Here is a 141,811-nt window from a genome sequence, read left to right as displayed (position 1 = left end):
CTTTAGCTTTTTTTTTTTTTTCCCTTTTTCTTTTTGCAAGCTAAAAGTCTCTAATGTCTGTAGATAGATCAGAGCTTTCCAAAAGATGCAGGCGTTCTCCATCAATATATTATTGCAGGCCCGGAGTCTGAGTAGGCCAAAAGTGAAACAGCAAGAGGAACGGACAGAAGGAATATTTAAGTATTTAAAGCAATCTAAGTCACCCGGTGTACAAACAGTAAATTCCTGTATCTTTGGCTGCATACTTGTTAAAACGAAGTATAAGGGAAATGGGCACCAGCTGCACAGAACAAGGTGGGAGCAAAACAGACATCCGTGTGGGGCCGGGGGATGGTGGGTGAACTGTGGTGTCTTGCTTTCCCTGCAGGCTGGAGGTACACAGGCTGAGATGAGCAGGAGGAATGTGCCTCAGAGGTAAAGATGAGGAATATGCACTTGAAAAGAGGGCGACAGCACCTGAAGGCATTGCTCAGAAGAGGAAGGTGTATGCTAATGAGTAAGTCAGTCTTTTGAAGATTCAGTTTGTAGTACTCCAGGCAATATTGAACCGCAAAGTGAAGTGAATTTTGCAGTGAAATGCAGAGTTTAGAAACTTGCCTACAGGCAATCAGACGAGATGCTAAATTAAAAAAAAAAAAAAAAAAAAAAAAAAAGTGGAGTGGTCAGTATTAGATGAGAAAGCAGGAAGGTAAAGCACTTTAGGAGGAAAAGCTGAGGTTCTGCTTTTCTCATGGCCCGTTTCAAGAAGCAGCAGTCAGCTACAGGAAGAAATGCAGCCTTGGATCAGGAGGGAGAGGTAAGCGTGAAAGTCATCAGCACCGACGAGACTGAGCGAAGTCACCCAGAGGCCAGGGCAGAGGGAGGAGGGAGAAGAAGCGAAGCGTACAAAGCCAGAAACCAGCAGAGTGAGTTTTCCTTGTGTTTGCATAGGTTAGCACCTGTATTGCTTGCAGCTGGAGGAGAGTATGTGGGGGGTGGGAGATCTTCTTTCCCCGGGAAATACCGGGTGTTACTGTTTTACATATGAACGAGGCCTGATGTCTCCAGTTTTATGCTAATGATGAAGCACTTACGCTGCTAATACTATTGAAAGTAGCATTTCCAGCAGGGAAGGACCTACAGTTTTTGATTTCCCTGCAGGATCTCTGCTAATCTCCATTATAACGTTACACTTAAGAGTGCACTGTTTCCCTCAAGTGGGCCTGAGGGAAGGGCGATACACGGACCTAAGAGATACAAAATGCCTTTTCCACCTAGCTGTACTGTTTGGTTATCTAGAGCGAGCGTGTTGGTGTGGAGCTGCCTTAATAGTTTCTTGCCACAGATTGGAACGACATATTAATAAATTGAAAAACTGCTAGTGTCTTGTTTGATTTTTCTCAAAGTAATGGCAGCGTGGACTTTAAAGAGTACCATAACGTTGTGTATTTTTGCTACAGGATATTTCTCTAAAGAGAAGGGTTGTGCGTGTTAATACTGGTGATATGTGGCTGTAAAATCGTGTTGCGTGAGAAATCACAAACAACAAGCACCAGTCCAGGTTTACAGGCAGGGAAACATACACAATTAGTTTAGACCACTAAATGAACTAGTTGTCAATATAGTGCAGACACAGCGTTTCCTGGAACGTTGTTGTAGATCCTCTTTCTTGTAATCAAACAGCAAGGTTAAGTGAAACAGAAATTGTGATGGCTGTTGTTAAGTTTAATTTCTTTTACATGGTTTTAATAGAGGTGGAGTAGACTGAAAACTTAATCGCTAATGTCCATAACCACCAGATAAAGTCCATTTATCCAGTGGTTTGCTTTTCCTGTGTGTGAGATAAACTTGCTTGTCCTGAGGCCAGCCGGTGAGACTTCCGCAGTTTTCTCATTAAACCAATCCCTGCTACTTGTTGCCGTCCCCTGTCGAGGAAAGCTACCTCAAAGTTTGTGCCTTTTATCTTTTTGTAACCAGAAGATATTTTGTAATGCTGTTCTCTAAGAGAACCAAAGAGTCTGTGTAGAGTAAGTGCTTTTACAGTAACCTGGTATCCACCACAGTTGTGAGCAGCTTTTCTGAAAGATGTCAGCTGTAGAAAAAAATTCTTTGATAGACCCTGTTACTTACAGTTGTTGTTTTAAGGTGTAGATTAAAGTGTAAGATTTGTATTTAGAACTCATAGTAGACACGTTCATGGCTCTGAGTATTGAAAATATTTTGATTCTTGCGTTAGTAAGGAATGCTTTCGTTTCAAATGCAGCAAGTACTTGCTATTTAGGAACTGAGCTTTGATGGGCTTTAACACCTTTCGAACTGTAGTTCATAACTGAGTGCCTATAGCCAGTAATGATATTGTATGTGCTTATATCTCAAGTCAAGAATTTAATAAATATATTTTGCTGAAATGTAAGCTAATACAGTTTTTCACTCTAAGAAAAAAAAAATCTTAAATTACAGCACTATAACACAATCTGTGCAGCATACTAGCCTGGGGCAGTACTGAATTTTTGTTGCTCACGTCTTTCCCTAAATGAACAGTCTCCACTTGGAAGAATAACGTAAGAACAGAGTCAAAAATGTCATGTGATGGTTAGGAGACAGATTTAAGTACTTAAGGTGACGCTGTAGTGGGAGTCGTCTGCCTAAGGTCTGAGGAGTGATCTTCAAAGCTGCAGCATGCGCTGCTGCCTGCAGGTGCGGTGTGGTGTGGCAGCAGGGCTAGGCTGCCGCAGCTGCTGCTGGCACCCGAAGGAGAAAGCCTTCCTCTCTCTTCCTCCTCCCCTGCTCTACCTTCCCGCTCCTAGCGATGCGCTCTGGCCACAAGGGGAGTGGTAAATTCACTCCACGGGCAAAAGAACACTTAACTTTTTTTTTGCCAGAGGTCATTTTTCTGTAATTTCACTGAGCTGAGTCAGCTTGCTTTGCATCAAATGAGTGCTGGCTCAGGGCAAGCAGTGGTAGTGTGCAGCTAGCAGCAGCTGGGAAGATGACAGGAAAGAGCAGGCAACTTTTACTTTTGATGGTGAGATACTGTCTTGGCCCATGGTGTGTTCAATATAGAAATCTCTAGAGTCTAGCAGTGCTTGAGGATACACCTCTGTGGACAGTTAACAGGCTTCTCTACCTGTATGCTAGTTCAGCCGGAATCAAGCAAGCTTTGTCACAGAACTGTGTTAGCTAATAGGCGCTGCCCCTTAGGGAAACTGTCCTGTTTTCCTCTTTCTCTTTAAATAATTTGATGTTATACGACGCTGAATGGCAATATTGCTTTTTGAGGTCTGGTTTTTGTGTTTAAAGTAACCCATGTGCCAAATGAAACACAGGATCAGGCTCATGGGTCGTTGGCAGTTTTCTGTGATTTGATCATAATTAAAACCAATATAGCTGTCACAAATCCAGGGCCAGAAGAATGCTCCAATTCACACTTGATGTTGATTTATTTATTTCGTAACTTCTTTGTTTTTTAGTGTGCTATTGTTATTACCCATGTTAACAGAAAAATGTCAGCCGGTGCGCGGGTTGAGTGCGATTGAGTATTTTGTATGTTGTATATGTACAGGACTGGCCAGACAGGAGGCTGCATGGTGTGTTACAGCTTTAACAGTACCACAGATGTTAAATGCCAGGGTAGCACCAGGACTGAGCAGCAGGCGTTACTGAATGGGGTGGTTCTTCATAGTGCCAGCAGTTGCCACCTGTGCTTTTGGCATCCCTTTTACTGCAGGTACAACAAACCTGGCTCTACAGGGCTTTTCCAATCTTTCTCTCTCCTTGTATGCCCTCTTCTTCTACAGAGGGCATTGCTCCTGTCCTTTGCCTTTCCGTAACGCCTGAGGCCTGGTTTTGGTCTTGTTCTGGCTCTTCCCTCATATTTAAGTGCCAAAATAGATTTATTTCTTGCATTAAGAGGCTTTCAGCTAAATCTGTAAACTGTTGGTTTTGCAGCAAAATTCTTGTTATGCTTCAGGGCAATTTTTGATGGGCTGAAAAGAATCACGGAAGAACAGTCAGATGCATATGCTGGACCAGCAGCTTCAGCTGTTGTTGATCGAAGAAAGTAAAGGCACGGCATGTGGTTAACACTGCAAGTCTGAGATTACAGCTTGGTTGTTGGAAGTGGACAAAAAGAATTGTATTTCAGTTCATAATAGTACTTTATTTTGGAACTATCACAGTATCATAAATAGTTTGCTAACATACACAAACATCTTAGTGGTTAGCTTTCAGTGGCTAGCCATGTGTCAACAAAAGCTCCAGAAATGCTTAACAGTTAGCCTTGTGCTGAGAGAATGGATCTTCACCATTGTTTGAAAAGGGCGTTTCAGAGGCTTGAGGACATTCTTTTTTGAAAACTAATGTTTCACATATAAAGCGTGCAAATAACTTGAACGCGTCTGATCAAATGAAGAAGTTGAGGTCAAAGCTGAACTAACAAATTCTCAAAAGAGCGCAACGTAAAATTTCTGCAGCATCCTTCTCTGTTGAACACGGATGGATGGTAGGCATCCACTTACAGGTCGCGGATGCGGCACCTTTGTGCGGGCTTTGTATGTGTGCTGCTGGGCTGTGGCATCTTCCTTGAGCAGCAATGGGTAAGTAGATCAGATATTATGCAGGCTTGGTTAGGCCTGTTATTAATCGCTGACTGTTTTTTTTGTTGTTGTAATTCTGACCAAACAGAAAATGGCAGTTTCTTAACAGATCAGATTTTGCGTTTAATTTGGCACATGGCCTCTTTAAACATAAAGCTAGACATTAAGAAATGTGTAAATAGGAAAGAAAGTGCTGCCTTTCAAAGAACACACTTGATCTTGGAGCCTCCAGCAAATACTCTCTTTCTTTGCATTTCTTTACATATACTCTCTGAGTTTATTTGATAAAAAGCTTAAGTATACATACAAACAAATGAAGCAAAATCTTCAGAAATCGTTCTATTGAACTAAAGTTGATGTACAAAACCATGGCACTTCTGACATGACAAGAGATGACTGAGCTGGTAGAGAGCTCACTGCAGCAAGGAGATGGAAGGCCTCGTTTCCTTCACTTTCCCAGTCCTCGTTCTGGTCATGTGGTTGCAGACCTTCCAAGGCACCACCACTGGCCCTTGTGTTGATTCAACTCACCCACTCGTGAGAAAGCTGTTTACGTCTTTGCTGCATGATTTATGAAGGGATCTGGTAAGCATCGGAACTGGTATAAGGTAAGTGGGAGAAATGTGCAATGACATGTAGGAAAAAGAAAACTTAAATAAAACCTTTGCCGTTGAACAAACTTGTATTTTATTTTAACTCCTAGATATTTTACTTTGTATCGTCTCCATGCTGGGTATTTAACATCAAATACTGGATGTTTACACATTCAGTACCTCGTAGTTGCTGATCTTTAGAGAAATTAAACTGAAGCTTGTGTGATCACAGGTGTTTCTTATTTCCTAAATGAAGTAGGCACTGCGTCAGAAATTTAAAACCTGTTATAAGGCCTTCCTAAAACCTGTGTTTAAGTGTACCAGTTTCCAGACTGAAATATTTTTTCCTGATCCTTTGAAGTCAGGCTGCTGCCTTTAAAGTGTGGCCTTCTAGAGGCTCCCAGAATGTAGGCAGCAAGATGCCTGCATCGGAGGGCCCCTTTTGTTGCAGTGTTTCTGTAGTCTAGGTGCTATGCAAAGAGAGCAGGAGGGAAAGGAGGAGCTAAAGGCCTTGCTCTGTGAAGAGACTAGGGAAGCTGTCCAACAAGAGTGGTTGTTAGAGAGAGGGAGGGGACCAGGAGCTTGACAACTGTGTCCAGGAAAGATTAAAAATCGTAATAAGCCAGCAACAAGCAGGTATGTGCAATAGCAGATTGTGAACAGACACAGAAAAAGGAATTGGAGACGGAAAAGTTAAGTAGCAAATAGTGGGTAGAAAAATAAGAAAAGAAAAAAAGGAAATTAAAAGCTAAATGTAAAGTAAAAGTAGTTAATGTAGGTATATGTATTTTCAACACAGACAAAATTTACTGTATCAACAATAGCCAAAATACATTTGATACTGTTCTGTTATGTTCCATATAAGCAATTGGTGTAGTTGTCCCTGTGAAGTTACGTAAAAGATAATGTATTTTGTGGTAAAACAGAGGAATGTTGTCCACCTGGTGAAAATTTGGGGAGGTTGCTCCCAGAGGGGTCAACAGCAAGCTAAGCTGTACTTTAAACACTACTGGAAGTACTATTGCTTCCCTTGTTGGTACATCATAGGACCTGCTGTTCCCAGCTGGAGCTAGTCTTTTGCTGACATTTCAGTATTTTGCCAAATCAGTCAGGGCAGTTTTACAGTAATTGTTTTTGACATTTCAAAGTGAATGGGCTGGCTCTCTATTAAATGGACACAGAGATTAAAAGTAGATGGGAAATTTTATTAATCTGAGTTTTGACTAACTTCTTTTTTAAAAAAAAAAAGTAAGTAGTGTCAGAATGCTGTAAATTTGCTCAACTTCCACATAATTTTCAGAATTGTTGAAACCCAGATGAAAACGTTGGTTTTTGCTTTTGAATTTTTTTTTTTTTTAGCTGGGCACTGTATAGCTAAAGTCATAACATAGTGAACAGATGACATAAAAGACATTTTCCAAAGAACTGGGATCCTGTTTTCCCAAGAGTTTTGATGAGAATGAAGCATCTATACCCCATCAGCTGTATTGCAAGTCTCAGTTCAGTTGACTGATTAAAAAGCTTCATTGGATGTTCAAATATAGGAGGAGACTCTGATATTCTTTGGGCAGTTTTAGCCAGTGAGCTCAGATATCTATCTAGCTGCCCTCATCTATCCCTCCTGCCTCTCTGCAGAAGTTTGTTCTCACCGCACAATGCGTACCTTCATTTCAGATTGAAATCACTAGTACCAAACGAGGAAGTCGGGCTTTGCACCTTGCTTTTGCCTGCCTGTTCTGGTCCTTACTGGAGTGATCTTGCTCACTTCACTAACCCTAAGAAATTGGTCTTTTTCGGTCACATTGTTGTGTTGTGTTCTCACCAAAGGGTCTGGTGAAAGTCAAGGAAGGTGGAAGGTTACATACAACACTGGTTAAGTTGGTTTGTTTCTTGAAGTCTTCAGTGACTGCAGGTCATGGTTCAGAACTGTAGATGCTTAAGGGAACTAGAGCAATGAAATGGGAAGCTTCTGTCCAGAGCAGAAATTGCCGATGTTGAAGAAAACAAACCACAACCCTTCTTCTCTGTCAACAGGTGCTACGTGGCATGAAGAATCACAGATGGTTTGCATTGGAAGGCACCTTTAAAGGTCACCTAGTCCAACCCCCCGCAGTGAGCAGGGACATCTTTAGCTAGATCAGGTTGCTCAGAGCCTTGTGCCACCTGACCTGAATGTTTCCAGGGATGGGGCTGCTACCATCTTTCTGAGCAACCTGTGCCAGTGTTTCACCACCCTCATTGTACAAAATTTCTTCCTTGTATCTAGTCTAAATCTGCCCCTCTTTTAGTTTAAAACCATTACTCCTTGTCCTATCACAGCAGGCCCTGCTAAAAAGTTCATGCCCATCTTATAAGCTCCCTTTCAGTACTTTAAGAAGACTGCATGCTGTTACCAACTTCATTTAAAGAAGAATCCAAAGGGTTGTCAGAGGCTTTTTTTAATCATAGGCTAAATTAGCATTTTCTTGTTTGCTATGATTAACCTGCATAAATGTTTCTTTGGAAATTGTTTTACAAAATAATACAGGAACTAGCAGAGTTTAAAATCTTGCTACTGCTCACCCAACAAAATGACAGCACTTAACATCACAGTTAGAATTAAAATATAACCAGTGACAACTGCGTTCAAAAGGCTCTGTCCGATGAGTAGATGGAAGGATGTTCCCAAGTTCAGAAATGACTGGAAACAGAAGTTACCACCTGACTAAAGAGCAGGGTATTTGGGAAGATGTGCTTAAGATTTTTGAGAGGAAAACGCATCCAAGTTCGTGGCTGTGAAAATGACAGTGTGATAAATTTGTACGTGATAGGAACTAATTGGAAGACAGAGTATAGAAAAAGCAAGCCTGAAGTGTTTAAAAGATGGCTTTTAAACCTGGGGTTTCCTTCCTGTTCTCTACACCACATGGAACAAGTGAAGAGAGCAGCAATAAAACTTCTGTTGGCAGATGAGACTGTGGATAAAATGGTTTGTTGTTGTTTTTCTTTTAAAAAAGCTTTAAACAAACCTGTAGTGTTGATCAAAGTAATCAGTGTTGCTAATAACCTACAGGTAATTAATGCAGCTTATTATGGCTGGTAATCTGAGGAAAGACAAGGAATTTTCCCATGCTTTCCAAATTTCCAATATACTTTTTAAGGGCAGATTAGCCTCCAACATTCTAGTTAATACAAGTAGGTATCATTAAAACAATAGAATACTCTATATCAGGTTTGGCAACAGCATTGTGGTAAATAATTTGGCAGAGCATTATACTTTTTATTACCTGAAGTGATCAGTTGCTTCATTTCTGGCTCCATTCCCAGCTCAGCTGAAGCCATAGACTTTGATAGGACCAGAATCAAATGCTTTATGACTCACATTTTCATGAACTGTGGTGAGGAAGTGCACTTCCATTGGGTACTTTGGTTTTTCCCTTTTAATGAATTCACAAAAACCCCAACAAAACCCCCCAAAAACCTAGAAATACACAATGCTTATAGCAGTATTAATCAGAGGATTTGATAAATCACAGGTTAAGTGATTTATTTTTCAGTTGACAGAGCCAGAGAGCACTTTTCTGACCCTGAGTTATTTGCTCTAACTAATAATCCATCCTGATTTATAAAAAGTTGCATACTGTAATCTTCTATGATGCTGAAAGGGCTAAGTTTTGGAAAATGGTTCAAGGCAAGGGCTAACAGCATTTAGTGTGGCATGTTTAAACCTGTTCTGAGAGAAACAGAATTTAGATAGTACGTAATTTTTCCCAGTGTTTTGTTTATAGACACTTCTGCTTCCAAGTGTCGTAGTAGATCTCTGGTATTTCTCTTAAAATCCACGGCCTTTCCTACTGGCCCCCAAAAGTCCGGAAGTCAAAACACTGATAATTTACATCTGTATACAAATTAGATTAAACTTGCTGCTGCTTTGCTCCTCAAAATCTACCTCCTCCTCCCGCTTTAAGGACACTTGTGTTTGCTGTTTTCTATATTCTAATAGCAACTGCATTTTCGAAGGAAACTGCATGTAAGATTTGGAAATGTGAATCTGAATTCACAAGTCACCACAGTGTACCTCTTGTTGATTTTTCCTCTGCTGACCCTGATGAATCAGAAGTTCTAAAAAGAGACGATACAAGGTAAGAGTGTCTTGGGCCGGGAGTCAAAGCATGAAAGAAGAAAAACGAACTCAACCCCAACAACTGCCATTCAAAGGAATTTTCTCCCTTTACAAGGAGAAGTACGTTTTATGTTCTGTTCAGCTAAATTTCAAACTTTGCTTCTTATAATAAGCAGAATGCGTCTTGCAAATTGTCACGTTACATGCAACCAGTATTTCTAAGTCAGTCACTGCCTATTTTGACTATTGGTGGGGTCTAAAGTGCAGATTGAGTAAATCTGAAGTGTCGTACCTTACAGAAGGTGCAGTTTACTGCCCAAAGCGCTACAGCATTGATGTTTAACAGTCACACTGTCTTAAGGTTTTTTATTATGAAGGACAAGATTTTTTTGCTTGCACTGCGAGGAATCATTTGCAAATTATTTGTAGGAATAGTAGAAGAATCAAATTTCACGTGATTAAATAGGTTTCTGTACAATTTCTTTAGTTTATTCAAAACATGACTTTGCCAGATGCATACCTCACTGTAGTAACATTAAAGAATCTCTGAACTCTCACAAGGCCTGTGAAATCCCTTTCCTTGAATGTGCTCCTATCAGTCCCATTAATCATTTTTGAGTCCGAGGAAAAATTTAGAGAAAAGTGTGTTCTGTAGCTCCAGATGCACATTAACAAACTTAAAAATTGTTAGCTAAATTAAAAGGAGACACAGAAGAAATGTTTTTGCAAGCTTGTAATGCCATAGCTTCAGCATAACCTGTATTTTGGTTATATCAACAGTGATCTCGCACAATTCACTTATTTCAGTTGTACGGAACAGTAACATCCAAGAACTTCAAAATGCTTTTACAAGTAGGGCAAGAGTGAATTGAAACTATCCCAACAAGGGGATTCCCCTGTCTCTCAACAAGAAAGAACCTGCAAAGAAGCTTGTTACTTGTCAAAAGCCAAATCTGATGCTGAAGCTTTAGCAATAAGAACACAGTCCAATGCCCACTGATACCAGCTCGGTTGTATGTATTTTTCAAAGGGCAAGAGCTCCTTGTGTAGCATTTTCAATGTACCCTCTTTATAGTCCAAGATTTGGACTGTTTCCCTTCTTTGTAAAAGCATTTGCAGATTAAAAATCTCATAGCAATCCTCTACATCTCACTCAATAGCACTGTAGGTTCTAGCATGTTAAAAAACATAGATTTCAGTCAAATGTTACACATAAATATTTAACCTTTATAATATAAAGTGCATTAAAATACAATTTGCCGCTGTCAGCATTGGTCAAATGGGAATGGGCGGGGGGAATTTGCTGCTTCTTAAAAAACCTCATTGCACGTGTCCAACTCTACAGCCACTGGAGCACAAGAAAACACCAGCCCGATGCGTTGCCCGTGAGTCCCTCCAGCAGGGCTTCCTGCGGCTACGGGAAGCCTTTTCCATCGCGGTGCCGTTTGACTAGGAGGTAAAGGGACAGCGATGTGGGTCTGTGACTTGCTCAGCAAGATCTGTGGGCCACAGTGCTGGGGGTCAATATTTTAATAAGATGTAAAATTATGGGTGGCTACAGCTGGAAAGACAGAAATTGTGTTGATACAATTAACCAGTAACTCCCTGAAATTCTTGACTATGGCTCCGTGGTTACTCATCTAATATGATGTTTCATTCTACTTAAAGGTTCATTTTGTCATCCCAGTAGGGCAATAGATACTTAGGCAAAGTGCTTCTGTGGAGTAGTCTGGCCTTTGATTTGAAAAGCTAAATGTCTTTTTCAACATTTAAATTTTTAAACTGCAAGAGAAACATCTGTGGAACCTGGGTATTTTTTAACAAGGGACAACTCTCCAGCTACTTGCTTAACATCCCCTGGCCCATAGGACTCTACTTCGAGCTGGTACGTAGTGCAGAACATCAAAACCATTTGATGCAAGTATATGTTGTATGAATGGGTAGTGTGCCATGCAATTAATGGTTCCTTTTCATCCAAAATTATAATCACAAAAGTACAACAAATCGAGTACTGTGTTAACCAGCAATGTCTAAAACAAACCAGTGTAATCCAGAAGCAGTAATATATACACACACACTTAACAGATCAAGTAAGGAAATAATTTTTATTCTCAAGTCTGTTACTAGAATGAATAGAAAATTCACACAGCAATGAAGTGAATATATCAAACAATGAAGCAGACTTATGATGGTTTAAAGTAAAAGTCCCAAAAAATGGTTAGTGTCAATAAAACCAATTAAAATACTGTTCCTTCTGAAGAAAAAAGGTGAAACTATAATAATGAAACATCAGTAGCGTGATGGGATGGCTCAAAGTGCATATGGAAGAGGGTGGCGTACAAGACCTGCTCTTTATGCAATCCCTCCTCTAGCGCAATAACCTTGTGCAAAGAACAGTCCTGCAGCCTGTGCAACAGACACCTCTTTTCCCAAACAGGACCTTCACTTGCTTCTAGTTGTGCTAACGATCTTTCACATTTTTGTAAACTGTCTTGCAATATGCAAGGGAGCACACACTTTTTAAAAAAGTATGTTATGTTTGAGTAATCCCCCCTCACCCCAGAAAGAGGTTTGTCACTAAGGGCCAGGAAGTGACATAGACTTTTTAAACACCTGTGCCCTTTTTGGGGGCCCTGGATAAGGGGGTGGTGGCACGTTGTGTTGTCCATCTGAAGTAACAGCTTGCTCATAAGTTGGTAGTCCTGAATCATCAGTTCTGAGAGGAAGTGGGTTTAAAGAAAACTCTTCATGCCTTCTGAAGATGCTAGATGAATTACGTCTTCTACTTCTTACGTAATCCAAGTACCTAAACAAAGTTAACAGCATTATAAGTGGCAGCTTCTGTTTCAAATGGAAGAAAGAATATAAAGTCTTAGTTGGAAAAAAAACCCAAAGAGCAAAACAACCAAAACACCACACCAAAACCCCCTTGCCTTCAATGATCATAAAGTCCAGAAGCCAAATACTCTTTCCAAACCACAGGGTAAGAATAGCTCAGTAATTTAAAATGTATAGGGAAGAGGAAGCAGAGAATCCTCTTGTGTTCCTTTTAAGTTTAGGAGAAAGGAAGAAGCAGGGCTAGAGAATTGGTAAAGAAGCGATTCCTCCAACCTACTTCATTTCACGTTAAGGTAGAGACTACATGCCATGAAGAGCATATAACCTACTTTAAGGAGCGAACAGAACACATTAGACTTTCCATTGCAGAACCAAACATATTCAAATGATTTCATCTTTTTAGTAAGAGTATTTTGCAAGACAAACCCCAAAGGTGTATCAGCCATGCAAGGGTTGGTTTATGTCTTTGTTATTAATTTCAGCATAACTACTGCTATTGCTCACCCAACTTTGCTTCCAGGAGTAAGAGCTAGAACTCCCATTGAATTTTCTGAGAACACGGTTAGACCAACCCACAGTGATTTTTAAATTCCACTCTTAAGCAGGAGTTTGTTTTGGTGGTGTTGTTTTGTTGGGGTTTTTTTAAGCAGTGAAGTTCCTTACCCTGGTTGTTGCCTTGATTTGCATCTACTTTTGCAGCAGTAGAAGACAAGCAGTGCAATTATAACTAACAGCACTCCAGCAGCGACTAGACTGATGAGAAGTCCTGTAACATTAATCTTTTGCAGTGTCTCATCACCTGAAGATAAAACATTGGTTATTTTCATTATGAGTTTTTCCATCTATGCAGTATACACTGTAAAACACCGATTTTGCTGTGCTGTAAGGCTGTCCTTTCCAGAAATGTCTAGCTTGCTGTAAAAAGCCGTATGTCTGTGGCACAAGCCACAAGTATCACTCATCAGGTTAAAAAAGAAGTGAGTAGATATTCCCTTTTCTATACAGAAAACTCTCGAGATGTCTGTCTTCTAATGCCTTCCAAATATTACTTCATGTACTTGTGACCTTGATCAGGCTGTACATTGTTCCTCAAGTCATACTGACCATTTTTTTATAAAACGTCTGGCATAAGACTACTCTGAACCTAAATCCAACTGTTAATTACTATTAAAGAAATGGGCTGGGGGGAGGAAGAAACAAAACCACAGAAAGCAGCCACAGAATTACTGCAAAGATTACTGACTGTGTAATACAACAAAGAAATGGACAAGAAAATCGTATTGGTTTTACCTACAGACTTCTAATGGACGCCACTGTGAGTAAGAAGCTTTGGTGAGTATGATTTATTGTATCGGATAATGCAGTACACTTGCACAGTTTACAGTGAGTTTCAGTAAAAAGATCAATTCTGATTTTCCTAACTGAATGCACGGTGTATTTTTAAGAATGTACTATTATAACAAACTCAAAATACTGTGGTATAAGAGAGGACATAAAAGATTACTTACCTACTTTTATTTTAGGGCCTTTAGTTGAATAGTCTTTCCAAAAATCCATCTATAAAAACACAAAGGATCAGATTTATATGAGATACATAATTGGAAGGCTTATTGACAAATTTTTTTATATGGTACTGTGGGCAGAAGCTAGCAATGGCATAAACAGAAGCAACTCCCGCGGAAGGATTTGTACTTGCTTATCCCACCGCATTTTTCTCATACATTCAAGTTTGCGTAAACATGACAATTTCACAAAGAAGAAAATGCCAGCTGGTGAAAGAGAAAAGTGCATTTAACTGTCCAATGTTACCTCCTATTTCTGCCTGACTACAGTAGAAGTTAGCATATGTTCTGACACTAAAACCAAAGCTTACAATTAATCTTTGTAAATCCCTACAGAGGAGTATTAATGAGGCAAAGTCAAGTTTTTAAGAATCAGACATTTGCATGATCAGTATTTGAATTCATATTCAGTTAGGAAAAATAATAGGATTCATTTAGAGAAAAACCTTTATGTTGCATGACAGTTACACATTAAATATGTTTAGCTATAATTTCCACTTTTCCTATGCAGCAGAAGACTCCATCAAGATTCTGATTTAACACTTTCACCTTTTTCTTAGGAAAATGCTAGCAATGGCAAACTACTATTTCCACCTTCAGAACAGGAGTGTATTCCTTGCTCTTTCTGCGGGTTAGTGCAGAGCACACCTAGAATCACAAAGAGATTCTTGCTGCATGCAGCAAAAGCCCGTCTTCAGACAATCGTCATGTTCCATTATTGGGCTGAAAACTTTCTTACGTATTTTTCTCTTTTCTATATACCAGGTTTCTTCCAAGCTGTATATAGGTAGCAATGTAGAAGATAATGCTATAGGAATACTCGCAAGAGCTGAACTGCAGATTTGCTCTGTACTCCTCTTTTCTAAAATGCTTCTTTGGCATGACACAAGGACACGATCAGCCAATTAATACATACAGCATGTGGAACACATTCAAATTGGATGCTGAAAAGTTACTAAAAAAATTTAATGAGATTCTGAAAACACATAGAGGTGTATCCACAAGCAATCCATTTCTGAAGTTTCATTTAATTTGTTGCAGAATTGGAGCCCTTACATAAAGTCTTTAAGGCAATAGTACATATTTAAGTGTATTCACTGTGTATCTAGAGCAATAACCCTATCTAACTGGGGCCTCTACTTTTACAGTAAAACAAGTAATCATCTAATTTTAAGTGCTGTTTTCAGACAAGGATACAGTATTTAGATACAGTAATGATTTACTCAATAACCTCTTTCAGTATATTTAAATTCAGTTTGAACAGCTACCGTTTTATCAGGGTCTTCAAAAATTTCTCTTGCTTCTTCATAATTGCACAGCTCTTCAAAGCATTCTCTTTCCAGGTTATCTGCTGTGAATGCTTCAAAATCAAATCTGTTATTCAGAAGATGTCGTCCAATGAACAAATTGGCTTCCTTTTCTGATGTGAACACTAATTAAAAGAAAAAAATCAAGTGGATTTAAAACAAGTTAGGAAAGTTAAATTAGGTATTTTAAAGAATGGTTAATATCCTAAAGGAGCATGTTGAGACCACTTCTTCCCCTAGCATCTCTCAGCTACATTTAGGAAGAAGAAACATCAAGGTCTCCTCTTAAAATAACTTCTTTGCTGCTGACTTTTCTAACTATGCAAAATAAAATAAATGTATTTTCCTTTCTCATGAACATTTCAGCTATTCCTTATGCTGGCCAAGAGAACTTGATTTTCATGACAGCTGCTATTCAAGTTTTGGCATTACCCCTTCTGGGATTCGAGCACCAGCTTTTTTACTGGAGCTCTCAGGAACAAAGTAATAGTCACATAAAGCAAAAATTCAGTCAGATCCAAACCCAGCAAGACACTGAACTACTGGAGGAAGGGGGCAAGGGGGGGTGGGGAAGAAGAAGGAAAAAAAAAAACCCTCTTCCTTCTACAGAATCCTCACTATACATTTATCAATATTCTGATATCTGTGATTTCCAAATTTTGTTTACAGAATTTGGCTTTTAAATCGGCAGCAGAGTCCTATTCATTTTATGTTTGCTCTTTATTCACAACCATGGCAGCAAGTGTTGTGTAAAGGCTGGCATATTGCCAAGTTTATTTGTTTTAAATTAGTCCATGATAGGAATTTTACTGACAACAGGCACTTCTGAAGACATTTAATTCTTTTCATCTTTTGTGCTTCTTATAGGCTCCATGAGGCCTCATGGAGTAAGTTGTGAGGTGAGATTCCAGAAGAGTTAGAGAAATTATAGAAGGCTTTGGAATACAGGAATGCATTTTCTCACCAGGCATTTTCCATAGTCAAGTTTTAGCCTGTTCTTTCTACGGCTTCTTAAAAAAAAATAAAAAATAAAAAATAAATCTTTGACAGAACTAGTTTTCTGGCTTTGTTTTCAGTGAAAGCCTAATCTGTATTCCAAGAAATTCAGACTGTTTGGTTAAGCAAAATGACTACAGGATTACTTTTGCAAGCGTAATGCAGAAACAGCATTACTACATACCAAGCCAGACAGCTAAAAAAGGAGATGAGATTCAGTATAAAGTTATTCTGCTAGAAATTAGCTCTGTGTTCTTGTTAGCTTGTTTGGCCAGATTATCACATCGTTCAGGAATTTTTACCCTAATAGTTACTGTTAGATCTTGCAATGGTATCTCAAAATGGTTTGCTCTCTGGAAACTAAGAAAACTGCAGTGTAACCTGCATATTGCTTGTTGTGTCTTTAATATTATAGTATATTGATGGAATATTACAGAATATATTATTACAGTACGTATTTATATAATTTATATGGTATTACACTGTACATTGAAGGAGCCACATGTGTATGCACACGTTTGTATAGGAAGGGAAATCTATTATTCTGAAGTAATTGCAAGAAAAAGAAAGATTACAATATTTACACTATATCTAAGAGTAACCAGAGAGAAGAACTTAATTTAAAAAAAAAAAAAAAACTAAACCAAAACAAACACTCAAACCCACAAGTGGAAAAGGGGAAGAATTAAATGGAAAAAAATATTATCAATATCTTGGTTCAGTGCAAGTCATGAGAATAACTTCAGTCTTCTGAAGCAGAGATCTTCAGTTTTGCTCAGTAATGTTTCATTCCTTATCGTGCAAGTAGTATTGGCTATACTTCTGAATTAATTTTTATAATTGCTGCATTTTAATTAATGTGGAATGCACAGGCAAGTTGCCTGGAGCCTAGGACCTCTCTTTCGAAGAGTTTTTATCCATTTATCGGCACTTTTTTCCACATTGTAGGACATAGTCAAAGCACACCTATCTCCGAATTACCTGCAACCTGCTATTTAAGATATTATTTGGAGAATGAAACAGATTAATTTAAATTCTGTGCTATATGTGAGAACACAATGCAGCTGTGCAGTCCATGGTTCAACAAAATGGTAAATGCAGTTTTAGGATGCCTAGCATTTAATTAAAACTGCATCCATACAATGTGCTCAATAAAGTCATTCTGCTGGTAAACGATGTTCAGAAAATGCTGAAGGGATAAGCGCTCAATGCAGGTACCCCATACTCTTAGCAACTGTTCTACTTGCTAAATTATTGGATAAGAGTTAGGCCCTTGTCTTTCCAACTCCATCTTTAATGAAGGAGTGATCTGGACCTGTTGTCAGGAGAGGGTTCCATGCTGTGAACTCACGGGAAAGAGGCAGTCTGACACTTTATGGCCCAGAGCAATAGGGACTTTAATGAAAAACCTGTCTTGAGCATTTTTTCTACTCACCATGTTTTCTGCTCAACCTACTGCCCTGGAGTAGCCTCCTGCTCAATGTGATGCCTTTTTAAAGTCTGTCTTAAGGTTTCAGCACTCCTCATCCACTGAGGAGAATGGACAGCAAGTTACAAATTCCTTTTTGAAGCCCTGATGCTTAAATGTGAAGTACCACATGGCTTAGCATCACAGTGCTTGAGTCCTTCTAGGGAACTTAATTTGGTTTTACCTCAGTTCCTCGCCATCCTCTCCACTTCCCTCCCTCCAAAGTGAAGAACTGCAATAGCAGCACTATGTTTCTCTTTCAAGATGTTGTAAGGGGATTTGGTATTGAGAAAAAAAACCAATCTCAAAGAACCAAGCAAATAAATCCTTTCAAATACAATGCAATTTTAGAGATACAAAAAAACCCTGTGGTGTGCTTGGATAGTACCAATGCAGTGCTGTCTTAATACAGATTTCAAACTTGGAATTTTGATGTTACTTAGAGGATTCTGGTTATATCAACGACAATAATCCTGGCGTCCTAGAGAAAGCTCAGTTGTCCCCATCTCCACTTTCTACTGGATCTGATAAAAATATCAACACCAAGTCAATTATCAATCATAACTTCAAAGTTAGATACAGTTATGTTTTGGAAAGCATAAGATCACGTTAAAAGTAAGTTACCGTCTTTCCGTTCAGGTTGCTTCAAGTTATTTAATCTCCCTGCGCAGTGAGGCAATGCAAACATCATCCCGTGTAGCTGACACAGCAGTACCAGAACCCCAAACATGGCACGGTACCTGTCAGACAGAAACCGACGTGAGTTCACACAATGACAACGCAATCTTCCGAAGTGGCCGTGATGAACCTTGGACGAGTCCTATAAGCGACGCCACCCAACGCAAGCAGCTACACGCAGTGGAGGCCAATGGATCCCCAGAAGAAAGCCACCGCTCCGAACTGGTCCTGCGTGTCTCGCTGAGTTTCGTTGTGTAACGCCCGCACATGCCGCCAGGGCGGCCCCTCCGCTCCCCCCCGCCCGCCAGCGCCCGGCTGGCGAGTAACGGGGACAGAGCCCCCCGGAGGGGCTGCGGGGTGCTCTGAACCTTCAGGTGCTGCGGCTGTGCTGCCAGAGCAGCCACGGCAGGCGACCAAAGCTCCCCGACGTGCCCAGACGTACAGACACCATTTTGTCAGGAGGCAGCCGCGGCCGACCTCCTCACGCCCCGCGCTCCCCAGGACAGCCTGCGCTCTCCCACCTACCATGAGCGCAGAAAATAAGAATGAAATAAGGCCGTCATTCTTCCAGGAGACGCCCTACACAGAGAAAAACACGATCGCCGCCCGAAGGGGAGAGATGCGCCGACCACCCGAGGGCACCTACGGCAGCCGCCCCGCGGCCCCGCCGGCAGCTTCCCCCGGCGGCTGCCCCAGACCCCCCCGGGCCCGCGGCCCAGCCGCGAAGGAAGGCCGCCCTGCCGCCCCCGGTCCGATCCAGCCCCCGCCGTCGGAGCCGACTCGAGCCGGGCAGGCTCCGGGGGAGCGAGAGGCGTCGGCCAGGTAGCGCCCCCCGTCCCGCGGGGCGAAGGGGTCCCGGGTCCCGCGTCCCGCCGCGCAGCCCTACCTGCTCCGGCGGCAACCTGAGGGGAGCGGCTGTCGGGGCAGCGTCTCTGGGGGCGGCTACTGCCGCGCTTCCTGGAAAGGGCGCGGCGGACTCACACGGCTGCACCTGGGCCGCCACCTCCGCGCCCCCGCGGGCGGCACCGGCACCGGCACCGCCAGTGGTGGGCTGGGGCCTCCCCGGGGCCTCGCCGGGGCGCGGGGCGGAAACGCCCCTCGAGCCCGAGGGAAAAGGGGGGTCTGTCGGCCGGCCTGCCGGCAGGGAGGTGGGGCGGCAGGGCGGGGGGGGGCGCCCGCGGGCGCCGGGCCGGGCTGGGCTTCGTTTCCAGAAACCTGGCTGTCTCCTTAGCTGGGCCCCGGGTCCCCCTGAAGGCAAGGCAGCAGTCCTTCCGTCTTCTGTGAACACCTTTTAGCGTTAAAACTGCCTTTTTTTTTCTCCGGGTTCGTCCTGATGTTGTAAGCCTGGTTTGGCTTTTGACTCGGCATAAGTCAAGGCCTTGGTCTAACGGCGGGGTGCCTGCTGAGCAGAAGCTGTGGGGAAGGGGGTGCGGGGTGAGGCAGTGTGCCTTTTCACTAGCTGTTTACTCACAAGTAGTTACTCGTCCGACAGCAAACTATAGCGTTTTGTCTCCACCAGGCTTTTCTAGCAGGGCAGCCAACCACGGGGAGGGAAAGGACCAGCGTAAGTTTTGGACATGTGAAAATAACCTTGGTGGGTTTGTTGTTTTGGGTTTTTTTTTTATCAGTGAGGACAAACCTTGCTGTAAACCTTAACCTCAAAGGCTAGAGAGTGGCAGACGTGGTTCCCTGACACCGTGAGGCTGGCCTCCACCAGCACGCCCCTGCTCTGGGGGCCTCCCTCGGCTCTCCTTCCCGGTGCAGAGGAGCAGCCTGCCATGGAGGCTGGGTTCAAGCACATCGATCTGTGGCTGGTTTGGCTTCTGCAAGGGACAAGAGAGAAGCAGCTCAGTGCTTCACATTTGCTTTAAGAGTGTTTTCCCAAACCATGTGTGGTGCTTAGCAAGGACAAGAAGTGGTACTTGGAAAGCATTTTAAAAGGAGAGGTTGAGGATGCATTTAGCACAGTGTGCTGGTGACATTAAATAAGTGGAGAATTTTTGGATGGGTTGGTTTAAAAGCTGCACACCAAAGAAACTCTTGAGACACGTGAATAGAATGATTTTTGCTAGCAGAAAAATCTGTGGGCTGAGAGTGCTTTACATCTGTGCTAGCATATCCCCTCTAGTGACTCTGGATTGTATTCTTTATTTAAGTGCTGGAGCAGCTTGTATATATGGAAGCAGGAAAGTAGAATGAGGGTATTGGATAATTCTGGTGGAAGTTATCAGATATTCCCTGGAGGAAAACAGAAACTTCTGATGTGTGAAATAACAAGAGCTGTTTGGAGGAATGATGACTGTAGTTAAGTATTTACTTTATGACATCAACGCACTGCAGTGAAGAGGTGCTTGCTGAATGATGAACTTACAAGCTGGGGTGGCTCTAATGCTTCTGAGCTGGTGGAGATCTCAACAGCAAATTTTGTATGTGATTGTGTATGTGGTTATAACACGGTGGAGGACTAAGATACCAATAGTGTATAAAAAAAAAGGAGCATAGACTGTTTATTACCTAGACAATACTAATGAGACAAAAATACTTAATTGCTACATGTTGGAAAACAAGAGAAACTGACATTACATTGTAAAGGACCTTACAATTTCCTCCTGTGCACTCAGCCCTCACCCTGAATTCCTGCATGACTGTCTCTGAGGGTGGCATCAACCAGCAAAACAGCCGCTGAGAGCTACAGTGCAAGGGCACGGGTGCACAAGAACTCTGTGGTGTGTTTAAGCGTAAGTAAAATACCTGTGTGTGTATGTGGAAACTTTTTGTCTGTCACAACAACAGCTTTGTACAAGGAACCTCTGTTGTACAAGGAACAGGTAAATCTCCATTGTGTTATGCACCATTGCATATCATGATTGAGAGAGGGAGAAAGATTTTGGAACTGCTGGTGTGTGCCATCTGGGGAGTGGCTGTGGATGCCACTGTCCTCAGGGCAAGAGTGACCCCTGGGCCCAGCCAAGAGGAGAAGGCTCCAAGTGTGGACTGAGAAACAGATCAGCCCCGTCTGAACTCTCCACTGGACCTCACCCCCTCTCTGAAGGTGGAGGAGCAATGCAGTAGAACTCCAGTGGAAAGGCTCTCAGATCTTTTAACACTCACCAACAGTTACTCAAATGTTTTTGCCTGTGTGGCTCTTAGCAGAAAATCTGTGTCTTCTGTCTGTGCGTGTGAGTGCTTGTGCATGTGTGGTGGCAGTTTTTTCAAAGCCATACCACACAACAGCATAGATTATTTGTTGTTGAGATGTAACAAGAAAATTGTTATATGTTGGAAAACAGGAAAGGGTAGCCTTTACTTTGGGAAAGACTCTGGCTTTCCCCTCTGTGCCCTTCTCTGAGCTCAGCCTGCATTCCCACGTGCTCTTCTCTGTGATCTTGAGGATTGTCGGTAAAATCCTCACTGAGGGCTACTATACAGGTACTCAGATGTGTGAAAACTCTGTTCTACGTTAGTCTCTACAGAAAAAAGAGTGAGAAGCTGTTAATAGTAAATGCAGTAACAACAAGTGTGCATGAGTCCTATAGTTCCTTCTTGTATTAATGAGGTAAACCTCTTTTGTGTTATGCCGTCATCTTTATTAAGACAGAACAACAGAGAAAGACACAGCAAGGTTTATCCCTGTCCCCCCATCAGGTGTGGATCGGCTCCATTATTCCCAAGGTAGAAGCCACCCCTGTTTCTGAACTCTACCTGAACTTTTGCTGTCCCAGCCCTAAGACCCAAGTTTGCTGTTTAAAGCATCGTTACAGCAGCAGGTCTGAAGACAACACTATACACAGCTTAAGCTAATCATTATGTTAGGACATACTAAAATTTTAGGGTTATGCTATAGGTAATGACTAAAAGTGTGCTTAAATGCTGTTTTGTCATACAGATCATAGAAAAGATAACTACAAGAAGAAAAGGGTGCAGCAAGTGCTTTGGATAAATAGGATATCCCCTGTGCCTGTGTATATGCAGTTTTCAGCATGGCAGAACGATGACCAGCTTTTGCACGTTGCTTTTCTACTTGGGAAGCAATGTTTCGGTAAAATAGCATTGATTAGCAAGCGTTGTGATGAAGAAGCTCAGAAAGATGGAACCATTAGTAAAGATGTTAAGTTTCAGAAGGAGGCAGGATTTTTCTAAAGATTTATTAAAAAAGCCTACACCCCATTTGAATATTTAGTTATTAACCACTAAGGTGTTGAGATAATTTTTACTGCCCAGAAGTAATGTAGTAGCACATAAATAACAAAAGTAATTATACATCCAATTAACAAAGTTTATTATTGTCAGCATACTAACCCTTATGGGAAAGTTATTCAACTAAAAATACTTACAGAGGGTCAGTAAAAGCCTTGCAGGGCTCAGTTTCACATATAGTTGCCTCTGTATTCAATATTTGAAAGGGAATGGAAGCGTTATCCATGCTGATGGGAAACAGACACCCACTCTGATTTCGGTAATGGGTGCAGTGGTCCCAGCTGGTGAGTGCTGTCAGTTCTCACTGAAGGCACTGAGAATGCTGCTCATCTAATAGGATTAAAATTCTGCTTTGTCAGTTGCTCAAAATATTTTTAGATGCAGCAAGTTTAATAAGGCTGAACTTTTTTTTGTCATTGGAAAGATGAGTATGTTGTGAGACTTGTGTGTACGTGTCTTGATGTGAGAATTCCAGGAAATGGTCCGTGGAAAACTGTCAGCGTAAATTGGCTCATTTAAAACAATGTGCTCTCAAATATATAAGAGGTGAAAAAATGCACGTCAAAACCTTCTAGCAGCGTGATGAAAATCTGCTGCTGGCTTTTCTTGATACAGTTTTGGCTTGTTTTGGTGAGCTACTTTTTGACTAGCGAAATCATCCCGTTTGGTTTTGGCATTGACAGTCACTAGGCAGGAACAAAAATTCTTGGCCTCAAGGGGCAGGGGAATCTCAAGGAGGATGTAAAGAAGGTGGAGCCAGGCTCTATTCAGTGGTGCCCAGTGAAAGGGCGAGAGGCAACAGGTACAAACTGAAACACAGGAGGTTCCCCCTGAACTTAAGGAAACCGTTTTTTACTGAGGAGGTGACTGAGCACTGGCACACGTTGCCCAGAGAGGTTGTGGAGTCTCCATCCTTGGAGACACTCAGAAGCCATCTGGACGTGGTCCTGGGCAACTGGCTGTAGCTGGTCCTGCTTGGGGGTGGGTGGGGGTGGTGGACCAGACGACTGACCTCCAGAGGTCTCTTTCGACCTCAGCCATCCTGTGATTCTGTGACACTAGCTGCCTCTAGTAGAGCAAAAGCCCTGATATTTCAGCTTTCTCAGCTGTCTAAGATCTGGGGTTAATATTTAGCTCCTTAACTATTTCTGTTGCTTTTTTTTTTTTTTTTTTTTTTTGTCTCAGTAACACATCTCTCTGTACAATTGTTACCTTGGACTTAAATTCTTTCCTTTTCTTGCTCACACTAGAGGGAGCTCTCTTTCAGCTTACCCTTACAGCTCTGCTTTGGTTTATAATTCTGAATGTTCCTGCTGAGAATCCGTTGTCAAAGTGTACAGGACAAAGCTGTATAAAATGTCTTGAAAAGGTTTCATTCTCTAACAAAACTGAGCTTTTGAGTTATTTGTAGGTGAAGTGCACAGCTTTGGCTGTGCTGTAAATCACCTCATTTTGGTGAGCTGCAGCAGCAATGCAGGCTCGTGGTGTGCATAAATGCAGCAGATATTGGTGTTTCTGTTATGTTTGGCATTTACTTTGGTAGCTGTGGAGATACATTTGTAAACTTTGTATTTGTTGCTGTGACACAGTCAGTTTCTGTTTGGTACCATTCGGCTGATCCGCAAGGAACTTGTTTGTGATTGCGGATGGGTTGCTTGAAGACAGAGTGAGAACGGGATTTTTAAGTTTACTTTAGGTATGTCATCTTAAAAAATCAACTTCTTTCCACTGGTGAGTAGAAGCCAGCTTTAACTGGGTGAGGTGCTTGCTTTAGGTGCTTTCATCCAAGCAAATGTGAGGGTTGTTAGGTTTCATAATAGATCACATTTTTACTGCTTTTCATGATTACCAATTTTATAGACAGTGATGCTAACCTGTATTTTTTCCCTGCATATTATAATTTTCCATTCTTTTTATGCTCCTTACAGTTTCTAGAAAATGGTCTAGCACATTACAGCCAGATAAAGAACAAAGTGAATTTTATTGAATTTGAGGAAGCAATTGGTAAGAGTTTTCAGGTTTTTAATCCAGATGAGAGAAGGTGTGAGGTAAAGCCAGTGCAGATCTGCTGAGGATGCAGTTATTCTTTGCTGTGGTCTAAAAGCTGATTCTAAAAATATTTGTAGGCTAGACAGAAGCAAATTTTTTTCTGAAAATGGTAAAATCAGTGATGACAAGCTGCCTAAATAGTCTCTCTGCCTAAGAAAATACCCAGAAAATTTAGGTAAGCAGTCTCTACACAGAGAGGTCCAGTGAGGAGTACTGGTATGAATTCCTTTGTCTCTCTTTGCTCTGTGGACCCCAAAACATCACTTTGTTTCCAACAGAATTGTTGCAGTGATGGCATCTCAGGTGTGCATACAATTCTTGACATCTACAACAAAGGCAAAATATTTCATAATGGATACCAAACGGTTTAATGCTTGGTGAGTGTTCCTTCTGAGGGACAAAATCTAGATTATCCTAGGCAGGTAAGCAAGCAATTCCTTTACTTCTGCTTTAGCTCAGGAAAAAGAACACGGATGAACTATTTGGCTATGGAGAAACTGTTGGATAAATGATATTGTAGATCCCTTAAATCATTGAAGTGGAGACCAGGTGGTGTGCTGCATGGCTGTTGTGGCACCTGTAACTGTGCTGCTGCTCCTGAAGGGGAAGTTCGTATGAGTAAGAAGGATATAAATTAGTTTGCATCAGAAGTTTGGGCATTGGTCTTGTATTCTAAATATTCACAGCCTTCTTGTGGGGCCGTTCTCACCTGACTCATGGATGCAGGCTCACCATGTGTGCAGCAGCAAGGATGATAAACATCGTCTTATGTTGCCCCCTTCACGCAAAGCTTCTGTTGTATGTTGGAAAAGTTACTGAGTCTACTGATGGCTTGCAGACATTTTCTATAAAATTATCTTTTTTTCTTTCTTTTCTTTTTTATATGGAGATTGTATAGGTGGATATGAAAAGTGTTCTGGAGTTTCCTTGCTTCTTGATCTTAGAGAGCATTTCTTTTTAATTAAAAAAGTCCTGGGAGAGGAGAATAGTGTGGTGTTTTTGTTGGAGCTGTGACAGAAGGAGTTTGTGCGATGTGGAGGATTGCAGGGCCCTCAACAACCTCCTTTGTGAATGCATGAGGCAATTAAAACAGCAATACCGGTTAAAGCCTGCCAGACTTTACGTTTTGATAGAAGTTATACCGGTGGAAGGGGCTTCACTCTGTGCCGTTCTAATTATGGGGTGGATCATAGATTTTCCTCCCTGAGGAGGAGGATTTTTGGTGATGGTTTCACCTCAGGTAGCTGAGATCTTGTCTGCTACTTAATTTTTATCCAGATTTCCTTTTGTTCTGCTTCTTTGAGTTCCCCTCTAATAAGCGGAGATAGAGTTGAAGTTTGGGTTTATGTCTTTATGCATTAATGTTAAATTGTTTCTCTGGGCAAACAATGCATTTTATGTTGTCTTTGCAAATTATGGTTAGCATATTAACAAAGGTGCTGTGTGGACTCAATCAGATTTTCTTTTTTGACAGACTACTAATCAAGCAATAAATTTTCTAAACAAGTCAAGAACTTGTTCTGCTGCTTTCTCTCTGTTGCATTTTGCAACTTTATTTTTGGCAGTTTCGAAAGAGAAGAACTATTCCAGTGGAAGGGATTAAACAAGTAGGTTGAATCATGATGTGTGAATGCTTTTGAGACAGTCTTGCTTTTGTTCAATAAAAACTTTGCATATTTAATTCCTATACTCTGTGTATCAATAATTAAGATGTTACTTGTTTGACCAAACAAACAAGAACTTCCTGTTAACTTCCTAGTAAGGAGATCAGCTGTAATTGCCCCCCATTGTTTAATTGTTTGTTTGTATTTCACTTTTTCTTCTTCTCTTACAATGAGATTAAGCTCATTATAAGAATTCACCAGAATTCTGTTAACGTGAATTAAGGTGGAGCCTAGAAAAAGGAGGTGACTGGAGGAACTGCTGCAAAGATGAATCACCATTGACCATGTAGGGCTTTTTCTATCTTCGGAGTGTATTTAGCAAATAAATTTGTGTTTGGGTATTTGGGACCTAGAAAATTAATGCAAAAAATTAAAAGCTTTTAAATAAATAGTATTTGCAACCTGAAAATAATTTTTAAGTTCTAAGTGATGATTTAGCAGAATCCTCTTAAAGGTAATTGTTTTTCAAGGATTACAAAGGTAGTTTGGCCCTCTGCATTCATGGATTATTCTTTTTTTTTTTTTTTTTTTAAATTTTACACAACAAGGCATCATCAAGACTGTCAAACAGTTACAGATCTTACTAAATAGAGAAATTGGTGGCTTTCACTTAAGAATTAGCATTAGAGGTTAGAGTTTGGGTTTGTAGGAACTGCAGCGCAATTTCAGAAATAATTGTCTTCTGATTTATTTCTTAGATTCTTCTTTAAGAAAAGAATAATACAGTAACTCATGTGAAAGATTGTAGAAGTTGCAAAGTTGGCCATTTAAGTTTAAAAACTAAAAAAGATGGAATTAAAATAACCTGCATCTATATTGATATAGTTTTGGGCATGATTACTTTTTTGTTCAGGGAGACAGAGGCCCCATAAAATAGCAGGGACTTTTGATTGCCGTTGAACAAGAGATAAGAAATTATATTCTCTGTTTAATGCGTTTGAAGTACATGAGGAAAATTAAGTTGTAGGAGGCTGTGTTATGAAATGTCTTACTCTTTTGAGCCTCTAGGCCAAAAGCGCATGAAGGACCTGATGGCTGTAAAGGGCTTACAAATCTAACTTTCTTTATGTTATGAGCTCTTGGATTCCACCGTGGTGTTCTTGATTTCAGTCCAGAGCTTACATTTGGCCAAAGATGCTAAGGCATCTAGTCTCCATCTGAAGATAACAGGAGTTGAAAAGTCACTATTGCCATTGGTAGGTTTTTTCCAATGCCTAGATGTCCAAGTTCTCTAGAAGTTTGCTTATGACTTATTTTTTGAGTAAGGAAGACATTAGATAAAATGATTCTATTATTTATGCAATAGAAGGCTAAATAAAAATACTATTGGCATAAGCTCACTTTGAGGTTGTAGACTTTGCATAAAAGAGTGCTGAAGAATGTAAGTAAAACCATATATATATAACGATGCAGTGGTGGAAGTACACCTATGAAATACATTTGCAATGCAAACAGATATAAAAACATCGAATGCATAGGAAGTAAAGTGAGTAACTTTGAGGTGCTTTGTAAATTCCTCTAAGTACCAATACATGCATGAAGGTACCTGGACACCTCAAGGTGCTTTGCCTCATTCTTCAAACTAAGTGAATGATGCTTTTAAAAACTATGGTTTCTTGTTAGAGCAATCAAAAACCATTTTTGATGCAGGTACTATAGATGTGAAAGCATAGACACAGGTGCATGTTACAAGCTGCAAGAACATGGGTACAAAATTACCACAGTCAGAGCAGGAAAAAATGAAGACTAAACAATATGCTCCTTAACTAATACCACAAAAATTACTGTAGAAAATCTGTTTTCAGAGACTTTTTTTCTATAGACAGTTTTATTGCATTGGGTTTATATGATCCGTTTTTTCAATATTTTATTACAACAGAAATGAAACAAAAAACTCCCATGTACTACCAAACTGCTTTGAAAATGCCTGTTTAGGATTAATTTAGAGAATTCTTTCAACCAAAAAGTATGTGTATATATTTATCACTTTAATAAAGATATATTCAATTAATTTTGAAAACCAGAGTAGAAAATTAATTTCCCTCCCACAGTCTTAATGAAGAAATAAAGAAACTAATTTCCCATTGCTGTTAGAGGTGTAATCCACTCCTTCACATATTAAGAAATTAATGTAACACATCCAGTCAGCCAGAGTCTGATTCTTCCCTCCCCCAATCTTACACCTGCTTATTTTGTGCAATACAATCATGAAAAGCAAAATCGAAAGAGACTTAAGTCTTTTCGTGTCTTTCAGATGTCAGTAAGTGCTAATTTTAGGTCTGATGCTGATCCCAATAAACTCATCCCTTGAATTTGATAGTACTTGCTAGTTTGGGTTTTCTTTTAACAAAAAATATAAATGTATGTTTAAAAAAAAACCAAAACAAAACACCCCACGCTGTTTTTAAAAAATGCCAGAAAAATATTAAAGAAGAATTGTGATGCACCTTTGTATCATTTGTGGGGTTTTATGTGGTCAGAAGGTCATCCTTTTTATTTGCACTAAATACTGAAGAAAGGTGTTTTCTTACTTTTATTTAAAAAATGATCTGAATCTGATACCATTTTTGTTATGCTAGCAATATATTTCAGCAGTTTTATAATTAAAAAAAACAGGTCAAGTTATTTTAAAGTATTGGAAGTGGGTATTTGAGAGATGCCCAGAATTACAGTACTAGAAATGATTTTCTTAAGACAGACTTGTAAAATACAGACATAAGCAGCTTGATTTTTCCTTTTTTTTTTTTTTTTTTTTCAAACAGCACTCCCTGCACAAGCAAGGCACTAGCTGACAGTACAGTCAGTGTGAGTGCAGTTTATATCCTTAATATAAGGAAGAGAACTATGAGATTGTGTTAATGCCCCTTTAAGGAGGCAGTTCAGATTTAAAAAAAAAAAAAAAAAAAAAAAAAAGACGGGGGGAATCTCAGATTAAGGTTTGGAAACTTTTCACTTGTAGCAGACATTTTTGGGGTTTAATCTTTTTTTGATGGTGACCATTCAGCAAAGCAGTTGCTTGTTTACGTAACTTTGACCTGTGAATAGCGTCATTGATAGTGAAAAGCTGAAGGGTACGTATAGATTTAATTGGTTTCTTGATCAGGATTGCTTCCGCAACAGGCGGAACGACTGAGCTTTGTCAGCTGTCACTGGTTGGTTGGTTTGCGTGAGTGTGGCATAATTCAGAAAATGGGGAGACATCCAGAGCAAGAAGCAATGAAAATACAGCTGCTGTAAGGACAAAGGACGAGCTAACACATAAAGCTTTTTGGAAAGGCTTGAGACCACAGAATCTGAAAGGATTTAAAAATCAAAGATAGGAGGCCAAAACCATTTATTTGGTATGCAGGGATGATAGAAAGAAAAGAATTTCCCTCCTACGTGTCCCTCTTCCCACCCCCTGGTTTGAGCAGAAGTAACAAAAATAGTGTAGGAAGACCTGTAGACCTGTTTATGTGGGAGGAAGAGAAGTGGGACTCTGGTGCTGAGCTTCACAGAAAGCAGGAGTCCCAAATTCTGCGAGTCAGGAGCCCCAGCCCCATGCAGAGGTCCAGCTCAGAGCACGCTGGGCTGCCCCCTTCCCCAGGGCGAGCACTGCTGCCTGAGGGGCAGCATCTCTGTGCTCCCCGGCCCCGTGCCCACCCTCTACAGCCGTGATGTCCAGCAACCTCTGCCAGCCCCGGGGCGAGGCCTTGTGCAGCAGCAAGAGGTGGCAATTTCTGGGGAAACCTCTTGATCTGGGGGGCCTGGCCATAGGGACCACTGAGCTCCTCCAGGGTTCCCACACAGGGTGTTTTGCCACCCCGGAGCCATGCCAATAAGAGTCCACCTGGCTGCAAAAATGAATTCATCTTGGTGAAAGCGCTGGCAGAGGGAAGGCAGCTACACGAAGGTCTGTTTCACCAGACGAGGATGTGCCTAGGCTGTAATATACTCATTTTATTCATCTGGGCTGCCTTGAATGTGAGGGGGTACTGTACTGTAGCCAGAGTAACTGCCATACCTGCAGGCAAATGTCTCAGTTTTGCAGAGGCAAAATGAGAACAGAGGCTAAATTCAAACCCTTTGGTAAATTCTACACAAATGATTCCTTCCCTGTATGCCAAACCAAAGGAAGGAATGACTTTTTGACTCTTAATTCTCCTTCAAAGGTAAGTATTCTCTCCATTCAGTGAGTATTTTATTTTTGCTTCCCTACCATGTGCGGCGTAATGTCTCGGTAGTTATGTTTTATCATCTGTAAGAACCATTGATTCCAACAGCAGTGCTCTATGAGAAGAGCAGTGTGTCTTTCAGTACTGTATTCCAGGTTTTTCTCTGTTATGGCTTCGATATTTGAATGCTGTATTATTTTCAAAAATGAATCCCAGTGGTTAATTCTTTTAATGTCTCTGGAGTATCTTGTTTGCAGTGTTTCAGTCTTTCTTTAGGTGTTTCAATATTTTCTTCAATAGATACATTCCCTGTAAACTCATCTTACTTAGTTGAAAGCCATCACAAAATGACTGATGCTGGATTAAAAATCGGCAGTCTAACTGCAATAATTAATAACTTGGAAGAACGTACAAAAAATCTTTGGGGACAAATGTTCTGTTGTGGTTCTGAGAACTTGACAAAAAACATGTGAAAGGCTGAAGAACAGTCCACTTGTAGTCCATCTGGAACAGAGTATTCCTTCCAGATGCATTGGTCTGATCATATTAAAGACTTATGGAAAAATTATTATGAATGGAACCATCAAATGAAGTTTAGTAAACACAAGCCAAACAAGAGGATTGTTCCCATTTTCCCTCTTGGACAACTTCATCATATCTAAATTACTTGTAGAACACATCAAAGCAAGCTGTACTCCAGATTATTTTATGCTGCTTCCATACTGGAAATATGAATCTTCAATCTCAGCATTAAATACAATCTCTGTATATTTCTTAGTTATATTGGAAACTCTTTATCAGATCATAACTTAAAGAATGTGGAAATATTATTTAATATATAAAGTTTGGAAGCATATCTGGTTGTTATCCGGTTTTAATCTTAACAGTTCTGGCATTACTACTGACGTTTCAGACAGAAGTTTCCTCTTTAAAGTGTTAGTACCAATATGCCTGGTCACTTAAAAACACACAGATGTGTTCTTTTGACAGAGAGCACAAATACCCAAATTATTTCATATTATTTTACTATTTAGTTGTACTATCTTTGTGCAAATACTTAGATAGTAGTCATGTTAGTAGAAATAAAAAATACCAATTGTATTTTCTGTAAGAGTTTGTAGTTCCATGCTCTATTTTTAAAATAAAGCAAAACCACAAAGTTAATGGTTTCACTTCAGTGTAGTATGTTCAAATTACCTCAGAGGTGTAGGGATAAGTTTGTACATAGGGAACTTTAAAAAACAACAACAACAAAAACCCCACCAAAATTCACACAACACAAGCTGATGTAACTGCAAATATTATTTTCTAGAAATATTCCAAAATTGCTAAATAAATGTCATACTACTGTTTTATGAAATATCTCAAGTTAACAGTAATATTGTCAGTTCTAAGTATAAATTAACTAAATTTGGGTTAAGTCTAGAAACAGCATCTGCTGAGAGAGAAAAGGCATTTATTGAAACAGCATTTGATTGGCATGTTTCGTTATCAAGTACACATTGTACGTAAAAATTGTGCACGTGATCTAAAGCAGGTATTTACAATAAAGATGTTGCAGATTTGAAATGACATCTGAAGGTATTAGTTATATAGAGGCTTTGTTAGAAGTGTTTTAAAAATAATTTGACTTTACTTAAAAAAATCCCTTTTGGAAGAATAAATTTATGATTAACACTATCAGAATTCCTGGTGAAAGCCATCAGAGCAATGACAGAGTTTGGTTAGTATGTTAATCTGCTCAGACTACCAAGTGTATTTCAAAGATTGGAGCGCTGTGCTGAATTGCGAATCTCGGCATTTCCACCAGCCGCCGTAGCCAATATAGACTGACCCGGTGTTCATCTGTAGCACCGTCTGTAACCGTCAGTATGAAGGTCAGCCTTCCGCTCTGTTCGGTTTTTAGCTTCCAACCGTGGCCTTGACAGGAATAAATCTCATGTTACTGGTGACAGTCCAAATTATGTCCCCGTCTGGTAGATCTAGATTACATATTTCAAAACTTCTGCAAAAGAATTCTTTCTGAATTGTACATTGGAAAATATTACATTTCCAGGTATCATTGTTTCAAACAAATATTTTGGGTTTTGCCAAGTGAATCACAGGATTTCAGGGGCAAAAAAGGCAACTCATTCCACAGTGGCTATGTTATCTTTCCACAAAATGTGATTTATGTGTAACTTTAAATACACATAACTATTTGCTGTGAACTTTACTGAAGGACACTTGTGCTATACAATTTATAGAAGTGATGTTTTCATGGAAGTTCATGCTGTTGCTGAAGACAGTAATCCAGGTGAAATGCAAACAATCTTGGGTCAAAACCAAAGAATTCTTTTGTGCATTTATATTTGAATTTTAGCATAGAGGGGGAAGGAAGTGAAAAGGGCTCCTATATTGCCTTCAGATTTGTGTTTTGTTTTCTTTTAAGGTAGGACATGTATTTCTGCAAGTCACTTTAAATCATTCTGTTCCCCCTTGTCCAGGAAATGAAATAGTTACTGGGAACCTATTTAATTCTCATCTTCATTGTCCCATTTCTTTTTGCCTCTTTCAGGTTTGATCAAGCAAAAGTAATGAACCCCAATAGCCAGTTATTAGATGACTTCAGCTTTCATTCCATGTTAAATGTAAATCCTTGATAAATAAGTTTCTGCATACCTTTTTATTATAGTGCTCATGTTCACTCATTATACCTCTATCATGCTTTGCCTGAGTTGCACGACTTTATATCCCCTTTCTTCTTCTTATATCTAGGTCTTCTTCCAGTTCAGTGTTGATTTATTCATGATATGAAGATAATTATAAAAAATGGATGTTTAGTTTTGCAGGCCACTAATTAGTTGGTAAAGTCACAAATTGATGCTATGGTTACTACGTAAGTAATGAATAACAGAATACAATTTTGAAGCTGTTCTTAATGAAACTGTTTAAAATGTGATGGTTCTTTATATAGTGCTATTATAAAAAAATTTCTGGATGTAATATTTTCCGTTTTAATTCTCTTAACCCTTTCTAGGAGAAATGCAAAGCAGAGCTGGGCAAACCATTTTGTATTATCTGATACTTAAATAATACAATTATATTTAACATGCTATGCTGCATGTGTTATCTGTCTCTTTTTATCCTGAAGTCAGTGGGAGTGAGAGCAGGATTGTGTCCTCAATGCATAAGATTCTGCAGTAGAAGGTAGAACTAAGTGTTTGTGTAAATAAACGGTCAATTTCATTGAAAAGTGAAAATTCACTGGCAGATCTTCCTGAACAGATAATATATTCCAGTTGTGTATTTCCACTAGCCATCCAGTAATACTCAAAACAGCCATGAAGACCTACAGGGAAAATACACTCTCAACCAACCTACTGCTCAACTGCTCCGTGAGCTTAAGTATGTGTTAGCTGAGGATTTTTGTTGTAATAAGTCTGTAAAGATCCCTTTGTGATACACAGAAACCCCAGCAACTCCGACTTGTGAGCGTGACCACGGCGGTACCTGGTCACGTTAATGGGGACTAACTTGATCGTGGGTTAGAAAGGAGGTTACACAGGCACAGGAAGCATTCAGGAGGGTGGGTGTCACTGCAGGTTTCCAGTATGACTGGAATCGGCCTTCCTAAGGCTGTGCCTTTGGGACCCTGTGCCGATGAAGCCACCTAGCCAAGAAAACAAAGTTTGTGATGAGAAATTATTTGGACTGAGTAAGAGTATGGTTCTGAGCGTCATCATTCTGCTTATTTTTTTACTACCAAGCACATATTATTTCTGGTATCCCAGTTTAAAAAAAGTATCTGTTTTTAACTTGAGTGGTTTGGAAATGTGGATTTTGATATAAAGCATTTTCTTTTTCATGTGTGTTCCAATATGAAGGGCTGTTGAAGGACCTTCTCCTTACTGTTGTGCGCGTTTTAAGTAGCCATTAAATCCAATAATATTGTTATGGTTTAAACAAAATCAAATAGTCAAATCTAACTTATTGTGCCAAAAAGACTCTGGGGAGAAGTAGCACAAACTTGCAGCAAAATACTCCTCTACTTCAGAACTGTGTACCTGGGTGTGTGAGATGAGGGGGAAAAAGTACCAGATATGCCTTTGAAAAATAATTTTCTGGGTCCTGTTCACTCTAAAACCGAATTTACTCACTAGAGGGCAGAGTAACGAATTCTGGGACACGTTAACTGCGCGTCCGCGGCCCGCTGTGCTCTGAGCGTGCCCGGCGTAAAGCGGCGCCTGCCCCTCTGCTGCCCTCGGGGGGAGCGGGGCGGGCGGGCGGCCTTCGCGCCTGGGAAGCGGACGAGGGCCTGGGGTACGGCTGGCTTCCAGGGAGGTTTGCGTTTCGGGCTGGAAAGGGCGGTGCGTCCTGCTCCTATGTACTGCGAACAAAGTGACACTGACGGCATGACAACTGCGTGCTGCCTCTCCACGTGCCCCGCCGGCAGCGGCCGTGGCTCAGGCTGCGCCCCCCCCCGCCCCGCCGCGGCCTGAGGGCGGCCGTTGGCGGGAAGGCGGTGCCGCGGCGGGAGGCGGCACGGCGGCGCCCTGGCCCGCTGCCCGGAGGACGGGGTAAGCCAGGGCGGCGTCTCGGTGCTGCCTGTAGGGCGGCCGTTGCTGCCAGGGAATAACCTGCCTCTACCCCGGTAGAACCGGGGGGAGAACGAGGGTTTAAAACCAACAAAAAACCAAAAGGCAGTTTTCGAGCTGGGCCCGGGAGGCCGCAGCGCTGTTAATGATCTTGGGCGTGTCCTGGAGAGGAGCGGTGTCTTTCCTCGTTTTTATTATGTAGGGCTTAGTCTCTTGCTTTTCATATGGATATGTTCATGCGATGCCCCATCCAAACTCTGGAAATATTTAAACTTCTAGCCAGGCTGCTTGCATCTGAGCCTAAGAACAGTTTCACCATGCTACAGGTCTGTGAGGATAATATGTTAATACCCGGTGCATCTCCTGTCAGTGCCACCTTTTCCAAGTCTGTTCTGAATCCAAAAGGACAAAAAACCAGAGGAGAGGTTCTCCTCCTTTTCCTGTGCGTCTCTCCTTGCACTTGCAGGTGTACGGTCGCTTAGTTTATTTGGCACATTGCTTGTGTCTCACTTCCAGTGTGTCTCAGCCTGCAGGTAGCTACACTGAAGTGCTCCTGGTTTGAAATGGAGGTGTCTTCTCTAGTTTAGTTTCCTCTGACACCCCAATGCCAGTTGCATGTCACTGTAACCATGGCAATAATTTTTAGGTGAAAAAAAATAACGGAACGTGTAGCCAACAGTTGAGTGCTTCAAGTTGCAGTATCCTCAGTAGGAAAGTTTAAATCTAGTCTTTTTCTTAAGAATTTGAACAAATCTTTAAAACATCCATATTTACTGAGTATTTCTAGTAAAATCTCGGTCACATTGTCCTCATGTTCATGGTAAGGGCTAACATGAAAGAATCTCTAAAAATACAGTCTTCAATGTATTTACATGTCATCTTAAAAGTCTTGCTGTTTTGGTTTGTTGTGCCTTTTCCATGCAAGTTTTTATCACTACAACACGTAATTATGGTCTTCTAGTGCATCTTTACAGAAACATGCATTCTGTCTTCTGTCCTGCAAAAGTCTTGTACCTGTTGATCATGTTTTAGACTGGATACCCAAAGAGGGGGAAGAACATTTGCCTGGTTTGTGCAGTCTCTGCTCTTCTGGAGCTTTGGGGGTGCTGTGGCATGGGGAGGAGACTCCGTGTCCTGGTACAGGGCTGCTCCTCGCCGCCTCCTGCCGTTCCTGACCTCCTGTGGGAGCTGTTCGAAACCTGGTGCTGCAGAGATGTCCTGGCACTGACCTGCAGCAGCGTGCGCATACATAGCGCTGGTGGGAAAGTCTTCTAATGATGAGACAGGATTTTTTTTTTTTTTCCACTGATGTCGATATTATCTTCGATACTCAGGCAGAAAGGACACAATTTTCTTATCGTATTATGCCCCATGGAAATTATTCCCTTCCTTTTGCAGCTTTACCATAGAGATCCCAAAAATACTTAATAGGAATGTTAGTGTAAGTTGTGTTGAGGAATGGTTTGTAGAGGAAAAAGTAGTGCTTCTTGTCAGACACATTTAGAAGAAGAGAGAAGGAAAACCAAAACAAGACAAAAAAAAAAAAAACCAAACCCAGCCTTCAGGCAAATCAGTTCTTTCTGAATATGAAATAGATATTTCCAAAATGCTGGAAAGAAGTTAAGTATCACTAGTACCTGAACTTGCTGACACAGGAGATGGCGTTTGCTTTTCCTGCTGCCATGTCCCTAATCTTTTGGATTAGATTTAGCCAAGAGAGCAATTTTTTCCCCTTAATGAGACTGTCATGTAAGAACGACTCTGTAGCTCAACATGGTTCTGAATGATGCTTCCGTAGCAGACGGCCTTCTTTAAGTGATAAAACTAAATTTCACAGATCTTTAGATTTTGCACATATGGGTGCAATACATTCCTCAGCATAAATCTGTTTAATATTAATATTATATTATTTGGGACTGATCCCTTACTTGGTGGTACTGAGTCTAATTATTTCCTTGTTTTACACTTGGCATAGTTATTTCACAGTAGTAACAGCTGCCACACGGGAGTGCTCCCTGAACACGTCTGCTCTATCTGCAGCGAGTGGCATGGTGCAAATGAGTGCTGAAAAACGCAGCTGCTGCCTGCTTGGTGCTGCCAGAGTGCTTCTACGGGACGAGGAAGTTAGCTGGAGCTGTCGTGGCTTCTGTTGCCTTAGTCCTCCCTCAAATATGTTTTTGGGAAACGATTTCATTTTTATTCCAGAGTTTTAGCTGTAGCTGCGGTGCATCAGGTACGAGGACAGTGTAGTTCATGAGGTTGTCCACGAGGTGGCAGTGTGGTGTTTAAAACGGAGATAAACTGCTTTTTGACTCACTAAAGGACCTCCAGGTTTTTCTCTGCCTGTAAAATTTGGTTCTGTTCTGTTCTGAGTTCTGTTAATCCCTTGGACAGTTAACGTCTCTATACTAATCGGTAAAAGGACGCTGACTAAATCTTGAAAAAATATTAGGACTGAAAGGTTAGAGAGAAGGAGAATTTAATCCCTCATACAAACATGTTTAAGTAGATAAACATTTTTACAGTCTTAATTAGAGTCCAACTGTCTTACATTTTCCTCTTGTCTTAATTTGATCTGAAATGAGTTAAGATAATTTTTTTCTGCTAATTCATTAATAATCTTTTTACTTCTGGTTGAAAAATATACTGTGTTGTTATTAATGGTCTTACCATAGATTGCTCTGTAAAAGAGAGATAAAATATCCTATGTAATTATTTTTGATTACAGAAGGTAAGGATCCTCAAAATTTATTTCTGTGTTTGCTAGACCTATTAACTTACATGATATGGAAATTTTAAAATTTGTTTTCGGGAAAATGCCTGGGCAAGCTAGCTTGTGAAAGATCATGGGTTTTCATCTAAATAACTCAAATTACTGAAGAGAACCTCTTGTAATGGGGGGAAGAATGCAGATCCCAAGCAATGTAGTACTTGAACAAGCAGTTCCAATCTCTCTCCAATTTCATCCAGAATTCAACAGGTAGCAAATGCAGACCGGAGTAACTGACAAAACATGCTTAAAAACTTCACCCTTCAGGTTTAGTATAGCTCTGTATTTGATGGGAGTAATCTTTGCTGGATTACAATCTAAAAATGTGAATTAGAGCACTGTGGTATTTGCTTGAAATAGCTATTTTCACCTCAAAACCAGCTATTGCAGATTGAATAAAAAAAACTCTCAGAGAGACTTTCCCATGTGGTTTCTGGGTCATCAGTTGGGTCTTCTCAGGAATGTGTTTAGCTTTCCTTCAGTTTTTATGTTGTCATGCAATGTGTATACATACAGCATGCTTAGCCATTATATTTAAATGAGTTTGAAACACAAGGAAAGATGTTAACCCTATCACTATATTTTATACTAATTCACTTATCTACTCTCTAACAGTAGTTTCATTAACATGTAGAAACAGAGTTGGAAAGGGGGGGGGCAGACACAAAACAAACAACAAAAAAACCCCACAAAAAAATGTAGGCAAATGAGAAAAACTAAACAGCACTTCTTGACCAAGAAAACCTGATGATTCTAACAGCTGAGAGTTCTTTGTCCAATACTGTTTCCACAATTTTATTAAAACTTGAACCTTTGAAAAGAGGTATATCACCAACCAGGTTGTCTCAGATTACTAGTGTCTAATGATGGTTCTGTCAGCAAAGATTCTAAGATGTTTATAAGGACAATTTTTGTGCTCTATTATGGAGATAATGCTGGTCTTCCTCCTGCAAAGGACACAGTATTTTTGCTGAGTTTTGACAAAGGCAACTTTAGAACAAGTGTACAGCTTCCAGAATGAAAATCCCTACACTTATCTTGTATTTAAACAAGTGCCATTGAATTTAGGCCAGAAGCTTCTGATACCATAGATAAGGACAACCTGATGTGACTGGGACTCTTTTGTCTTCGGAAAATAAGAAATAATAGCAGGTTCACAAATCTGTTCCTTGGATAAAATGCGCTGAATTGGGGGATATCTGCTCTATGGAATAAGCCCGTTATTTTAAGTCTTCAGCTGTTAGAGCAGCAAAGAACATCTTTGCTTTCTTCAGTAACAGGCTTTATGTTATGTGCGCTGTCTGTTTCAGAGTTTGTCAGGAGCCCTCTAGACAATTCTATCCTGTTTAGCTAAGGTAAACTAGTACATGTGTAACCTCTAACTTTAGGAAAGAGCATGAAAAAGAGCAGATAGAACTACTTAATGAGAAAGAGTAGATGCAGCAAAGTACTATTAATTCACCAATAAAGGGATAGAGAATGTTCTTCAGAAAAGCCTTGAAGCAGCAGCCTGCTTCCACCAGTCTTCAAAGGTGTATTGACAAAACATAAATCACGTGCTGGGAGTAATGCTGTATTGACTGTCATGCTGATATTAAAAATCCTCCAGTTGCAAGGCCACAGAAAAGAATTGCTGTTCACTTCCGTTTAGTTATAACTGGGTTTGTGTTTGTTATTGGTGAAATAGTGGGGTAGAAGGACCCTTTGCCTGCATTGGGGCAGCTGTTCTTACATGAAGTGTATGCTCACCAAACTTACGTTTACGTAATGTATGATAAAAGAAGATTCTACGGAATTTTTGTATGAGCAATATTTATGTACAATTAGAATTGATATAAAGTGGTCCTTTAAAATAAGTGCTTTGCATTGACAATACTACCTGATTTACTGCAAAATTCCAATAAATCATACACTCTTCTGCATTCAAAAACCACAAGTCTGCCCCATCCCTCTTCTAAATGATTTTTAAATTTAATTTAAGTTTATATGACTCCAAAAATACAAATATTAGCTTTTATTTCATGGATTTAAGCCTTTTTAAAGAGCCCAGGTCTTGATACTGTATTTTGAAGAAGACCTAATTCTTTGTAAATGAAAACCAATATGCTGGTATACTAATCTTAGCTTTTAGAAACAAATTGTCTTATAAGGTTGGCAATATACTTTTGAAAGCTAAAAAGTTTGGGATTTTTTTAAAATTAATTTCTAAAGTTTTAGAAGACTGTGAAGGAAATACTTTTTTTTTTTGTATGATATAATGATTTTTAGATTGTCATGGTAACAGATGATGATGAGTACATACAGTAATATTTTAACAAAACTGTAGAAGACCATCTTTAAAATGCAAGTTGCATGGTGATATCTCTTCCAGGAAGGAAATAGTTTTGTTAAATACCACCCTGTTCCATACAGATACATAATTTCTGTAGTTGCTAGAGATTCTGCCATCTTTCCCAGAACCTGCATCTGTGTGAAATGTTTAGGTTATTTGCTTTGTTTGATGTGTGAATGGAGCCATTTTCAGCTAAAAAAGCATTCCTAAAAGACATACAACCTAAAAAGAAACAAAATAGAGGGTTAAACCAGTGTGGCTCCTTCAAGAGAGCGCGTTATAGCCTGTTATCCGCTGTTTATTCCTCGTTACACCACTGCCAGCACTCTGGGACCCAAAGGAGCTCCCGGAGTGGTGGTGAGCTGCCAGCACAGCTCTCTCAAAGGAGCTGCACCTTCTGGACCTGTACGGATGAATTGTGGGTGGGCAAATCCGTGTACCGGTTGCGTGTGGGTGATGTCTGGTGTACACAAAGGTAGCTGGTTTTCCTAAGAGGATGGTATATATCCTTGTTGGAAGATGTGGGATGAAGGAGGAGTATTATAACTTTACTGAAAATGAAAAATAACTTATTTTTCTATAAATCCCTAAAGTGAAAAATGAATTAAGGCAAGATCAAACATAACTGCATACAATATTTTTCAGCCTGTAAAAATTTAAATAACCCTACCTACAGAAAATCGCTGAGTTTAAAATAGAAAAAAAAAAGCGCCAATTGTGATAGGGAGTGCTGTCTTCAAATTTATTTATTTTTTTTTTTAGTCAAAGTGAGCCCAAGAATTTTGAGATGCTGTAACTGTCTTGGCCGAGTAAAATAGATGTTAAGCCACATGAACATTTACATATGGATTCTTAACAAGTCAATGGTTCTTACACAACGTAGCTTACTCTAGATTTCTGTCTGTTGTTGTCTGTACATAGGCAACATACCAAGTTGTCTTATGGCCCAGGTTTTATGTCACTGTGTGTCAGTAGGTTATCTGATCATGGAGGAATCCCTCCTGGCTCATGCAACCAAGGTGTGAGACAGACATGAGGGCTGGCATCTGGAAAATGATGAACACCTGCTTTATTTCCTAGTGCTTTCTGGTGAGCTTTTCCTAGCATAGTAGTGGAGTCTGGGTTCTCATGCTCCTTTGGTACAGCTGGCTGCTTGTTTTCTAATTCCTAAACTTATATGTAGTTATAACTTCATAAACTTATCATAGAACTTAAGGATTTATCTCATTTTCCCTTTTTTTTAAAGATAAGAATGGATTCAAGTCAAATCCTGTTTTAGTTCTCTCCAATAAAAGCAGATGTTTGAAGGATATCAAAAAGACATTTCCCTGGAAAGTGAAAATGTATATGTGAGACTTATTATCTTGCTTTTTGTGAACCAGGCATTCCCTCTGAATGTATTTTGGTCTTTAATGATCATAAAGGTAACCTTATCCTCTGTGGTGTGATTATTTATTTATAATATTGATAACACCTTGTATAAAATTCAGTCCTACTATGCCATTTTTGCATATAAATATATTTTTAGAAGAATTTGATTTAAAAGTGGACAGTATTCTATACTCGTTAGTTTAACATGACAAAAAGCTGGAGCATACTTGTTAGACTGTAATCTGGTGGTTCCACAGCATCACTAACATCTTGAAAATACAGTAGTTCAACATATTCTAGCTCTTGACTAGACATAGCTGTACATGTGTGGATGTATTATGCACCTGGGTGAATTTACTTCAGTTGCATAAACTTTTGTACTGTTTTTCTCAAATAGTTGTAGAAGTGTCTCTTACAGCTAAAACACCGGGTTTAGTGGGCTGCATCTGAAGCTTAGGGGTGACAGAGCTGATCCATATAACTTGTGTATCTGCATCTGGTGGGGACAGCCGTATCTCTGTGGTCATCCCTTTGATCAGAAGTTATTAGACTTAAGCAGATAAAGTTTCTCCATTAGTGATTTCATTCCTGTATTTCACCAAGTACAGAACTTGATGCTCGCACTTCAGTATAATTTTTCTGGAGGTAGTGTTTGCCAACACTTCAGATTATTTTAAGGCAGATGTTTGGTCTGTTTCTTGTGTGTATGAAAGTACCTATACACAAACAAACGAAAATCAATACTTATTTACCAAGGTTGATACATGCCTAAAAACTGATTCAGACTATGTTGAAATGCCATAAATCTGTTTCTAAAAAGTCACTCTGGGTGTTGCGAAAACGTACCTGAAGGGGGTTTTGTACAAAAATATTATGGGATTGTGCACACATGCAGTATTCAAATGTGTTAAGTCAAATAGTAGGGAGAATGAATTTCAAAATATTTTTTTAAACATATTGCTATCAGTTGCACTTCTGGCGTTTGAACGTTTTAGTTAATATCAAACCCTACAGTTGTTATTGTGGTAAAATGATAGTGTGAAATTGATGCTGTTATAGTATAACAATAAGGACGTGACTCATGTATTTTATGTACACATGCATTCAACTGTAGTGACAAATGGCTTCATGCTGTGTGATTAAATGCATATTAGCATTTGCCCTAGGCATTTGATTATTACCATCTTTACTTCATTACATTACCACACTGTATGGCCATATAATTTATAAGATAATACCGACATCACTTTGTTGCTGATAGGAATTATTCTGGTTTATGGATGGTGTCCTTTAATTTTGCCTTTCATGGATTATAAAATTGGTTAATATCTGCTGAAGTGAATCACTGGAGAAGCAAATAAAGATGTTGGCCTCAGGTCACAGTGTCATTTGTGATACTGGCAAAATCTTACAGCCTCATTTATCCCTGTACATGATTGATAACACCATGGGTTAAATGGAGAAAGCTTTGCTTCCATTAAAGGATCATCATGAATGAAGACCTCCCACTTAAAAGTCAGGCATGATGAGAAGACAAGAGACTATCTACAGGTCAAATTAAATAACTTAAATAATTTAAGTGGAATGACAGTGTAATTTGTTCATTCTATGTTATTACCCTGACCCCTATCAGGCTTATAGGCTAACTTACTTTCTAGTGTAGGGTATTTAAGACGTAATTTTTAATAAGTGCTTTTCAAAGATATAAAGCCCTTTATGGCACTTAAAATTGTGTTAAAATGGATTTTTTAATGTGCTTTTTAAAAAGTAATTTTGGTTCCTTATTTTGTTAAACATAAAACAAGTAACAGGAAAGCAAATGTAGTAAATGCTTCAAAATAGGAACTTCAATAATTTTTACTTTAACTTTTAGAATGTTATCTCGTGTATGCTCTAGATTTTTTTTTTTTTTCATTATTTTACATGTATTCTGACAAATAGCAGTTGTTAAAGTAGAAATGCATCTATTTGGGAATATCTTTGATTACACAAGAATTTTTTTTGTATTTTCTGTGTCAAAGGGCATTTCTTAGTTATCAAACATCTTTATAGTAGCTCTAGACAGTTGTATTCATGTGTGGTATCGAAAGAAGGCATTTTATCAGCATGGTAGATATTTTGTAGTATTATATTTTTAATTATATTTTGTATAGTTTTGTTTCTAGTCAAGCATAGTATAAACTATTTGGCAGGTAACTAAGTTATTTGATCTCTCTGTGGTGGAAGAGACCACAGAGGTGCCTCGCACTCAGCTCAGAGGGGGACAAGGAGGAGTGTGTATAACGCGTACCGTACCTTGCCATTTTCCGCAGTAGATTCTGTTGCAGTCTTGGAAAAAGCAGTCTGAGTACAAATTGCCCATGAGAAAATAGTACTTGCACAATGAAGGGATGGGTAAAGACTCGATGAGCTTCACTCAGAAAAGCCTTTTTCCTTACTCACTGCTTTAGGGAGGTGAAGTCTTGTTTGTCAAGTGCTCCTGCTGAGATCAGTGTGCTCAGAGAAAGCCCACAGATGCCTGAGGCCCATTTCCTCCCATCCTTTAGAGTATAGCAGTGGTTTGAAAATATCCCTCCGAGAAAAGAATTCTCTGATTGCTTCTGCGATGGGAAGGAAAATCACAAGGCTCGGTGTGTGTCGGTTAATATACTTTCTTTTACTGGTTGGCTTCAACAGCAATTGTTTCATAACTGAAGTGCACTTCTTCAAGTGCACCTGCTTTCGTACGATGAATTCCAGAGTTAGCCATCCTTTTTCCGTGTCAAGCTCTTCACAAGCACTCTTATTTTTTCCCCTTATTAACACAGGCTACCAGGATTCTTCATTTGATAACTGTACTGTCTGGTAGAAATACACCACTGTAGAACCCCCCAACTCCAAACCTGTAATGTCAGCTGACAGCAATAGAATTAAAGCATGCATCATGTTTATTTGCAAAATCTTACCTTTCAGATCAGAATATAGCATGATTAAAAGTGAAACCAAATGGCTCTGTGCCTAATCTATTGTGTATGATTTTAGCATTTTTATTAGTTTTGTAGCTATGATAATCTCCTAATACTCCATACTTGATATCAAAAGCTTTGTTTGCAGTAGGGCTTCATTGATTAGTGGTACAACATCTATCAAAAAGGAAACAATTTTGAAAATTTGTGTGAAAGAAACAAGATTTTTAATGTGCTTTTGGGAGGGTCTGACTTCATTGATTCTAAATTCTTTAGGTAAAAAGAAAAGTTTTTTTTTTCAATCCTAATGCTTTACTTTAAAGTAAAATACAACAAAACAAAACAAAACAAAAAACAACCTAGGCCTAAACTGTGGCTACAATGTGTGCAGATTGGCTACACAATGCCTGATTCATGTTGGCACATTGACCCAACTGATTTGTCGCCTGAAGTGGTAGATGTTTGTCCATGGTTCTTATGCAGACTTTTTATTCATTGCCTCTGCAGAAGTCCTTCAAACACGCGTATTTTGACACTTACAAAAGAATTTACATAATATTTCGTATTGAACACTTAAGTATTAGTCATATGTTTTAAAATGGAAGACAAAAATGAGCCTGATTTTTCTGGTTTTGGCAAAACTATTATTTAGAATAACTTTTGTGGTGGGGCACCTAAGCAGGGAATCAATCTATTGTGCATGACCAAGAAGCTTAAATTTGATCTATGTTGGGGTTTTATTTAGACAACAGCAGAAAAAGTGGTGAGCTCTGATTTGTAGTTGTTATGGCCCCGTGATACAGACCAGGTCTCTGTTCTTCCTGCAGGAATTCCTTCCTAAGGATTTGGCGGCAGTGGCCAGGTCAGTCATAACTCCTGTGCTCTACCCGCACCTCTCTAATTCTTAGTCCAGAAACACGCATGGGGTGTCTCTGGGCAGGGATAGCGTTGTGTATTCTAGTGGACTGCTGGAAATTCAGTCTGAAATATTAAAAAAATATTGGGAAGTACAGCTGAAGTATGTACAGTTGTTGGCTTTTTGTAAATCAGATGCTAAGTGTTGTGATCATCTCCGATGTCACTAACAAACATGCTTTGTCCCTACAGAGCTGCATGAGTCTTATGTTAGCATAACTCCTTGACAACGGCTGATGTAGCTAGCTTAGAGTGCAACAATTTGATACTTGATCTTGTGGGAACTGAACCAAAAAGCTTTCTTGTTAAAATTCAGAAGCAGAAACTGCGAATAGTACTGTTAGTTCATATTTTCAGGCCTGTCTGAAGGTCTCCTTTAAAATTGAGCCTGTCTTGTGATTTTTTTAAAATCTTGAAGGTAGGTAGTTATTTTTTCATGGCCTGATGTGTTAGTTGCAGTACCTTCACGCCAGTGCAAGGCAGTAGCTCTGGAAAAAAACCCCTATACTACTTCCTTTTTTTTTTTATGCTCAACACAGTCTTTGTTTTAAGCTAAAATCAAGCCAAAAACAGTGAGGAAAAACAAATTAATGTGGTGAATTAATGATAAAGGTGTTTGTTTTCTTTTACAATGTTGCACACTAACTGAAAATGAAAATTATGTTAATTGCAAAATGGTTATAACTAGTGGTTTTACTCTTTGCAAAAAGAATTTGTTCGATATCTGCAAGTTTTGCACTTTGAATACTCTCTTAAAGATAAACTGGAGAGGAAATACACATTTTTATTTTGCAGAAACAAGATTAAAGAATGGATGAAGACTTTAAAACACAAGCACTTGATTCTGCTCTTCAAAGTCCATCAGAAACATTACTTTCCATTCGACTGTTAGACTTTAGAACAAGTTTATTGGAGGCAATAGAAGAACTGCGTATAAGAAGGGTAAATGTGTTTATATAATTTTTTTGTGTTTCTTTGTCTTATTTCTGTCTGCCTGTATGTAATCATAGAAAATGCCACGTAAGTGTGGGTAAACTTCATGCTGTATTTTAAGTAATTCAACAACCAGGGGTTTGTTTAAAAAATATCATGGGTTTAGGCAGTGTCTCTATTGGGAATTTCTCTGTGGACAGCACAAAGACCACAGGGTTGCATGGGAATGAATTTGACTTTCCTGTAATAACGTACGAAGTTGCTACAGTTGATCACCGGATTATTGACAAAAATGGTTTACATTAAGTGTTTGTATTTCATCGCAGTTCTTCTTTTTAAGAGCAGCCTTAGGAAAGCAGGAGAATCCAAGTCATTGCCAAGTCGTAAGTCTTTTTCATTTCATAGATTGATTTACCATTTCCCAGAAAAGCAGAGATTTTTGACTTATTTTTGTGTGTTTACTTGTGCTTTTCAGAATTACCTAAGAGGGTAAAGAGCCACTGTGATAATCAAATCCACTTTATTTCACCGTTTTAAAATTGCTAAACTATTGAGCTAGAGCCCTATAATAATAGCATACTGAGTATTGGTGGTGGGCGGGGTGTTTTGTTTTTGAAGAATGAGTTGAATCATTTTGTAGTACTAAGGTAAAATTGTTTCTGCGCTGTTGAAGGCAGCTATATTCTTCTGTGATTACTTCTTCAGTTGTATGTATGTAAATATTTATTTCTATTTCTCCCCTTAGTGTTTCTGAAATGTTGTATTTTTTGAAAGACCTAAAGTATATCTTTCTACATTTGATGAATTTGACCTGTTCAAAAGATGTGTATTATTACTTTTAAAATACTAGTATTGATGACATGTTTGATTTATGTTTATTTTGATCTAAGTTAAATGCTATAATCCTCTCTTTAAAAACCATAAACAAAAGAATGGCTGTCATAAAAAAAAAAAAACCAAACCACAAGTAAAAAGCTGCATGATCCTACTTTCTTGGTGCAGTATTGTTGAAATTCATCAATCTGATCCCTAGACTTTTGTTACAATAGTACTGTTTGGTCTAGTCGAACTATTTTTGTATTAAAAAGTAAAGATTGAAGAGTTTGACTTTTATAATAATAATTGGAGTGTACTCTTCCTTACAAGATCTGTTAGCTGAATTCCATTTCCATTGTTAACTTTGCATTTTTAATGCACTTGGTCAGAGCCTAAAATAAAAGCTGTGGAGTTTCATCTTTTGGGATTTTTTTAGTTTTGTTTGTCTGTTATGTTTTTGCTGTACCACAAGAGTAGGTGACTGTGATTTTATAAAAGATTGCATCAGGAGGGTGAGCAATTTTTTGGCTTAAAGGTATTTTTAGTTTCAAAACTGGTGCTAATGCTAAGAGCTAATTCCATAGTTGAGATATGGCCCTGAATTTCTAAAACATCTGTGCCTTCCTTCACCCTAGAAAAATAAAATATATACTTACCAGTTTGTAGTTACGAATTTAAGGAAAAAAATTAAGCATTTTATAGTGAGTCAAATTGAAATCTTAACTATCTCTGAAAGCATTTTTGTTATTTGCTTTGCTTTCACAATAAATTCAGGGCTGCTTGCCTAGTATGTTTGAAATTTGGAATACAAACCATCAATATTTTGAACAAACAAGGGTTATAGAATAATATGGCCATGCCTGGTGCCATTCATTTATATTTTTTTGAGTAGAACTCTCTATGGTGGTTTTCCCTTTAAAGAAAAAAAAAAAGCTACAAAATACTCTCCTGATTTAGCTATGAATCTCTTACAAATTCAACCAACATGAGGTTATTCTGTAAATTTATAATCAGCCCTGAGAAAAACGTAGTACATGTAGTACACAGACCAAAATACAGTGCTAGCTCAGAGAATTACAGTGCTTGTCTTGCACAGCGGTAATTTTTCCGTGTACAAGAACAAAGCACACTAACTTAAACTATACCATCTGCTGCATAAGAAAGTGAAGTAAAAGTTAAAGTTCTGCTGGTTTCTTACTACTTTTGCCACTTCCTTTCCAAGTGGCTTGTGAGGCTCACAGGAGACTGATAGCCTGATGGAAGCAGTATAGCCAGTATAGTGGATTTTACTCTTAATTTTGTCTTTGACCTGTTGGCTTGACCTTAGGCAAGATATTTTACCTCTGTTTGCTTCTGGTTTTCTTCTTGTTGTTGGTCTTGCATGTCACTTAGACAGGAGTCTCTTCAGGACAGGAACTATAATGTATTTTGAGTTTAATAAACTGCCTTGAATGGTTGGTTCTACTACAGTATAAATTCAAATGGATACAAATATATTGGCAGATTAAATTATCTGTATGAAGCTAGACAGATAAAAATTAAACTCTTAAAACAATTAAATATTAAAACATTTTGAGAGACTTGATACAATCTATACTTCATACCACAAGATACTACTTTAAAGTAGAAATTTCATTTTTCTGAATATGCTTATTTGAATAAATGCATTGAGTTACTTCAAAGCGTCTATCGGTTTTTCACTTTTCTTGGTTAAACATATAGCTGTAGTTAAAATATCAAAATTAAAATAATTTAGAGGAGTTGCTCATAAGAATTGACTTTTCTGCCCTTTTACAGATGGAATCTCAATTAATGGTAGCTGTGCATGTTTATTCTGCAGACTACATTGCTTAAATTATTATGCATGATACAACTTCACTTTATTCCTTTGGTTGTTCATAGGGTCTTTGTTCTTAATATGAATTGACTTAGTATGAATATGTATGTAAATAAAAGCTACAAAAAATGATGTAACTCTTTCCCCTGCCCCCCAGGGATTACTTCACACTCCAATAGTTTGAATGTCCTGGGGGTTTTTTGCCCACTCACTTTTTTCCACTCACCAAGCACTGATCAGCCCAGTGATTCTTTTGTGATGGATATCCCATTCGCTTTGTTCCAAAGTCTGTCAGCCTTGCTCTGCAATCAGCTGAGTTAATTTTGTTGAGTAGTAAGAGATGATCCTTTTTTTGAGGGATAAATGTAGTCGATTTTGACAGTATAAAGTCGTGGCGTACCAGGTCAAATCGGAAGTCTTTAATGCTTTCTGAAATACAAGGCATATAGGACAACTGACACGAGGTTTAAGAATAATGTTCCAAGGACAAGAAAGGACATATATTGCATATTGAATTATTTTTTTTCTTGTCCTACAAACAAAAAAACATCCTTAGCCAGAAAAGCATGTAAACATAAGAAATTAAGGAAATTCTTCCTTACTTCCATAGAAATGTATTCTAGTAATCTGGGGATATGGGTGTTTTAGTAGCAGCTGAAGCCGTGTAGATGTTGATTAGCTGAACCCATGAAAGATAAATCTTACTGATGATTTTTAGAATTTTAATGATATTTTTCTTTGGTGCAAAGGATAAGTTTCAGTGACCTGTTTCCATACCTGAAAACAAACACCTGTTGAGGCTCTTTCTGGTGTTAACCGGTACATAACCAACTCTGGCTAATACTATAGATTCTGTCCTTTCTGTTCTGAGTTTGTGATACTTGATACTCTTTTGTTTAGTAAAAAATTACAAAGAATAAATTTTGCTCTTTTCTGTTTGGGCAGTTATATAGATACAACTTGGTAGTGCTTGTATTTTAACTAAAATACTTCTTAAGAAACATTTTTTCCAGCTCTCAGATTTTCTCACATTTCTTACAACGTAATTTTTGTTTACCATAAAAGAAAACTGTGTTGTATAAAGGAACATTAGAGTTGTGAAGGGCATTGAGTTTACCCATAAAAACATTTTCTATGTTCAAATACATATTTTCATATAGGATTCTTTAAATATTTCCTTCTAGAGTCCTGGAACCCCCCACCCCTGAATTTTGTAAATTGAAGCCATGTTGACTTGTTGTTGTTGGTCGTTCCCATCCTGCTATTTACTGTCAAGCACTATCTGAACCTTCTGCCTTGCTTGAGCCAAAGGGGTATGTTGACCCAGCAGGTGGTATTAGAATCAGCCACCAGAAGTGGGAATGAGATGGCTGATTTGCCAGGGAATTTCCTACCTGAGCTCACAGCAATCTCCTGTGCTGTGAGCACAGAGGTGAATGCGGGGTCTCAAGACTTCTGGGATCAGTTCTATGTTGTGGACAGGAATATTCTTTAAAGGCTAGTTTTGCTTTTGTTGACTCTAGTCTCCTTCCCTGCCACTAATGCTCTTTTTCCCTCTTTCTTTTCTGTGTTTTACCTAGTTTCTGTCCCTTTCTGTCTTCTGTTCTCCCTTCTTCTGTTTTCACACAAATTAGACCTCCTTCCTGTGCTTACCCACTTCATGCTGATGGCCAGTGTGCAGTCACTGAGAAAGAAAATACAAGAAGGATACTTACTTACTTGCTAAAACAGACAAATCCTGAATCACATCTGTTGTCATGACACAGACATTATGGCTCTCGCAACGCCTCACCTGGATTTTTTTCTGGTTGCTGTTCTCAGAAGCTGTAGCTCACCCTAGTGCTGCGGAGCTGTGTGGGCCCATCCTTTCAGACAGATTTGAGCAAGTTTATCTCAATTCCTCTCTACTTCTGCGATGGCTTTGGCTTTTCTAATCCAAGTTCTTCAGCACAGCAGCCTATTTCTAGGTTTTCTTAGAGGGAGGACACAAAGGAGCTTTGCTCACCCTTAACTACTCTCTCCCGTTCCTAAAATGTACTTCTGCTTTCTGGCGACTGTGAGGGGTTTGCACTGCACAGCACAGCACCGTATAGCACGTTGTAGCTATAGTTGTAGAATGGGAGAGATGTACAGAATTGTGCAGAGCTAACACAGATAAGATGGGCAAGTGGACTTCAGTATTGAGGTGAAAATTGAAAGTTGCAGTATAAAGTTAGGATTTGGAAATGTCACTTGAGCCTGAAAGGCAAATTACATTTTGAGACATTAAGTGAAGAAAGTTGATGAAACTATAAACTTACTTATTAGAAGGTGGAAAGCAGAAGGACTAAACTTGTGTTATTAGTGGTATTAAAATATTGGTGGACATGTCAGTTACGATCATAACAGTCGTATTGGTTGTGCTGTGTCTGGACCTAAAAAATCTCAGAAATGTTACAATATAACTAAAGCTAAACCTTGTTGGAGCCATGTTCTGCAGATGAAGAACCATGTTTAGATATGTGGAACAGCAGAAAAGTTATAAAGGGCACCAGAGGCACCTGCTGGAGCTATATAGGGAGCTCTGTGGAAACAATAATCTACAGTGACCAAAACCATGAATGAATGTTGGATAAATACAGATTTTTTTTTTTTTTTTAAATTTAAAAGAGCTTGGCTTTAAGTTATTTTCAGGCTACTGTATAGAATAAGTGTACAATCATGGAAGAAAAATGTATTTAATGTAAAAGTATTTAACACTGTATTTTGAAGATTCTATTCGTGAGAAGGACAATTACTATTTCAGAAAGTAAGGCAGAAACGTTTTCTGGAAATAAAGAGGACACTAAGGAAGGGGAAGATTTTGGTGAGGTATATATTGCAAGCAACAATTCTAACTGCTAACAAGAATGGTGAAGAGCTTGATTTCATTTCTTAAAGGGTAGAGTAAAAAGAGGAAATTAAGGGCAGGGGGGAAGAAACAATGATAAAGTTACACAGAACAGAAATGTGGGTGGCTTTTTTTTGTTTGTTACCTAGAAGCTGGCAAACAGGACACCACTAACACAGGCTGCAGAGAAACAGAGCAAAAAGTCCTGACAGTCTTATAGCTGCATTTTCTGCCTAAATGTAAATTAGGGTATGTACTTTTTAGCAAAATGGCGGAAACAAGGAAAGCTTAATAAGTATGTGGATATGAAAGAATAAGCAGTACTGAAGTTTATGGATCTCATGGCTGTGACGTACACAACAACGTTACTCAAGTCAGTAAGCAGTGTATTAGCTTATAACTTTGTTGTTAGCAAATAATGTGGCTTTTGGCTAGGAACTGATTGCTTGAAGTTGGAGAGAAAAACATTACAAGCATCAATGCAAGTATTTAAAGGAATGTATTTTGATAGATGAGTTATTTAAATATAGAGCAGTTGTAGCTTATGCAGGGGAATCAAGGACAGAGCAATGAAAGATTTCCAAAGGAGAAGAGCTGGCTGGTATACGTTTCTGTTTCTCTGCTTCTGAAAAAGTAGTTTTTGAGAATAAATTCCAAATATATGGTTACTACTAGTTATGGCAGTTAACCAAAGCCTTTAAGATCCAGAAATGTTGTACCAGGGACTAAAGTTGGAATGAAGCCATTATAAATATTTTCTCTGCCTTTCACATTTGTCCTGGGAGCAAGACTTAAGAAGGATATCCATGCGGTCTACGAAAAGTTGTACTTGACTGTTAGTTCAGGAAGGGTGTTCTAATTATAGTAAGAAACAATCAGAAGCTGCAGTTTCTATGACTACTATTTGATTGACCCACATGAGGAATTGGATGTGCAATTTTGTAGGAGGTAGATTATGAGTTTGAAAAAGATAATAAAAGTACCTAGCAGCAGTTTTGGCTGCTTGGACACGAGCCAGATGTACTCTGTTCCTGAATCTGTTCAGGGTCAAGAATCGAGGGGGCTTGACCAATCCACAGCCCATCTTGTAAAACTACAGCCTGAAGCAAACACTTTAAAGAAGACTTGACACTTTCTAAAGGTTATAACGAGTAAATAAACCATCAAATTACTCCTCTTTTATTGTTATGGTGGTCCTTTTTATAAAAACACTTAAATCCATGTAGTCCTAAGGCACCTAATAAAAATGAACACTTTAAGGTTGTGGGTTTTTGATACCTCATCAAAGTTATATACAATATTATTCTCCTAAGTATAACAAAAATGGTTTTTTGACTTATTAAACAGCTGGTGGAACTTCTAAAAAAAGAAGTGCTTCACACAAGTTTTAAAATCTTTCAATTCAAAACGGGTAAACTATAAATGTCCTTTGAAAGAAGTAAAAATGATGGATAAGGCTTATAATTGTTAGTGATTTCACATGAGAACATTTTTATCACGTAATTGTCATTCTCAGGTTAAGTATTTATGATGTTTATTTTTTTCAACAGTAGTTACATATATACATTTTTGATAGCTTCCAGATTTTCCTTGATAATTTGGGAGTAAGTTGGAGTGTTGCTCACTTAGAACTTTGGTTCTTATCCTTTCTAGTATTCAAAGCAATTGGCTCGGTTAAAACGGAATTTAATGCAGTTTTCAAACTTGTATTATTGTATTTATTTAGTTAAATGTAAAGTACTCTGTATGGAAGTGGGAGTTAATTATAAATGTCTTAAATTTCAACATGCTGTTTCTTAGAACAATAGTAAAATTTTAAACCAAGTATTTGCACAAAAATGTATTTCTGTATTTTCTTTTCAGTGTCCTCATTAGGATTTAAAATACTTCCACATTTTAAAACTGAAATGATGGATATGCATGATTCCAGATAGTCTGCCAGTTTCATTGTTTAGAAAATCTTTTGGTTGTTATGTACTAAAATGACTTCTTTTTTTATATACACCAAAGGCTTGGTTTCGTTTAGGTACCTGTTGTGTTTCCATAAGCTCACTCTGTTTGAACTGGAGTTTTCTTTGTCAAGAATTTGTAACGCTAGTATCTGCTATTGCTGCCCTTTAAAATATTACATTCTTTTCCCTTTATTTCATGGGAAGTTTAATATGGCTAGATACTTGTTGATCTCCAACAACCATTGAAAGTAGCGATATATTTGCCATGAATTTTAGTGAGGTCAGAATCACAGCTTTTTATCTCTGTTACCACTTCACCTCCATAGCTGTATTTCTTTTCTGATGCTAGTTGTGCTTTGAAGTTTGTTTTGTAAATGCCCTAAACTTGAGCTTTCAGCTTACAACAAATACACCAAAGTGAGTTTACAAGACAAGGGGAGACATATATGCATAGAAGACATTATATGCATAGAAACTGAAGAAATGCAGTAATCATGTGATTAGTTTGCATGTTTTCAAAATACATACTTGAAAAATTACCTAGCATGTTATGAAAAAGCATATTAGGACTCAACTGTGCGGCACTTCAGGTGTTCTGGGGCAGTTTCACTGTCCGTTATGTTGATCTAAGTCCCATCTCCTGGGGCAACACGTTAGTGTTGCTTCTGTTGCACTGGTACAGATTTGTGGCTTCCCCAAGGTGAGATCTGATCCATGGGATAACTGGTCACCTCCTTCTCCCTGTTTAGTTGTGCACTGGATCACAATTCTGGTTTTGGCTCTGAAATACCCTTACATATGCTAGTGCCTGCACAGGGGAGTGCTAAAATATGTAGTCCGGAGTTAGGGAAGAATACTACTGCAGTGCATTTTGATTAGGAATAATTTACACGGTGTGTTTAAGGGTCAGATTTTATAATCCGTACTTCTTACAATTTTGAACAAGGCTTTTGCTAATAATATATCATTTTAATAGCATTTGTTGCTTAATGGCATAAGTTGCTTAAGATTACACTTCTATAAGAAGCTGAAAGTCAACTTTATTTGTTTTTATCACTCCAGGGAACTTAGGGGGATGTGCTTTATTTCAGAGCTTATAGATTAGTATCAGAAAGCAAATTCATTGCAACTCTGAAGTAGTATTTAAGGCAGAACTGGGAAGTGTTGATAATCATTTCAGTTCTCTTAATTTTATTTCATTATTTTTTTTACCATAAGGCATGAAATCTTTAGGTCTCTTCTGCATCTGTATTCTACTGGTACATACCTGAGAAGCAAAAGCTAAAGAACTTTTCTCTAGTTCTGTGAGCCAAATTTTAATTTTGAATGTAAGTTTGATATTTTATGTGTAAAATTCATGTGAGTCTTGAGGCGTATTTTAGATCCCACAAGTAACTCTTGAAATGCTTAGGAGCAGCCTCCTGTGGATAGAAGTGTGTGTTATTTCTATCCACACATGTGCCTGTAAACTGCCTGTTAATCAAGGAAGTCAGTTTTGACCCTAAAACCTATAAAAGATGTCAATGTTTAAAACCTATTTTAAATCACCTTGAGACATACTTTGCCATTTTATTTCTATTGATAGTACAGTGGGACTATGGATCAAACGTGTGAGAGAGGATTGAAAGTCTTTAAACCGGTTTTGTACAAATTGTTAAAGCATTGTAAATATCCTTGTATCAAAACCTTGAAACACTTGTTAACTGGATTTAGGAAAGAATTGCATTTCTTAAAGATGCAGCAGACTTTATTCTTTGTAGCCAAAACATTTTTGTTATCTACTTCACTGGAAGGAGGAAGAACCTCAGATTGCTCTTTCACTGTTTCAGAAGATTTATTACTTTTTCTAGAGGTGATTTTTTTTTTTTCTCATAGTAAGTAATAGTCATTCATGGTATTGCAATTTAGTAGAATTTTACTTACAGCCCAATATAAAGAGAATAATATTTTTAAGTCCTGCTTTTAATTTTCTACTAGAGAGATCCATAAATGTTTTTTTTTTGAGTCATCACAGTTTCCCTAAGGATTATAGCCACTTCTTTTGCAGCAGTCTGGGCTGTTGAGGTGTGAGTCATTTCAAGAGTGCTTATTTTTTCCATCGATTTAGAATGCAGCTTTTAAATTGGAGTGGGAAAGTTGAACTCAAAAAAGTGTATAGGTGCACATAATATATCAAAATACAGTAATTTCGAGAACACAGTTCAAGTATTGGGAGCACTCTTTAAACCTCACACAGTCAGTTTGGCCCTTGTTGGAGTGTGTCTAACACAAGACCTTAATAAATGTTACTAGTGCACCAGTTCGTGAAAGTGAAGCCTATCTGACATTTATGTGGGCGCTTTTTCAAGGTGACCGTCACTGTGTGAAGAAAAGGCTGGAAATTAGCCTGTGGAAGCTCAGAGCAGCACAGTAGTGTAGCTCTCCAGGTCTTTACAGGATATTCGTTGTTTTGACTGTGTGCAATAACAGGACGGCAGTGAATTGCTTATGATCTGTATCAAAAGCCTGAATACTGTTCTTGCAAGAAGTCATGACTGTTTGGTAGGGGAACCTGTCATTCTTCCTTTTTTGAGTACTGTGTTTGTAAAGGAAGGCCAGTGCTCATAAAAATCTGACTCAGAAGGGAAGCTGATTCCAGTTAGGAAAGTTTGACTTTAATACCAAAATGTTTCAGGAACATTCCCATAAATTTTTAGCAATTAATGATTATCAGCAGGTAAGTCTCATTTATTATCGCAGTAATAGTTTGACTCTTGACAAAGTGGTTTTGCAAGAACAGGAGATGTAACATTCTTTCCTGTGGCTAGTGCATTTTCTAGGTTGTGAAGGAAACTTTAGACTTTAGTAATGTTCTCAGATTTTCTGGTAGCTCATCTTATCAAAAATACATGTTGATTATCCATTACTTCTGTTTAGCTTCTTACTTTAATCTGGTAGGTCAGGAGGCTTCTTGTCACAGAAGGTTTCGATATATATTTCACTTTTTCCATAATAACAGAAGTAATTGCTGACAAAAAGTTTTCAGTTGTCCTGGGAGATGCCAAAAAGAATAAAGGTTCAAATGCTTTGAGTTGAATAATTAAGATGACCTAAAGATTCTAACTCATTAACTGTGGTTATCTGTGTCATTGACTAACAACTGATTCTTGAAGCACTTGTCGTAGCTTGCTGAATTTCTCTTCATCTCAGTATTTTGACTCAGTTCATCAGAATATTCAATCATTTTTCGACAGAGAAGTCAAGTCTGGCTTATTCCCTTTGAGTCTGATTTTGTTGTAAGATCATGAAGAGAATATGTATGGAGAGGGAACTGTTTCTGCTCTAATCCTAGCACCTGATCTTCTACTGTGCATTTCAGTCTAAGTTTTTATTCTGTGAATTTCCTGACCAAACCAGCTGAACTCATCTGTTACTTTACCATATCCAGAGAGCTTTTGTTTCCTTTTTTGCTGTGTGGTGTGTAGGCACATACTGTTCTATGTACTGTACTGTAAAGGAAGAAGAGTATGAATACACAATTTATGTTAGTGTTGGATTTGCAGGTACTGTCTTACATAAATTTGTTTTTTGTTTTTTGTTTTTAACTAGGAAACAGAGAATAATTATGAAGCTCAAATAACCAAAATTGTTGTAGAGAAACAGGAACTTGAATGGCAGAAGGTAACTTTCCTACATGGTTTTAGTGTTTTAACTGCTGAGATTTAATTTTAATATTATAATAATAATATGAATTTTCATTTGGTACAATTCCCTTTTTTAAGGCCATTGTCATTTCTAGTAGTCAAATGTGATAGCCAATAGTTTATTGTCTAGCCATGAACATCTGTAGCTTTTATATTGATTTGGATTGTGCCCAACCTAGAAATCTGATTAACAAAACAGTACCATCGTAATATTTGGCATGACTGGAAATCTTCAGTCAAAAAGGGTGTAAATATAGAAACAATAAGTCATTTAGCTTAACATGAGCCATGCTGACACATTAGTGAGGGGGAAGCTACGCAGCAGCTTCTCTGCATTATGCTTGTCTTTGGCAAGTGCAAATACCAGTGCAGTTGTACAAACAGTTTCACATGCAACGCTTTGGAGGTGACAATTTTTCCAAAAAATTATTTTAAACAGAAACTTATAAGTTAGACGTACTCAGAAGTGGCTTGTCATCTTTTAAATGCTCAGAATGAAGTTTTCAGTAACATAAGTTTAACATTCTTCTTAGGGTTAGGGCTCCTGAGGTTATGCTTTCATAGGAAATCCATTCCCTCCTCTAATACAATCAAACCTATGACCCCTGTCACTAAGTCACAAGATAAAAGGCTTCACTCTGTATAGTTTACGATCACAGAAAAAACAATAATTTCAGCTCTATCCTTGATCTTGGGATATTCAACATCTTAGTAGTAAAGGAAGACTATTTCATCTTGGAGTTCATCCTAATCATCTTAAATTAATAATCCTAACTATTTGCTTTTTTTCCTGAAAGATATATATGTGCACATAGCAACAGGAAACATTTTATATTTGTAAAAGCAACAATGCTTTCTGCTTTTCTTAACCTAGCTTTGCAGTTCTTGGTAATCTGAGTTCAAAAGGGATGATTTCCATTCATTCTGAGACCTTAACAGCAATTTAATTTACCATTAATAGAGAGATGACACTTACAGGCAATTAGGTGAACTCTCTTTTTTTTTTTTTTCCTGCACTTTGCATTTAACATTGGCACATGGCAAACCTAATGTAAACAATGAGTTGTAGATTTTAGGAACTTCATGTGAGCACATATATAGAGCTCTGGAACTTCAAAGGAACAAGCTAATATGAGCTTGTCAATTCTGGAGATTCCAGTAAGTTGAAAGTAAGTATGACATTTAAATTGAATTTGTGACCTGATCGTTTCTGAATTCAGAATCATATTGACCTCATAGTAGTTCAGTAAACAGACAGCTTCCGCTGGCTTATCTAAGGTTCTGTTACATTTTTTCCTTCAGAGATAGATCTTTTGGTAAACATTTCTGTGATTCGGTATAAATTTTATTTTACCTTAGATTTAGCAAACTAGTTTAAAACAAAGACATGACTTGTGCTAAATTCCTGGTTTAATATTAAAATTTTAAAGCAAATCTTTGCCTTCGTTTTTTGAATACTGTTGCTGCTTTTGAAAAAACAAACATGCTAGACTAGGGAAAACAGAATAACTGGAGAAAATATTCCTTTAAATCTAATGAGTATATTCATTATACTTACTATAACATCACAGTATCAAAGGTGATTTTGCTTATATTACTGAAAAAGTAACTTTGTTCTCCACTCTCACCGCACCACACATACATAGCATGTATAGAAAATGTATTCCAAAATGGAATTTCTGAGAAAGTTCTATATAATCATTTTATTTAATAGTCTTGGCTATGAGGCATGTTAGGAAATAAGTATTTGTAGAAACTTCCCAGTCTCTTTTTTAGAGTAAAATACATCACTTGAATATACAGTGCGAGGAAGACTGTGGTATATTATGAAGACCTCAGTAATGCTTTTTCCAGATATCAATTACATCAATGACAAAACTGTGTAAACAATGACTGTTTTGTGAAACCAAACTTACATTTACGTAAATTATTATATAATACTGGCTTGAATTCCTATAATCTAAAGAAATGTCATCTTATTTAATAGTACTGTGGATATAAAATTTTATTCCTCTGGTGAGCAGGAATACTCCACTGAGAATAGTTGACTTGCTGTCACTGCAGTACTGTTTGTGGCTCTCTAGCGTACTTGGTATGCCCTTTACCCACTAGAGAACCTGGGTCTTTGAACAGAGCTCTAAATGACAACTTGCAGAAAACATTCCTCAAGACTTTTGTTTTCACATTTTTGAATATTCATTCATGTAGTAGGTATTGTTTGTTAGATGCAAATCAAAACTTTCTCTACCTTACGATGAATTAGCAAGTACGCACGTGAATGTGTATGCACCTCCACAGATTGTTGTCCTGTATCAAACGGCAAAGCTCTCACTTTTGGAACTTCAAAGCAACACCAATTTGCTGGAGGAAGTAGCAATTTTGGAATGGGCTTTATATCTGAAAACTCCCAGTTTCTCAGTTAAGGCAGGAGAAGAATTTAGACTTCTCGTGTGTGAAATAAATGATCAATTTCTTTTCTCCCAGTCATTCCTTTTAATAGTCTCAATTTGTATTTATTTTTGAGCAGTCGTTACTTAATCATTTCCTGCTTCACACTGATATTTCTTAACTAAACAGTCATCTGTATTTTGAGATAACTGTTCAAGGACAGAGCCTCTTGACTACATTTACCTAATATTTTTTAGTGTCTAGAACTTAAAAAACATATTGATCTTACAAACATATCTTCCATATTACTCCACCTCGATTGTGAGGTTTTTTCCCTATCTTGTATAGGAACAGGATGCTTAAAGATGTAAAAGATTTCTGACCTGCAGAATGTAGTATTAGTCTGTGAGATTATGATATGAAATAATAACAAAATTAATAATAATAGTACATCTTTTACTCATTATCTTGTTTTTATGGATGAGAGTAAAGCCAGGCAGTAAGATGGTAAAAATCTCACACTATCGCCTTACACTTAATCTTTTCTGCCCTCCTTCAGCTCTTTTATGTAGTTTGTAACATGACTAAAATTTAACTAAGAACAGAATCACAGATTGTTATTTTCTGATGGGATTATATTTTTTTAATGGAGATTAAAATCAACTATTATAACTACCTGGAACTGCATCAAGATGCTGTCTTAAGATGGCAATGGGTGTTGGATTGCTTCTGCAGGTTGATAGGATGTGTAAGAGGTGCTTATAAAAGTCCAAGCAACATCAAATCTGAATTCCAGAGGTAAGAACTGCTACCTGTTATGAATTAAAGAGGAGCCACTACCAAAAAGATGATTACCAGTTAATAAAGGTCTACTTTTAGCCTTCAGGTTTTGTTCAATCAATCAATCATCTCTTTCTAAAAATATTTAACAAGGGATCAGGTTTTTTTCTTGAAATACTATATGTATGGTTTGCTGTAAGATAATATTTAAAACAGACTATTTGTATTTCACCTGAGCAGGAAACTCTGCAGCATGAGATGGACACATTGCACCAACAAAACAAAGAAGCTCTGGCAGCTTTTAAGAAACAGGTAGCAAAATAAGGCCTCCTAACTTTGACAATGAGATTTTAAAATATGATGGTATAATAGCAGGTTATTAGTTGATATCAAAATACTTTTCTGTTGCATATAAAATGTTAGAATATACAGCTCAAAGAAATCAGATCTTTTTCTTTCTTCCAGACACAATATACTGTTTGCATTTTGACAGTTCTTCCGAGTAAGCCGTTCTTCCTGGGATTTTTCATTTTTATTTTTCAAAAAATGCCTAGAGAAGATAGTATTTCTTTTAATCTGTTTTTTATTGTGTTGTTGGTTTTTTTTCACCTCACTTTAAGATGACAAGTCCTCTGCAAGGTTATACTCATAAGCCACGGTAAAATATCTGCCACATAACTTATTCTGTTCAATATTTGAAAGTGTGTTTCAGTCTTTCAAATCAAGGTTGTGTTTTTTTTTTCTCTGCAATATATAATCAACAAATATGAGTGCTGAAAGGACTTGCAGAGAACAGTCATAGGAACGGAAACTGCTGCACATAGCGATGAAGAATTCATCACTAATGCTGCATGACAATTGTACCACAGGCAACAGAAACTGACAAGCAATGATGTTTTTCTTGCTTGAAAAAAGAATTTGTGATTCACAAGCTTGCTGCTTGTATAGTTAAAGAAAAAAACCCAAACCCAACCAGAAAATACACTATGCAGGGTAATATAACCATATTGTCTTGTTAAGCTGCATGAAGAAAATTAGTCCCATGTGCTGCATTGATTTGTTGTTTTGTTTGTTTGTTTTTGTTTCTGCCACTGACAATCAAGTTACAGGCAAGGATGTTTGCTATGGAAGAAGAGAAGGTACTCTATGTTACAATTATTTGTTGTTTGGCATTTAGCAAAGCACATAACCAAATGGTAATGCCATATAACTTATCAAACGTGTTCTAAGTATAAACTAAGGATATTACAATTACATTATTTCTCTTGCAAAAGAAATTTCTTTACAACCTTTGTTACTTTTGGTTTTTGTTTATAGCCTGTGGAACTTTAATTACTTGTGAAATGTCACTTCAAAATCTGCTTATGCTAACAATCGATTCGGGAAAAAGTGTTCTTTGATAGTTGTATATTGGAGCTACGTAAAATTTACTTTATTTTGAGAGCTTGGGGCAAATTGCCATAAGCTTTTTCCATGTACTGGTGAAAAATAAAAATTTTAACTAGTTTAGTAAAACCGGATTTTAGTAGAGCTTTTATTGATTTACAAGAACTGGTTTCCTAAGGAACTTGAACTAAACTGAAGATATACTTAAGCCTGAATTTATGGGATTTTTCTTAATTACATGAGTTTTTATACCAAGCTGAGTGTCTGCTTCCTCTTCTGAATAAAGGAATTGCGTTTGGTACACTAGGAGCCTGCTTCAGACAGTGAAGTCAATGAATGTCTGTGTGTAGACTGTTGTTTCACTTAAATTTCCCAATGACTAAGCATGGATCAGTATGCTATGTGTTTCATAAGAACTTGCACAGAAATTTGCAAACAGGTGAAATTGGAAAGTATATCAAAGTAAACGTGTATTTTTTGCTATATTTATATTATCTAGTTATTTTCCTGCTCGTATTTAGAGGTTTTTTTCTTGTTAAGATGTCCTGTTTGTCCCTGATTTGTATTTTCTATGACAGCTACTGAAACATAGCTACTGTTTCAGAATTAAATTGTGTGCTGATTCTTTTTTTTACATACTTCCATTGACTCGAATAGTACTTTCAGTACTTTATATCAAAGTAACTGGAAGAATAAATTAAGATGTGATGTTTCAGGGCAGAGTTTGAATCCAAAGACCAATTTTTGCTCCAATTCACGTTATATGTACTTTTACTTATCAAGGTGGTTTCAGGAGATCACACAGCCAGCACTGTGTTAGAAATGACTGGAACACGGAGGGATGGTTGAATGGATTATTTGTTTTACCTGGCGTGTTCTCTGGTATCTAGATTCTGCTCTCCATTGTATTGATTGCTACCCGAGATTCTTGCCTGATTTAATTCCACTGAAGTCCTTTGACTTTATTCACTTGCTTATACATATATATATGTATATATATATGAAAATATAAAATATGATTGCATGTGTTTAGTAAGTCCAGAGATAGCAGAAGATCCTGCTACAGTGGATAAGAAAATGGATTTACCTGATACTTTCTGTGTTACTTAGTGTCTTTGTTATAAACTAAAGTTTATTTATTTATTTTTAATAGTAATATTTTTATTATTATTAAAAATAAATTTATTAATTCTGGCTTTGTCAGGCTTGTCTCTCCCAGAATAGAAAATTTTAAAACTTACTGACTAGTCATAAGTGGTGAAAATATACGATGGTATTTTCACTTTTCTTTTTATAGCAATATATAGTTACATTTTAAAATTATTTAGCTGAATTTCACCTGCTTTTACCAATGAATTGTTCTGTCGTAGCAGGGTAGTGCTTTATGCTTACAATATTCTTCTTGATAAATTCTCATTGTAAATGCATTTATTCTGCCCAAATCCTGAAGTACAACTTTTGTTGAAAGGGAAAATATCAACTTGCTGTAGAAACAAAAGAAAAAGAAATTGATGGACTGAAAGAAGCATTAAAAGCATTACAGGTAAACTCTTATTTTTGCTAAATAACTTTCCTTGGTATGCAAGTGGTTTGGCTTAAGTTTTATTCACTGGAAAAAAATAGTTGTTTTTAAGACGGTCTTTCAGGCCTTCTCGTTTAATCTTTCAAGTACGTGTACACCTCACTTTGTCTAACAGAGTTTCTGTTTTAGTCTTCAGTGTCAAGACTACTTTAAGTTATCCTTCCAGCTAAAGTTCTTTTCCTCCAGAAGAACTGCAGACTCAATAACAGTCCAAATAGCATGTGAAATGTGCTTTCTTTTCATTTCCATAGTGTTCCTCTTTCTTTCTCTTACTGTCTTCTTACTTCTCCCCTGTCTGGAAAATCTGGGCTTGGACTCCTAAACAGAAACAAGTATTCACACTGGGCCTCCAACTCCCAGTGCTACCTGTGTTGTTTATTGTTTTCCTTTGTTTCACTAGGCGGTTTCTGCATTACCACTTAATCCAGGCTTTCTAATGCCTGTTTGTCAGTAAAAGTAAAATTGCTGGATAAACGCACAATTTACTCTGATGCACATGGTGTTGGAGCAGTTGTGGCTGTGATTGACAGTTATTTGAAATAAAGGAAGACATAGGGACATAGCTAGTAGTTGGTTTTCTTCTAAAGACCAAGGAAGATATGTTGAAAATGGATTAAAAGAGTAGAACTCAACACAAAAGAGAATTAGCGTTGTAATACATTGCCAGATTTCTGGTATTGACAGGAACTAGTTATTTTTCTACCCAAACATGAGAGGGATAATAATTCTATTGAAAACAAAATGGTTATAATGGAATATTGCCCATGATTTTGCAACATGTTTGGTTCTTATTAACATTCTCTTTTAATAGGATGCATTCACTTAGTATCAGACCATTTGTTTAATCATTAGTTAATACTGAAGGTGTTTTAGGAGCGAAAGGAAGTTATTCCCATGGCTGGCCTTCTGTGCAATAGCTGTAAGGATCTTGTTGACTTGTTCAGCCTTGGCATAGCAGAGATCATGTGGAATATCCCTTCGTGGTCTGCTGAACATAATAGGCAGACAGCAAGAGTAATGAAAGATTCCACTGGCCTTTCTTTTGTAAGATAAAACAGAAATTTCAAAAAAAGCTTAACATTAAATGTTTAATGTTCTCAGATCAAACATTTGTGTAACAGTTTAGTTCAGACCTAGGAAATTCTGCTGTGACTTGAGGAAGCAGGAGGTCACAATGAACCTGTGGACCCAGAAAAATTGCTTGGAAATCAGCCTAAAATCAAGAGTGAGGCATTTCTAATTCGGTTCCATAGTCCTCTCTATCCAGAGAGACAGAATTCTACTTTTAAATGATTGTTCTCTAGGCTTAGTTTTTTTCTAGAAATAGTATTTTCTATATAAGATTTACACACACTGGGTTCTTTGACATTTTTATTTTCTAGACACTGACAATGTTTTTTCAAATGTTCTAAGAGATACAGAGACTAAAGCTCTTGCAAACTTAAGTATTATGCAAGTCAAAATTATCTGACGTCAATGGTGTATGAAAAATAGCGTAATGACTTCAAATGTCAGTCTTATATTATGAAATCATGCAAGATTGCTACAATATGTCTTTATATGTATACCACCATTCAGAATATCTACCTAGTTGGGTTTGTTTCCCCTGACAGGGAACACACTTATATTCCTGTAGGACCTGAAGGAATACTTTAATTGGTCTCTGTTTTCTTTGTTTATTTCTAAGAGCCTAGTTTACAGACTGTGGTCCATTTACACATTATTTTTATGACACATGTCAGAAAACACAAGGATTTATTTCAAAACTCTTCTAGTAACAAATCAGTCTAAAGCGTTTTTACATGTTAAATATTGTAGTGAAATTATGTAAAGTGAATCTAATAATAAAATAAATAGTTTAATCATTAATTCAGAAACAGTATTACCATATTGGATTGGCAATAAATGCAATTTAATCTTAGGTATGAGAATACCTAAATATGCAGGTTGTTGTTGGAAAAAATGTAACTACGATTTAACGAATAACCTCTCTTTCATTTTACAGATTTCAAAATACACTTTACAAAAGAAACTGAATGAAATGGTAAGAAATTAATAAAAGTAAAAAAATAAGGAACAGCTTTTATGAAAAGAGAGTGTCGGCTTAGAGTATGATGCAAATACTGACCAACTCTAGTATTTAAATGGTGATTGATAATTATTACAAATAACCAAAAGAGGTGATATTAGCTTCGAATCTGAAAAACTTTTAAATACCATGGTTTTAGGTTTTTTGCAGTGTGATAGCTGCTGTTTAGGATGTGGAATTTTTCCTCCCTGAATTAAAGTATAACTGGTACATTTGTTCTCTTTGTAGATTAGACTGAAGATTTTTTTATACACTGTGATTTGAATAATTAATTATATTACCCTTATACTTAGAGGGCCTAGCATATTTGTCTCCAAGAAGTAATAGAGAATTCCAAGCAGTTCTTGGTTAAGAAAAGCTGATAATGTTTTTCCTCTCACTCTTTTTAACTCCTCAGAATTATTTCTTAATATCAGTTCCCCTGAACAGTTTAGATTTCATCCAGTCCAGCTTACTCCCTTCGACACAGAGAATAAATTTATACAGAGTGACAGCATAGTTGCGCTGAACCCTGTTGTCTCTTTTAGGAAGTGAAAGAGTGAGCCACAGAAACATTGCTAAGCTTGGTTGAATAAATGCTGTGAAAATTCTGCTGCTGCTCAACTGGAAAGAATAAAGATAATATTGTCAGACCATTACAAACTGTGATTTTAATTAAGAAGCTCAAAAAACTATGGTCCAGTTTAGCTTTAAGTACCATGACATTTGTACTGAAAGTCATCTTCAACGCTACAGTGGTTTTACACAAAATATGGTGAAATTGAATAATGTGCCCTCTGACCTGGGAGATAAGGCTACAAGTTAAAGATCAAAGGCAACAGAAAATGTATGTTGTCTTACTTCACTTTTTACTTGTATTTATTCTTTAAATACATCTGATCTAAAAATTTCTTTAAATATACAAGATCATTCAACTTACATTTAGGTCATTTCACGTATTATCTTTCTTTCATAACTTGCAAGCTCAGTCTTCCATATGAATGAAAATATTTAAATCACAATACCTTTTTTATAAGCTGGAAATTCATCTGTGCTGCTTAAACAAATATCTTCCTTTCTTATGTTTATAAATTTTTCAATAACTGATTATTTGAATATTTTGAAAACATCAGGGTACCGTGACTTTGATACAGAGTATGGTTATTAAACATGCTATTGAGTGGGGGACAAGAAGATATCAGAAATCCTCTTTTGCATGTGGCACTAAACGTGTGTGCCTTGGCTGTATCTATAGAAGATGCTCTATTATGAAATGATGAAAACAAAAACCCACAAGGTAAACAGAAGTGAATTCTTTCCTACAACCTGATGCCGTAGCGGGCTAATACAGTTTTAGACCAGGTCAAATTCTACCAACTTTACTCCCTGAGTAGCTGCACTGAAATAAACAGTACATTCTAGGGATCAAAGTAGTAGCAGCCCATGTAGACTCTCTAAGTCAGTTATCACAAATGGCAAAATGTTTGAAAGTAAAATGGATGAAATTCCAAACCATTCATTTATCTGAGACTCATTTCTATTTCATTTCTAAGTTTGTTAAAGACAGATTAGATCATGCCCTGGTTAGTGTTTTGAAAGTAAGCAGATGTGCTGCTTAGTTTATATCTGGCACCTTAGAAACCCTGCTGGTCAGTAAAGTAGCTTTTGTATGTGCTGGTGTAGCATTTTGTTCTGGTTCTGTTCCTTTAGTTCTGCTCTTTCAGTCTAGTATGTGCAATGTTAATATTTTGCATATACACCATATTTTAGCATGCTATCCAGTTAAGTTTATGTGAAAATTGTAGTGCTGGTATAATTCTTACAATATATGCTAGAATTCTGAAATAGTGGAAGGTTTTCTTTCATATTGAAAGACTGTATAGAGACAAAGAAATAAAGGATTTATTTTTCTTCCACCTTTCCTTTATTTCCACAATGTGTTGATTACTGTGTGCAGTGCAGTCACTTTGCACATCACTGCATGTGGGTAGTAGCACTCATGCAGTCAGGAGGCTACAGGATGATTACTACAAAGCTAGTTGTCTTGAAGGAATATACTTCAGTGTGGGTTCTGCATTGTATTCTTTTTCTTGCTGCTGAAAAGAAGAAATAAATTGAGGAAAATGGCCCTGGTCAGGTCTTGGTTTCCTCCTTCATTAACTTCCTGGCAGGTGATACAATGAAGAATGCTAGAACTCTGGGTGTAGCATCTGTTTGTGCGTTCCCTCGTTAACTTGAGTTGTCTGAGACAGTGAGCATTTAGAGCTATTTGTCTTCTGCAGTACCTAAATCTTAAGTATATTTCATGGTGCTAAAATATAAAAAAAAAAACAAAACCAAAAAACCCAAGAATGAGATTAAGGCTAGTGTTGGCTGGTTTAGAGACCACATCTTGTGTGTGGTTCAGAACAGCAAATTAGGAGTGCAAGATCTCTGTGTAGTCAATGGGGAGACTTTGCTGTCTACAAGGTAGTGATTCAGCGCATCAGAGTGAATAAAGTAGACGGGGTGACTACCTCTGTGGCTGACTGGTGGTTAGGCTGGCTTCATTTGCTGACTATGTCTGTATTGGTAAACTAAATGTTTGTGAGACCGTTTAGTGAAGCTGCAGTCAAGTGATACGAACTGGTCTAGGTTCATTAAACTCTACTACTTTTCAAAAAAGAGGGAAACTGCATCCAAATAACCCACATGGTTCCCAGCAGGCGATCTCCTGAACCGTGCCCAGGAACTGCTTACATGAGTGCTACTCAGCGTAGGCCAGAATGTGTCAGGGATATTTTAACCACAGTACAGGCATTTCCCAAGAGCTTCCCTGCCACCATTTAGTTTTCTAATACAGATGTAATTGCCAAATGAATGAAAAATGAATTCCTGTAAAATGTTAAATATCTCTAATTTTAAAAGTTCATTTGTTCTTAACAATCTAAGATAGGAATGTTATTTTTATTTCCTTTCTACATTTTTAGGACTTTGCCTGTAATTATATTATGTTGTTTAAAAATAGAGTGAGAAGGCAGTGATACAGTATAAATTAAAACCAGTTATTTTAAAGAAGAAAAATGGTGGGAACTAAAGGAACTATTGAGAAAAAAATTCCTGTTTTGAAGATTCACGGTTGGTAACCCTTTGCATAATTTTCACATGATCTTGCCGTAGGTCTCCGTGCCATTACATTTCCTTTGTTTCTCCGACACTTTCACCTCCCAATTACCACCTTCTGCTTCACTGAGTAACTCTGAGCGGTGACTCAATTTCCAGAATATCTTTGAGATATGAGCAATTCCCTCTTTGTCTTCCTCCAGTCACCTACCTGACCCTGAGCTATTTCTCTGGTCTCGTTCCACCAAGAAATCATTGTGCCTCAACAAACCATATGGCCACAATCAGTTCCACTCCCTATCCCAGCTTATCTTTATTACTGGTGGAGGGCAGGGCAATAATTCCTGTTCTTGAGATATCAGATGTTAGAAAGAACAACCAAGATTCTGTGGGTCTTATTCCAACTCCAGGGTCATACCCTCCCTATCCTGCAGTGTCTCCTGGTGTTTCTTGATTGTCTTCTATGGAAGAATGTTTTAAGACCTTTTCACTGTGAGCAGAAGAATCACATAGGCTTTTATTTTATTGTGCACTAAGCCTGGAGAGCAGCTTGCCATGAAAAATCATATTTAGGCAAGTGGTAAGCTCTTAAGAAAATTCTTGAGGATATAACAGGCCAATTCCTTTTCTCACTGGAAAGAGCCCTCAGAAATAACAAAGTGGATTTCTACTTTTCTGTTGAGGAGGAGGGACCAACACTGTCTCGCTGACTTACAGAAGTTGGGAGAACACTAAGAAAAATCCATATAAAGGAAAGTGCAAAAAATGTCAGATCTTGCCACAAGCTGTTTGAGTCTCAACTTAGCAACATCTCCCTGTTCATCGATCTCTTAGAATAAATACACCTGAATTACTATCAGGAAAAACAAATATAATTTCTCCTTTTCAATTATTTGTTATAAAATCCACATCCTAGCGTTAGTTAAGGACAGTTCTTCCTTATGATTAGGAAAAAGATGAAGTATATGAATATTCACATCCTACATTCCTTGCCGTGATTCTGTAAGTGGTGGTGATTCGTTGCCAGTGCTTCCATTATGACTTTCCATTTGCTGTAGTGTGTTTAATTTCATACCTTATAAAACATGAGAAATTTGTATTGTATATCGTGTTTTGCTAGCCTTGTGTTGGTCATTTCTTTTGATTACGATCAGCTTTTATTATCCTCTGATGCTTGGACAAGTATTGCATTTGTTACTGTACGGAAATGGATTCTTACAGGAGCCAAACAGACTGGGCCAGATTCATCCTTGTGTAACTTGAATTTACACACAGGAATGGATTTGGCCCAATTAATTTTAATTGCTGTGTTGCTCTACTGTAGATTAGATGTCTAAATAAATGGATATCTTTTCTGGGGAATTAATTTAACCCACTCTCTTCAGAGAAAATTAATTTTAAAATTGACCAAATACTACCTACAAAGCTATTCAAACAATACAGTACAGAGGAGCACAAAAAACTTAGTGTATATGGAAGGATAACAAATAACCTTTAAAAAATAAGTGGCATATGTCACTGCATAGTTTCCTGTGAATATGTATTTTCAATGAGCCCCTCACAAAACAAGAGAGGCATTGGTAAAATTCATTAAACTCAAATACATTTTACGTAGTGGGATTCATTCCAATATTACTTAGGCCAAGATGTTAATAGAAGTAAAAATAGTGTTAGGTGCTTAAAAAGTAGTTAGACAGCCCCCCTACAGATACATAATCTTTAAGCAGAAGTGAGTTAATCATATTTCAAGATACTACAACTGCTAATTGGTACTGGGAAATTAGTAATTACTCAACAAACGGTTATTTCATTTTTCTGGGGAACATGGGGTATTAATCTGCAGTAGTTTCACTAATGTCAATCATAGTCACCCCTACTTTTTAGAAGTAACTGATGCACTTCTGGTTTAACAAGTGTGTTGAAATTCTTTTATTTAATTTTCAAATACACAAATTCTCTCCTAATTGTTCTTGTACTATGCCACTTTTAACAATCCCAGAACTGGAATGGATGAGGCTGTTGAGCATGTCTGGAGATGGCTTAGGCTAACCCTGTCCTGCCCAAAGCAGGGTCAGTTAGAGCTGGTGCACAGAGTCATGTCCAGTCAGGTTTTTAGTATCTCTGCAGATACAGACTCTGTGACTCGTTTCAATGTTTGAACACCCATACAGTAACTTTTTTCTCCTCAAATTTAAGTGAAATTTCCTGTATTTCACTTTGTGTCAGTGGGCACCACTAAGAGGGGTCTGGCTGTGTCATCTTTATTTCCTTCTGCCCCCACCTGCTATTTATACATCTCTGTCAGTTCCCCCCAAGTCTGCTCTTTTCTAGGCTGAACCGTCACAACTCCCTCAGCCTCTCCTCACATGTCAGGTGCTCAAATCCCTCGATTATCATAGTGGCCAAATACTTTGAACAATGCTGTATTGAAAAAAGCCTAATATTTTTGTTTGAGTTTGTATTGCAACATAGCTTAAAAAGTTTTCCATGTTGATTAAAACCATGTTATGCTGGAAAGTGTTTAAGACCGTAAAAGGAAGACAGTACTTTTACTAGTGGCTTTACAAAGACAACTGCACACTGTTTGCATAATAGATTTCTTCCGTTGCGTAACAGGAGACAACAAATGGCTACAGGCCTTGTTTTCATGATGCACACGCTAGCACTGCTGCCAAAGTTTAAGGAGCTCTGACTCTTACCTGTCTCCAGCCACATACTCATTTCTGCCCTGTGCTTCTCTATGAAGGTGCTGGAACAATGGATTGAGGAGGCTGTGATTTAAGCCATCCAGAATTTTTAAATGGGCCCCACATTTAGTTGCGCTGCTGTGACCTGAGAGCAGGGCAAAGACATGGGCAGGTACAGCCCCAATCTGAATATAGCTGATGTGGAGTGGGGCCTGCATTAAACCTCACAGACATCCTACATCAAAGGAATGAGAGTGTCACGCTGTACTGAGCGGTGGTGCAGGAGGACAAGTATAAAGCACGGGCAGCGTTAGCACGTCAGGCTATGTTCACAATACAGTGGCGGATTAAATAACATGTTTAAGCCATACAACAAAGGAAAACTTGAAATCAGGATTTGAAAACAGTTAATGCGGTTCTGCAGACATTTGCATTAAAGTTCTCCTACATGCAAATGAAAATATGTTAAAGTGCTTTTTTGATAATCTAACACACAGGTGAAGGTGTTTGGAATGAGGTGCCATCTGGGAATGAGAACTGATCGTTAGATATGAAATAGACAACTGAGAGATTCTGGGAATGATTTTGCATTTATGCTGTTATGTGGAAAAGCATTTGGAGAGTTGATTTATATGTGCTAGTTACTGTCGTTAAGTAGTGCTTCATTTATGCTTCGAACAGGATCAAAAATTACAGATGCACTTAACAGCGAAAGAGGAGCATCATAAGAAACTGAATGAAGTTGAGAGGTGTTACGCTACTATTGCATGTCAGTTTGGAATCGTAAAAGGTGTTCATGGAAAACTAGAGCACAGTGGTATGTATGTCTTAAATGTCCTCCAGCATTTGTTTTTGCTGTGTTTTGACAACACTGAGTTGGAGACACCTGACAATTCAGAAAAATAGCAGCTACCTCATGCCAAGCGTCAAATACAACAACTGACAATTACTGTATCTCAGTAGCTTGCTCAGTGTTTGTTGCTGTGACAGTGCCAGGTTAAGAGCACAGGCCGTGTACCTCTTCTGCTCTCTGCTGATACGTTGCTGCAGTTTTGTGTGTGTGACCACATGGTAAATTATATTGCAGAACTGATTTGTGTTAAAACAATCCACCAGCAGACCCATCCCTTTCAAAAAAAGGAAAATTACGCATAATTTGGATCAGCTTCCTGTTGCTGTTCAGCACAATCAGCTTAAACAGTTCTGCTAGCTCAAATAAGGGGGTGAAAGTAAAGGAATTAGCAAATAGGGCAAAATGAATGCTTTTTACAGTAGGTTTGATGTTAGGAAATTGATAGAAAACATTAATGAAATAATAAAAATTATTTTCTTGTACAGAAATATAAAACCTTAAATCCAGTTCAGTAAATAAATGCGGGGAAACAAGAAAGTGCAAATTGATGTGTTATAGTGCTCTATAGGGAAAATAACACAATTTATAATAAATTTATAAAACTTCATTGCCTAACCGATGTCCCATTATTGGTACTTTAAAGCTAAAGAGTGAACACATGACTCTCTTTGAAAGACAGGAGAGAGTTTTACCAGGTTTTGCCTGCTTGTTTTTGTGTGTTTTTTCTAAGTTGTATTGGGAGATATTTGTACATTCTTAAGTATTTTCATTTGTTAAGCGCATATTCTCGTATAAAACTGCAAAATTGCTTATGGTATTGTAAGGCTGTTGTCCATCATTCCCCATGATGCTTACCATCTTTAACAGAAAAGGAAAGAACTTTCTGGGTGTGATGGAGTGCCTAGAGGCCTTGTGTTCAAGTCTTGTGCCAGAAGCTCTTTGAGAAAATAAAGAAAAAGATTAGGAGTGAATAAAGGGGGATCAGGAAGCAGAAAAGGCTGGAGACACTCAGAGGATCAAAATACTAAGATGAATAGAGGTGACTGAAAAAGTACAGGGACCAGTGAATATCTTCAGCTTTTCATTGTGAAATGTCAAGCAATTTCCCAGTGATATCTTGGCCTGTATAAAGTTTAAAATTCCTTTCCCATCCAAAATGGACAGAGTTTTCCTCTCCATTATCCCCTGCTGTTTGCTATCTTCCGTGTCCTATATGCATACAACTCTGTACATCTGTTAACTCAATTATTTGAATGTTCTGTGGTCTGTTATGTTCTATGTTCCACTAAAAATAACTAAACTTATCAGAAAATTACAAGCAAAAACATAGTTAAAAAACAAAACTAAGTTTGAAAGTTCACAGAGAAGTGATCCTAAAAAAGTGACATCAAATGACACTAAAAATTAAATTACAGTTTTAAAAAAAAAGCAAACCAACATACAAAAGTGTCTCAACTCGTTGTTTGAGGTGTAGAACAACGGGTACTACCTGGTGTAATCCTCCAGTGTAGTGTCACACTATAAAGAAAAAGTAGTTGAGTCATAGTTTCAGTCTTAATCTCCTTTCCATGAAGGAAATTTATTTTTTTTAATTCTATAAATTATATGCACATACACTGCAGTTATAAATCAAATATTCATTCAAATATGAAAGTATTTATTAACATGTTTTAACTTTTGTTTAAAGTACAGGAAGCGATACAGCTCAATAAGAAACTAACATCAGTGAATAAAAGACAAGAGACTGAAATAAGTAATCTGAAGGAAGTAAGTACAGTATGCACTTGTGAATGCGTCAGTGGGATTCTTTGGGACTTCTGCAAGCTGCTGTAGTATTAATAGAAGCAGTGGACAAGCAGCAGAACTGTTCTCCATTCCGTGATGAATGGCTAAATTAGTCTTATGCTCAGATACTTCAGGTGAATGCCAGTCAAAACTGGAGCAGCTCTGAATAGTTTCTGTAACTTGGGAATTTTTATTTACCTCTACAGCATCCTACTTGTTTCTTGTTAATTATTAGCAGCCTCTCTTCTTCCTGTGCTCTGTTGTCATTGATTCCCCCAGCTGATTTGGAAAGGTAGCAGTGGTGTTGTCAGTTCAGTCAAAGAGCAATAGAACAGGAAAAGTAATTGCTATAGAAGCAAGCTGGTATCTTGAACGTAGGATAAAAGCATAACGATCTCCGCCAGAAATGGGAGAGTTTTTTGTGACAGGGCAAAAAGGAGTTGTCTGGCCATTAAGCTCTTTCTTGCCCTCATCTATTCAGAAACTACTATTTGCCGGGTACGTTTTTGAGTTGCACTGTTGGACATACGTAATAGTGGGAAGAATAAAGTTCTCTTTTCCTTTTGAGCTGTTTCTTAAGTGCTGACAGAAGAAGAACAAAAGGACCCTCTGAAGTCAAAATTATCCTGTAAACCCAGTATCTTTCCATACCACATCTTTTTCATATCTCCTTGGCTTTCTATTCCACTTCTTGGTTTTCTCCTTTTGATTCTCTGAGGATTTAGGGTAGGAAGATAATTTGTAAATGAGGAGAATGACTATGACCATTTTATATTTGGGTTACATTGATCAAAAATCGGTTGTTTACTTGCCATGACCCTTGTTTGCCTGAAAAATGAGATTCAAAGGTACAGAAGTACTTGAAATTTCTCCCTGAATCTAGTGTTGCTTTTTGTTCTTAAGAGCACACAGCCTCTAATTGTTAAAGTTCTTCAGAGTATGATGCCTCTAGAAGCTTGACTTAAAATTAAATTGTATCCTGAAGTACAGACAGAAGATTTTTTTCCATTTGTTTCATTCTTACCTCTAGTGCTTCACTTAATTTTTGTATTTATTACATTAAGATATTCTAGCCATAGTAAAAATGAATCAGGAATTCAACCTAGATTTGTTTAGTTACATACTAGAATATAATATGGGAAACCTCAGTGTCAAAAAGATCAAGTTTTGAAGCAGTCTGAGAAACACAGTAACTTTACAGTAACTGTAAAGCAAAATACTAGAAAAAACCTCTCAAACTAATTTCTAAATCACAGTTGGGTTTTATGGCATTTAGAAATGTTTCTTTAGCTAATAATTCAAATGGCAGGTTATATATATTTATATATTATATATTAAAATTATATATATTTATCTGAAATATTTGATGGATGGAATAGCAACAGAACACTATTGGAAGCTGTCAGTGGTGACAACTTCCCTCTGTGGAAAAGCCGTATTTGTTAGAACGCTAATATCATCATAGTCGTGAAGGTCTGTGGACAACTCTGTCTTGTATGCATTGGGTACACTTCAGCTGCACAATTCCTTTCAAAAAGGATAAATAATTTGTATGTGACAAAAATAGGGACATTCATCTAAAATGCAGCATATCTTTATTGTAATATATTGTAAATATAAAAATTTAGGAGTTTTAGAAAAGTTTAACCATCACAGTAAATTAGATTTGTTGCTTTTGGTTAAGAAACTAAGAATAATTCATTACTTAAAATTCTCTGAGGGTAAGTAATTTAAGAGGTAAGAAAAGAAAAATGTTTAAGAAAATTTTACATACTGAAATTTGTGAGTAACAGAGGTGTGTGACATAAACTGATAGTCATTGATGTACTCCAGTAATCAAATATATTGCTTGATCCATTTTTTTTTTTCCAGCTGTACTCTTAAGGTCATGGGTGATGAATTTTAAATAAAATACTGTTAGATAAGCAGGAGAAGGGACCAACTGAAACTTAATCTGGCTTCCTCAGTTCACCAGGAAATGCCTTTATCATGGTTACTTCTGAATTTCTTATTGGTTGTTTAGTATTTGACCATCCTATTCTGAATGATGGTGAAGAACTGAACTGGAATTTAATTTCGCAGCGTTTTAATGTTCACCTAGTGCTGTAGGACTTTGCTGTGCTAACGACTTATTTTGCAAAAAAAAGTAGGGGTTTTTTGCTTGTAAATATAGTTGTATAAATAAAAGTTGTATATAACAAAAAGACATTCCTTTTTCCTCAAAATGCAGAATTTCTGTGAAAACAGAGTTAAAAATTAACAATATAGTAAAAAAAAATACAACCCTTTTTCAATATTCCCTATTTCAATAGTTTTCTTCTAAAACATGGCTGGAGAGTTACGCGGTGAGAGTGCATTTCCGAACTGAACTGTAGCGGCACTTGCTAGTTCAGCACCACTGCTGTTTGCGGAGGGCTGTGGGCTCATCTTCTGGGTCACTCTGCAAGAGACAAGAAGTGCTTGAACGCAGTAAGCAGTGCCCTGAGCTAGTCTCGTTCCATTGTGGTTACCTTGTACTTGGCTTAATCATTGCAGAAGTGATCTTGAAGCAGTCCAGTGCTTTCCCTTGTTGGGGAATGTATCTGTTGTGGAGCTGAAGGGACCTACAAGAGATACAAAGCAATGAGAAAACTTTGATATTTGGAAGAGTTTGGAAGAGGGATGACCAGGCTGTTTTCACTTGCTATGTAGCTGAAAGGAGTCGTGATACCTGCAGCACAAGTTGGGACAACTTACAAAGCTGGTTTTATCTGCCTTGGAGACTTGACTGACCTCTAACAGCTCTGACAACTTGTGCGTTCAAACTTCTCTCCTCTGTAGCCCCCGTGCTGGAGTGGGAATGACTATCCATAGTACAAAAATCTTAATTTGGCTGTCAGCTCTTATCAAAGCCATTACTTTGACCCAGACCAGGATGATCTCACACATTTGTTCTTAATGAGAATATGAAGTTAGTGAACGCTATTCAACATTTATGGATCAAAATTAACTTATCTCCTGTTTTGATGAAATTGCAAGCGTGTGATGGGTGTGTAAAATAAATAAACCAGTAAAACCTGGGTTAAATTGAGGTTCATTCTGCACAGGTTTAGTCTTCTGGGATTTGTGGTAAATATTATTTACAGAGGTTGTAGTTTCTTCTTGACATTGCCTGCTTACAAGTCCACTTCCTAAATCTTAGCTTAATGAACTGTGGCATAATTTTCTTTTCAGTAACATTTATTTTAGGATTTGAACATTTAGATATTCAGCGTGGTAGGAGTCTTTTCAACCACTGTGAAAATGCTTGCATTGAAATCTGGCCAAGAAAAAGGTTTCTCTCATTGTCCTGCTTAGAAAACAGCTATGCTGCTCAAGGCCTGAGAGATTAGAAGAGAGCTGCACAATCTAGGAAGAGAGCAAAAAGATACAGTTTTAATTTTGGATACAGTTAGAGTTTGTGTGAGGTATCAGCACTGTCTGGGGAAGTGGTTACATCTGCCTGCACTGGCTGCTTTTCCAGTCCCACACCACCTCTTCATGCTGGCATATGTATTCATGTGGCCTTGAGGGAAAGCAAAATTAAAACTGTGTATTGATCAAAACTACATTTTACCAAAAAAAGGGAGGAAGTTTTAGCTTAGATCAACTGGCAAAGGGAAAATACATTTAAGGAGCAGGACTGTTTCTTTTGTGACACTCTTGACTTACGCTGGCTTGAAGTGTTTCTGAAACCACGTCCCTAAGCACTGGCTGCTAGCAGCACATCAAAGGAATGGGTTTAAAGCCTTATCATTCTTTCTTAGCCTTCCCTCAAAATGATAAAAACATTTTCTGGATTCAATTTAATTTACAGGGTTCTGAATACTACTGGTGATCTTATTAATGACAGAAGGCTACTAGAAAAAGAAGCAAAAACTCTGGGTGTGAAATTTTTTTAATTTTAGAGTATCAGAACATAAACATATGGATGTATAAAATTATTTATTATTTTCACAGCTACTTAGCTTGTGCTTTCACTCACCGTGGAAAACTTTCCCATTATTTTTGGTCATCTGGTTTGTGTTGGTTCTTTTGGGGTCTGTCTTGTTTTTTGGTTGTTTGTAGGCTTTTTTTTTTCCTGCCTACAGCTTTTTTAGATGAGCAGATCTGGGTTTGGTTCCAGGTGAATTGTACACATCCACCTGCTATAGACAGAGAAGAAAATCTAGTCATCTTTTCTACCTCAAGGGCATGACTTGTTCTTTCCCTGTGACAAAATAAGTAGTAAGACTTTTCTCACACAATGAACTCTGAGTTTTGGAAAATATATAGTATCAGATGCATAGCAGGCTTTTGCACCTGCTTGTGTAGCACACAACCTGCTAGCTGTGTTCCATGTACCATTAACCTAGCTCTCTGTACAGATTGGCACAGTGCACCTTTTCACATTTTACAAAATTAAAACAGCTTGCATTTTCTGCCACTTAAATGTAGGAGCTCTCCTTGCACATTTCATTACAGAGTCCTCTAGTAAAAACAGTACAACTAATATATGTTTTTATTGCAAAAGATGGAAAAAGCCTTACTAAGCTTACAGAATATCACAACTCTAAAGCATTGCTGTCTTTGGGTTCTGCAATTACACTGCAATTACTAGATCAATTTAGATTTATTTATGGCTAAACCAATGAGAAATAAAGCCTATAGCAAAAAAAAACCCAATTTATTTAAAAGTAGTACCAATACTTGTATTTCCATAAAACTTTGGATTTCACCTACAACGTAATCTTCCCTCTTTCTTTTGTACTGTTATATGATTTTGTCCAGAACAGTTAAACCATTGGTCTGTGATAAGATGGAATTCCAGTTTTGTGAAGAAAAGTTAAACAGACCAAACTTAGTTGTTAGATAAAACTATTACCATTCTGAATGCTTGGTTCACCACTATGGCATCGTGAAGAATTCTTGATACTATCTGTGAATAGCATTCATAACCTCTGCTATTTGTCTGAGTAAACGTCAGAGTGCTCAAGGAGAGAGCGATATTAAACAGACTACCTTGTACCAGAATGGGAGGGGTGGGGGAGAACAGGGCACAATATTTATGACTCCAGGAACTATAAGTTGTAATTTAATGAGATCAAAGCATTTGCTGTTTATTTGCTGCACTAGGAGCTTGGAATAAACTGGTAAGAAAACACGTACCAAAAAAAAAGCAGGATATTTAAAAGATTATAAAGACTATAAAATCAAAGGCATATTTTAGATGGAAAATCATGCTGTAGAAGCCTTTAATATAAAATTAATTTAGCGTTCTCCTGAGATTAAGTAATTAATGTTTCAGGAAAAGCAAAGATCCTCCAAATTTATAGCCAGTTCCTGTTTTTACCAGATAGTCTCTGTTCTTCCTTTTTACCTCCTAATTCCCAGGAACATACACAGTAGTTATAATAGGTACTTTATTCCTATTGTATATCTTAGTGTAGGAGGTTTTACCAATACCAACTCAATGTCTGCTTCTAATACACTTCTTGGAAGAGAAAATACCAAAATGCTTAAGTATCATAAATACTTCAAACGGAGTAAAATTAGCACAATAACATTTTACCTCTGAAAATAAACTTTTAGCCATGTGTGACAAGTTTAAAATTTAGCAAGTTGGTCTTACGAATTTCAGTTTCTCTAATTTATTCTGTTGTTTCCATACATTATTTAAAAGTAGAGCATGACTCAAGATAGTTTAAAAGATTTGTCTTTGTTTTGAATTGCAATGCCTATACTGGATGAACTATTTATACGTGTTTCCTGTGTTAAGGAACTAAAGAAAGTAACTACAGACTTGGTAAGGTCCAAGGTCACCTCTCAGTACAGGGTGGGAGAAGAAAACATCAATCTTGCAGCAAAGGAAAAACAGTTTCAAGAACTGCAACAAAAAATCAGAATGGTACTTTGGAATTTAAACAAATTAAATTTTTGGTGCATATTTTCTGTTCTTCATTCGGCAAATATCATGGCAATGATCTCCCTGATGCATACAGATTAGTGAATCCTTTCTACTAACTGCATGTACAATATAACAAAACTGTTTCCATAATGACCTTTTCTAGGGAAGTAAATACGCTATGAACATAAGTGTAATCTTATAGTAAAAAATGTATAGATTTTCAAAATAAATCTGTTTATATAAATAGCCTTATGATGATTCACAACATCACATTAACACAATATCATTAAAGAAAATAGACAGTAATTTTAAATGCCTTTTACTGTTCTTCATGCTCTTTTTGAAGGAGACGGCAGTTAGTAAAAAAGTTCAAGAAGAAAACACTTACATTAAAGAAGAAAAGTTGGTGAGCTGTTAATACAACTTTGCTATTTAGAAATCACTTACAAATATATGTGCTGTATTTCATATTTAAGTTTCTTAAATTACTATACTCAGCTATTAAAACTAATTAAATTCACTTGTTTACACTTCAGGAATATTTTAATGCTAACATAAATGGGATCTTACTCCTCAGTTTTTAGGAAGTATATTACCAGAACAAAGTCCGTTGTTTGACACTTTATTCCAAGACTTAACTTTTGTCTTTGAATTCACATGGGAGGAGTATGGTAAACCCATGAAATAGTTGTTTATGTATTGGTTCAGTACAAATAAGCAAAAAAGTTTGCATAACATGCTTGCTGTTCTGGTTGCCAACAGTTTACTATAATACTGCTGGCATTGAAACCAGATGAAATTGGAATCGTGTCAATCATATACAAAGGGAATGGTGTCATTCAGACAGAACATATATGTTTAGAATATTAAGCTACAACTATACATAGCTGAACAGGGTTAAGATTGTTTTCTATCGCAAACTCAGGTATATTCCAGAGCAAATCCTGGTACTCATACAAGGTACATGAAGTCAAGTATCAAACATAGCAAAAAAATTATGTTCCCTGTAATAACAGCATAATACACTGCAGAACATTCAGTGTAAAAAGGGTGGTTGATTTTTTTCTTAAACAGTTGCAGAATTTTCATTCTGCAGTTCATTAAACCAAACACGTCAAAGAAGTGTATCATTCTTGTTCTCAGGGAGGGACAAAAGCAGCACCTTGCTTGTACATCCACTGAGCACTCATTGAAGGCTAATCCGGCAGTACTCTTCCAATCCGTAAAAGCTTGTTTGCGTTATGAGTTTGCTTTTTAAAAATACTTGCCAATAAACACGGGGAAAAAATGAGAGTCATACTCAGGCCTCATTACTCCCACAGCCCTGAATGCACTAAAAGCGTTTATATGGAGATGCTAGTAGCATAACTCATGTGCATGTTTGATAAGTATTATCTAGGAGAAGGACTCTATTTTGTTTCTCTGGTTTGTTCTGTGTAAATTGCTAGGGGTTGCTTGGTTGGTTGGTTTTAACATATAGAGGGGTTTGGTATAAATCAGGGGAGGGCTCTGATATAGAGATGAACTTCATGTTTTCTCCAAGACCTTGGGTTAGAAGTCATGGATTCCTGTATTATAGAGCACTACAAGTTCACCATCTGGCTTAAATGAAGATGTGGTCTTCAGTGGTTCTTGCACTGAGGCTGAATATACTGTCTAAATTGTATCTGATTTACACAGAACTGTAAGCAGAGAAGCAATCTTGTCTAGTTGAGTGAACACTTTACTACATTTAAAACACATGGCCAAGTCTGCTGCCAACCTGTCGGAAACACGGGGCAAGCCATTCCACATCTCTGTGGTTCAGTTTTCTAGATGTAAAATTGATAAATTAAGCTGCAGTGTAAAAATATTATTTATCTTTGCATAAGAGTATACATGGATGAAAATTAATCAGAGTGCACCCAAACCAATGATTTTGTTTTGAGTAGATAGTTGTATCTGTTTATACAATAGAACCAAAATTAGATAAATTTGAAAGCTCTTTGCAAGTATGTGGAAGTACTTTGTTTTAATATGTTCCTCTCAATGTATTCTGAAGCAACTGAGCACATGGAAAAGACTCTTCTCCCTGAAACTCAGGGGTTTTTTTTTCTGTACAGGTCTTCTTTTGGTAACTGCTGCTCTGGTCTGTAGGGAGTAGAGATTGGCTTGGCTAGATCTTTCCCTCTGTCTTTGAATCTTTGGAAATGTGTTTCGTAGTGTTTAATACAATATGTCTCTGTCTCCGTTCCATCCATGTTTTCAGCTAACTGCAACAAATGTAATGGCAGCACCCGTGGGTTTGTAAATCTATATCACCTTAATCAACGCATTTTGGGTGGCACTTTTTTTAGTATTTATTCTTCTTGAAGTAACAATTGATGAAGCTGCCATAAAAATTCAGTAAATGACGGCAAAATGTAATGTACTTGCACCATATGATGCAAAGCTAATGTGTGGTAGTTCACATCTATTAGGATTTAATTCAGGAGATACAGAATAATGTCACATAAGGGTGATCCATTAATGGAAGTGATTCATTGCTTGTCATATAATTTGTCTGGGATTTTCCGTATTTTCTGGAACTGTAATATGATACCATAAAATTATTCTGTTGGATTAATTGAACTCACGGTGGGGCTGGATTTGATATATTTTATTCAGATTTGCACTGAAGTATGTTTAAAGTATTAATGGATTGTTCATTTTAATTATAAGAAAATTCTCTGAAAAACAATGTTGTAATAATGTTATCTTCTGCAAGGCAAAAGGCCAGAAAAACCTGGAGTTCTTCTGATTTCTTCCTACAAGCCCTTCCCCACTGTTGATGTTGGAGTATATTTTTATATACATGATTTTGTAAACACTGACAGAATAAAAATTAAATATGTTAAGCTAAAAGACATAAATTATCTAATGTTTAAACTCCAGAAACACAATCTTATTCAATATATCCCAATTTGTTTGTATTAATAAGGAAATTCTCAGCTCTCTACAATGTGTGCAGGAGCTGCTTCAGCGAATAACCCAAGCGAATGTTAGAATGGAAAGCGAATTAAATGCACTGAAAGAACAGTATCAGGTCAGATTTTTCTTGATTAGACAAGCTGCTGCTATCTGTTATGTATTTTTTAAGTCCAGGGCTGTTAAAGACATCTGTATGCTTTTCAGAACTTTTGACCTCACTTCCATTGCTCCCTCAGCTCCTTAACTGTCAGCATGAACCCTGAAGCGCAGGCTGTGGTTTCCCTCTTTTTGTTCTCCCCCCTAAAGTAAATCATGGTTACTATTCTTATCAGCCATTTCTGGAGGGTAAAACCAGAACGTATTGGGGGATGCTTTCAAGTATTTTGAAATCAAATGGTTTTATGACTTGTTTCCTACAATTTTCATGTTCAAATTTCTTTTCTGGAAAATACTTCGGATTGCAGATCTTCACAGCCAGAGCTTATCCCCAGTTTTATGAGAGCAGAGAGCCTAAGAAAGAGCATACCCTAGCCATTTCTTGCTGTGTTGTCTGGTGTCATACTTATCCTAGAGGTGGTAAGTTGTCATGCTGGAGAGTGTGGAATTGCAGCATTCCTCAGTTCCTCTGTGAGCATGTCAAAGTGGCTCAGAACAGTTTAGATTCTAAATTACACTAGCAGTCAGACTGGCCCCCAGTGCACTAAAGATTAAGGTCATATCTGTTCCTATCAGATATGCCATGCAGAGTTCAGGTACAACCATTAATCGGACTATTAATAATTATTAGCTACTGTTTGTCCATACATAACCACAATTATTCCATTCCTTGCTTGGCCTGTGAGGCCAAGGTTTTGAACTAGGATCTCAGGTAATTTCAAATTAAACTTCCTGTGTGCATGTTTACTTGTGTTTCTAAGTAAATGCTTCTATGCTAAATTGAAATTAGATTCCCTTCACATAAGTTTTTGCTTTGTCTTTTAAGAGATGTATGCAGTTTGCCTTCTGCCACAATATATGAATTTTGCATTTTGATGAAACAAGTAAGGTTAAAGATGAGTTATGTTTTCCATCAGAAACTAGCTAAAATTTCAGTAGGAATTAAAGTACCTGCTTTGTAATACTGGATAAAGCTGTAGGGACTGGAAGAGAGAGAGAAGTCACTGATTTCAGATGTCTGGGTTCTGTGTTTACATTAGTCTAGAGCATTGGATTTTCGTGACTTAAAATGCTTTGATCTCAGAATGCTCTAGAACCGAGAAGAGATGCTTCTCAACCTGGAGAACAGTCCCACCAGTTCATTATGAATCTTCAGAGTTCTCCAGTTCCTCTTTCGTATATTGTCTCATTAAAAAAAAAACAAAAATTTAAATTACAAAGCTCAGTTTAATGGGAAAACTTTTGTGTTTTTCTTAGCATATTTGAAACTTTTTACAAAGATTAATTTAATTAATTTAACAGTCCCTTGGCTGTAGAATTGCCTAAAGTAGCATGATTTTGTGTAAAACCTCTGTAATTCATATGTTGGGTCCAGTGAAACAGTGCATGACTTCCTACTCATGCAGTACTGTTTTTTGTTGAAGTAAGAAGGTAACATGCATTTTATTTCAGATGATTGAAATTACTTTCATGAAGCCTAAGATAATTTAATTAGTATATAACATTAATGATGATGACTTTAGTAATACAGGGGGCCCTTTAGGATCTTTGTATCAGGATTATTGAACAGCAGGTGTATTCTAAAAATGCTTTTTTCTCATAGTATTACAGAGCTCTTGTTTCCCATCTCAGATAAAGTTTATAGTATGCCTTAAAGCTCCAGCTAAAACTGTGAATTGTATCTGTGAATCTTACCTTTGAGGACTCCACATAAATATCTACAAGTGTAAGAGAAGTATAGCTTGTTTTCTTGCTGTTGAGGTAGGAATTGAGTACAAGTCTCTGTTTTGCAGCCTGTACAGGCCAACAATTGATTTCTGATAGCAATTATACTAATTCTGATTTGAGACCCTGCTTTCATTTGGGTCCTATTTATATTAGACATGGGGAAGGCATTAATGTTTCCTATTTTTCTAACTACAGGACAAACTATTTCTAGTCATCAAAGCTTCAGCGTAGTCCTCAGGTATAAGTACTTCAGATGAAATTGGTGTTACAAGACATGGGTAACTAATAAGAGGCTCTTGGTTCAACCTTTGAAAGCTCTGACAGCTCCTCCTATACGAGGCCTCCTCAGTACTTCGTTTGATGTAAATACTCCTTAGTCTTCATTGTGGCACTTAAGATCAGCTAAGATTTGACCTCAGTTGAGTTTTGAGAGCATTCTGTGCATTCTCAAAACCAAGACATTCTCACTTGAGAATGGGAATGGAAGGATTCATAACATTTATATAAGCACATATAAGTGAAAAGCTTTCAAGAGATCACATCTGGAAACATAAAAGTATCTAGATATTTTAACAGATGTGGTTTTCTGTAAACCCAACAAATACATGCATAAAATCCAGCGATTCCCTTAAACAGCATGATGTAAATATGATGCTGTATTAAAAGTGATGTCATACCTTCTTGTTCTTTCCATATGAACTCACGGGGTTATTTTGATTTGTCAGAAATGTCTATCTACCTGTTTAAACAGTAGTCATAAAATATTGTTGCTTTTTATAGATGCTTGTTTGGCTGACAGTTTGATACAATTATAGGGATATTCCAGGGAATGAAACGTTAGCTGCTTGTTTTGCAGTGTCACTTTTTTAAAGCAACAAATGGAACTTCTAAAATAGGGAGCTGAGTATATAACTTGGAGGGTCTACCCACTTCCCTGCCAATCTGAGAGCTATTGCTTTCATCTTTATTGATTCTAGAACCACCATACGATGAATGGGTCTGAAGGTTATGTATTATTCATATGCTCTATCCTACATCCCTGTCAAATTTGTGGACCTTGCTCACCAAGAAAAACTTTCTTCAGAATAATAGAAAAGTTGAACGGTAACTGTACAGTCCCATGGAAATATTTTTATTCTTACAAAAAACTACTGCTTATTTTTGGGCTTGAGATGACAGAATGCTTAAACTTGCAAGGTAACATTCAAGAAGGATCATATTGTCCTTTCCCATTCTATCTAATCATACTTAGTGCTAGGATACTAATGTCCTCATGAGTTCAGAAAAGCAAGTTATAATTCTTTAACAGAGGACAGAATGCTTGAGAATGCAAGGAATTCAGGTATTCCCCTCTCTGTGCAATTTGCTTTAACATATGATCAGTTCTATTCATCTGCTACTCCTGCTGTTTTGCCCTGAGAGCTGTGCTGTGAATAACTGCCACATTCCATCACAGAGGAGGTTGCGAGTAAAAGCATCCTTGGAGTTAGAGCAGGTTTATCAAAGAGTGGTAGTCTTGGACTCCCAGTTTAAAGAACTGGATGAAAGGTGCTCAATCAGAGTGCGATTATTCAGACAAAGTATGGTTGGATCGTCTCATCTTTTTAATTATATAATCTGTCAGAGAAGAGCCTTTATATTCTTATGCACAACTTTTTCCATGTCTGTAGAAATACAAGGTAGTCTGAATTTTCCTAGAGTTAATACCTGTAAAATATATTTGTATTAATAGCATAGCTAAATTAACATAGGCATTCTAAAATGGTTGCTAAGTGAATCAAGAAGTAGACTGATTTTTAGTTAAAAGATTAAGTAAAAAGGAATCGCTTTGGAGTATTGCTTCCATAACTTAACATTTTTCAAGTGGACTTTCAAAGCAGCTCAGTGAAGTCATAAATATGTAGCTGGTCACATAGCTACATGCATTAAGGTTATGTTTACATTATCAAATATATTTGTGTCATCTATATAGTAGATAATGGATGCAGTAAGTCCTTTATCTTTCATATTGTTTGCTATAAAAATATGATAGGATAAAAATTCCAACAGTACTTGAGAAGTGTGTGAAGTTACTATTGATTTACACAAGACTGCTTTAATTTAGCACAGTAAAGCTGAAAGACTTAACCCAAAAATGCTGCAACTACAATTATGATAGTATAAAACTTAATATTACTGTTATTTGAATGCACTCCTATTCTATTTCAGTGATCTAATAAAAATAAATTAAAGGATAATCAGATGTAACTTCATGTTCCAGTTGATATGGTTTAGAATTTAAAGTTTATACAGTTTATAAGAGAGGTTAATAAACAATTTGGGATAGAAAAACTGATCAGAAAAATAAAAATACTTTATTTGAGTATACAGTAGGTTTTTCTTTAAGTACAATGGGTCTAGATTGTGCTACATTTCATATTTCTCATCTCTGGACTTTATATTACTTTTTCATCACATTAAAACTTATGCAGTGAAACTGAATAATGGCAAGTGTTTTTATATCCTTTTATAGCCATTTCTTCTTTCATAACCTCCCCCTGTTTCCTGTTAGCTAAACTATAAGCACCTTTCTGTTAATTTATGAAAATTATTGTTGAGATAGCACATTATCACTGATCTGTATGGCACTTCCAGCATGTTAGAAGCAAAGGTCCAAGCAACATAAAACACATCAAAATTCATTAATGTGGTATTGATTATTTTTTGGATAATTAATTTTATTGCAGACCCTTGAAAGAGATAATGAGCTGCAAAGGGAGAAGGCAAAGGAAAATGAAGAAAAGTTCCTTAATCTTCAGAATGAGCATGAGAAAGCACTAAGAACTTGGAAAAAAGATGTAGGTTTATTAAATTAAATGTTAAAGTATTAAAAGGTTTTTGAAATAGTCATCAAGCATTTCAGGTAATTCCTAAAAGCCAAGAAAATGTTGCAGAAATAATACAATAAAAACAACCCATTTCTTTTCCAATAATGCAGACTCTACTAGAAATTAATATTTTTAAAACGTAGTTTTAGGAGAAATGATGATTTCTGTGCTCTAAAAGGTCAGTGCACTTCCTGTAGTTCTGTAAAGCAAGAGCCAGGATTATTGGGTGTTACCTTGAATTCAGCACTCAAATATTCCAGAATGACACACTTGCCATTACCTAGACATGGAAGGTGTTACAAGTTTTAATTTACATGGAATTTTACGTATTTTTTTCAGGAAATTTGCAATTTTTTTACACAACTTATTCAGAGAACACCAGCATTTCTAGGCTGCACTCTTGTACCCTGAAAAACCTGTCAGTAAACTCTCATATGGTAAAAAAAAACCACACAGACTGAAGTGACACAGACTAAAGGTACTTCTGGAGGGCCATAGGCCCAGGTAAAAAAAGAAAAAAAAAAAAAAAAGAGGAAAAAAAAAAAAGCAACCTCAAACTGAATCATGGAGAGATACTGCAGGCTTGCATTAAAGCCGAGGTCCTGATTTGACAGGAATTATTCCATGTGGATTATGGGGTGAAAGGAGACAAGAAAAGGTAAAATTCTGTACGTCCTCTCAGTGTACACCTCTGTGTGCACCTAAACAATAATTTGTCTTCAATATTTGCCATTTCTTCTACTACTTCGTTACTTTTAAAGAATACTTCAGTAATTATTTTAATCCAAAATCATTAGCAAAATATTGTAGCTGTAAAAATGGTCTCCAACAATAATGCATGTTTACAAGAAAAACTAATGCTTCTTTAGTAAGACAAGATCTGTTTAGTGTGTGGAACCCAGACTCTGTCTTTTTTATTTCTATGTAATTGGCACCTACTGCCAGAAAAGTTTTGAATTTGTTAGACACATTCTCAGGGAGGCTGTGGGGAAATAGTACAAAGTTGTCCTTGTAATCCTGTTGTCAGACTCTTTTGAGTGCAGCCACTACGGAGATGACTGCAACTATGACACTACAAAATAGCTGAACTGCTCTGATGCTTGCTGCCCTGAGAAGACTTGATCTCCCTGATTCCTAGGAGGGTCTTATATCATAGTTTCCTGTATAGACATGGGAATTGGCCCTGCTTACTTCTCAGGAATGTTAGGAACTATTCTTTAGAAGATACTATTTTTTCTGTCCTTCCTCTCCATGTTTCTGCTATGGCTAACTAGAAATTCGTACTCTTAGTGTCTTAAACTATAGTGTCATCATGGATCATGTTAACATTATACACTGCTCTGGAAATATTTGTAAATGATATGAAGGTATTTGTGTAAAATTGCCCTTCTGTTCTTTTTACAGCTTGTATTTTTGACCATCTTTTTTTCTTTTTCAACACAAAAATTTAACTGTTACATACTCACTGAAGCACTGGATACTTGAGGGTATTTACAGAAGTGCCAAGCAAACTATTTGCTGTTGTAGTTTCTTGATAATGTAGGTAGAGAATGAATGTTGCCTCGCACTGAGCCAAAAAAGGAATAAAGCTACAAATACAAATCTCACTTTATTAAGCATTGCTACTTGAAGTAAATGGTGAAAACCCGCCTATAAATAAAAGGTACAGTCTGTAATAGAAAGGTGGTTAAAATTTTGGTTTGAATGAAAGAGCTCAAAATTATCTTATTTCGTACAAAGATATTCTTAGCATCTGTACTTTCTTTTAAGGTTTACTTTAATTTTCTAAGCTGCTGAGACTCCTGTGAAATACTGTTTTATGTATTTGAACATGCAGTAAAGATCTGTGTTTGTGTGTTCTGTGTACCCTCAATTACTACAGGAGGAAAACATGAGAAGAGAAATAGACACTATTAAAAATGAGCTGAATTCCATTAAAGGAGTTCATAGACATCTTGAAGATCCTCCTCCTCCTCTGGGAAATCAGCATTCTGAGCAAGTGGCAACTCTGCAGGTCAGTGTCTCTAATAGCTGCAGTGCTTTCCATTTCTCGTAAAAATATTAAAGAATGAGAGACACGACAGTTTTTATAATCTGGCTGTCATGTCCACTGATCTTCCTTTGACATTGCTAAACCTAAAAATTTATCTGATGTAATCAATGATCCAAGATCCCATTAAAACTTACCGTACCCAGAGAATGTTCCCCTTTCATCCAGAGGGGCACTTATATCATAGAAATTTGAGATGTTACCTCATTAATAAATTTATACATGATAGATAGCAGTTATCTTAAATAATCTATCTTTACTAAATCCTATTTCACAAACATTTTTAATGGGTGTTTCCCAAATACTGTGGCAGACCCATGGGCTTCACAGGTATATAAGTTCCCTGGAAGTGTTGAAGTAAGTCCACTTCTACTCAGAGGAACTCATTTCAGCCTTTGTAACATGGGACAGATCAGAAGATTAATTTTATCAACAAATAGGTTATCTAAGCTCTTCAGTTTCAAAAAATATCCCCAACCTTTGTTTCACTTAGCGTCTTTAAGAATCATCAAAGGCATAGCAGGCTCGACAAGTAATGAATGCAGGAGGTAAAAGACTGTTTTATGCAGCACAGATTGAACTAGAATTGAGCTTGCATTGCTGGGTGAACCAAATCCATGTTCAGCTCAGAGCACATATGAGAAGTCAACAAGTTGGCAAGCACATGGAGACAGTCTTTTGGAGCAAAAGGAAGCACATGTAGCCCTCCAGCTATGTGTTATCCCTTACTTAAACAGGATTGCAAATGTATATTTTAGTCTTTTAGAAGACTGAAAAAAATGGAAAAAGTCATAAACCGTAAGAAAAACTTTCCCTACACATTGAGTGTATTGCTGTTCAGTTGCATATTGGTTATATAATTTTTTACGTTAGTTTTTACATCCAAATAATGAATTGTCCTTCAAAGAAAAGAAAACTCATTTTGCATGTACATGATTTTGCTTTCAGTGTTAGGAAAAGAGGAAGACATTAGGACTGTAAAGACAGATTTTTTTTTTTTTTTTAGAACTAGTTTATGAATTGTCAGTAAAATGATACTGTAATATTTTAGAATTTGGAAGAACTTCAAATCAATTTCTTCACAATGCCTGTATGTATGTTTATAGCTCAAACATACATATACACACATATATGAATATATACACACGCATAACTGCATAATAATGCAATGGAAGTTATACTTGAAATGAGTACTCATCGTGCCAAAGCTATGTGAATTCTACAAGGTACAATGCAAATGGTGTAACCTTTAAAAAACATTGTTTCTTTGAATGACAATGAAATATGGATTATGTTTAGAAAGCAGAATCAATGCACGCAATCAGTCGTTCACGATAAACAGTACTTGTGCTTACCGGGATAACCCTGTGTTTGAAAGTAGGTAAGGTTAAAGCATATGCTCATAAACGCAAAAAAAAAGTCTGAGATGTCTTCTAAGTGGATATCCTACGCTATCTTACGGCAAATTGCCACACCACTTCGTGTTGTACGACCGTAAGATTTCAAAAGCTAGGCAGGTGAGGCTGAGTCAAATCTCCAGTGGAACGCTGCCAAGAAATTACAGGAGCTGCAGCAGATCATATTGATTATTCTAACTTGCAGAATTTCACCTTGTATCAGTAATGAGTCAGTGTCTAGTAAAACAGAAAAGGACAAGGTTGGCTGTGATTTAGATCTTGACTGTGGCTCCAGGTGTTGCAAGGAAATATGCATGTATTTATTTTTACACCTAGTGCAATTGGAAATCCCTGTGATTATTTGTGGGGCATGAAATTTAGAACTTCATACTGTGGAACAGTAATTAAACAAAAGGCCTTTTTTAAAAGAAAGGTACAATGTCAGATCTCATTGCAGACTCAAATTGCATTTTAGTTTAACTTTACCACGCTTCACGTTTAATATAACTTGTAATACAGCTGTGTACCATTAAAATAGGGGTACACCTAGCGATGTGTTATTGTAATTCTTTTGTGTGTGTATGTACAGGGAGATCTGGTTTTGAGAAAGTTTTGAATTTCATAGTCTTGAGGGAAAGGTCATCTTAGGTATATGTATGTTGCTTAGTTAGATTTTACAAAATCATAGGGAAAAACCCCAAAATCCAGGTTTAATAGTTTTGATATGTAGACATTTTAGTTTATGCATCTTGGACCTATTTTTGAAGACCTGAATAGTCATTTGAAGTTAATGGAAACTAGGTTTATTCAACCCGTCTGAAAATCCAGAAAGGAATCATTTCTTGCTTTCTAAGAACACTCTATCATGTTTGTTTCAGATGCATTCAGCAGTTCAGCATATACCAACAAATGTGGTTAAGTTCCACTGTAGTAGCTGTTTCATACCTGTACAAAAGAGTAACATGCACGGTTATGTTGTGTTGTTTGGTGCTTCTGTCTAAAGAAGCAGCTCCTAGAAGCAAGAGGATTATAAAAAAATTACAGCTTTCATGAAAGAAAAAAGAAATTTCTAGTATTTGCATTTGAAAACAAAAACTTAAAAACGTGATGCCAAGGTTGTGTAGAGGCAAGAAGCAAAATGAACCAATTAAAAACTTAGAAAACAAAAAAGATGTAATATTTACAAATTCCAAATCAGAATGACAGGGAAGATGATAAAAAAACATGAGGAAAAGAGAAAGAAATTTCAATTGAAACTTCAAATTGAAGGTGGAGGATTTGGCAGAGGAAAACTATTTTAGGACCCCCCTCCATTCACCATGACTCCTCCCTCCCCCAAATCAGCAAAGGTGGGAGCATCAGGACGTTTCTGTGATCTGTAGAAAATTGTTTCCTGCAGATTTGTATTTTACATCATCTTCTATGCCACCAGTGCAATAATCCCATTTTTTTACCAGTGTTGCCTATGTGCCTCCCTCCATTTTGCAATATATTCTGTCCTCCCCACACATCCGATGCCCAAGCACGGCGCTTGTAACTCCCTCCCACATCCCAGTCTTCCTTTGCAACACCTCCAGCCACCCAAGTATCTTCAGCTTTTTCTCACATCTTTTATGGATTAAGCAATACCCCTGCTCCCTCCCACATCTACCTACTTTTATATCCTATCTTTAGGGCAAGAGCCAGCACGTGCTCCTGCCTTCAGCTGCCAAACAGATGATGATGATAAAGGCCACGTCCTTTTTTTTTGGTGGGGTTTTCTTAGGGTGTTTTTCACTATTCAGCTCCTAGTTTTCACAGAACTTTACTGACTGCAACTTTCAAAAATAAAGACAAATACAGCTGCAGTAGTAGACCAGTGACTTAAACTTTAAGTAGACACATCTTTCAGGCTTCTACTCCTGTTGAATTTGACTCACATTCAGGTTAAAAAGCCATCTGGGAGGGAATGAGGAACTTACTGACAGGAATTGCAGATTCATAAGCCTTATTTGCCTATGAAACAAAGTTAAAAATCCAAGGTGGTTTGTTAGAAAAAAATACGTGTTACGTGTGTAATACATGTCCTCTCCATTTGCATTAACATTGTATACTTCACATGAATGGTCTTTGTTTTGCATCAGAATTGCAAATACAATTTTAAATCTAAGTCCTGAACTTTAATCGGTGACTGTAGTAAATCATTAAAATACGTATAATCTTTTGTTCTTTCTTATGCCAGAGTGGTCAAGAACACTCAAAAGACAGTGAAATTAAGGTTATTCAGAAAGAAAATGAGTGTGTGCAATCTATAATAAGAAAAGATGGTAATTTTGGACATGAAGAAGAAACTGAAGTAAAAAACACAATGGACTACTCTTTAAGCATTGAGGAATTACAGCCAGAACAAAGTAATAACATCATATGGATAACAGAGATAAGTAGTATTGTTGAAGAAAGGATAAAAGTTTACAGACACAGTATATGACAAGGCAATGATTGAATCCTGAATTAAATGTTTTTGTATTAACAACAGTAAAATTCTTGGTGTCAGTAGCGCTGATCTCTGACAAATTCACAAAGCTCTGAATAAAAGCACAGTACTCCCAGTGGCTGCCCTGAGACATTACGTGAGATCCAAGTGCTGTAACCTCTCAAGCTGTAGCTCTTTCTACATGCCAGTTCAAAAAGTGAACAGGGGTTAGGAAGAGCTATAACGTGTATAGAAGTGTTTGGAAGCAAAACCAAGGACTTTCCCTTTGCTAAAAAACAATGAGAAAAAGGCAAAAAAAGAGTGATTGTGCTGCACAGGACAATGAAGTGCTCGTCATCTGGCTAGTCACAATACTTTTCTATACAATGCCCTTTGTAACTCCAGTAAGTAATTTTTTGAAGGCACCTAAAGGAAATGCACTTAGTCTTTAATGCTCAGTCTCTAAAACATGGCAAAGGTAAGTGCTGAGTGACTGCTTCAAAGGATCAATGCTCACAGCCTTCCAGTGTTTCTCTCAGAAAACACCTTTCTGATATCGAAATAAATGCTTGTTCCTCACTGGCCCACTACCATCAAGTCATAGCGTATTCCTTCTGGAATGAACATAGTCCCTTATACAGGGGTTTTTTTGGGTTTGTTTTCCATTTAGCTAAAAATGCTGCTTTCAAATACAAAGACAAATACAGTTGCAGTAGTAACCAGTGGCTTAAACTTTATGTAGACACACAATGGTTGATTAAGCATGTGTTATAACTTTGTAATGAAGACTCCTTTCAATAATAAGGCTGACAGTTGGGAAATATTTCAACTGTAAGCCATACCTAAAATCCACAAACTGTTAATATATTTTCTGTTTGAACAGTTTATAAATATTTTGCAAGTTACCATAATGCAATACTTATTTTCAGTAACTTTTTGATAGACTTGTGTGTATAATGCAAGATAAGAAAAATCAGTGTTGATACTAATCTTGAGTCTATCTCTTTGAAAATTTTAAACTGTAAACATAAAGCATTACTTAACCTCTGGGTTATCTATCACTAACTAGAGAATACACTTACTCTAACAGATTTACAAGTTCTTGAAAACAGTTTTAAGGATGAAATTAATGTTGCTAGCCCTTATGAAGAAAAGCAAAGGGAGTCTTCTCCCAGGAATACCCTCTGCACAGATACTGATTTAATTACTCAAGGACAGACCTCGGAAATACGTGTCTCTGAGTGCAAAGAAGCAGAAAATCTAGGGGCAACACGTAGAGTGTTACTGAATGAAAAAAATGCAAATTTAGAACAAAAGCTACAGGACAGCACTGAGCCATTAGCAGCATGCCACACACAAACAAGAAAGGTCTCTCCAGACACTACTGGGACTATGGGTGCCTACAAGAAAAATGGAAGTCAGGAGACCGACTCTGTCAAGCAAGAATGGTGCAATTCTACAGATGAATCAAATTGTACCAAGGCAGACAAATCAAATACCATACTACACCACAAAAATGTCCTGACACCCGAAGCACCCAAAGCCGAGTCTGAAGTGATTCTTTGCTCTCAGAATACTGTGTGTGATAGAAGTACAGATAATTATCGAGCTAAGGAATTAAGTTTTGGCATCCTATCTTATATTAAAGAAAATTCTCAAACAGAACACCAAGAATCTAGCTTGCTGGACAGTGACAGTTATGTAGGCAATGAATTACATAACACAGAAAAAAACTTCTTAAATCTGAGTGGTTTACATAGAGATAAACTTCCTTTAAAACAGACACACGTCATTTCTGAAGACAAAAATTACAATGATAATGCCAAAAACATAAACAGAAATGGTGCCCTGAGGAGTACTGGTGTTCCAGCAACTGATGCTCAAGATCTACCAACCGTTCATTGTGATAATGCAGGTGGTGATGATGCTACAAAAGAACACAGTGATAATAAGTCTCTCTTAGGTACTTTCAATCTCTGCCCCCCCAAAATAGAAAGAGGAATAAACGTGGATGACATGCACAGCAAGCAACCCGAACAAGACAGTACTGAACCAACAGGGAATGCTACAAATTCTTCGAACGCTGAAGCTGTATCTCCAGTAAAGGCTGATGGTCTTGAAATAATTGCTTATAAAAAACCTCCACCAGATAGAATTAGCAGAGATAAACTAATTCCATGTAAAAAAGTTAATGACGATATTCAGATACACTCCATCAAAAAAGGACATTCCCTGGAGATTAATAATTCAACAAATAACACATTGTTAAAAGAGAAAAAAGACTCACTGAACAGTACAGTTCCAGGAAGGAAGTTTGCTGAGGGTCACCTGAAAGAATCATGCTCTTTACCCATGAGAACATCTGGAAATTTAGTAAACATAAGTGGAAGGTCATCCTTTGATCTTTCAACCTCAGAAAAAAAAGCTGAGAAAACTCCAGTATACTTAAATTTTTTAGACCTCAATTCTTGTTCAAGAGTAAATCAAATGAGAGGTCAAGCTACATGGGCTTCAGCTTCCGAGGAACCTTCCCTTTTAAAAGAGAAACAACTACCATGCTTAGTGGAAAACACAAACGTTATTTCAAAAACACAGTGTCAAAATCTCGGTGAATACATTGACAGAAGAGAAACTGGATTAGGTAAGAAAAATAAGCATTTATATTTTAAAGCATGTACTGAATATACTTAGAAAATTATCAAAATGTGAAATTTCTGCATCTTAGTGTAGCATTAGAAACAGTAAACCTTCTGACATTTTAGTTATATGGAAAAAAAATCAAAACATGAGATTTCTCCGTTAATTTATGGTATAAATGCAACTAAACAGCTTTTGATTGCTCAATTATCTGATTAAATACATTTTCCCATATTTCCCTGTGTGAAAGAAAAGCAGTGCAGTGACAAGCTGAATTTTCATAGGCATTTCTAACCCTAATGGAGAGCATACTCTGTCAGGGCTCTGCACATACCTGAAAAGCATTAAGCAGCTTTTGGAAATTGTTCGGTGCCTTCGTTTTGCATAAAAATTAGGGTAGTTTTTCAACCAGTAGATGCTTCTTTTGAATGGGGCTCAGAGAAAGTTTACTTTTTTATTTTGTTGTACATCTTTAATTCAGATGGACACTTAAAACCATCTGAATGTGCTGAATGTGTGAAAGGAGAAGTTGATATTCTTTGAAGCTCTGGAAGCTGTTAAGAGTGCTCAAGGAGCTTTTTCATCTCCTACTGTTGGCACTTGATTATTGGCTGAGCTGTATTTTGCATAAGAAAAACAGTAAATAGGAAGTTTATTTCATGTGTTTCTAAATCATTACTGAAATGTGGAAAAACTGTATATTAGATTTGTTTTGCAATAAGATTAGCTACTAGATTACCCCTATCTTTATTTACTAAAAGTGCCATTTCTAAACTCAATTTTTTACCGAAGTAATGAAAGTATCGTCTCTATTTCCACAGCAAACTGACTCCAATACATTTAGTGAAGCTCCTCCACTTCAGTAACTGGACAGAGTAAAAGACAACATAAGTGGTGCCTTCCTTTCTCACAATAAAGCTTGCAGGTGGTTTCTATTCTTAATGCACACTGTATGCTTAAAAAAGCAGATGATCTCTTAGGCTCTAGAAGAAATGAAAGCACCTGTTTTTGTAGAAAAATGGAGCTTTGGGTGCTTAGATGTTTTTCAAAAGAGTTAGACCCACAATACAGGGCCTTTGGGTCTACCTCAGGTTTTGCTGATGTCATGGTTTGAGCTTTGCCCCTGGAACATCCACAGAGCAGCACAGACTCCCATCCCTTAGTTTTGCGGCAGTGGCAGTGGGTTGGAACACCAGCAGTCTGGTTTCTTTTGTTCTGGTGTTATGAATTTAGGTTTATAGGTAATTTCATTTCTGTACTTGGTCTCTTGCCTATGTGTATTTGTATACAGGTGCAGTTTTTTGAAGTTCGCTTTCAGAAAAGTCTTTGTCCCTAAAACAATAGCAGTGGTAACAAAGTAGCAGAATCCTGATCTGATGGTACATTATTTCTTTTAATAATGTGAATTTTGATGCCTGTTTCAAGAAAATGAATGCATAGTTATGTTATGTTCTGCATCTCTCTTTTCTGTGAGAACAGACAGTTCTATCTGAAGTTCTTCCATGTGCTCCTCCTCCTTTTCTTGTCAGAAACCTTTCTGTATGCAAAGTACTTAACTCCTGAGAGGTTCATCCGAAGGAGTTGGTAGGGACTGTAATATAACTCTAGTTCCCCACATGAATTGCCCTGTGACCAGTACAGTCACCAGTCCTCTTGAATTCTAGCAAAACTTCACAGTGAGGATCTTGGTCTGGGTCCCAGATGTCCCTCTCACTCTTACTGTACTGCCTAAATTAGATAGGTCCCCACTTCAGCGTGCTGACCTCTCTGAATCCTGCACCTCTTTTGGAGACTAGAGAACCTTACTGTCAGGGCACCTACGAGTCATTGTGGTACTCAGCACCACAGCCTCCAAGATTTATTGGGGCTGGGGGTTTTAAAATGTTTTGGGTTTAGATATTTTCCCAAATAGCAAACCTGGAGTGGAATCCATGTGGACAGTGTCCCTAAATTTTGGGGTTTGATTTTGGTTCTGTTTTTTTTTACTTACTGAAGCACAAACAGTTTAGCCATATGGGAGACATAGAGGTGAAGAGCATTGGTGGAAGACTTTAGTAAGCCTATCCGAGGGAATTCCTTTTACTGCCTAACCACAACGCTATTTACTATTCGTACAACTGGTTCCCAGAAAGCAGCCGCTCCACATCAGTAAATGGAGGAATGAACTGGGAAGGGGCAAGATCTTCCTGGCAAACTCTTAAAGAAGAAAACAAACACAAACTCATAACCGGTTCCCTCTTCCTCCCAAGAGAAAATGACAGTATTCTTAATTAACTGTTACATAACCGTGAGGTAACATGTATTTTCACAGCAAAACAAAGATTTTTACTATTGTAGCAGTGACCAACAGGCATTGGTGTAGTGACAAAACAGCTCTTTGCATTATGAGTAATTGTGAAAGTACGCTTATGTTTTGATCTGGCAGGGAACACGATACTGGTTTCAGTGGAGGCTACTAGCAGTGCGTAAAGCCGTTGCAGGATCGGAGCCTTATTCTCAGCTATGATTAATCTACTTATTTGCCCTTCCTACCTTTAGTAGATAACTATAGCCTGATTTCCTGAAATATTAGGTATAGCCACGTACAAAAAGACAACTTATTTAAAATGTCGTTGGTCTAAAACCTTTGTATTTAGAATGTCTTTTTCATTACAAGTCACCCTGGAATATCACATCAGGATGGCAATAATTACATATTTTATTATCATTATCAGAAGGTGAGTCTTAAAGCAATACTGTTTGGAAAAAATATATTCAGTTAGAATATTCAGAATACATACTTTTTTCTGTAAATCACAATTTTAATCTGTCATTAACTTAATATGTGAAAATGCTATAAAACATTTTTAATGAGAGTAGAAACATACCTCACCTTTAGAGACAAAATAGATGCAGAAGGCCGTGAAAGAAAAAAAATGAAGAGGGAAAAGCCTACAACAGCAATTCAGTGATTTAAAACAAAAATATTCCATTTCTTAAGATCAGAGGCAAACCAGAAGTTTAGTTACTTTACAATTAGCGCCTAGAGACTAAATTGCAGTTGTTACCATTTCCTTTTTGTCAATCAGGTTCTACCAGTTTTAACAGAGCTGCAGACACTTTGAATACCTCCAGTATCCATGGAGACCCCCAGGGAGACCCTAGTGAAGAATGGAATGCTACAGCAAAGCCTTTTTATGATTCTTCTTTTCCCACAGAACATGTAAGTCAATTAAAAATATTGCGGACCAGACCTCAGTGAGCTAATTCCACAGACATTTGTACAACTGTACGCATCTGGATACTTTAAGGCTGAGTCAATCTCCAAAATAATATCAAAAGGGCAACAAGGCACCATTTTTCACAATTAAGGTTGATAGAAAGCAGCAGGAAAAAGTCACAGCATATGAATCAAACAGATGCTAACCAGTCTGTTTGGGAGGGGAGGAAGAGGGTAGTTCATTGTGTAGCCTAATAAAAATCATCACCTACAGTAAAAGTAGGAGTTAAAATAAAAAAAAAAAGAAATAAAAAAACCTTAGTAAGTAAAAGTATAAAAACATTTTTTCCTTTATTACTTGACAGGAACATGTTATTTAAAAGAACCTGTGAAAGACCAAAAATTCAGCGTATCTATGAATTAGACCCTATCCATCTATTCCGTGCTGCAGTCACGTGACACCATATTTAACGTTATCTTACTATCTAGTAGGATGACATTACACAAGCATGTGTAAAAGCAGGGAATTAAAAATAAACCTAGTTTCCCTGAAAGACAACTTCATTCAGGACAGCACTAGCAATGGCTCACACTGCATTTCCAGATCAATGTTAGACTGTGGAGCTTGCGCAGCTACAACTGCTCTATTAGGGTTTGACCTAACGCTAAACATACTATTCAAAGGTGATACAATAATTTACGACTGCAGTTGACTTTCCTTTTTAGGAGAGGTTCTAGAGGTATTTCTCAGGTAGTTACATGTCTCCTTTGGCTGAGGTTTGAGGTCAGGGTGTAGTGTTTTCAAGTGACAAAGCTGGTTGACTTCAGCGGACTTAAACGAGCTCTCAATGCCATTAGAAGTTCCATTCTCTGAAATTCAGAAGTAAAGGCCGATATTTTAAATTACTGAACTTTCCTAATATGACTCTACCTAGGAATGGCAGCAAGGTGGATTTTTCACCAAGCACAGTGGTGGTACTTACTGTGTCTCCCTTGCTTTTTCTCACTGAGGTGGAGCCAGGAATTAAGTGAATTAAAATACCTAAGCTACTGCCAATACAAAGCTGTAGTTCATTATCTGATTGTGGTTATATCTACTTTGTCACCTCCAAACTAAAGCTCCTTATGCGCTGGCTAAGTAAAAGCTGAGATGGACAGGAACAGAGTGCCTTGATGGTCTGACCTTAGATTATTTTCCAAATTCTTAATCTATGAAATCTCAGCCTGCGATATCACAGACCACTCCCTCCCTTCTGTGTTGGTGTCATTCTGCTACCTTCTGTCCTCAAATTTGTCATTTTTATGACTTACATGAAAAAGCTGTTGGGAGATTACAAATTGGTTCAGCAGTCTTTCTTGCTGCTCAGTTTACTTGTTTTGACTAACATGTAGAACTAGAGCAAACTTAAGCTTTCTACAATTTGGGTAATCTCATTCAACCAAAGTACGGTACTCTAAAAAGTGATAAAAGAAATGCTACAGGTGCACTTGAAATTCTAGTAAAAATATGAAGAACTCTTTTAAACATCAGTCTGTACATGTCTGAGTAAGGCAAGGATGACTCAGCATCCTCAGCTCAGTTAAACACAAGTCCCTAACTCTGTAGTCATACTATTCAGCGACCAGTTTGTTACACGTGTGTCCCATAGGATGCCACATTACTCAGTGCTGTGAAAATGCTGAGGCCCTTTAGTTTGTCGGCTGAGATTTTTTTTTAAAGCTTTATTCTAACCCCCTGTCACAGAACTGTATTAAAATGCTATTCTGTATTCCCTAACCGCAATTACTTCTCCAGAGAGGTCTAAACACTTGCTGTCTTCAGTAAAATCTAAGTAACATGGCATGGCTTTTCCCTTCCACACGTGGAAGACCTAAATGAAAGGGGTTTTTTTGGATTATTAGTACAGGACAGGTGCAGCCCCACATGCTACTCCTCAGATTTTGAGTAGTGGCTTGCAATGAAGTATGATCTGTTTCTTTCTGAGGCCTTGGGAAAGAGCTCAGGAGAGTGTATGTATATGGCCACTAGAACTAACAGGTTGAAAACTGAAATGAAGGTTCAAATGAAGAAGCTATTTCCTCACTGAAATGGAGATTACAGTCAATATTGACCTGAAGTATCAGTATCTTCAGCTGCATGGCAGTAATGTTGTTACAGATGCAACAGGCTAAGTCAACAATTTGCATAAAGTTTATTGTTCACATTTCAAACTTCAAGAAACGCTTGTGCACTGGGGAAGGAAAGTTTTAGCACATGTGCTAAAATAAAGGCAGGCCCGATAAGGATTTTGTGGCTTAGTTTGTTGCAGCACAGTTGCCTAATATTAAAAAAATAACTGAGCAGAGGGGGAAGGCCTCATCTTGTAATCCTTGTAAGAGATTTACTCTAGCACAAACCCAAAGTCTGAGCTGACCCGTTACAGATCCCCAAGAACCACTGCAACGCTGGCGCTGTGCAGCACGGCTCTGTTGTGCCCCTGGGCTCGGGCCGGTGGCTGGTGCTGCACGCTGGCCTCCCCGAGAGCCCGAGTGGAGAACTTGTCATTCAAGCAAAAAAGCCTGCTTCCCTACGTGTTTGATTTGGAATTATCTATCAAATAGTAATTAAAACTGTTCTGAGAACAGAAAGATCTTTAACATAAAAAACCCAACCTATTACAGACCTCACATTAGTTAATGATGTTTGCTTTCTCATCTATACAGTGAAGCAGAGAGGGAGTTAACACCAGAAACCTCATGATTTTGGGTTTTGTTAATCAAATGCTTGCACAGCAATAGAAATGTCAATTGCAACATTAAACTGTTTAATTAACCTATTTATTTTGCTAACTGCATTCTAGTACAAGGTTGTCTTTTTTTTTTTTAAAAAAAAAAAAATCACACTCTCCTGTACTAAGTCTTACAATAAGGTTTGGTTTATAAAAGTGTATTTGTCATTATCAAGTTTTCTAAATTAAAGCTGAAGCAAGCACTTCAAATGAAACATAATTTTTTCCAATTACCTTATCTTTCTGTTCGCATTTCTTTCCCTGCTTAATGCTCAAAATCCAACAATTTGAACCTTTTACCTGAACTTCACTGGATAGTTAACTCCTAAGTTTGTATTCTGTCAGGTGAAAGAAGGATTTTTACAGCATGAGCAGAATTCTTCTCAAGTGACTGTAACTCCAGCAAGAAGCGAAAGCATGCTCAGAGATAAGGACAGCTGTTCTAGTCCCAGCTCCACTATACAAAACCAAATAGAAGAAATTGAGAAATTTCTGGATTTGGAGAGACTTCATTCAGCAAGAAAAAGAAAATATGAAGAAGGCCAGTGAAAAATCAGTGGCAGGAGATAAAGAGCAGGTCTTTTAGGCACAGGTAAATCACTTAGGTAACCCAGATTTGTAGAGGTATTCCTTTAGAATATGGTGTATATGAACCATGCTTTCATGTTCCATACAGCATACAGACCTTTTTTTATGTTCAAACATGGACACAATTCCTACTAATAATGCTGGTTCTCTGTTTCTGCGATCAAACCCAAGTTATTATGGGTTTTACCTGAAGTTAAAAAGTTCACAAGTTAATGTTTTAATATCCATTAAATAAATTTAAGCTATTACTTAAAAGTACCCTTCTGCTCTTCAGAAGTTTGGGCTGATATACTTCAATTTGGTTTCTGTCAGACTGCTCACTCGGTTTTCAAGCAAAATCAGCTGTTTGAAACACAATGGTTTCTGCAAACATTTACAACAACTTACAGCAGTTCTAAGTGGCAGAAGATCACGAAAATCTTCTGCTTACCTTTGCTGCCAAATTGTTTAAATGTATCTGTTGTAGTTGATTCTGTATCCATAAGGTCTCTTTCAACACTAAAGCATCAGGTATGATTTACAGAGATAAGGCAGCAGATCCTGCTTCATAAAGCTTCACTTCTTACTGGTTCACATTTTTCCTCCCTTAGGGTGTAACGGAAATTTTCTCTTACTGTACACACTTACTTGCACTATCACTTTTCTGATCTCCCTCCCTTCCTCCCCTCTTGCAAAGGAAGATCCTCATATCGTAAACTTAAAGAACAAAAGAAGCATAACCAGGACTGCCACGGTTGGTTGTTGCTAATTATGTAAGAAAATCAACAGAAGATATTTTCCCATGTAAAGTTTATTGCTTTTTTTTGTGTTTCAATTTAGAATATTTAGCTTTCTTAAACCAATTGCATACATTTTTGGAAACATTCACAAATTGTCAACGTTTTCAATAAATTTCATTTCTAGTGACAAATCTAGGTCAAAAAAAATGTTTCAGGTGTCTGAGAGACTGAGGAGACTGTTTTTCACTTGATTCAAATTTTGTTTCCAGGTGTTTAGAGTGTCATACAATTGCTGCCATTGCTGCTTTCCAAAAGTCCGATGTGTGCTGTGACTAGAGAAGTAAAACAAAATTGGAAGACAATTACTAGATGTCATGCTCACCTAAGAATTCTTTTATAGCATTACTTTACACTCACAAGTGAATAGGAAAATTTTTATTTTCTCTATAGAAAGGGCTGCACTTACTAGTTAGAGAATTCTGCAGCCTTCCCAAATATTTAAAGCAACAACAGTCATTAGTATTCTTGTCACTATTAGGTCATTAAATGAAATGTGCTGGAAAATAGGACTCTTTCATTAAATAAGCTAATCACATTCAGTGTGAGCTTTAATAAAATTATGATAAATAGCAACTATTTAACTACGAGCAACTGATAGGAACAATACCTTGCTTCTAGTTAAAATATTCTACAAATGTAAGTGAAATAATTAGAACACACTAACTTCTGCAAAATGCTATGAAGAATTAAGTCCTACCTGACAACTACTTTCCTCTGTGTCTGATCTATTTTGCAGTACACCATCTTTGTCTTCACAGCTGAAAAAAAGCAATGCTGTTCTGAGCAATATTTTCAACATACCGTAAAGGTATTAAACTGCATGAAAACTGTTCAAAATTAGATCAATACAAGCATAACAACACAGCAGTTCACTTAATATTGTTTTGCCATTGCTTTTAGCAGTCTAGTAGGCAGAAAAGCAAACTGATGTAAGAAGATGAAGGTCATGCATGAATCCTATTGTTTGATGCCAATCCATTAAAGCAATATCCTGTACAGTTTTTATGAACTTCTCTCCCCTACAAACACATCCTGTTTTAATGACAGCAAACAAAACCAGATGACAAATTAAACCTGCAAACAATTTATTAGTTCTGCAAAGAATTACATAAAATACAGTTCCTGTCGCTGAAAAAAAAAAAACAAAACCAACCCAAACCCACAACCCCATTTAAAAGACAACAGTTAGCCTTGTCTTGAAGCATGTAGTTTTGCAGCTACATCTTGTAACAAACACAAAAATTCAAAATGAATATTTTTCTGACTACTTCACATCAGCTTAGAGGACTATAAATGGTATCGCTCGTTAGCACGGCGTGAAGTGCAGTACCACAGTTCTTACCATCAATAACAAATGCTTCTACATCATCAGCTCCAATCTGAAGTTCCTGTTGCATTGTGTCAAAGGATATTTCTTTACTCTCTACAGCCATTCCCATGAAAGTAAGTAGCCTCATTTTGGCCATATTGTGTTCGTGCAACAAGCCTGTGTAAAAGTGTTGATAGTTTATGGATATGAATTATAATTCAGTAATTCATTAATTTGTTTTTCATGGTTTTTTTACTACATATGCTTCCAATAATTAAAAATTTTTTTCACATCAAGAAAATATTCCACCTGTCCTTATCAACATTTTTTTTTGAGTAAAAACATTAATTCCCGCATCTTCCTTGTATTTCACTAAAATAGCTAGTTTAGTTGTGAATCCCTCAAGACTCAGTCGTTGTCAGTAAGAGGCAATAAATACCTACAAAAGTGAAGCACAGTTTTTTTGAAACAGTAAAAACATCACCGTAACAGAATTTTAGGTGGAAAGAGGGTGCAAGTGAATTTTTCAGTTGCATCATCTGGAAGAACAGTGATGCAACAACAAATGGAAAATATATGACTGGTAATGTCAAAACTTTCGTACAGCCTCACCGCTCGTTCTCACGTGGCTGCTTGGAAATAAACCTCTCTCAGTAATCGTTCAGCAACAAAACATTTTTGTGCCAGAAGGACGGGCTTTGGCACCAAATTAACAGTTTATGCCACAGCAAAAAAGCATCATGAGTCACACGTATGCTTACAGCCTCTAGTATGGCAAAAAAGGTCTCTTCAAGAACAGAGGACCAGATATTAAAAATTAGGTTAGATCTTTTACAGGATTGTATGGATGGCAACACGAGGAACCGAGCCAAGGGCTTCCACATTTAAATCAGAGACAGTTTTCCCAAAAAAAGGTCTAGGTCAACAGAGTTAAGACATTCAGATGAACAAAGGCATTTCTTAATCCGAGTTCTGTGAGGCACCAACTAAGATTCGGTGGAAGTTTATTTAAAATGAATGTCAATCATTTTGTTTTGGAATGACATTATAAACGTTCACATTGCTTCAGTAAATATTTAAGTTTGGAATTTATAACATCCACACACTAATAGGAAAGCACATTAGTGCAGGACATCATGTTGTGTTAATTACCTATAATTATGATGCAGGTTCACTATTTGGCACAGATTCAAAAAAATGTGATCACCATAATTCATACGGATGAGGAGCACCAGCAACTATACCTAACTGGGTTTAATGGAACTCTACAAGCATCAAAAAATCAATTAGCACACATTAACCCTAATTAACAAATGCAAATGAGATGCTGATTAAGTTTCCGAAAAAGACTGCTGGTAATACCAGACTAAATGTGGACATGTTAGGGCGATGCAGTTGACACAGATAATGCTACTGCTGGCCTAAGTTGTCAGCATTAATAAACCAACTAATTGTAACAAACTGATGCCACCTGTAGGAGCCCTCACTGCACGGCTCTCGGGCCGAGTTCTAGTTGGTCCTGACCCAAGAACGGGCAGAACTAAAGCTGATGCTGGACTGCCACCGAAATCCTATTACTAATGTCCTTTATTTTGAAGTCAAACGTCTTGGCAAGTTATTATAAGAAAATAATATTTAAAGCATGGTTAAAAATCTGTTTATTTCTGATTCAGATCATAGGTGTTCTGAAGAATTTTTTAATGCCCCATCTAATAATTGTACTGTTTCCTATACCAAACTGCCCTTGTTTTTCAAAGGCCTGGCTGAAACACTCAGACCAAGTTCCCAGCACTCTGGTCTGCACGACCTCAGAATCTCTACTTTGTCCACTGCTCGAAGGCATTCAGAATCTTCTGAGTACACCATAAAGCAGGTGAGAAATCAAGCTAACTGGAAGTAAAGCTGCCTTTCAAAACAGTTACACAGATATTTAAGGATTTTACTAGGATTAGGTGAATCCTAGATGTATTGAAAATGCACACACTGTGCATTCACAGAGGTAAACACAGATATAGGGGGCAAAGCAAAAGAAGTCACGACTATTGTATGTTATACAATTAATACTACATATATGGGTAATTAATCTTCCATAAATTTATTCAAATGTTAGCATAACAGCGTTTTCAGCAAATTATTCTGTGGACAAATAACTAACAGATAAGCCATTTCAATATATAAAAATAATTACAATAGAAACCCCACTTACCCCTAAGAAAGAAAAGCACGAGATGTCTGCACAACTAACGTTTGAATACACACAGCAAAAGATATGCCTACCCTATATACACCTTTACAAACTACCAAAAACTTGCTGCTAATTTTATCCACAGAAAAATCACATTGATATTTCCATTATTTAATACCCAAAGTACCAGCATTTTAAAGCATTGAGGGTAATTATTCTCAGAATTATACTACACCCCATTAAACAAAATAATGCATATGTTAAAAGGCTCCACTTAACTCTGTTTTAGCAAAACTATGCCTTTCCTCAAATGCATTCAGCCAGCGTTGAAGTGTCATTTCAAAATCAAAGTTGTAAAAAAAAAAAAAAAAAAAATCTGGTTTTTATGGAAACATTTATTCATTACCAATATGTCAAAACCTTAATGCAGTAATAAAAAAATCTGCATCATTGAACAACTTCTGCATTGTCACTGACCCCTGTCCTAAAAAGCTGGAATATAAAAAACCGTAATTTTAATGCATGCAATAGCTTATGAACCAGTGCTCCTTTGAAACAGTCAATTACACATCAACGGGGGAGTGTCAAAGTGTTAATTACTACTCCTTTTTTCCACAGTGTGTAAATAAAGAGGGTGCTGACATTAACATTCCATCACATTGCTTCATGTGATGAAACAAATTAACTGGGACAGACTGTGGCTTGCTAGGTCTAATGCATCAGCACACGCAGACACACGTACACACACACACTATTTGCATGTTTTGTCTTGCTGTCCGGGAGAAGTAATGATAAGCTGTTAAGGATAGTAATGATAAAAAAAAAATGTAAGAGATTTATACAAGCTGCTGGCTTACTCAATGAAGTTGTGATCTCCTGTCCAGCTTAGAGGATCAATGCCTTAAAACTCCCCTCCCAAAAGGTTTAAGGGAAAAGAAGTGGTGAAAACCACAATTCTCTTCCAAAGCCATAAACCAGCTTGTCCCAGCAGAACAAATCACAGTTAGATGGTCCGTTTACAGTCTAGTAGGGGTTAGAGTCTACAAATGCTAATCCATTCTTTAAAATTCCAATTAAATTTCTTTGGCTTCACTACATGGGTTCAAACTGAAGCACTTCATGGCTTTCCTGTCTTAAGCCACGTAAATAGTCAGAAATGTAATGAACTGAAAACTTACCAAGGGAGTCAATGAAGTCTTTGTTGCTCTGGTAAAACTTGACATAAGATGCTAGTTTAGCACTTACAAAAATTGTCAAAAGCTGGAAGATGGAAAACAAATATAAGAACAGTTTAAATATTATCTATGTTTACCCCTGCAGATTGAACAGATACAAATACATACAAACCCCTGGTATTGAACAGAAACACAAACCCTTAAAAGCTAAAATTCTGTCTTCTGTCAATAGCTGAGGGCAATCTCTGCTGAGCTTACTTCCTTTTCTCAGGCCTGAGAGGCAGTTTCGCTACACAACTCATGTGAGGGCTGAATTTGTAACTCTGAGTTTCTGAACCTTCTAAAGGGAAACATTTCTTATGTAGTATTTTAACTTTTTAATTCTAAAAGCATTAAAAGAAAAGGTACGTTGCAGCTCAGTATTTCCACCACAGATAACTATTCCAATGAATTGCGAAAGACACTAATAAAACAAGGCGCTCTACAGATATCAAACCATCTTTCTAAAAGCAAAGTTACTTACATCATGAATAAGTTCTCCTTCCAAAAATTTGACTGGTTTTAAGGCAAGAAGATGATCAAAAAGAAAGGTATTTGGATCCTTCAATGCTCGTACAATACATCTAATTGGAAAAGGAAAATGCTTATCTTTACAGCAGTACACATTTTTACGAGTAAGTGCAACTCAATTTGTTGTTCCTTGCTTTCTAGGCAACACCCAAGGGTCTTCAACTATTCTAAAATGTAAGACATGTCACATTCCAATTTTAATCTTCACTTTACAGATGTAAAAAGCAAGGCACGGAAAGCATTAAGTAATTTGCCCAGTATCACAAATGAAGTTTGCCAGGTGGTAAGGCTACGGATCACCCTACTGTTTCCAACTACGCATTTATTTCCAGCCCAGCCTTCATTCCTAGAGGTATTTTTACTGTCCTCCTAAAATTTCATAGAATTAAGTTGTTTAGGAAGATTAATTATACTTGAATACGTGACACAAAACAGAGAAAACCCCAACACCAAACAGTGCAAGGCCTATGATTTATCAGCTGCAGCTCCAGACTATAAACAGACCTGAAGTGTTTCTAGAACTCTAGATGAAAGCTTTTGTTCAGCAGCACATTAGAAGACTTAGTGCTACCCTCACTCTGACGGCCTACACCGCCACGTAGCACGCACCCCGAAGAACCCAAGCTCTGCCCAGAGGCAGCAGCATGACAAACCCAGGGCAGACGTGCTCTTTCAGCTGTGAAGGGCCTCGCATCGCTGCAGGGGACTCAGTGAAGTTCTCATTGACGCACAGACACTTCAATTTTCAAAACGAGTCATCCCGATCTTCCTCCGTGCTCCATATAAACAACTCCCTTGAGAACTATCGGTTGTACACGCCTGGCAGAACTACACGACTTACTAAAAATCTAATTCCTAAGAATCACGATAGGTAGAATGTCAAAATACAAGCTTTTACTCATTTTGACCAGTGGGGAAGATACACTGTTACAAATCAATTTACTCCTGGCTTCTCCAACAAGTAAGTTTATTCCTGCACAGTCTACGTCCTTAGTCCTGGCTCACAGAAAAGAGCGAGAATTTCTGTCCAACAGAAAGCAGTATTTGAAAAGAACACTTGAAGTTAGAGAATCAGTAAGTAAAAAATCTGAAATAAAGGACACCAATTCAAATTTTGACGGCACAGCTGATGTAAACGAAGTCCTCACCCAAGGCTGACGTCTCTCAGCAGGGACTGGAAACACTCCCGTGCACTCGCACAACGGAGTAACCCTGACTCTGCCTAGAACCAACCACCCCGCTGCAGACCACACGGACGAACGCTTGATCGGGTCAGCCACGGAAAGGGAAAGGGGCTAGGGCAGGGCCCTGGCCTGCCGGGCCACTCAGTACTTTACCAGTAAGGCCATCAACAGCTCAGCAACCGAGAAAAAGCTGCTTTTAAGGGAGCAGGAAGTCAGAATTACCTGTGAGCATCAACTCTAGCCTGGGAAGCGTTGTCCTCTGTGTAACTGCCCAGTAGCTCCACCATTACCTTTGCGGCAGTGTCGCTACAGAAGAAAAATAAAGTTACCTCAGGATTGCTGAAAAAATAGTTCAGACAAGACATTCAAATATTTAAATAATTCCATTATGATGTTATGGGTCAAATTAAACTACACTTGAAAAAGATGTAGATGATTCATTTTAATTCTAGTGGAGAGAACAAATTAACTAGATGTATTCTTTCAATTCTTGTTCTACAAAATGTTTATCTTCACCCTTCATTTCATTCTCTTAAATTGATAAATTACCTGCCGGTTATGGAAAAAGCTTTCTGAGCTAGGAACAGCTTTATATGGTTCACTAGAATGCTCCTCTTATGCACATCTGGATTTAATCACCGCAGAATAAGTAGCGCTGCAAAGTTTATTTCAAATGTAAAATGGCATATCTTAAAGAATATTTATGGTCAGGAAAATGACTGTATAAAAGCTGCCTCTTCTTCTTTCAGAGATTCTCTCTTCAAGCGTTCAGTGAGAGCTGCTCATTTTACTGATGAAGTTAAGCAGCCAGCAATTGGATTGGCTTAGGCTGCTGTGAACCAAGCAGCTTCCAACCCGCTTTGACAGACAGCTTTTACAAAACCAACGCATTCTGAGAAAACGGAGTAAACTCACAGCCTTGTCTGCCCAGATTATTTGGTAAACAACAGCTCATCAACGTTACTGCAACCAGCTCCGAGACGTTATTGTGTCATTTTAACAGATTTTGTTTTATTTTCACGTAACAGTTCTTACCACTAGTGAGGCCAGCAACTGCCGACGCTTTCTACAACATTTTCGGAAAAAAAATATACGCAGTGCACACAATGTGTGTATATTCCTATTTCTCATGGACCTCTTGTTAACTATTAAAGCAGAAGGCTGTGACGGTTCTTCCACACAGAGGACAGACTTTGCTGAGGCCATCTTGCCCCTTCCTTTGGAGACGACAGGATGTGGACGTAGATACAACCAGAACACGGTAGCGAGAGCACAACCAAAACTCGGGAGCATGAGCAGGTGTTTTGGAGAAGCCTCCCACGCACATACACAGACTGGCAACCACTTGACGAGGAGGTACTTTCTCAGGGCAGAGGAGGCAGGCTGGATACTCCTCTCCAGAGTACAGTGAGTTCTAGTGTAAAGCTAAGCTCTTCCTTCAAACTAGCTCATTTCCAGATACAAGAAATTTCCCCGTGTGATCTAAGAGACCTACAAAATTTTCCTTAGAAGAAAAAACTGCAAGAACAAAGTTTCAAGTCACTGTAATCACTAAAGTTAAGTTGGCATAAATTGCACAAGGAAGGAACAAACCAACACAACACTCCCAGTACGCGGTGATACAGGCTTAACCCATAGAGCAGCACAGGTCTGCATGGGGTTTATAGCTCAACGACACTACCTTTACATGGGTATTTATTTTAAATCTCACAATACTACCATTTGACAACGTCTCTGTAGGGTGAGGTTTTGTGCTCCTAGAGAATTTACGGGATCTCACAGATGTGCAGTATAAATATTAAGACACCATGGGAACAAGCAATATCACGCATAACCTGGACGCACACTGAGTGAAGACAGCTTGTGCCCAAGACAGGGCAATTTTCTGTAGGTGCCAGCCATTATGCCAGAACTGCATCCAGGGATGTAAACCTGAATGAAGCATTTGTTTTAAGACTCCGGCATTAAAGAGGTCAGCTTATGTTTTGTCGTGGCATCTGATACGGGGGTGTACAGGAACTGATAGCTCTGTATCAGTGAAACAAAATTAATTTAGACAGCTTTATATACGACAGAACCATTTGCATGTCAGTCACCATGATAGACTATGGGTTTTGCACTGGTGAAATCTTATCAATACTAGATGTTCTGGTGAAGACAAAGAACCAGTCTGATACAGGACTGGTACTACAGAGGTGTTCAGAGAGGCTCAGCTCATGTGCTCAAAGCTAACACTGTAAGACTCCTTATTTAATACAAGCTTTCAGTAGTTTTCTTGCACACTTCAGAACTGTTACAGATTTCTGTAACTTTTCCTCGCCTCCCCTTCCTTTCTGAGCAAAAACTGGAAACTATGCATTTAACTGATTTCAACTGTCAAACCTTTTGAGACATCAGAACGCTACAAGACAATTACAAACTTTCTGTGCTAAATTCTTGTGAGCCACAGCATATACAGCAGGCCTTTTCATCTTACTCATTCCATTCAGTGTCACGTCACTACCAAAAATTAGTATGTTTAAAGCAGTAACACAGATCACTATTTTACCAAAGCTCATTGCTAAACGCGTATCTCACCTAAGATGCAAACGTGAACATGTTTTCTAGCAAGACAACTTGCACAAGTACTCTTGGCTCCACTTGCCAGTCTAGATGACAAAAAGGCAGTGAGAATTGAAGAGTAATGTTAGATAAAAGGAAGAAAAAAAAAAAATAGAGTATTCAGAGACTTAGTAACATGCTGGAACCAAGTTCCTCTACATTACATTATATTAAAAGGAATGAAAATCAAATGAAACAATTATTTCGCAGCTGCCTGACGTGCTGAGCTCTTTGCTACAGGTATTAGTAACCAGGCTGGCCAGACCTGTTTGAATGTAAACTTGGGCAGGACTAATCCCACTCCAAATCCCGCCAGGTCGCTGGCAAAGCCCGGCTGTAACTGCACCAGGCTGGCGCCTGGCAGGGCCTCACAGCAGCACTTGGCTCTCTGGCCGTACACGAGCCGTGCTGGCCTGTAAAACTCCATCTTCGTCTGAAAAAGAAACCAGGTTGCGTCACCTTGCAGTTTCATAGCAACCCAGCCAGGAAAACGGTGAAGACTAAAGCAGCTGAGGCACACAACTCTACTGCAGAACCTTTATGGCAAGGGGCATAAGCAGCAGAGCAAGTCACCATCTCTTGCCAAGTTCAGCTGCCAAATGCAGATCTCAAACAAGCCACACCAGCCACCTGTTTTCCAGCCACCACCACCAATTTTTCTTCAGCTGACCATGGGAAAGAAAAGTCCCTCTTCAAAGAGATCAAGGTGATTTTGGTCATCAGAAAGAAGAAACTTCAACCAGAAAGCGACTGGAAATGATTTCATGAAACAAGCTTTCACTTATCACTGCAGGAAAAGGAACACCACACATAACAGCAGCATCATCTGCTTTTCACGAGCTACCAATCTGTTCACCATCTTATCTGTTGGGGAAAAGTCTATGAGCTATGGAAAACTCTTCCTTCTGCCACAGCAAGTGAAGTTAGAACATAAAATGAACGCCAAAAAATTAAACTCAATTGTTTTCAACAATGCATTCTTTTCCCTTGATCATATATCAACACCGTAACTGAGGTATGATTTTTATTACTTATTTTTCAGTTCCCACTTCTCTTCCCATATTGCTAGACAGAGCAACATTCCTGAGTGCTAAAGCTGGAATGCTGCTGTGAGTTTCCCATACTATTGCAAATACTGCCCACTGATCCAGGAGAGTGAACCAGGTCAAAGGTGCTAGGGTCACTCCTTGTTTTCTTTTCTGGAGAGACGTGTAAGCGCTCTGAAAAATTGCTCCATTTAGTGCAAAGCTTGCTGCAACAGATGGTGAGGACACCGAGTGCAGGGGTAATATATTACAGGGTTTGTGATAGTTTTTAATGCCTAACTTAAAAATACCGCCTATTATTAGTAAGCAAAAAACATTTGGTAGCGAGGGTACTGGTAGCACTGGAAACAAAAACTGTAAGTTTAATCCATAGATTTGATAACAAGACTAGCTAAAAATAGTTAGCTATTAAGTATGGAAATTAAGCTAGTTAAAACTTCTCAATCAATCAATGGGATGAGAAGTGTTTAAAAGAGCAGGAGTGTCACAGAGTACAGTGTAATATTTCTGAAACGACGTAAGCACCAAGCCATGTACAAGCCTCTGATTAACATTTCTGAAATCATTTTGACCACGTGAGATCTGTCATACAGTGCAACCAATGCAAAAGCGTTTTAATATCAGGAACAGGAATACGAATTCCCAATAATGTGGCAGCTCACTACTCCACAAGGATTAATCATCCCTAAATTGAGGTTTGTTAAAAATGACCCTGCCATGCCGATGCAACATCTCCAGGCTACAAAGCCACCAGGCCAGAATAAGCTAACTTTCCTGCCAGAAGAAAATCTCTTCTTCCTATGACAGCTCCAGACTTGCCTTTTTTAACCCCTGGCAAGGTCACCTCCCCAGCCCAATCCACCATGCAGTTGCACACATGCCTACACCAGCACAAAGACACACAGGTACTGGAGAGGACAGGACAGGAATGGGGGATACTGGACAGAATTGCTTCCTTCTGCAGCAGTAGAAGGTTACGCAAACGTAGGATACGTGAGTGCAGTTCTGCTACCAGTGCAAGTCAGCGGTGCAGAGGTCCTGATGCTGCCTCACTATGAAAACCAAAAAAACTTAGAAAACTAACTCAGAAAACAGCAGGAAAGGGAAGGGCAGGGGGGCAGCAACACCCACCCCCTCCAAACTACAGCAGGGACAATTTAGATAGGCTGAAACTGTTGTGGAACAACATCCTGACACTCCTTCTGGATACCAGCCCAGCCCTACGGCCCTGGCCAGTGCAGTCAACACCCGGCATCATATCTGTAAGGTAACCCGATGACAGCTCCCAGTTAAGGTGCACGCTAACTTACAGGATTACTTTACAGGCCAGAAGACACTAGTCTGCCAAGCTTGTTAGGGCAAAGGTGCTTCTTACGATCCAGGGTAATAAGTTAAAACAGCCAAGCAGGTATTCTGTGGACATTAATTTCCATGACTAGCGGAAAGCTCTGTCCTAAACGTAATGTTTACATAAAAAGACCAATCCTGTTCACTGTGATTGATAAGCCTCTCAACATCAGTAACTAAGAGATAGCACTACCATGCACTAAAACATCAAAAGTGCAATTAAATAATAAACTTGGCATAATGCTACAATGCTCAAAGACTAATATTTATAGAAAGGAATAGTTTTATTTGGGGAGTCTGTGGTTTGCAGCTAATTCACAACTTCAGTATTCTTGGAAACACTGGTTTAATGTAAGAGTGCTTAAAAACATAAAAAGAGAAAACCCCCAACATACTTCAATTATCAATACAGACTAAAAGTGCTGTGAGAAATACTTTCCCTACAGATCACTTACAATACATCAACTTAAAATACAGTTAGCTAGTATCTGTTACTTGCCTTTCATACCTTTTTTTGCAGTCTACTAGGACATCATACAGCAGTCTCAGAAGAGTATGCTTTTTCTCTGTGCCAAGATTCCAGTCAGAAATCCATTTTCGGACCTAGGTAGAATACAAGTGAAAAAGAAGCAGCAGGGAAGAGACTAAAATAAAAATTGAAAACACTTCTCATTTTCTCTCAAACAGAAAAGGACTGAAAAGATCTTGCACAGAGATTTCTCCTTTGGGTCCTCTGACTCTCACGCTCCCCAAGCAGAACCTGGAAGTCTTCCCATAAGCCAGAAGTCTGTGCTCTCCATGTTACTTCCTAAATAAGGATGAGGGATTCTAATACACTCCTATCCCAAAGCAAGGGCCAAGAACTTGATGCCTCACTCCTGATCACAGCTTCTCACTTTCCTGACTATCACAGGAATCAAACAGACCACATCTAACTACGTCCAACATCAGAAACAGAAAATAAATGACAAGTTGATTTAGATTCTGTAGACAGGCCTTTAAAAGGTAAGAAATCTTGTATTCTGAGTTTCGTATTTCACTGGGCTCTGGCAATTTCTAACAGAGACAGTCTGCATCACCCCTGACTAACATTCAGTGAGACGCAACACGGTTAATAGGCCGTAACTCGAAGCACCACGTTAATTACCTGATCTAGTTCAGTTGGGATGTACTGGATGGCACCGCACGACGAGGCCACTTTAAGAAGGCTGCAGTACACCGTGTATCTCACGGGAGTGTTCTTATCCATGCCATGGAAGAGATTGCTCAGCCTAAACCACAAACAGCTGAGTTAAAGAGGTTTCAAAAACCACTCCTGGAGCGCACACCGATGTTTCTGTTCAGACGCCTGCTAGCACACACCACGCAGCCGGTGGCACCCTATGCCCATGGTGAACTGTAACGGCACACCACGCTGATTTAACGACATCCAAGGTAACCCTCTGCAGAGGAAGGAGTACTGTGCCAGACACCAGTGTCTCACCTCCCTCTGTACGATACTTACAGCTGCAGTCTAAGAGATGGGCGCTCTCCTTCCCGAAATTTTACTAACTTCTCACACAGGCTTTCAATCAGTGCTTCTTGTTTGTCAGGTTCCAGGATAAGAAGCAAAGAGACTACGCTGTTCATCACGCTCTCAACATCTGCACAAAACAGAACAAGCAGCTGTTTAAAACTGCAGGCAGCAACCACCAGGAGCTATTTATGCTGGAGAGTTACCTCTGCTGTGAACGATTACTGCCCACCAGCAAGAACTGTACAAGAGAGAAAACGCCAGGATAACCAACCTGGATATTCATCAGAACGTGCCAGAGATTTGGCTCGAGTGGTCTCTCACCAACACATCTCCACGTAAAGCGAGAATTGCCACTCTAAGGTCAAAACAGTATTTGGTATTTGATATCACACTTGCTCCAAATTCTCTGCTCACACATAAGAGAAGTCAGAGAACTTTCGGGTTTGGTCTTAAAAAAACAGTGGCTTCCTCCTCCACATCCAGAAAACTGTCCCACAGTTCTACAGGGAGAATACCAACACCTAGTGCTCGCATACAGTAAAACGTTTCACCAGGAGCAAAAGGACAGCCAGGGCACAGGGAAAACACCTGCAAGGACAAAGGCTATTCAAAAACCTCCCCAGATCCTGTTTTAAGCACGGTGGTCCAGCCTTTCTAAACAGGACCAGACAGTTTTGTGTTTTCAGTCTGCCCAAGCACCAGTGACACAAAGGGTAAGAACAAAATTCATTACATATGGCAAATATTTATTCCCTGAAATGACACCTGAACATCAAAGAGCAGAGCAATAAGCTTCTCTGGTATTTCACACACAATTGTCTGCTGTAAAAGGCAACATGAAAAATAATCCTAAGTACTTCTTCTCAGCTGAACCATGCATTCTTTCCAACACCACCTATTATTCATGTTAGCAACTGATTTTTTAGACGTAGAAGTTCTAAGCAGAGTTTGTATATTGCTGCAGAGCACAGCAGGCACAGCAAGATCATTTAAGGCTATTATCTGCAGCATCACCTGTGCCATTAAAACACATCAGTGCAGTTTCTAAGGATCTACAGCCCCAACTCAAGAAGAGTTACTGACTACCGAAAATCCTAGCGTTTTCAGACAATAATCAATTCATGTTTAGGCCTTAAAACTTCTACTTATAGATGTCTACTCCTAATTTTTATCGTTACTTTAATTTTTCTTGACCTGCAGCATCACAGCCGTTAATTGACAGTAAGTCTTATTTTTATCGCCCCTTTTTTTTTTTTTTTTACATAGCACTGATGGAAATAAGCACTCCCAGTTTTATGATGCTGCATGCGCTAACACACAAGCCACGCAGCATACCCTACCTTGTGCCACCGGTTACCGTCTGACAGCACTGATGGCTGCATGTTTAGCAAAACCAACAACACTTAAAGATGCAAACCTTTGTCGTCTTCTTTCAGACACACATCACAAACTTCAATTATCTGTGCCAAGTCCACATGAAGTCCACCTTCAGCGTTTTCTTCAGAGATTTCTGCTCCTTTGGATTTCAGGTAAGCTCGAAGTTCTGCAGCCTGGAAAAAAAAAAAAAAAGACCACACACACAAAACAAAACAGTTGTTTTGTGAACACCAAACTCAAAAGGACTTAAATTTCTTACAGATTTTTGTTCTGCAACCACTCCTCTGCCCCCACTGCTCACTCTCACTTCTCCCTACCACCCTGTACCCCACAACACCGCCTCTCTTCCACCTCAACGTCAGGTGCCGCATGTGCTGTGGCGGGTTTGCCGCTCACTGAATCGACCCCACAACCAGCCTGTGAACCTTTCCCAGCGTAAGCGCGTCCCTTGCAGCTGGTCAGAGGACAGCAGGCCTAGGAAGGTTTTGTGACAAAGATGCCTTCTTCTTACGAATTTTTATTACCTTTTACTCCCTTTGAAAACCTGAGGCAAACCAACAAAACCATTCAGTTGCTTCTTCACCAGAAAAGAAAAACCACTTTAGAGAAGGCAGAACTTACAGCCTTCACACAAGTTCGAGACAGTTCCCGGTACAATGCCACGACCTGCCTTACCTCGTTAGGATTCAAACCTACGCTAAGAAGTACCTTCCCCAGCGACAGGCCTACGTGTTACTTCACAAACCACAGTTTCAGCAGCAGAGCCACAACTGCCGGCACAGGGGAACTCTGACCGGGATGCTACTGCGACACCAGCTGTAAGCTACACCGAGTCCAACGTCAAATCACCACCATAAGTACCATAAGACGCTGCTAAATGCTCCAGGGCCCTTGACTGCACTGAAGATGTTTCACACTAACTACTTGATGGGGATTTGCTAGACATTATGGCAAGTGAAAACTGGACTGAAGGCTAGTAGCTGGATACGCGTTTCTTGTGGATTTCCAACCGTACATATACACACCACCGAAAAGACAGTGGGAACAACAAGCCCTGAAATTCAAAGACAAAACGAAGACAAAAGCCACAGCGCTCCCGCCTGCGGCATCGTGAGCTCTGCAAAACCAACACGCCTAATTAACGTCCCAGGCCGTGACTGAAACAGCTTTCCTCTCCTATAAAAAAGCTCTGCTGAGCAGAAAAACACCGCACTGGGGAGACGAGGAACGGGAGAGGAAACAGCAAACACAGGCTGACCGCTCCATTCACGGCTCCTTTACTCCGCCCGTTAAACCTCCCTGGGAAAAGGCCCGGAGCAGCTCACGGAGCGCTGGCCGGGTCGCAACCAGCAAGGCAGCCTGCGGCAGGCCAGACAGGGACGGGCCCGGGCCCCTGGGCCCCCGCCCCGCCAGACCCCCCGGCTCCCCGCGCAGGCCACCGCGGCCCGTCCCAGCCCCGCTTTCGGGATCGACCCCCGAGGGCCGCCGCCCGGCCTCCTCGCTCTGCCGCCGACGCCCGCGCGACCCGCTGCCCACTGCGCCCCGGCCGCTGACCTGATCCTCCTCCGTGATGTCGATAAAAGCCGGGACACTCATGGCGGCGGAGGCTGCCGCGGCCCGACCGAGCACGCCGCCCGCACCGGAAAGGCAGAGCGACTTCCGGTACCGCGCGCCGCCCGCTTCCGCTTCCCCGCCGCTGGGGGCGGGGCAGGCGGCGTCTCGAGCTCCGCCCCGCCCTGCCCGCCCCGCGCCGCTGGGCGGGGCTGTGAGGGGAGGGGAGGGAGGCAGGCGGCGGCGGGAACGGCGCGAGGCGGCGGCGGCCGCTGCCCCTCAGGAGGGCGCGGAGCCTCCGGCGGGGCCCAGCCCGGGCGAGCTCTGCCCCCGCCGGGCCGCTTAGCGGCAGCCCGGACCCGGTTTGTGCCCCGCGGGCTGCCGGGGCGGCAGGGAGCCGTGGTGGCTGCCGCCGGGCAGGCCGCCTCAGCGCTCGGCCGTGCGAGGGAGGCGGGAGTGGCTGGCCGCCGTCAGTCAGGTATTCCCAGGCCGCCCTTTGTCGCTGGGCGAGCGTGTCTGTCACGCCAGGGCTATTGCCATGAGAAAAAAAAAAAAAAGGTTTTTTTTTCTCTCTTTCTGTCTAAAAGGAGTATCTCGTACACCTCACCCCCTCACCTCCCTTAAAAGTATGAGTTCTCACCTGTCCTTTTTCCTTGAAGAGTTGAAATAATAGATTTAGGTATGTTGGAAGCGATGTGTGGTCAGAGAAAGGACAAAAGTTCCTAACCAGGTGTTAGTAACCTGTTGTTTAGTTTGCCTTAACACCTCAGCTCATACTCCGGTTAAGAGTAACAATCTGTGACTTGGTGTTACCAATGTATTGCACATTTTTTCAGCTAAAGAGTTAAGAAATTTCCTATTCGACAGCTCTGGCAGACAGAAAGGAACATAAATTGACTTCCCTCATGTTTCAAAGGCTAAAATTAAAGCCAAGAAAAAGAAGTGGAGGGAAAAAGAAAACCACAAGCAAACTTTGATTTCCCTGTGGTTTATGCTGAGTGTTCACTGGATACAGAAATTTAGAAAATGCTTAGGTTCACAACTATTTGGGTTGAATATTTTCTAAGGACTTATTATTAATAAGAGCTGGAGGGTTTTGAGAGACAGCTTCGTGGATGGCCTTTTCTTGCTACATAACAGTACTGGCTAGAAAGTAATTAAGAGCATTTTATGACCCTAAAAGTCGTTCGGGAATTCAAGATAAATATTTCTTTGGAGAAATACAGTCTGACAACCAGCAATGGAGTTTTCAAGTGCCAGGAAAAGAGAGCTGAGATGATTATTCTGCTAATGAGAAAGTTGAGGCTGGTACTGCAGCGCTGGGTTTCATATTGTTTACGTTGGAATGTGTGAATCATCTTGGCAGTACAGTGCTTTGTAAAGTCTTGTCCCGGATGTAAAACAACTAAATGAGATACAGTTTACTGGGACTGGAGGTGATGTTTTACGCTTCAAGAGTTTAAATAAATAATCTGCAGTGTGAAAAAAGTGATACTGATTTATTGATCATACCACAGGGTGCCTTCCTACGGTTGACATTGTTTAGGGAAAAGAGCAGTTGCTCTGCTGTCAGCGAAACACTCATTTAGCCACAATACTATGGTGAGATTTTAGTTGTAAATATGGAAACACAAATGAAAAGGAGCCTTAGCAGCAATATTTGGTCTTCTCAGTGGTTTGTGTTTAGAAATTATCTCTACATAAACTTTGTGGACTCACTGAATATCGATGGCAGCCTTGAAGTCTTCAAAGAGGTTTGCCAATATATTGGAAGGTAACTAGGAAAAACTAGGAATTGATAATGAACTCCAGGGGCGTATAGGCTCAAGGATGCCACTCCAGACAGTTGCTGTGTTTAAAATATAGCAGATGCCATTTTCGTTGTCCTGGAAATTCCCTATGAAAATTTTTCATTCCTCAGTAAAACAAATCTTGATAAATTCAGCTTCACTGGCTGGGGAGTGGGAGTTCCACCCCTTCTGCAAAAGCTGAAAAAACTTAGTTCTGCTGGGCAATTACTGGGCAATTTGCAGGAATCAAAGTCACAATCCGAGGTTTGGGGGAATGTTGTGAGCTTGCAGGACAGCCTTTGCATCTCTTGGCTCTAAACTTGGAGTTTTACACGTTTATATCACAACTAACAGACAGAGCATGATTCTATCCATAACCTGCTTCTGTTTCAGGTCACCAAACATTTTCAGAAATGTTTCTAATATTGGTTTTGTATAAAGTGTGTAGAAGATAGTGAGAGCATTAACAGTTTCAACCTTTTATCAGTAAGGGTTGAATTAGTTATTCGTTACATCACCATATTATCATTATACTCACCATAGCTTGCAGAGGTGAAAGTGTCTTTTAAAACCTTACCTAAATGTCCTAAGTTAGTAAGAGTGCTGTACACAAACCTCCTTTTTTATTGGTTTTTTTTTTCACTTAAAACCTGACCAAATAATGACTAGACTTAGTTATTGAGTCCAATAACCTGAGCAGGGGTAATACCTGCTTCTGAGTTTCCACAGCACCGGGCACAATGAACCTGACAAAGGCCTGCACTGCCTTTGATAAAGTGCATGACTCAAAGTAGTTTTGATCATCTGCGTGCTTGTATTACATATGAATAATAGTTTAACTCCTAATTTTTCTGTCATCCAAATCTTGGCTAATTAATTTACTCTAGTTTGTGCAGTGTTTTTGAAATGATATCCCTTACTTTAACTGGTGAACGATCTTTACTAAAAATATTTTTAAACAGAACACTTTAATAGTGTCTGATTGACAGGCTTACAAGTATTTTGTATTTTGTAGGTCAGCATTCTGGAAGTTGTAACTAGGTATAGAGATGGGCCTCTCCTTGGTGTGCCTGGTCTGGAATGGGATCTGGTTGTCAGAGAACGAGCGTTTAAGCATTTCTGAAGTGCAGATGACTTTCATCTAGTACTGTGTAATACAGTCCTGTGAGGATAAAGGTAACTTGGCATCCAGCACACTGGGGGCATAGGAGTGCATCGTACATTTAATTTGCACAGACCTTTAGGAGCCATTTCAGGTGCTGAAGTACGTGCCTAGTGCCAGTTTGTGTTCCGGGATATTGTGCACAGCTACAGGCTGCCCTGAGTCTCCTGCAGATCCCGTGCTGTGTCTGAGATTCCTCTGCAGATGTCCCAGACACCCCAGAGTACAGAAATGGCCCCTGTCGTGTGGGGAATTAACTCCCAACTTCAGTGGCTACTTTTTGTTTAGGTGGTGCACCCAGATGGAGGTTTGTCATGTATTGTTCTAAATATATGAAAATAAAATAACCCTTGATCACACTGGGTAGACAGGACATGCCTCTAAAGAGCTCTGCTGAAATGTTCACATATGGTGTGCTGCATGATACTTTATTTGTCCCAGAAGCATTAAGATGATAGATGATAGCTGGGATTTGAACTTGTGCATCAGGAAGTCCACTTTGAATATAAAGGGGGCAGTATGTGTTTTGTGAAACTACCAACGTAAAGAGGATGTCGTGGAAGAATGAGTTTTGGGTTTATTGGAATAATGACATTTCTGTGAAAACGAGGCAATTGTTTATAGTCCCGTCTGCACTTTGGAAGCCAGTTCAGGAACAGGGCATGGATGAGGTTAAAGCTCTGCTTGGGGAGCCAGAGGTCCCTGCGGGGGTTGCCAGGACAGTGCACCGGGCTGGGGAGCCTCAGCCCGCCGGTGCCCTGGAGCAGGCAGGTCTGCAGGGTGGGCTGGGAGCGGCGCCTCAGGGCCAGGCCGGAGCAGGACCCCAAAGAAGGTCACTACCGTTTCAGAACTGGCTGATGCGCGTGTGTCTGTGTGTGCGCGTGTATCTGTGTGTGCGCGTGTGTCTGTGTGTGTGCGTGTGTGTGTGTGCGTGTGTCTGTGTGCGCGTGTGTCTGTGTGTGCGTGTGTCTGTGTGTGCGCTTGTCTGTGTGTGCGCGTGTGTCTGTGTGTGTGCGTGTGTGTGTGCGTGTGTGTGTGTGCGTGTGTCTGTGTGTGCGCGTGTGTCTGTGTGTGCGCGTGTGTGTGCGCGTGTCTGTGTGTGTGCGTGTGTCTGTGTGTGTGCGTGTGTGTGTGTGCGTGTGTCTGTGTGTGCGCGTGTGTCTGTGTGTGCGCGTGTGTCTGTGTGTGCGCATGTCTGTGTGTGCGCTTGTCTGTGTGTGCGCATGTGTGTGTGTGTGTGCGTGTGTGTGTGTGCGTGTGTGTGTGCGTGTGTGTGTGTGCGTGTGTGTGTGTGTGCGCGTGTGTCTGTGTGTGCGCGTGTGTCTGTGTGTGCGCGTGTGTGTGCGCGTGTCTGTGTGTGCGCGTGTGTCTGTGTGTGTGCGTGTGTGTGTGCATGTGTCTGTGTGTGCGCGTGTGTCTGTGTGTGCGCGTGTCTGTGTGTGCGCTTGTCTGTGTGTGCGCGTGTGTCTGTGTGTGTGCGTGTGTGTGTGTGCGTGTGTGTGTGTGCGTGTGTCTGTGTGTGCGCGTGTGTCTGTGTGTGCGCGTGTGTCTGTGTGTGCGCGTGTGTGTGCGCGTGTCTGTGTGTGCGCGTGTGTCTGTGTGTGTGCGTGTGTGTGTGTGCGTGTGTGTGTGTGCGTGTGTGTGTGTGCGTGTGTCTGTGTGTGCGCGTGTCTGTGTGTGAGCGTGTCTGTGTGTGCGCGTGTGTCTGTGTGTGTGCGTGTGTGTGTGTGCGTGTGTCTGTGTGTGTGCGTGTGTCTCTGTGTGCGCGTGTGTCTGTGTGTGCGCGTGTCTGTGTGTGTGCGTGTGTCTGTGTGTGCGTGTGTCTGTGTGTGCGCGTGTGTCTGCGTGTGCGCGTGTGTCTGTGTGTGCGTGTGTCTGTGTGTGTGCGTGTGTCTGTGCGCGCGTGTGTCTGTGTGCGCGCGTGTGTCTGTGTGTGCGTGTGTCTGTGTGTGCGTGTGTCTGTGTGCGCGCGTGTGTCTGTGTGCGCGCGTGTGTCTGTGTGTGCGTGTGTATGTGTGTATGTGTGTGTGCGTGTGTCTGTGTGTCTGTGTGTGCGCGTGTGTCTGTGTGTCTGTGTGTGCCCGTGTGTCTGTGTGTGCGCGTGTGTCTGTGTACGTGTGGAGAAAGAAACAGCCAAGTCTTGTCTGCCAAAGGGAAAAGATGAGTCTTGGCTGGCACCCACTGTAAAGTGTTTTGGTTTGTTTCTGTAGGCAAAGCAGGGGGAGACAGAGATGGAGTCTAAAGAAATGATAGTATGGCCTGCACACTTTGAACGTAGTGACTGGAGAAAACAGAGTTCTTCAGGTGACACATCTTGAAAGGCAGTCTTTGTGGAGGCAATAGCTCTTTGAAACCATCAGTCAGCTTTCGGAAATAAAGGTTTAGGGCTGACTCTAGAGACTGATCCTCTTTTGTTAAAAGCTTCGGTGAAACAGACCTTCAAACAGAAAAGAAGTAGATTCTTTGATGGCATAATTTTTCCTTTTCAGAATCTTTTTTTTTTTTTTTTTTTTTTTTTACAGTTCTGCGTCTGCAGTGATGAGATGAAAGCTGCGTTGGCTCTCTGGAAAACTGGGTAAGGAGAACTGCCTTCTGTGGAAACGGGCCGATGGCGGAACTGTAGACCCTTTTAATTCCTGCACTGCAGTACGTTTTGTGCTGAGTGCCCTCTGGAGGTCTTTGGCACACAGTGACCTGGACGAATCCCGGGTAGTGTGATTGTACCTCAGCTGTTTGCGAGTCCTTCCTGTAAAGGTTTTCCCTCTCTTTTTTCCTCCTCTGGGAGAGATGCTCTAACCAGTCTGGACTGGGAGAACACAGTTAGGTCAGCTGTTACTTTAAGTCAGAATTACAGACGACGAGTTACTCAGAAAGGGTAAAATATAATTCAGAACTTGGTCCAAAATCCCCAGCAGCCAAACTAAATCTGTTTCATATTCAGGAGGTTTGATCAGATTTATCGATGTATAGAAATGTACTTCCTACTTACATTTCTGGTTTTTCCCTAGTTCTGGCTGGGACTGAAGGAAAAGTGCTAAAAAACCCTTTGAGCCTCTTCTTGCAAGACAGATCAGCGATCTCAGGGGACAGCCTGTTGTCCTTACTCTTCCAGCCAAGTTCTGTAGTCGGAGGAACTCTGGATAACTTCAGTAAGTATAGTAACTTTTGGGTGCTTATCTGGTTTTCTTATAAACTGTAAATTTTCCCCATTTGCCCACTTATTTCAATTCCCCCAACTGTATCCGTTTAAAAAAAATACCTGCAGTTATCCTGACCAGCGTGCTATCTTAATTCAAGATATTTATGAAATATTCTGAGTTTAGGAAGCAAAATTCAATATTCATAGAATCATAGAATCGTTAGGTTGGAATAGACCTCTGACATATTGCATTATTGTTAATAATATTGGGTTCTGGAGCATTTTGCCTTTGAAAAGCCTTTAGAAATAAATTTTGTTTGGAGTCTAGATACACTTATTTTGCTGCTAGTGTAGCAGGTGTTTTTCTTAACCATTTTTTAGGAGAAATCCTAAGTTTAGAGGAAATGAGCACTCGATTATTTAAATTTCCTGAGATTAGAGGAAGAACACTTTGCCAAACAATGCCTCTTCACTTCAAAACCTCTCCCCATAAATTATGTTAGGAGATCTTATTAAAAGTCTGTAAAAATTTCCTATTAAAAATGGTTGATTGCAGTCCAGACCATCACAGCTTTTGTGCTTTCAGTGAAATACCACAGCTGTCGCAAAGAAATATATTGTGAGACAAAAGGTTTTGTTTCCTTAGTCATAAATTATTTTTGTGATATCTGAAGTAAGATAAAACTTTCACTTATGTTTGAGTGAAGGAAGATTCCAGTGATAACTTGTTCAAAAATCTATAAAAAGAATATAAGAATGTAGATCTAGATAGCAAATTAGAATCAGACTTCCTTTTTGTTTAAGGAAAGCAATTATTTCTGCAGTCAGTGAAGATTATAACCGGGGATAATAGCATAACTTTGCAAAGCATAGTGCCTTTATCTCAGTAGAACCTGAAGTTTAAGCTTTCAAGTCTGACCTTCAAGAACTATACAAGAGAAACCTTTAGTGTTGGGTAGCAAAGTTAAACAATAGCGAGTAGTCTGTTTACTAATTATACTTACAAACACAAGTAGACCTTTTTTTTCTTTGAGATTTTAAAGAAATATTAAACAAATTTGCTTTGGCCATATTTGTTTCTCTATTGGCAAATGAGTTTTCTGCTAAGGAGTTCTGCAGAAACAGCAGCCGTTTAGAGGAAGAAGGGCTGTATGTGCACTGAACAGACTGTGAAGTATTTGCTGTCAGGACTGGATTCTAACTATGGTCACCCAGTCAAGGAGTAGAAAACATATTCTGCATATGACCTGTGGATGTAATGAAAATACAAAAGTACAGCATATGTACTAAAGATTATTTTCTGAAATCACTTGCCAAATAATTTTGAATGAAAGATAAATTGGGTTACTCACCACTTGCTCATACGTCATTGCTTTATGTATAAAGGTCAAATCGCTCAGCCTCCTCCGCTGCTTGTTATAGAGATTATTGAGTAAAGAAAGATAGTACAGGTGCTAGAACTCAGAGTTTGAGAGACATTTTGGGTTATGTATGGAAAAATCTATATGCTTTTCCTACCAATCAATAGCATTTATAACTAAGACAGTTCTCTTTATCCATTCCTATTACAAGTGTTTACTGGAATTTGTTTATCTCTATATTTAAGTCAGGACTGTACAAAACAAAACTAGAAGATGGTCTTCTCTTCTGCTGTGTAATTTAGAGAAACAAGAGTATGCAGCCTTGTTTCTTGAACAAGATCCATTACTATAGCCCCCTATTTTTCTTCCCTCTGAGTGATTTTTCTTATAAATCGAAATTCATCTTCATAGTCCTTTTTATGGCAGCATGTGGTATGCATTCTTCAGATCAAACTTGCTCAGACTGAAAGACCTGTGAAGATAAATATGTTTAGCATAAGGTCTAAGGCAAAATAATCAACCTTTGGGAATTATTTCCTTTGTGAGGATGAAGAGGTGTATTTCATGTCCATATACCTGGGGCAGGGACAAGGTGAGCCACGTATTTGTGTTGGTGAGATCCAGCACTTGATGCACACCAGCGCAGATGAGGTGTCTTGGGCTCCCAATTACATACTGCTCCAGCCATTGCTGAAGGGTGCGTGGGGCACTTTCGGGGCCAGGGAGGAGTACCTAAAACCTCTGTAGCCGTCTGTACCCTGTTAGGACCTAGCTCTGTGTTCTACTCATGCTGAATGGTCTTTTACAAGTAATCCCACTGATGTCAGTGAGACTTTTCTGTAATAAAATGCTGTCTGACAAGAATATGGATATCAGAATCTGGCCCTGCTTGTACTAATTCCATTTTAATGAATACTTAAATGGAGTTGTTATTAAAAAAGTCTATTCCCTAATATTCAATAAATCAAAACTATAAAATCAGTTTGCTAGTTGTTGCCACTCTAGTCAAAACCAGTTTCTCTTGTGTTGAAAAGAATAGTTCATACTGTCTCCATTCAGGAGGGATTAATTGTAATACTTTTATCTGCTTCATAAGATTTATTTATAATAATGGAGAGTAAAGAAAAGTAGGAGAGCTTTAAACATTTATTATTTTTATTACAGCACCATATATTCATGGGTTGTTTCACAAACACAGAATTTGCTTAACCTCAGAAGCTTGTTTCATGAATGAGCAACTTCAAAACAGAATTAAGAGAGCATTACTCGTTCCTCTGATCATATCCATTTAATTTTCTAAAAGGTGAAGCCTTGGGCACTATGTGGTAGTGCAGAGATACATACTAAAGCCTGCTAAGACTGTGTAGGCCACTCATCTAATGAAGATTATTAGAGCAACACTGTGGTGTGCTACTGGGGAAACTGCCTGACAGGAGTCCCCACTGTTGTGAAACAAAGTTGGACTCTGTCTGGAAAATGTTTTGGATTGGAGGTGGTTTCTCCCTACACGTGGAAGAGGACTGATCTGTTGACTTCCATCATGACATTCATACCAAGGAGTAGGAATCATGCTTATGATGCTATTTCATTTTGTTGCACATTAACAAAATATAAATAAAAAGCGGTGAAGGGAGGGCAAAAAAGAAACTGGATTAGTGTAAGTCAAAGATAAAGCTGCCGTTGTATTGAGAGCCCAGCAGAAAAATTCTAGCAGAGTGCTATTTCCTTGGAATTTGCTAAATCTTTGAAATCCGAATGTTTCACAAGGGTGGGGAGTGTTCAGTTCCTCAAGATGTTCTTTTAGACTACAGGCAAGTTTCCTGGTTTTGTACCTTTACACATGCCAGGTTTCCAATCCCTAGCTTTGATGCAGTCCGCCAGACACCCTGATGTGGGGCCAAGGATGCCAACTCCTCCGTTGCTCTGCTGCAGCCTACCAGGCTGTTTTTATAAATTATGTATTTTCTCCAACCATAAATATTGCTCCTAAAAGGGATACTGAAATGAAGATAATATGACTTTTCAGTAATAGGTCTTCTAATGTCAGCCATTCTGTTTAAACTGTTCAATTTTCAACAGAATTAAAGATCCACACAGTATATTCTACCTCCTGCAGACTGCAGTTGTTAAAAGAAAATAAATCACTTAAACAGGGTCATGAGCAACAAAGGCCAATGTGGGTTCAAAGTTTACAGGTCTCTGCATTTATCAGGTAGAAATATGCTACATTTCACTATTTCATAAAATATCCTTTTATGAAAAAGCCATCAATCTTTGTATGGCCTACTAAAACTGATTTCTCAAATGAAAGAAATGAATGATGACACCAAATCAAGAAATCGTTTATGAGTTTATATTTTTGCAAGACCACCATGACTTTCACATACGTTTTCAATTTTGGTAAGGATGTGATTATCATGTGGATATGTTTTACTCCCACCATCTGTACTAAGGGATCTGTCAGAACTGTGTACCCTTTCTTGGGCAGTTCAGGATTTGTTCAGAGTTTTTCATTAATCTATAGTGGTTTTTATCCAGTGATAGTTATCATTTCTGTACATTTTCTGCACTTATATATATATATATATATATATAAAATCATGTATATCATATGCAAGTTCACATTTAAACTACAGCCACATCTAAATGACTTAGTTGTATCTCAAAGGTTTTTTTTAACATTTCTGTGAAATGATTTTTGTGTGATTTCTGTCACACACTCTACGAAACATCATCTTCATTACAGATTTTTTGTTATCCTTCTGGTCTTTCCTTACCATTGACACACTTCCTCCAGGAGTCACCACGCTCTTTGACCAATTGGACACTTAAAACCACTATTGTATATTCATGATTTAGGTAGTGTAGAACTACAATACAGTGGTTTTGGGCAGGAACAATATAAGAAATAACTTTATTTCTCATCTAGTAATGGCAACCAATACAGCAACCAGCATGCTGCACTGTAATAAAGAAAAGTAATTTCTGTACTGGTAAATGGTGTGGTCTCCCTTTGTGTCTACACAAAGCAAATGAGCTTGGCCTTTCTAGGTCTGCAGTGAAAATGGACACAAACAGATCAATACCGTTTATCAAGTATCAGTCTCAGAAGAAGAATGTATGGGGACGTTAATCTGAACTTCTGAGAAAGACCTTGATGCTTGGGTTTTTAAGAGGAGCATTTTGCTTCTTTTGATATGGAGTTCGTTTTGTAAAAAAATTATCATTCTTGCACTGTTTTTTTAGGAAATTACTTTTTCCCAGTTTATTTAGGAATTATCTTTTTAAACTATCTTTGATTCAGTGATGAAAATACAAAGTTAAAGAATGTTCCCTGCTTCCTTTGTAACTGAGAAGTTAGACTTTTAGTCAAAGAATATGTGCTATCTAAATGTGTATTTATTCCTACCAACCTCCTCTTTTTCCTCCTGAGGAAAAAAAAAAAAAAAAAGAAGAAAGCATGAGAAGAATGGAGTTTAGTTGTAATTTTGGGGAAGAACCTTTTGCCAAGTCACACACAGAGTAAGTGTTTAACGTGGAGTTAGCCTTATCAGGACACAAGCCTTGCTGCACTGTGGCTAGCATTGCTTTTCTGCAGCTTTTAGTTACAGGGTCCTTCATAGTAATTTAAACAGCCTACTCTTGTATGAGCATGCTATGAAATACATCTTATGACACCACCAAAGACTCTGGAAAACCTTACATACAGAGAAAACATAAACATCTTTCAATGAGCACTTTACATTACAAATCAAACATCTTCCCAAAACAAAATCTATCTTGTCTGAGTAGACTGAAAGGTAAACAAAGCTTTCTATTCATCTGATGATGACCTTAGAGAAAATGTTGCTGTTAGAGCAGGCAAGATAGGAAGTTTTAGATTTTTTTTTTTTTTTTTTGATGAATCTCAGAAGAATGGTACTTACATGAAATTTGAGGGCTTTTTTTCCATGTGCTCCTCAAAGCACCCTGAAAAAAATTCACAGAATTCTGTACCAACTCCAGCAGGTGCCAGAATAATGCCCTCAAATCCACAGACTGAGTCAGGAGAGTTGAATGTGCTTTGCCTTTACCTCTCAGTACTGTACTCCACCGTCCTTGCAGTCAAGGGCCCATGGCTGATTCGCATATCAAAAGCATCCAAAGCAGCTGGAAGCACCTGAGGCCGTGTGCATAAAGTGTAGAGAGCAGTAATCCTCTTTGAGAAGTTCCTCGTCACTTAATGGATTCTCTACCTGGAGAAAAGCAGATCAAGAACTCTGGCAGCTTTAGGTGTCAAAAAGGCAGTTTCCATTCTAAGTGGAATGGAAGTGCTATCTTAAAAGTATCTTGGAAGCACTTTCCCTCCCTTTGACTCACATAAAATCTATGGAAACCTTGTTAAATGTCCAAGATATGGCAATATTTTTCAAATGGCTAAGACAGTTAAATTCCATTCTGGTGACCATCTACACTGTAAACAGTGTGTGTAATCTTAAATTTGAAGAGGAAGTCTCTAAAGAGAACACTTTATTAATGTGATCTGTAAATGCATGCAGTTTTGCAAGTGCATTAGCATGGTCACACAGGAGTGTGTTATAATGTGTCACGCAGTTTGGTATGCTGCGTCTGGTCGTGGCTGTTGGGAGATGATGTGGAGGATGATGGGTGGAAGTCCAGAACCGGCTGTCAGAACAAGTTGTCCAGGGAAGGCTGGGGAGAAGGAGTGGAAAGGTTCTTCCTTGTCTCTTCTCAGCCACTGTTTGACATGCCATGAAACGTAAACATAATTTCCTTCCCTAATAAAACATTGAATGTTTTTATAATCCATCACCAATTGTCAAATCATAATGATAAGAGATCTGTAGCTGATCCATGGAATCACATCATTTTTATAGTGTTTTCAATTATAATTTTATTAGAGAGTGAAAGATATTCCGTGAGAAGTATTGAGAAATACCTATTCCAAAACAAGTGGGAAGGTTGTCTTTACATTTTAAATTCCTCTTCCAACCCTAGTAAAGCCAGGGGTTCCACTACTTAATTATGTACTGTTACACTTAAACACTGCCTGTTTTCTCTGTATCTTTCATTATTTAATATGCATTTGCTGAATACCCTCCTACTAAACAATTCTCTAAGCTGTATGGTCCTCTTTGTGACTGCCTCTCCTCATCAAGAAATCTTTTCAGACTTCTAACCATTTGTTTGTGGCTCTGACTCTCTTTGTGAGAAAGAAGTTGTCTTGAAGAAAAGGTTTTGAAGGATAGATCCCTCTCTAAGGGACCAGAAGTACAGCATGCTGCTATTGTATAAAACTCTCCCAACAGAGCAGAGGTATCTCTAAAACAGTGCAGCTTTCTGTTTCTGAAGGATCCTTCTCGCTAGGAGTTGCGCTACCATTGTTACTCTCCCTTGCTGTTTAATTCCAAGAGCACAGTGATACATGATATGTATTTGTCGTGCTCTGTCCGCAAGGACATACTAATGTGCTGCTGGGTTAGAAATACTTTCTCTAAAAGTACTCAAATGCTGGAAAGCTATTTTTTAGGGTAGTTGCAACCTGAGAACATCTTTTCTTAGGAAAGAGCAGTTCAGAAACTTCTTAACTATTTAAATGCACTGCTAGTTTTTGCAATGTAATTTTTTTTTTTTTAAGTTACAGTATATTATTATATATGAGCTATGTATTTCAAACAAGTAATGTATAATTATCCCTTTTTTCTTTTCTGTAAAGTCAACTTCTGTGACAAATCTCGTTTTTAAGAGCTGAGGTACTAGGCATGGGTACTACCCTTCCTGTTATTCTTTTGTGGTTTTTAAGTTTACTGTATCCCGTTGTCCTTCTTGTCTGAGAAATACCTTCAGGGAACCATGTGAACTTGACACTGTCAAAAAGTTCATGCCTTCACACTTACAGCTGAGTGCAAGCTTCTGCCTATTGCCTTGTTATCACAGCAAGGTCTAAACTTACTGGAAAAGCAACAGTTTTAGATAGCTATTTTAATGTGATCCCTCTAATCAGACAGTATTTTATACTGACAATTCTTTAATTAACCTCCCCGTAATCTCTTCTTGGTACTCCTTCCTGCTGCATGTTTGCAAGAGCAGGAACTGATCAGAACTTACAACCCTGTAATGTTTTACAGCTCTGCTGTTTTTACAGTATTTCATTTCTTGAGTCACCTGTGAAGAATTCCGTGTGACCTCAAAATAGAGAAACTGTCCCTACTTTTCTAAAACACTTCTAAAAAGCACATCCTAAAATTAATATAATTAAGGACTATAATAGCCTTCTAGCCAAACTTTAATAAGGCTACACAATGAATCACAATGAACAGAAATATGAACTTGGATCTTGGAGAAAGAAATGCTTCCTGTTCATATATGGACGATGAGATTCACCTTGTCAGTTTAATGTAGATGTCTGCATGTGATCCAGTCATAGAAACGTAGTTGATGAAGAGAAATCAATACTAGGGTCAACTTATTTTACTTGTGTTAGTTGTCCACCTAAGAATGTCTGCCTTACCTTCAGCTCAGTGAAGGGGCAGGTTGACTAACATTCCGCATGCCACCAAAAATGTGCAGGTTAGTTATTAGTGCTGGATAATATAATACTGACACAGTCCCACACGCATTCGTAAAATCACGCCTCAGACTATTTGTGAATTTTATGTTCCTCTGATTTAAGCAGATTTGCTTGCTGATTATTGTATGCAATAATGAAAATTAACATATTATAAACCCACTTTTTATCTGAAAAATTATGATGGGACAGGATGCAGTGCAGAAACATGGGAAAAGGAGGCGTTGGCCCTTTTGCCATGTGGCAGGTTTTGTAAGTGCTTTGCTTAATACAAGGTTAAGATCCGACGTTTGAATGTTAAAGCCCCATATTTAAAAAGAAGCCCAAGGTGGCCTTTAAACTAAAGGTCTGGCATCTGTAGTGAGCATAAATGGTATAGATGCCTCTTCAGTCCCTTGTCCAATGTACAGCAAATGCAAAGCGACAAAGCGAGCAAACGGAAATTTCTCAGCCTACTGAGAAGTAAGCAATACTAGAATCATTGTGTGAGCTTTGACCATTCGTCTTCAAGGAGAGATTTGCTTACTCGTTGCTGCTACTGAACGCAACACTGTTTGTAGCAAGACTAGTTATTGAGGAGTGCTACTGGACTGTTTCAGAAGTATAGTTCCAATTGATGTTTCCCCTTCAAATCTCATATTGGTGGTATTAACCTAGCATTCTGGAAAGTGACTGTTTCTCAGTGGAAAACCACTGGTCAGAGGTAATTTACATCAAAGAATAGCTTTGAATGTAAACACCATGGGAAGGGATGTTCTTACCAAATAAGAATTCTGTGCTCAAAGAGAGCTTTAATGGAAATAGCTGGTTTTATTGTTTTCACTCCTGTTATCATTTGGCTGGGTTTTGTGTCGGTTGCCTAGTGTGTATTCATGGAGTGGGGTTATTCCACTTTTCCAAATCAGCAAGAAAACTGTCTGCTTAAAGAGTAATTATACGGCAGTGCATATTCAGTCGTCTGATGGTTTTGAACGAGAGTAGTCAGTTGTGTTGCAGTGTGTTTTAGTTTTGTAAGTGTCGCGTGAAGGCTGACAGAGATCACATTTCTGTGTTTTGCTGCTCAGTCCAGCCCGTAGCCTCTAGAGGTAATGGATCTCTGCAGAACCTCACTGGAGCAGATCACCAAACAGTGCAGGATTTCAAGAGCTCATGCACTTTTATTGCTACAATATTCTTGTCATGAAGCTGATGGGTTTTGTATTGTGGTTTCATGTATCAGTGTGTTTTTATGTCTAAAAGCCGAGCCCTGTTGGTAAGCTGGATAGCTTGGTTTTTTTAAAAGAGGGTTTTCTTTTGTTCTTAGAGATGAGTTGTTTCTAAGTAATAGGCTTCTGAGTGTGTAGATTTACATACGCTACAGTGAAAAGACTAGATGCCTGTATATGCAGAACAGCTGGAGACTGGAGGGGGGCTTTGCTCTTCCTGAGGACTCCAGATCTGAGAAACTCCTGTGAGAAGCATCAGACAATTTATCAGAGCATGGCTCAATCACCAATTAGATGGGTTTGTCCAAGAGAGTGACAGCTATAACCAGCTATAACTCTTGGCCATCAGCAGATTGGCCCTGCTGTTGGCAGTTACGTTTTGCTCTGAGGGTAGGTTGTAAGCACCGTGTTTGTTGTGGTGTCTCTCTTCTTGGAACTGCTAGGCAAGCTGCAAGCACTTGCTAGATGAACTGTGTCTCAGGCCACTAGCCCAAATATAGTATTATAAAAAACTGAATAATCCAGCCAACTAGATGAAATCGCTTAGGCTATCTGTTTATTACTCTAAAAAGTCACATAGTTCTTTTTCCCCTTTTTTTAAAGGAACACAACAGAAGACTGGGATTTTATATACCATCTTAATTGAAGCAGATATTTACAGGCAAATTATAAAGTCCTGAAATGTGGGTTATGTTAGATGTGTATGTCGTTTATGTATGCATTTATGTATCCATTCTTTAGTGAAGCACAGGGCATCTCTAACCCCACTGTTACAACTGTAGTGGTTCAATTCCATACCTGCCAGTGATGATTCAGGCTTCCTCATATCTGCCTTCTGACAACTGTGGGATTTACATCTGTGTGAATGTTCCAGCATGATTTGGGAGTGACACCAGGGGTCACAGCATGGCACTGCACTAAGTGATCACAATCTCCTGTGGCCAGTTTACAGGAGGAGCTGTGTATTTTGGAATTCCAGTGTTGCTCTAGAAAGTCATCGCTCTCAAAAGTCAGGTCACAAGTGCTGGAGGCAAGTGTTAGGTTTGGAATGGCACACAGCAGGCCGGGAGTCATGGCAATCTGAGAGAGGCATCTGTGGCAGCTGTTGCTTTGCAATTCCTTGGTCCCACTGAGGTCCAAGCTTAGCTGCCATTACCAGAAGGCCTGGCCTTGTGTGCAGGCAAGATACACCTGACCAGCTGACTGGCAGCACCTTGCCTTTAAGGAGACAACATCTTGTGGCCCCTGTGATATTCCTACCAGGAGAATAACCCTTGGATTAAATCCAACATTTCACTGATGACTTCTGATTTTGAAGGCTTCCTCTTTGATATCTTTAGCCTGGATTTCCAGATGCAATAGCTGCTCATGCCTCCACAGTATCCTGACAGGTGGTGCTATTTTTATTGTCGTATCAGTGCTTCATTTGTTGAAAAGTGGAGGAGCAGAGCCCCCAAGGGCTATGTTCTGGATGTGCTGGTCTCCAGGCTCTTCAGCAGGAACTTGGGAAGGATGCATTGTTCTTTCACTGAGCGTCAGTGTTACTGGCAGCACTGAAACATCTAGGTTAACAGTTTTAAGTGAAGTACGACAAAATTTGAAGGGACAGAATTTGGACCCAAATACTTGGAAATACTTGAAGGTTAATTTCACTTCAAATTTTTTTTTAAATAATTCTTGGCGAATAATTTTTTTTTTCTGTGCAATGTAGTAAAGTAAGGTGTATAAAACTTGCTTCCCTGTTTTCTGTGTTAAATGTATATGTGTGTGCTAAAGGTTTTTAGTGGCACTGAGTCTATTTTATGTTGTGCTCTTTAGAAAATAAGACATGAGGACTTTTTAAAGCTGTTGTTTTTCTTGACTTCACCTTCATTAATCTTCTTTAGTTTCTGTAAGGGGCTATTTTGTGAGCTTCACCGATGGGTAATGTTTTCTTTTCCAAAGTTCATGATTCTTCTATTCAAATCACTAATTTTCACTGTTACACTCCAGTGGTTTAGTGCTTCCCAGGCCTCAAGGAATGAGTTTAATTAGCAATGCTGAATAAATTCTGAGACATGATTCATCTTTCTTGTCACTCAGATCTAAGTAGCAAAAATGCAATTTTAAGATGCTTAAAAGCCTTGTGAGAATGGTTTCTTCTGCATAACTGGGAAAAGATTCAGATGTAAATTTGGAAAAAAAGGATTTTACCTGTCAATCTGTTTTCAATTTACCTGAAAGGTATAGGATTCAGTCATATGTCCTTGAAGTCACTGATATGTTGTTTTCAAAATACTGAGCTATGAGCAGTACTTGACACATACATTTCCAATTAAAACTGTGCGTTAGAGGTTTCTTAGATTAAGTAATTGACTTGGCAGATTTCAAAACTAGCCTACATTTAAAGTGATTTAATTTGTCTCTGGCTTTTTGTATTTTGAAGAGAACATACAGAAAGCCATTGAAGGGAAATCTCATTCTCCAGTGATCCTAACTTGTGCAGCGCAGAGGTCCAAATTTTGTTGTGTCCTTTTCTCCAAACCAAGAGAAGGTGTATTTTGAAGACAGTGTCATGAGGGAAATACAGGGAATGCAGAAAGGGAAAGAATGAGTGAAGTCAGGAAAGCAGGGTTTAAATGTTAAGCTTTGTTTCAGCATGCCCAAGTAGGCACTGCGGGCAGTACAGAGAACTGTAGCATTTTGCCATGGTGTATCACCTTCCATGCAGAACGTTCAGAGCAGTTTACACCATTAAAGGACGACAACTCTGCCTCACAACAGCGGTGGGAAGAATTAAATGTACTTTTCCAGAATTTACAAAAAGGGATCAAAATAGTTAGTGACTTGCCCAAAGAGAGCTGTAAGCCAAATGGAGCTGAACTCCCTGACTGAGAATCCCAAGTTTAATTCTGAAACCACTTCCTCTACTCCAGCACATGGAGCACTGTGAATAAAAAATATGGATTGTTTAGCGCCTTTCTCATCTAGGCACGAAGAAATTAAGGACAAATTGTGGCTGTAGCCAGTTCCCTGGATTTTGTCAGATTCAGACAGATCCCAAATGTTGTTTTAATGTAACCTTAAAAGAAACCCCTTGCTATTAATTTTGTATTTATTGCAGTTACGCTGACCCTAATGAATTTTTTTAAATGAATTTGACAGATGTCACAAATATTTTCAATGCAGTTTAACATCATTAAATATAACCTTTCCTAGAAAAAAAAGTTCTATGAAGTGAATGTAGGATAAGTGGAAATGCTGGATTCTGGAAAGTCAAGGGTGTTGCATATTACTTAGTACACAAAATAGATGTTAGGGAATAATGTTTATGGAGCAGCTTTACAAGGTTCTCCCTCCCATGTCACGTCAGTACACCTCACCTAGAAGGACAAGCTCCTTTAGAAGGTAATCTGTTTACTAGTTGAGCAGTTAAGTGGTATGCGTAGTTGGTTATGCCTTCAGAACCAAATTGAGTAACCTTAGGAAGTTTTTTCCAAATTCATTTTTTATTACTTTCCTCTCATGTGATAGCCAGGACGGCTAAATGAAGCCTCTGAAAAGGAAGGGTTATTCTGCTTCCTTGGAGACATGGTCTTGTTTTACATTAAGTTTGCAGGTTTTTGCACCTGGTGGCCCTAGTTCTGCTTGGAAGAAGGACAAAGAGTAAATTGTAGTTCTTTACTTTGTATGTGAACTTGTGAAGCAGTGCAATACATAGTTATAATCCAGGCCATCAGAAATATAAAATTAGTGATTTGAGGACTGGATTGTACTGGATTCCAATACTTTATAAACTTTAGAGCATTGGTAGGGTCCCTAACTGGAATATAAATAAAGCAAACCCTTTCAAAGGTTTATAGGACTACACTTGGTCCTCTCTTACTGCCTTAATTTATGATTGTTGCAAATTCACAAGCTGTGAAATGTGTTGGTCATAGAGCTGATGGCAATAACTTCAGAATATGAATGAGAGCATCTGGGTTGCTATTTACCTTTGTTTCACAAAGTCAGCTTTTTATCTTTGCATCATTTAACCTCAGAAATATGGCTGGATTAGACAGGCATATGGAGCCTTCTATGAAACAGAACATTTGCTTTCTGTAATTTTGTTAGTTTCTTCTGTGAATAAATACACCATTTGCTTTCCCACCACTATGCTGTTCCTCTACAAGAATACAAATCAAATTAATGTAAATAAAAATAAGCAGCAGCTTCCCATTGTAAAAGGGTGCTGGGACTCCGAAATTTTTGGTTTATGTTGACTCTGCAGCGACTTGGGTAAAATGAAGGCACAGGCAGCAAGCCTGTGTAGCACTCAAATCTCATTTAAACCCTATTTTGCAGGCTTTCATTAGTGCATCTAAATTTTGCTTCCTTTTAGTTACAGATGAATTTCTCTATGCCTAACTTTGATGTCTTTGAGTTTTGGTTTCCATATCTGTAAAATGGCAGAGAGATGATAAAGCTGTCTCGAATATTTGTCAATTGCCATGAGTTTTCCTTGGGCTGAAAACGATGGTATTGAGTCTTGCTGTTTTTCACCAAAAACGAGAATCCATTGTAGACAGCTACTGCGTGCTAACACTATTTTTTGTGCTTGTTGTCCAGAATATTTGAGACTAATTCCAGGACAGCTTGGTGTAATTTAATGGGCTGTGTTATGTGGGAGTTCAGATTGGGTAATGACAATGGCTCCCTTGAATCTATGCCCCAGTAAAAAAGAGAATCTTAACTTGTATGGTGATGGGTGACGCTGAATCATTTTGTGATATCCACATCAGGGTCTTTTTTTATTGTGGTGTGACTGGATGTAACATACCGGTCTGCACTTGTTTGAGAAGCCTCTTGAGACTTTTCTGAATTGGTGGGTTGGTATAAATGAAACTTAGAGGCTATTGTCACCATATCTCATTTTCTGCTTTCACTTCACTTGCGTCAGCTCTGTTGAGTTTATAGTAAATATTATTTGCGATGGATCCCCTTGCTTGGCTTCTGGTGTATTTATGGAGACAATTTCAACTGCTTGAGTACTACTTTTACTGCCCAATGCCTCCAGGCCTCTTGGTACAACACATACATATTAAGCACCGTGTTAAGGACTGGCCAGCTCTAAGGGGATGGATTGAGGCCAAAAAAGATAGAAGATCTTCTTGAAAGAGACAAGGAATTTTGCATCCAGTGAGAAATGAAACTGCTTCCTTCCACTTCCAGAAGGGTCCTGTCTGTTACAGCCAGCACTGGCAGTTGAAACAGCTTCCTCCCTCCTCTCTGACCTGCGAGAAGTTTACAGCCAGGGGACTAGCTATGAGCCAGGGACTGAAAGCCTTAGATCCAAAGGAGCTAAGCGGGGAGCTCAGTTCACCTTTGACTAGGTTGGGGTTCAGGCTGTTTGTCAAGCTGAAGAGAGGTCTCAGGCTAGATTGCTCAAAGGACATGGTGAGTGCAAATGCTGTAAACAAATTGATGGTTCCTGATGGGATAGTTAAGAGAAAGGAGAACAAAATTTGTCCTTCAGTGTTTGAAAGGTTAAAGATAAGGCTAAACATTGTCTACTGCTTTGAAGAACTGGCTCTGAGCACGAACGCAGAGTAACCCACGAACTGTATTGTGCTGCAAGCTGCTGCACTGCTGGGGCTGTTCAGGTACTGTCCACGGGGTGGCTGTTGGCAGGTGACCAGTCCAAATCACTGCTTTGCAGGTCAAATTTTCAGAAATGCAGAGGAAGGAGGAGGCTGGTTCAGCCTGGAGCTTCTCATTCTATCTCTTGAAGCACTTGAATTTGTTAGTTGTTCTGTGTTAATTTCAGACCAAACAAAAAAGTGTTGATTCATCATTACTTGTTTATGTGTCTCTAATGCTTTTTGAAAAGCTTATTTACAGAGGTGTCAGCTTGATGTTGCTAATTTATCATACATAGAATTTGATTAAAATGCCAAGGAATTTAGTTAGAAAACTAGTCTACCTCTCATGCATACGTTCTCTCTGTCTGGTTGTGGTTTGTTTATTTTGCACTGTTCTTTCGAGTTTTTGGGTCAAACCACAGGCTGGGGCTACCTTTCTGCAGTGTAGATGTTGAAAAGCTCTTTGATAAACGATGTGAGAGGAACTCTACAAATATTTTCAAGTATCCTGAATGGCAACTGGTTTTGAAAAAAATTTAGCATTAAAGATCATAGGTAGTGTTGAGTTTGTTCTCCACAAGCAGAGTGCATACAGCATGTGACAGACAGGTTCCTCCGAGTCGTGGTTTTATCATGCTTGGTATGTTGTGGAGATAGATAGTTGAAATCCCTCTGTAACATGCTACTGGTAAGGGGGGGGGTGGTGTATATATCTCTATATCTATTTATGCCTTAACCTTTCTGAAAATACCAATTGGCACTACGTATGATTTTCTTTCACAGACTGTAAATGGTTATAGTTCTAGCTTCTTTTCCTGGCTGACAATTTTTTTTCTGTTTTTCTTAGCTGTCACAGGACATCATGCTTGGGTGGCCTATAATAAATATCTGTTATTTATATGTATCATTAAAACTGCTGAATTCCTCTTCTTTTAGATGTTAGGAATCTCACTTGATTCTAGGCAGGCTTCACAGTTTATATTCATGGTCAGAGCATACCTGAGTAAGTTTCTTTTTTCAAGAACTTTAAAAAGGAGTATTTTACTCAGCTGGTGGGTGGGTGATTCTAACTTAGTGTTTCATTAGTGTGCTGTATTTTTATTTCCTCTGCTGAATGCTGGAACTAGAGTTGCAGAGAAGTTCGTCCAAGATTCTCTGTCTTTTACTGGACGATTAAGCTCCTAATAAAACTTAGGTAATGTATTTCTAATTTGGATCCATGTTCATTTATTTTACCATTGAAAGGAAGAATTCACAAGAGAGGCTCAGGTTCATGTCAGTGTTTTCTTCTAGGGTTTCCTCAGCCAAGGAGTCCCCGACCACCACATGTGGCTCAAGAGTCCAAACCTAGAAAAATCAGGTAATTCCAAAAAATTCCATTCCAGAGCCTGGAATCCCATTGGGCCTCCACTGGTCCTCTGTGATACCATGCTGAACCCCACCTTTTTCCCTAGTGCAGTATCTGTAAAAACAAATGTAATCTAACAAAGATTAGATTGATCTTCATCCCATTGCCAGCTTAATTCCACCTCATTTGGCTGTGTCTACTTGCAACAGTGGAGAAGGTTGGCTAATAGCCTCGCAAATACTGTATTCTGGAAACTTTCTGCTTCCTCCTTTTTCTGGTTATATGATACCAAATGGGCAAGCAAAGGTGATTGATTGTACACCACTGTAGTGCAGGCCTTTCCCCCAAGCCTATTTCAAAAAATCCCGATGTTGCTAGTCGTGTAGTCAGCTTCCGTTTTAAGAAGATGCACTATTTATGAACTAAATTAATGGTGACATTAACTTAGCAATGTTACATTGGTGATCAGAACTTTAAATTCTTTCC

The 141,811-nt window shown here is 38.5% G+C and overlaps 3 protein-coding genes across 5 annotated transcripts; 1 reads left to right on the top strand and 2 right to left on the bottom strand.

The window, feature by feature from the left end:
* Nucleotides 1-11,846: 11,846 nt before the first annotated feature.
* On the bottom strand, nt 11,847-18,170 carry PRRG4 (proline rich and Gla domain 4). The gene is made up of 5 exons (XM_009961018.2): nt 18,065-18,170; nt 14,938-15,101; nt 13,616-13,664; nt 12,771-12,906; nt 11,847-12,075 (listed from the first exon to the last, which is right to left on the bottom strand). Exons 1-5 carry the CDS (start codon nt 18,168-18,170, stop codon nt 11,847-11,849), a joined length of 684 nt encoding a protein of 227 aa, XP_009959320.2.
* Nucleotides 18,171-45,902: 27,732 nt separating this feature from the next.
* Nucleotides 45,903-102,470, top strand: CCDC73 (coiled-coil domain containing 73). The gene is made up of 18 exons (XM_086472320.1): nt 45,903-46,034; nt 57,088-57,159; nt 60,591-60,662; nt 61,454-61,489; nt 63,205-63,279; nt 65,324-65,362; nt 71,857-71,992; nt 73,716-73,795; nt 79,590-79,718; nt 80,065-80,124; nt 82,678-82,782; nt 87,278-87,388; nt 89,301-89,432; nt 91,744-91,779; nt 93,087-93,255; nt 94,408-95,958; nt 99,023-99,156; nt 102,267-102,470. The coding sequence occupies exons 1-18, from the start codon at nt 45,903-45,905 to the stop codon at nt 102,468-102,470; spliced, it is 3,273 nt and encodes a 1,090-aa protein (XP_086328446.1).
* An 811-nt stretch (nt 102,471-103,281) lies between these two features.
* Nucleotides 103,282-119,226, bottom strand: EIF3M (eukaryotic translation initiation factor 3 subunit M). 3 transcript variants are annotated; one of them, XM_086471951.1, is made up of 11 exons: nt 119,153-119,226; nt 117,639-117,771; nt 116,210-116,348; nt 115,853-115,976; nt 115,205-115,308; nt 109,934-110,017; nt 108,481-108,580; nt 107,961-108,042; nt 104,631-104,774; nt 103,986-104,046; nt 103,282-103,560 (listed from the first exon to the last, which is right to left on the bottom strand). In XM_086471951.1, exons 1-11 carry the CDS (start codon nt 119,192-119,194, stop codon nt 103,440-103,442), a joined length of 1,134 nt encoding a protein of 377 aa, XP_086328077.1. In that variant the 5' UTR covers nt 119,195-119,226; the 3' UTR covers nt 103,282-103,439. The 3 variants fall into 3 exon arrangements, with proteins under 3 accessions (XP_086328077.1, XP_086328078.1, XP_086328079.1); XM_086471952.1 differs by having other exon boundaries at nt 115,214-115,308; XM_086471953.1 differs by lacking the exons at nt 115,853-115,976; nt 116,210-116,348; nt 117,639-117,771 and having other exon boundaries at nt 115,214-115,308.
* Between the last annotated feature and the right edge of the window lie 22,585 nt (nt 119,227-141,811).

Source organism: Leptosomus discolor, chromosome 12 (assembly GCF_034619465.1).
Source record: "Leptosomus discolor isolate bLepDis1 chromosome 12, bLepDis1.hap2, whole genome shotgun sequence".
NCBI lineage: Eukaryota > Metazoa > Chordata > Aves > Leptosomiformes > Leptosomidae > Leptosomus > Leptosomus discolor.
The sequence above is the reverse complement of the archived record's forward strand: the minus strand, read 5'-3'. Positions and strand labels throughout refer to the sequence as shown.

Excerpts from the sequence above, each read along its gene's own strand:
- PRRG4 (XM_009961018.2), bottom strand. The coding sequence starts at position 18,170 with ATGTTTGGGGTTCTGGTACTGCTGTGTCAGCTACACGGGATGATGTTT. Across the intron at positions 13,665-14,937 it reads TTGAAGACCCTGATAAAACG|ATGGATTTTTGGAAAGACTA; the intron begins GTAGCTGTTCAA and ends GTGTTTTTATAG. Across the intron at positions 12,907-13,615 it reads AGGCCCTAAAATAAAAGTAG|GTGATGAGACACTGCAAAAG; the intron begins GTAAGTAATCTT and ends TTTTATCTTCAG.
- CCDC73 (XM_086472320.1), top strand. The coding sequence starts at position 45,903 with ATGGATGAAGACTTTAAAACACAAGCACTTGATTCTGCTCTTCAAAGT. Across the intron at positions 65,363-71,856 it reads AAAAGAAACTGAATGAAATG|GATCAAAAATTACAGATGCA; the intron begins GTAAGAAATTAA and ends TGCTTCGAACAG. Across the intron at positions 73,796-79,589 it reads AAATAAGTAATCTGAAGGAA|GAACTAAAGAAAGTAACTAC; the intron begins GTAAGTACAGTA and ends TCCTGTGTTAAG.
- EIF3M (XM_086471951.1), bottom strand. The coding sequence starts at position 119,194 with ATGAGTGTCCCGGCTTTTATCGACATCACGGAGGAGGATCAG. Across the intron at positions 117,772-119,152 it reads ACATCACGGAGGAGGATCAG|GCTGCAGAACTTCGAGCTTA; the intron begins GTCAGCGGCCGG and ends TTTTTTTTCCAG. Across the intron at positions 116,349-117,638 it reads TCTGAAAGAAGACGACAAAG|ATGTTGAGAGCGTGATGAAC; the intron begins GTTTGCATCTTT and ends TGTTTTGTGCAG.